Raw genomic sequence first — 125,976 nt, forward strand, 5'->3', positions numbered from 1 at the left:
AATAGAAATATCCCGGATTGTTTCTGGTGACTAGGGAGCTCACTTGGCAATAGGAAGGTTCCGGGTTGTATCTGGTTACTAGAGACGCTCGTTTGGCGATAGGAAGGTCCCGGGTTGTATCTAGTGACTAGGAAGCTCGCTTGGCAATAGGAAGGTTCCGTATTATATCTGGTGACTAGGGACGCTCGTTTGGCGATAGAAAGGTCCCAGGTTGTATCTGGTGACTAGGGACGCTCGCTTGGCAATAGGAAGGTCCCGGGTTGTATGTGATGACTAGGGACGCTCGCTTGGCAATAGGAAGGTCCCGGGTTGTATCTGGTGACTAGGGGCGCTGGCTTGGCAATAGAAATGCCCGGATTGCATCTGGTGACAAGGGAGCTCGCTTGGCAATATAAATGTCCCGGATTGTATTTGGTGACTAAGGGCGCTGGCTTGGCAATAGAAATGCCCGGATTGTATCTGGTGACTAGGGAGCTCGCTTGGCAATAGAAATGTCCCGGATTGTTTATGGTGACTAAGGACGCTCGCTTGGCAATAGGAATGTCCCAGATTATATCTAGTGACTAGGGACGTTCACTTCGCAATAGGAAGTTCCCGGGTTGTATCTGGTGACTAGGGACGCTCGCTTGGCAATAGGAAGGTCCTGAATTGTTTCTGGTGACTAGGGACGCTTGCTTGGCAATAGAAATGTCCCGGATTGTATCTGATGGCTAGGGACGCTCGCTTGGCAATAGCAAGGTCCCGGATTGTGTCTGGTGAATAGGGAGCTCGCTTGGCAATAGGAAGGTCCCGGGTTCGATTCTCGATCCCTATGCCTTGTCAATCCTAACAAGTTTAATGTGGGTAGTGACTGTTCCTTCACCAAGCATCCGACATTAAAAGTGGAAGTCATAGGTATTTCAAATATGACATTAAAAATGGAGGGTAGGTTTTTTTTTACGATAAAGAACCCCAATGTATAGGAATTTTTTAAGGGATTTTTTTTTTTATCACTTTGCATAAAACTGACCCAGATGATATGTTTTAGATTATTTTTTCTAAGCTGAAAATTGCCATGGAAACGTTTCTTCTACAGGACTCGTGTTTGGTGTTAAGATGTTGGTGGGTCAGGCTAGGGATTATCGTCGTTAACTAGTTCAAAGCTTCATCTGTTTTCTCAAACACCATTATGTACTACAGTCCCTGGCTGTTCCAAACACCATTATGTACTACAGTCCCTGGCTGTTCCATTGGTGTCATTTCAATCTGCACCTCAACCTTGAATAATTAGTGGCTGAATAAATGATATGTGAATTTAAAAAATAACAAACACGATGTGTTTGTGAAACATTGATACCCAGTATGGCCAAATTCCAAGTTAAACAATGTTGATACAAAAACAAGGAAAATATGTGAAATATGAAGGCCGTATCACCATCCATTCAACGGCTGTTCAAAAGTTATGGCCAGGGTTTAAGTTATTGCGGACAAACAGATCGATCAAAAACGCTATCATCCATTACGGGGGCTTAAAAATCACAAAACACTATTAGATGATAGTGCATGATGAAATAAATAAATGTTGCAGTATGTTAAAGTGACAGCGATTTCCCCCATAAAATAGCGATGTGAAAAATATTTATAATGTCCTATCCCAGAATTCAGCTCATCGATAACAATCTATCAAGTTTGCACTTCCCGAGAAGGAAAGATAACCCCGAGAAATTTGCTCTCTTAAGATGCACGATGCTTTTACCTCGGATACTTTGTCAGCAGATGACAGCAGAATTTCAGTAACACTCAGACCACGCTCCGTCATTTTCGTGCTGTTTTAAAGGGCATTAGCTGAGAAAGTGATGGCAACCATTTGTTTCTCAAAATATCTCAGTGGCAAAGGAATATATACATATTATTAATAACTATAATAAAAACAAAAGAAACCCAATAAAACTACGTTAGATAAACATGAAAGGAAGAATTATTGTCCAGTAAGACAATAATTATCAAATCACCAAAATAACATATCCATGTGCATGTTTTGATTGATATAATGAAATACTGGTGATGTACATGAGATATAAGATATAAAAATATGATAGAGCGATTTTTATTGAATTCAATTTTGGTGACAGATAGTGCTCCTTTAAAGGGTATCGAGGTGTCATTTTGTCACCAAAAATTGAATTTAATAAAAATTGCTCTGTATTATATATTTCAATATTTACATTCACTGAATCTTTTCTCTTATATTACTTTTGAAATTGACATTACTTTCATCATGCAATAAATATATATTTGTAGCAAACTAGTTCGATCTGGTTTTCTAGTACCACCTGTCTGCAAAATCATTACCAAATATGGAGTGTCATCAAGGTGAACGTAACACATGGGTCAATCATATAATTATTTTAAATCTTAATTCTATTTTATATTTTTGATAATGCATAAAAATATAAACATCAACAATAAAATGTATTCTTTCTTTGTTGTTTCATCGGGTGATGAAGGTAGCAATCATTGCAGAAAAAAGCATGCATTTTTCTGCAATGCTAGATACCTTCATCACCCGATGAAACAACAAAGAAAGCATTTTATTGTTTAGTAATAACACCAGTAATTAATCATTTCAAACACTTGAATGTGTAATTTTGGTGATTAAATAAATATTGCTTTGCAAGATGATAATTCTTCTTTTTATAGTTTCTTTCACTAAAAGTTATTATCTAACATAGCTTTGTTAGGTTTCTCTTCTTTTTTGTACTAAATAAATGTTTTTATTAGTCATTCATTAAAATATATGTTCCTAAGCCATTGAGATATTTTGAGAAAAAAAAGGTTGCCATCACTTTCACAGCTAATGTCCCTTTGAAAATATGCCACCGTCAGTTTTGCATCCAAAAGACATACAATACGAATTCTATTGAAATTGAAAGGACAGTATGTACACGCGCACCTGTTCAATACAATTTCTTTATGCGGAGCTTGTGCAGTTTATCCATGACTGTTAGTGAGAGGGTAGTCTGAATTTATTAGCCACAGAATAAACGATAATTTATATCCTCCGAATAAAAAAGTTAAAACAATAACGATTTTATAAGCTTTGTGTTGTAACACAAGAAAATTTCGGAACAAAAAATAATTCATCATTGATTGATTTGTCGAAAACCGATAATTTATAATTAATTTGCAATAATTGATTAGAAAATACCAGTGGGTTTAAAATACCAATCGTTCTGCACATAAGTCATCGCTATTTCAAAGTCTTCATTGAGTTTTAAAAGAAAGACGACTTTTCCCCCCAAGTGCTCACCAGAATATTTTTACTATTCTTCTTCTTTAGTATTTATAATATTCTGTTTCCAAACAGTCTGTAAACATTTTTTTTTATTAACGACAGAATGCGACATGGAGTCAATCAATTAGTAATCCATTTGCATAAAATGTTTACACTGCATATTAATTTGAGACGAACAAACACTGTTTGATAAATAATCTTGACGGTTCCGACTCATACCATAGAATCACTCAGAAAGAAATGGAATGAGGATATTTGATAGAGTATGGACTATCTGAAATTTCTTCCAGTGGTTTGCTGTTGCTTAACTGCAGTTACAGGTATGGGGTCAGCCAAAACTTATGCTTTGGAAAAAAAATGGATGACGCAAATCCTTCGTTGAAAGTATCCTCCATTTAATCATTTTATCCGTTGAGAAGGGATATCTCTCACGCAACATTAAAAAAAATCAATTGTTTTCCAGAATCTTATTAAAATTACGAGGTAATGAATATCAATATTTTTTAGCATTAACGAATTACCATAGATATAGGCAAAACCTTTGTTTACATGTATATGAAATTGAAAGCGGTTACCTATCAAAATACCGACATTTACGATAATTTTTATTTTGCGCCTTGCAGTTCGCGACTCATTTTTGATAAAATTACTGACGCTGATTTTTTCGATGAAATGTCATTCGCGAAATATCATAACCACCGAAATAATCAGGCTTTATGGTACTATACATGACATGTATGTTGATATATTTTACGATCATGAGTTTAAAGGTGTCTTCTTCTCATATTTACTGGACGCGTTGATATATTATATTTCGCCTGCACCAATTATAGCATGTATACATTTTCCTGAAACGTGGAAATGTGGGTTTCACGGTTCTTGCTTTTGTGTCAAGGTCATTTTGATGTCACACACTTTTCAATTCAAAGAACCTAGAAATTCCATATTTAGAGTATATAAAAATTGTATATACTAGTGATTCGTTACAAATTTTGTCTTAATTTACACCATAATCACTATGTATAAAAATATTTTTGTTCGTTTGAAGATTTAATAAAGACAGGTAAACACAATAAGATAGTACGGGAAACCGAATTTACTCTGATAATTTTAGATTTCGGCATGTCGATTGTTATATTTGGCAGAATTCAATATCTTTTTTGGAAAGTTATCACTGATGCAATAAGGTACACAATGACACAAAATGAAATAGGGGCATCTACACCCTGAAATAGTTTCTCAAATCTGTACACCGATTTAATCATAAAAGATATGATGATATATGATAGGTATATAGGCCAAAAAAGGCAGAAAATGTGCAAATTTGGATGAAAATATAATTTTCAAAAAAGTTATTTCAACACATACACTGTATAAGCAAAAGACTCTGGCAGATTTGAACTCGAGATCTGCGGTTCACCAACCCAATGCTTTAACCACTGAGCTACGATGATAGACATTCGAAACAATCGATGAAAATAATTTAAATCGCCATCTTGTGACGTAGTGTCATAAAGAGTATAAGTCAATAAGCTTTAGTGTAGTGAGCTACCTTAATTGTTTCCTTTGGAAAAGATTAGCAGTAGGGCATATAGAATGACGCACAAAAGGTAGTGAATTCAAGATATCATACAAATTTACTATACCAGCTGTTATTTTTGTCAGACATGATATATTTTTTCATGATTTTGAAAATCTTTCTTTAATTTTGTTCAATTGGAGCTTATACTTCCGGTGATATTTCACTATACGCATCCCGTGGGGATCCGGGTTAGAATAGGTCCTCAGTACCCCCTTGCTTGTCGTAAGAGGCAATTAAATGGGGCGGTCCTTCGGATGAGACCGCAAAAACCGAGGTCCCGCGTCACAGCAGGTGTGGCACGATAAAGATCCCTCCCTGCTCAATGGCCATAAGCGCCGATCATAGGCCTAAATTTTGCAGCCCTTCACCAGCAGTGGTGACGTCTCCATATGAGTGAAATATTCTCGAGAGGGACGTAAAACAATATTCAATCAATCAATCAATCACTATACGCCGTGATTCACCGAAAATATAGTCCCCTATAACTCAATTTCCCAGACCACATTTTACTATTTTTAGCGCCAGAGGGGAAGGCAACCTAAAAATGTTTACATGATAAATGATAGCAGTAATTATATGATAAAAATTTGTCATACTGTTCTGTTGATATACGGCCTAGATAAGCTTCAGTACTAATTTGAAAACGTTAAAAATATTTATAGAGGTTGCCATGATGTGGAACTCTTTTGTATTCAAGACCACAAAAATCCGGGACATTTCTATTGCCAAGCAAGCGTCCCTAGTCACCAGAAACAATTCAGGACCTTCCTATTGCCAAGCGAGCGTCCCTAGTCACCAGATACAACCCGGGAACTTCCTATTGCGAAGTGAACGTCCCTAGTCACTAGATATAATCTGGGACATTCCTATTGCCAAGCGAGCGTCCTTAGTCACCATAAACAATCCGGGACATTTCTATTGCGAAGGGGAGATGTAAACTTTTATTTTTGAAATTTCTGACACAACCAAGTCATCTGAAAAGAAAAGACTTGCGTAATGACAAGCTGAGGTTCGAGACATTTGTATGAGGAAAGGTGTACCATCTGCCTGCTCTACGACTCGACTGAACATCTTCTTTTCTTAATTTCCTCTTGCGAAAGAACGGGCTCAAATCTATACGACTCTAAACTTACTGTTTGTGAGATTCTAAGATCATCAAAGAAGTGTATGTGGTAGATTTTATGAATAAATAGGTTGATGCCTTCCTGTCAAGCAGTTAATTACACTTGTCATGTTTGCAGTGCTGCTGAGGAAATAAACCGAAACCGACAGTGTGACATCATCAATTAAACTCCAATGGCCACTCTCTTAGCGGCGGGTAATTTAAGATATGATAAATCAATATTGATTTAACCATTAAGCAAGGATTTTTGTTGTCAAATCATTCCTTGACAGTACAAAAGCATACAATGAGTTCATGTAAGATGCGTTATATTTATCTTCTGTTGAAAAGATCACTTTACGTCTTATAAACCATTCAATCTATGTTCATCCAGACTGGTCCTAACTAGTCTAATCCTGGCTTCACTTTAATTCCATGCTAACAAATTCAGTTGTTTTTCTGCATCTGGTAATGTACACCAATCAAATGTAAGATGCTCCTTATCAGTCAAAAGATTTAATAAATAAAAAGCTGATTGAAATAGTCTCTGAGAATTAAATGCTAGATTGTGTAGATAATACATGAAGAATGATTGCTTGTCTTTTCATCGTGTTTATGTCCATCCATGCGTGACTTTTGATAGAAACACTGTGTATACCGTTTAGGTGTTTATGACGTAATCATCCACAAGACACCGCTTTATAAACATCAAAGTTTTTGTCAATCTATAAGTTAATTAAACTGTACATATTCGACCCCTCTCCCCGGGGAAAAAGTACTGGATCCCTGTATAAAGAGATATGCATATTTGCGATTTTAATAAAAGATATTAGGTTGTTTTGGTTTTTTTAAATACCGAAACATGGCGTCCTTAAAAATTAATAACTAAGGTTACAAATAAACTGCAACATATACAATTAATAATTAAGGTTACAAATAAACTGCCACATATACAATCTACTTTCCTGTACTTACAGCGGCTGACTTCATTCAATTGTCACCTCCATTTTATACATGTATCTAATTTATAAGCACTATCACATGGAAGACTGTTATAGATTTATTCAAATAGCATTAATACATGGTTTAACACTTTTATGAAAATGCCACATTTAGTTGAGCTGGGTATAATGTGTTTGTTCTTATACGTCCCATTCGACGTCTGGAGTGATGCCTGAGTAGTTGTACTGAATTTAAAAAGCCAACATTCCGACTATCACCGAACAGTCAACTATGTATTCATTGTTTGTTTTTCATTGGGTTTTTTTTTGTTGTTGTTGAAAATATATCTTTAATAACATTAGTAAATTAAAAAAGAAATATCTGTTTCATATTTTGGATGTTTTACTGAACAGCAAATTAACAACCCAACTTAATGACAAACGGGATGATTTCAGCTTCTCCATCATCTAATTCCAATATATATGTAGAAACATTCCATTATCACCTGCGTATGGTGTTCGTCTCCTAACTGATTCGATACGTTAGAGCAAATTCTAAGTATGATCAATTTCGAAACCGAGGCATGCTACTCACAAATACGTTGATGCTACAGGAGTTTCAACAGCATCATTTAAAGCCAGCATGTCCAGGGGCCCGTGCTTGCCTGTTCTCGATTTTGTGGTCTTTTAAGGATTCACGATAATCACCTTTTTCATAAGTAGAGTTTTATTGACAAAAACTATAACTTATCTATGCTTATGTTTATTGCTGAATTTCAAAAGATCGACACCTATTCCAGATTCTAGAAATTGTGCGTAGAAATATAAGACGAATTAAAACATTGTTACAATCGTGGAAGAATAAATAAACGCCCTCTTGCAAAACTGATCGATTTAATCAACGTTATAAATTCTAAGAATAATTCCAAAGTTAAACCCGGCTATCTGTGGGTTTGATCATCGTCTGCTACTAAGCGTAAACATAAACGATTTGGAGAGTATCATGTAAAGGTTGCTACTAAACATGAACACGCGGAATGTTCTTAATTCTATCATGTAAGAACTGTTACTGAACGTAAAGAATGCATATTTGTTGTGTTCTAAACTATAAAAGTTTCAAGTGCAAAAAGGTTCGCTTCTGCTTACATGTACTTACAAGTCATGTAAATTTAATCTATTTCACTTTCATTATTATTTAACATTGATTTAGATAATTCAAAATCGGTCAATCCCCTATCGTTATAAATTGATTACTTTAAATGAGGTTTTTCAGTGATAGTGCGCATCATGGACTATGCTAGCACGGTGGCAGTTCATAACGTTATATTCACTGCAACACCTCATTTGTTTCTTCAATATTGGCAATTCCAGCGGTGTTTATGATTAAATCTTGATAATTAGCATAGAAATGATGATATTCCTCAGAGTTTTATATTTGAAGAAAAAACATGTCAGTTATATATTATAGCATTGTTTTTTCTTTTTAAGCCAAAACAAGTGACCACACTGGAAGTCATTTCATCGTAGCGTTCTTTAGGGACTTAGATCTGACGAAGCTGGACGCTTATATGATTATTGCAGCAGTGCACGACGTAAACGTTACATTGAACATGACGTACCGGGAACAGAGAAACACTCATTTGTCCTCTCTACAAGTGAGTCCGGGGATTGTGGAACATATCAATTTTAAAGAACAATACGGGAATATCAACATGCCTTTTCCAGTTCTTCGAATAGAAGCATCACATCCGGTGAGCATTACAGCATTCGTCGATGGTTCTAAGTCAGCAGCGTCTTATCTTGTATTCCCGCTAGATGTCGCAGGTTTAGAATACAGATTGATGCCTTTTTGCAAAAAGGAAAACGGTATGTGCGTTTGTGCCATTGTAACCTTAGAGGAAAATACAATGATTATCTTAGAGAATGAAAATCATGGTAACATATCTGTTTACACTGCAGACCATGCGGTGGGGGAGGAAACAAGTGATTATTTGTCTCTACCACGTAGTAAGATTAATTTTATCTCCAAAACCATTTATAGTCACGTCTCGTTGGAAAGTCACGATGATTTTAGTGGACTTTTACTGCGGGCCAATAGTTCTGTAGTTGTATTTTGTGGTGGTACAAAACAGGACGCAACAATGTCAATGGAGCAAATTCCCGCTATCCCTTACTATGGTCGGGTTTTCTATACATTCCCAATTGCTTACCACGCGATGCCTCCCTCTAAACTCCGATTCATATCTCACTACAACTGCACTACCATTGAGACGGTGAAAGGTAAATTCAAGTTAGATGCAGGAGAAATTCAGGAAATTAACACCACCAAGGTCGTTGCCAGCCAAATATTCTCCGACAAACCCATCGCAATTCTGCAAATATTCTCTGGAGCTATACCCAAAGTCAGGGTCACCAGCTATCAAGAGGGCATGCTACTGTTGCCCGCCATTGACCAGTACATCTCAACAGTGATTATTCCGCGTCGGAAAAAGAAGGACTCCGCCGCGAGGATGGCAATGTTCGTGGGCTTGATATCTGATGTGTGCTATTCTTTCGCGACATTTTCAGGGAATAAACGTGTTTCCAGAAAAACGTTAAGCAATGGAATAATCCGGGAGATCGACGACAATGGGATGTCAATAAAACTCACGCGGGACTGTGATTGCCAAAAATGCAGAGATGAGCATACTTTTGGAGGGTACACCTTTCGTAGAAATACTCATGGCACCGAGGCATCCTTTAGTGTGGTGGGATACAGATTTAGATCTAAAGAGGCAAGTAACTACATTGTATCAGTTACATTTAATTTTTTGTCTTCAGTATATTAATGGTTGAAGAACTAACACTGTATTTGTTGAGGACCTCTTTAGAAGAGATACAACTACACGGAGAGATGAAAGTACCAATAATTAGTTGGTAAATATTCAAGAAAGAAGTACGTTATGACGAGATAATGAATGAATATATAGGTAATCAAAGTGACGTTCATCGTCACACAAAAACAAGGGTTACACAAAGCATGATCTCCCCTCACAACGTGGCATATCGCAAGATATTACTCCTCCAAGCGCTCTCAAAATCAGAAACACTTGAAATTTTCATTTCATTAAGTTTGCCTTTCACATATGATGTTGAAAACCAATAGGCACCAAGATTTCTATACATAGTACCAATCCTAAAAGTTTGTTAATTTTGAATGAAAATGTAGCTTAAATCTTTTCCATGAGAAATTTCGAAATTTCCTTCAAGCGACACCGACTTTTCACATGCAATATTGAAAACCAAGTAGGAGTTAAATATATCACAAAATGTATCATTCATGCACGTCTGAGAAACTTTGGATTAAAAATGTGTTTTAAATCATAGATGCTAACGGCAAACTAACAACTCAACTTTATGACAAACGTGATGTTTCAGCTTCTCCATCGTCAACTTCCCATACTCGCTCATCTTAATGACAAACGGGATGATTTCACTTCTCCATCGTCAACTTCCCACATTTATGTAGCAATATTCCATTATCACCTGCATATGGTGTTTATGTCTCTCAAGTGATTCGATAAGCAAGAGCGTGCTCTGCTTATGATCAGTTTTTAAATCGAGGGAGGCTACTGACAAACAATTTGACGTTGCAGGGGTTTCAACAGTCTCGTTTAAAGCTAGCATTTCGTAAATTCTATGGTCGTTATAATGATCTCGTCTGCCAATACGACCTATCTTTGGGTCAAATGCTGTCTGACGTGTTTCATACCAATTGCTAGGCTATTCTTCGCACACTGATTTTGACTACGTATTTATTCGTTATAGGGCTCATGTCGGGTGTTGCCTGTCGACAGGGGATGTTTACTACTCCTAAGCACCTGATCTCACGTCTGGTATATCCAGGGGTCTGTAATTACCCAACTCTTAACTTTGTATTCCTTATAGGAATTATGAGATCGATCCCTGTTCGTTATTTTCACCTTTTCATCTTGTACATCAAAACTTTCGGAGCAGTATTCAAATATCTTGGCTTTAATCATGAACACCATTAGGAACTTGGATCTCTATGTAAAATAAATTCCGGAATGTTGGGTTAGAAATGTAAAATTTAATCTTCTCCACAAGAAAGTTAGAGTTCCATTTCAATGACTTTGACATTTCAATTATGATCATGAAAATTAATAGGAAGTAAGGACTATATACACGATGTCACTCCTACAAGTCTAACGAAATTTTGATGGAGAATGTAGCTTAAATACTGTTCACAAAACTTTCATAAAATCCAAACGAACAAACAAATGTACAGTCAAGATACTATATCTGTCTGTCGCTCGTTGCGAGGGGATGGTAAAATATGAACATAAATGTACGAGAAAGTTAAGAAATTCCTCCGCTGCGAGTGAAGATTAAAATATGGCGTTTAATTTTAATAACGAACGTTTATTTCTCGTTGCAGAATGAAACTCGGGGATATTTTTCAGAGCCATGTAGAAACAGGAAAGACCTCGCTGACGCTACCACAAAATCTACAGCACAAGCACCACCTTCAGCCGTAAAGACGGAACCTACAACCAAAACACCGCCTTTAACCGTAAAACCGGAACCTACGACACAAGCACCGCCTTCAACCATAAAGCCGGTTAAAACTACCAAGGATCAGAGCACCTCATTGGTTACCATGAAATCTAAAACAACAGAATTTTTTGGTAAGAAAATGTGATAAAAAATAAGTAAAAGTGAAAACACCCGCATCTATAATTATGAAACAAATCTCCCAGAGAAGTCTGAAAAGGTTAGGGATCAGGAATTTCTCCTATCTTTTTTTCTTCTTTTAATTTTATGTTCAATTCTTGGAAAATCCATGTGTTCATTGCAACTATCCAGAAACGATCGTGAACAACCCGCAATCCCACTATTTCTGTCCTTTGAAATTGTTAAATTATTTTTGGATTGATTGACTGATTGGACTTGCGTATTATTAAATTTATAGGATCACCCACCGTCACGGGTAAAGAGAGTGAACAATCTACTATTTCAACATCTGCCACGATTACACACTGTTCCAAGTGTAAATGTCAACCCGAGTCAACCCCTACTGGTCATTATAAGACAGAAAAAGAACTTCTTGAAAAAATCAAGGAGATTAAGAGGGAACTGACTATTAAAAAAATTAGCCTATCTTCATATCGCAGAAGGAAAACGAGCGCAGGTGACGGACGAATTTCCGCTAAGGGAATAGGACTGCTAGGCGCGACCATTCTCTGTTCTGTCGCCTCTTTCGTCGTTATCATGGACTTCCCCACACTTGCTCACCAGATGGCAGTGCTGTGGAGAAATGCATACGGGCGAGGTGTCCGTGCTGTGCGTGGATGTGTAGGAGGAGAACCATGAATTTGACATGGTTTATACGGGCACGTGTTTTGCTTTACAAACGACGTGGAGCTCAGATTAAAACTTTTAAGACATTCACAAATATTTTGTATCATCTATCAATCAGATAATGAAAATGAGAAAAGTGGTACTATGAATCAGCCGATTTGCGAAATGATTCTGGAAAATAGAAGTTCTTTTAGAAATTCATGGGCGAGAGAGAAAGAGAGAGAAAGTATAATTTTGACCTCACAGCAGGGCATACAGGGCAACATCCTGCATCGGCCATAATTGAGAAATCGGGAAACCTCGGTAGTAGATTTGCAGCCTGGAACCTCAGAAGGGTTCTTTATCGTATCAGCGTCTACCGTGACACAGAACTCTGTTTTTGCGTGGACCTCTGAAACACCCTTGATTTTCACTTCTAAGGCCAGGCGCTTGGGGACATTCATATCTAAGTATCATAGTGAACCCAAGCATATGACACCAACAGTGAATAAAGAGGTAGGTTCACATACAGTACAATCCGGCTCTGGAACTTCTTCGAGACTTCAAAATCATTGATTGCAGGTAAAGAAACCACAAGTTATTTAGTATAGAATCATTCTGTAAACTCTGGACATTTATGATTTTACTCACAAAGTGAATAAAAGTGCGAAACACTTTTATGTTATAATAAGTTTATGAGTAAAATGTCCTGAGTTTACACATCGATAAATTCTTCAAAAAGATTGACTGATTCCTTTAATTCCAATTCGTTCACTGTATTAACAATTAGTTTCCCCGCTGAGTCACAGTACATTTACGTTACTTGTTTTCAGGAGTGTATGATCCCGTGGGGATCAGGGTTAGAACAGATCCTCAGTACCCCTTACTTGTCGTAAGAGGCAACTAAATGGGGCGGTCCTTCGGATAAGACCCCCCCCCCCCCCCCCAAAAAAAAACGAGGCCCTGTGTCACAGCAGGTGTGGCACGATGAAATATCTCTTTCTGTTCGAAGGCCGTAAGCGCCGAGCATAGGCCTAAATTTTGCAGCCCTTCACCAGCAATGGTGACATCTCCATATGAGTGAAAAATTCTCGCGCGGGACGTTAAACAATATACATTGTACAATCAATCAATCAAGTCTCTTCGGACCAACTATTTAGACAATTCAACACCTCCTGACATTTCAAATCGTTGAAAATTAATAGGAACAAGTTACACCATTCTTGAACTTAATAGTCTTTAATCAAGGACTAGTTCACTATTTTTGATAAAAATATTTTTCATTTTCTTAAACATTACAAATATAACTCATTTAATGTTGACAGCCAAACTTTTGACCTTCTGAATGCAAGAATAAAAGCAATATTTTAGCCTTAAATCTGTGTTATGTAAACAAAGACTAGAGTCTTTTTATATATACAAACAAACAAGTGAAATATTGTAATATAAAGCATCTTCATTTTGCATAGTCACAGATTTTAACTTTTAGATGACACATTTAACCCCGAAAATGTTTGAAATGTGAAAGATATAATAAAACTTTGATCGATATCCATTTCTTTTGAAAATTTCTTAAACAATAACACACCGCAATCTTTGTTTACAAAACAAATAATAAACTATCTAAAATGAGCTTCTTTGATATTGTATAACCTTAATTTTTATGTGAAAGCTTTTAAACACATTAGACAATAGATTTTGATCATTAAAAGTGAAAAAGAAAATTTTAGGGAAAATCGTGAATCAGTCCCTATAGTATACATATGAGCAAAGGAGACGGGTGAACTGAAGCGTGCCGTAGGAGTCTTAACTATAGGAAGGAAGTCAATTTCATCCAGTAGCATGAAAAACGCTAGGATGCAAATATCAACTTTTGGACTGAAATGAAGTGAATTAGTAGGGGCTGGCTTTAGTCAGACTGAGAATTTAATATGCTTTCCATAGGATATGATCTTGAAAATATCGCCTATGTATTTGGGGTTTGGTCAGGACTTCGGTACATTGACCATGGCTACGTTGGAAAATTATGTACTCGTACAAAACTTCATATGGATCCGTCCTAATTTGGATCCCTAAAATGACTTCTTAAAAATGCAATGTTTTCATTGTTTTAATGAAGAATGTATGCAAATCTTTCTAGTATGGTTTCGCCATGAGGCGTTACATTCTAAATCCAATTTTCCAATAATTTTAATTTGTTCATGGCATGATTTTTATTTCCGTTTGGTATTTTTCGGTTTTGGTCAAATAATAAAACGTGTCATATCTGACGTCAAAGAAACGACACAAAGTCAGTGATAAATATTTTTATGGTTTTGTCATATAGGAGTTTGAATAATATGCTAGTATTTTCAAAATCTCAGATTTCACTTGGATTGTCGCCTTTGAGGGGCCAAAATAGGCCCTTGTCATGCATGGATATACATGTACTTCTTTAAAGATTCTATGTATGAACAATATTTTGCATCATGCTATCATGAAAGGTGAAGATAACGAACAAACAGTGATAAATCTCATAACTTCTATAAGCAATACAAAGTAGAGAGTTGGGCAAATACGGGCCCCTGGATATACCAGAGGTGGAATCAGGTGCCTAGGAGGAGTAAGCATCCCCTGTCGACAGGTCACATCATATCTATGGAGCGCCAAATTAACATAAATTCAAATAATTGAAGATATCTTCAATTATTTGAAGATATCATCAATTCATTTGATGCGCTCAACAATTTAATTAAAGATCTCTTCAAATAATTAATGATATCTTCAATTCTGAATTATTGCGCGCATTAATTGAATTGATGATAGCATTAATTCTTCAGCTCAATTGATGCGCGCTTTAATTGAATTAATGATCTCTTCAAATAAATTAATGATATCAACAATTGAATTGATGCGCGCTATAATTCAATTGAAGAGAGCAATAATTGATATAATGCGCGAATTAAATCAATTGATGAGAGCAATAATTGAATTGATGCACGCATTAATTCATTTGATGAGAGCAATAATTGATTTAATGCGCGCATTAATTCAATTATTGCTCTCTTCAATTGAATTAATGATATCTTTAATTCATTTGAAGAGAGCAATAATTCTTTTAGAGAGAGCAACTATATAATTAAAGATATCGAGCTCTAAATTTATTATTGCGAGCAATATTTCTACGAAATTGATGCTCTCATCAATTGAATTGAAGAGAGCAATAATTGAATTAATGCGCGCATCAAATCAATTGATGCTCTCATCAATTGAATTGAAGAGAGCAATAATTGAATTGAAGCGCGCATTAATTCATTTAATGAGAGCAATGATTGATTTAATGCGCGCATTAATTCAATTGTAGAGAGCAATAATTGAATTGATGATATCTTCAAATAATTGAAGATATCTTCAATTATTTGAGTTTATGTTAATTTGGCGCTCCATAGATATCAACTTACTGGATAAATGCTGCAACATGCAGACCTTCTAGATACTTAATCACCATTACGTCATCATCGTCATGATAAGAGGGTGTATCTACTGGGTCTCATTTCCTCTGTTCGTCTCCTAGAGCTTCGTCAGTTACTGGTACTTTTAGTATGGTTAACACGTAAATACTTTAGTACTAATTGTACGTGTACTTCTAACTATATATGCACAACAGGGCCGTAAATTAACCTTCAATTTGGAGGAGGCAGGAAATTAGGCGGGGGTCTGGGGGCCTGGGCGGCCCCCAGACGCTGAGCACATTTTGTGCACACTGAACACGTTTCGTGCAAAATCCTTGATTCTAGGGCCTTCTAAGATGTTACTTGACTAACTCATTCTAAAAGAAAGATTTGGAATGCTTTTTAAGGGAGGTATCATGTTCTTAGTTATTGGAAACAACATAAATTCTAATGAACTTTAAATTTTAATTTTTTTTGGCTCAAAAGTTGGAGGAGGCAGCTGCCTCCTCCGCCTCCATGTAATTTACGGCCCTGCACAATTTGATAATAACAAGATTTGTTTGTGAAACACAAATGCCCCCGATAATGGCCAATTCCAATGTCACAAGGACTAATACCAGCAAAAAGATCGTGTCACAAGAAATGTTCATGTGCAATATAAAAGCTCTAATCTTTACTATTTAGAAGTTATGACCAATGCCAATTTTTTAAAAAGTAGGTCAAATGTTAAGGTCAAAAAGTTTAGTACCCGTGGAAAGGTCTTGTCACAAGGAATACTCATGTGAAATATCAAAGCTCTAGCCCTTACTGTTCAAAAGTTATTAGCAAGGTTAAAGTTTCAGACAGAATGACAGACAGGACAAAAAATATGCCCCCCCCCCCCCCCCCCGATCTTCGATCTCGGGGGCATAAAAACTGTAGTTTATGAATGAATAAAAACTTAAGAAAAAGTAGATAGTGCACTCAATGATAAACAAAGCTTTCAGTCATGAACTGAGTAAATTTTCAATCATCAATATAAAATACCACGGTGAATCGTTCACAACATTGGGGGAGGGGCCGTATAATACATTTAGGAAGAATAGGTGTGTACTTTTATAGATTCTTCATGTATCAATCCTAATGAATAGTGTCGATATAAATGTAATCATTGATCCTTTCTGTACTATTTGTTTAATACCAAACAAGCTGAATTTTAACCTTGTAATGTATTTTTTGCCGCATTGTAATCACCCCAGGGACAAAGAGGAGCCTATTTCCCCGAGATTTAGCCAAATGAATTTACATGCACTACTTTAGAATTCAAGAATATATCTTGTTGAATAAAAAAGCATACCAGGGCTTTGAAAAATAAATTTAAAGGTAATATAATCCATGATGGTTGTAGTATGTTATGTTGCTTTGTTCGCTTCGTTTACAATATACTATGTTTTATCTGTTTGTTTGTTTGTTTGCTAGCAGGATTACGTAATATACTGTACTGTGTTGAGTAGACTTCGTAATTTGTTTTATAATCATCCGAGATGACTGACGAGTAATGCGAATTTAGCTGAGTCGTGTTTGGTGGTAGCATTCTCCAGGCGCTACCCTACTGGTTTTAGCATTCTCCAGGCGCTACCCTACTGGTTTTAGCGTTCTCCTAGCACTACGTTCAGGAATTAGCTGGATTTAACGGGGACTGTGATCTCCTCAAGCGTTTTACTCAGAATTTAGCTGTAGAGTCTTGGTGGAAATCTATCGTCTCAGTCCTCTCCAAATTTTTGATTTGGTAAGTACTTGCTATCAATAATCAACAAATTTAGCAATGATGATTTACTATTCCAAGAAAAACATTGATCAATATGGATTTCTCAGTATAATACATTTGATAAAATGCATTTCTCATATATTGTACTATGATCCAATTTTCAATGCCTTGTCACACTACCAATGAATTACAATATGCAACGATTCTTTTATAAGCATACCCTCAAGATATGATTTCATTTACCCCTAATATGTCTGGTGTATTATGAATATTGATTTTAAAAAAAAAGACTGTAAAACAAGCCGATAACAAGCAAGTGTTTATTTACATTTGATATTTATTTTACAGATTAGTTTCACTAGAACAAAGGTTTGAGTTAACCTATTGTCTTCGAGGCAGAAAATAAAGTTATTTAATCTAAAAGCAACTTCTCTGTTTTATTTTTTCATACAATATGGAGTACAAACTATGTATTTTGCAGATGATGACTTGTATTGTTGCTGCCTTTTCAGGTACGGTACAATTTAAACTGTTCTCACATTTAATAGAAATGTGTAATCTATTTTACTTACATGCAGAACAACTTTGATTGATGCTAACAAAATACGAAGAAGTGAACTGGTTAATTTCAGTTTACTCTGATTTAATACAAATGTTGTAGTATCCAAGTTTTTTTTAATTAAAGTAAATCAACGTTTTTAAAACGATAAATAAGAGTTTTTAAATTTCATTTTGCGATAAACGTTTGTTTACTGAGAAAATATAATGCTAAATGAAAAAATCCCATCAAACTTGTTCTATGAATGAAAATATCAAAGACATACTGTATATCTAATTACAGTAAACTCGAGTTTACTATAACCATTTTCTTTGGTAAAGCAAATCAAAGTTTTGAATATGATTTTTAAATGTTTGTCATTTCATGTTTTTAAATGTTTTTCATTTCATGTTTTTAAATGTGTTTCATTTCATGTTTTTAACCTGATTAGATCAGACATTTGGACACACTGGAAAACAGTTCATGGTTGCGTTCTTCCGAAATCTAGACTTGATGAAATTCAATGCATACATCTTGATGGCTGCAGTGGAAGATGCCAACACAACAGCAAGCGTATACTACGATCATCAAATTTCTCTGCGTCCATCTTTTCTTCAGCTAAGTCCAGGAACTGTAAAACAGCTAAGTTTGCAGGAACAGTATGGAAAACAATACGAGAAAATGAACACGCCTTTCCCAGTTATAAGGATAAAGGCTTCCAACCCCGTAACTATTACAGCATTTGTAGACGGGCCTATGTCTACAGCGTCATACCTCGTGTTCCCGATAGATATCGCTGGCAGGGAATACAGAATGATGCCTTATTGTAGTAAGACAGTAGATGGTTTGTGCATTTGTGTCATCATAACGCTGAAGACGAATACCGCCATTGCGCTAGAGAATTACAATAACGGTAACCTATCTGTTTATACACAGGCACACGCGGTAGGTGGAGAAACGATCGACTATCTCTCACTGCCACACAGTAGAATTAATTTCGTCACCAGGGAAATTTATAGCTATATTACTCTGGAAAGCTATGATGACTTTAGTGGACTCTTATTGCAAACCAACAGTTCTGTTGTGGTATTTTGCGGCGGTACGAAACAGGACGCAACTACGTCCATGGAACAATTACTTCCGGTTGAATACTTCGGTCAAAATTTCTACTCGTTTCCATTTGACCATAATATTATGTCTGCGTCTCACCTTCGATTCATATCACACTATAATTGCACAACAATATCGCTTGATTCTAAACATAGCTGGATACAAGAGGCCGGGGAATTCCTCGATATTCCGAACAACATGTCTGTAGAATTGAAAATATTCTCTAATAAACCAATTGCACTGGTTCAAATTTTCTCAGGTATTACTCCACTTCGAAAATATCCAAACAACTATGAGGAAGACATAATGCTGTTGCCAGCAGTGGAGCAGTATATATCTTCTGTGGTTGTTCCGCGGCGTAAGAAAAAGGACGACGACCCCATCAGCATGCCAATGTTCGTAGGACTGGTGTCTGTGGTAGGTTACACTTTCCGAACGCGGTCTGGGAACATGCAATGGACAACAGTGAGTAAAGGCATTGTCAGAGAGGCGGACGACGACGGAAAATTGATAAAAGTAGCAAAAAATTGCGGCTGCAACGACTGTAGAAATGAAAACACATTTGGTGCATACGTTTATCGGCGAGCCGGAAACGATTCTTCCTTCAGTATTGCTGGTTTCAAGTTTGTATCGAGAAAAGTAAGGCATTTACTGATTATATGAATATTGTAATGTATATGACAACGAATTGACGAATAACAATCTTTCTTATCCTTATCATTAACGGTCTAAAATAGCAATTGAAAAGATTGTTATTCCCATTTTAATGCATCTTCGCATTTTGTTTCATATTTACCTCTTATCAAGTCTCCAAAACGAAGTTTGGAGACTGACTGTTTTAGCTCAACTCACAAAAATGGTATTACTTTAGAACAAGGTATGATAAAGACATGGGATCTTCAGATATGATGGAAGGTTGATGGGATCTACAAATTAGTATCAAGGTCAGGTGACTCCAGTGACGTAGGACACAAAACTGGTATATCAATGTCAAATGACAGTCACCTTTGATTTTGAATATAAAAACTTGTATTGCTTTAGAACCAGGACTGATAAGTATGAATTGGTAAAGGAATGATGTGACCTAGAAACTAGTATCAAGGTCAAGTGACTCCAGTGACCTTGACCTCTTACCATGAACATAACAATGTTATAACAGTAGACCCAGGTCTGATGTGGACCTGGGGTCTTCAGAGAGGATGATGGGACTTTCAAGCTAGCATTAAGGTCAAATGACTTCAGTGATCTTGACCTTGATCATAAAAACTGACTGACAGAGAGAAATGGGATCTTCAGAAATGATGAGAGGATGTTGTATCAAAGGAAACAAGGATGTAACAGGTTTTTTTTCCTGATTTTCGAAATCAAAGTGTTTGTGATTTAGATTTGTAAATAAAATCAAAATTGGCATGAAAGTTGTGCAAAGGAGTTATTAATGTGGGAGAAAATAGTAGTACTCAGGTCGGCAGATTATAATCATGTCTTGTTTTTAGGGGTTTTGTTTTTGTTTTTCTATCTATGAACTACATTATAAAATGTTTGCATTAGACGTTATGTTATGCATCATCATATTATAGGTACGTGACGCGACAGACCTAAGTCGTTAAAACAGGTAGTGACAGTTCCATCACCAAACGCTCAGCATCAGGTGTGAATGTCACGGGTCCTTAGAGATGACCTTAAAAACGGATGACCCGTGTCACAGTAGGTGTGGCACGCTAAAGAATCCTCACTGTTCAATGGCCGTAAGCGCCGAGCACAGGCCTAAATTTGAAGCCCTTCATCGATCTTGGTGACGTCTCCATATTAGTGAAAAATTCTCGAGCGAGACGTTAATCAAGATACAATCAATCAATATTATATGTACGACATCAAACTGGGAAACTTTCGGTTTCGTTAATGCTCTTTTAACTGGTTCAAACCTCAGTGTATTAGCCAATCAGTAAGAAGATTACAAAACAGTTGCATTAGAATAATGTTCATTGCAATTTATCAGGAATCCTCGGCTTTCTTTTTCCTTTTGCAGAATGATACTCGCCGAGATTTCGGGGGATCCTGTGTCATCAAACGAGGTACCAGTGATTTTTCGATGATTACTAAAATGAGAACAACTACAGAAGATAATCTACGCTCCAGAGAAACTCGTCCAGTAGTCGCGGAACAAACCACCACTGATACCGATCCCAAAGCGATAACAGGGACAGACGAATCTGGTTTGTAATAGATTGACAAAATAATGGACATGTACATATCCCTCATAGCATTAACTACAACGATCTCTGTTTACCTGTTTCTTTGAATTCAGGTGTCAAACACTGTCTATAGAAGTCTTCTTGCATTTTGCCTGTCAGCTTCTCCACATGAGAACGTTTATGTTGGAAATTGTGCCATTACATGTTTTATGCCTGATTCGCACTGTCGTGCGATCCGTTACAAACGCCAAGATTGACCATTCGAAGCTGATCGCTGAAGTTTTCTTGAATTTCAGGCTTTGATACGAGATGATGCGAGTTAATCTGTTAAATCGTATACGATTTGTTGCGCTTTGGTCCTGTTAGGTCACGATAGATACATTTCTGTTGTCACGATCTGAACACCCGTTCAGATACGATCACATACATTATGGTGTTACGATTTAGGCCTATACTCGGCGTTTATTGTCTTTAACAGACTGTTTAAACAGGGATCGGTCTTTATCGTGTTACACCCGCTGTGATAGGGGACCTCGGTTTTTGGAGTTGGCCCGAAAGTAATTAAGACCGCATATATCCATTATAAAAATACAAAATATCATACAGAGCTCAAAATGCGTTAACAATACATGCACCTTGCTAGTACATCAGTGTGAGAAGTCTAATAAAAGTTGATGTTCACATACTAAATACATTGAGAAACAATCAATTACATTTACCTGTCCTTAAGTGACAATCTAGAATGATCATAGGTAAGTGTTCTGTGTAGTCGAATAGAACCAGATCCGGACGAATTTTCTTTTGTTACCCTTATTGATCCTTATCACGGGCAAATCGGGGTATAATGCATGTATTACTACACCTTTTTGCTGCAAAATTATGATATAGAACTTCAAAAATTGGATTTTTAAATAGAGATCGTATGCTAGTTTATTTTATTACGTTCTTCAAGAAAAACATATATGAGAGATCATTCATTTTCTACGGTGTATATCTTTTTTATTTTTAAGCAGAAAACACATTTTCATGAATTTACGCAAGTGTTCTCGTTGAAAGATCTGTTGAAATATATCTATTTAGTAGAATTTGCCACAGACACAATGGTCAAAGAAACAACGATCAGATCCGTCACCCCTCAGTGCCCATGTGAACTTTGTAAACCGAAGTCTACCACAGTCAGTTTCGTAAAGACGGAAGAGGAAATCCGGGAAAAAATCAAAGAAATCAAGAAGGCGCTTGTGATAAACAAAAATGATCTTTCTTCTTACCGTCGGAGGAAAATTAGTGCAGATGATGATAGATCGTCTGCTAGGGGTATTGGACTATTTGGCGCTTGTATGCTTTGCATGTTTGTCTCCTTCATAATAATCATGGACTTTAAAACCCTTGTTCACCAAGGATCTGTGTTATGGAGGAAAACTTCCCGCTCCGTTAGTAAACGTTTGCGTAGAAAACCGTAAGAATATCAACATTTTCCTTACTGATTTTTATTTTCATAATCTTTATTGGTGTATGTACAGAGACATAAAAAAAACAACCCCCATCTTAATGACGCAGAACAGTGGAATTTCCCCCAGCATGTAATATGGAAAGAGGATAAGAGCTATCAAAATTTAGTTCATCTGCATAACGTTAGCACGAAGCGATTTTAATGATAAAGAAATAAATTTTGAAACTGCAAGAGGATATGAATTGCAACGCTTCACGCCGGTGTAACATTAATTTTTACACCGGTACACTTTTGTTAGCGCTTCATAAAGACTAGACTTTTTGGCATCATAGACAGTTGCTTCTTTAACAAAAATGGAAAACGGAAATATTCATATCTAGTGATCAGTTATCAAAAAAAAAAATGAAAATTTGTTAAACACCACTCAGATTCCACGTACAAGTACCCTGAAGGTGATATTAAAAATATGACAGAGTTCCTCATTAACAATATCTTCGTGGTCTTAAATGAGTCAGTGGTGATCAGGTCTTCCAACAGTCTTTTGGAATTCCCATGGCACGAATTGTACTCCTTTGTTAGCTGACCTGTTTTTATAGTCTTATGATGCAGAATTCATTCAAACACATCTACGTGAGAAGAAAAAATATCTTGCTGTGGCCTCCATTACGATATTTAGATATCGACGACGTTTTATTTATTACCAATAATAATTTCCATTCATATGTCGATTCGATATATCCCCATGAACTTGAAAGAAAAGACACCACAGAGTCGTTCAATTCTGCTTCATACTTAGATATTTTATTGAAAGTAGATATTAACAGCAAACTAAAATCTCAGCTTTATGATAAACGGGATGATTTCAGCTTCTCCATTATCAACTTCCCATATTTATGTAGCAATATTCCATTATCACCTGCATATGGTGTTTATATCTCTCAACTGATTCAATACGCAAGAGCTTGTTCCATATATTATCAGTTTTTAAATCGAGGCAGGCTACTGACAAACAAATTGATGGTGCAGGGGTTTCAACAGCCTCGTTTAAAGTAAACATTTCGCAAATTATGTGGTTGTTATAACGATCTAGTTTGCCAATACAACCAATCATTGGGTCAATTGTGGTCTGACGTGTTTCATATCTATTGTTAGGCTGTTCTTGGCACACTGATTTTGACAATGGATAACTCCGCTTATCTGATCAAGATATAGGGCTCACGGCGGGTGTGACCAGTCGACAAGGGATGCTTACTCCTCCTAGGCACCTGATCCCACCTCTGATGTATCCTGGGGTCCGTGTTTGCCTAACTCTCTATTTTGTATTACTGATAGGAGTTATGAGATTGATCACTGTTCGTTATCTTCACCTTTCATATTATATATTATAGTATGCCGGCGTGAAGCGTTGCAATTCATACCCTTGTGTATTTTCCAAAATGAAATTTATTTTTTATATTTACATACAATTTTCTTTTCTGCCAGATTTTTCAGCCGTTAAAATATATATGCTATGTTTATAAAGATTCCTACCCGCGTTGTTCACAACTACAGAGCTATCATGAGGAAATGACTATCATTATAACTTAGAACATTGGAAATGTAATATTCTTAAATAAAGATATAACGGTAATTCAATCTTTGTCATGTGTTATAATGCATATCACAGCAACTTTTTCAGATGTTGTTCATTGTTAAAGTACGGAAGCCAGTAGGTGTCAGGGAAGAAAAGTATTTTATTTAGCGGTCGCTAGATCATACGGAGGACCGGAACCGTTATAATTTCGTCTCCATTGATTTTTTTAATATTTCGTATGTTTTACGATATCTCGTTTTCTGCGTTACATGTAACCAGTATAAAACAAGCAAGCAGATGAGGAGTTCAGACACGTATCATCATTTTTAAAAGTGGAAGGGGGACGAAAAAGTTGACTTCATATTTGTCTGAAAATTCTGAACAAGCAAAATGAGTGGTTATACCCAAACCTCCTAATCATGGAGGGGGGGGGGGTATCCTCCAGTACAATAAGTACATGTGTTCAGTTATAATCGGCGCATCACTTCCACTACGAGTCAGAAAGACTTTAAAAAGTGAACAACCAATACATAGGTCTTTGCCTGTAAAAATAACGAATTTGCATGTAACGATAACTGGATAAGTATAGTGCACTTTATTAAGAAAAGTAAGGGGACGTCTGCACCCCCATCTTATTGCAAAGTGCCTGGAGATTGATGCACACAATGCGATTTTTATTGCATAGCGATCGGGTTGTTATAGTTGCCCAAGAAAATCTAACAAACTGAGTAAATATAGATGTACGTATACATGTAGACTAAATAATCGGTACCCGGGGTGTTTTTTGTGTGTGTTACGCTATCAAACATCTGAAATTTAATCTAATAGCTCATGTTTTTGGTACTCCGATATTTGCTTAATAACATTCTGAAAAATAATGTTTAAGGTTGGCAGATATTTTTGTATCAGAAATAAATCGCCTTTAGCCATCACTAAGTTGTATAGAAAAAATCACCTTGAAGCATGCGTATGGCATGCCGTTTTTCATTTATTCCTCTTTAAAGATATCTCATAAATCTTATAAGATATCTTATAAAACTTAGAAGATATCTTATAAAAGGTATGATTTATCTTTTAGATATCTTGTATGGTTTATAAGATATCTCTTAAACTTTATAATATATCTTATAAACTTTATAATATATCTCATAAACGAATTTTTATAAGATATCTCATAAACTTTATAAGATATCTCATAACTTTTATAAGATATCCTCTAAAAGAAAGTTTATATGTTATCTCATCTATTTTATAAGATATCTCATAAACTTTATGAGATATCTTGTTTAATATACAAGACATCTAATAAAGTTTATGAGATATCATATTTAGTTTATACGATATCTTATATATTTTATGAAATATTTTATATACTGTAAATTATATGAGATATCTTATAAAGTATATGAGATATCTTATAAACTATCTTTTATAAGACATCTTATAAAAATTATTATAAGATATCTTATAAAAGTTATTATAAGATATCTTATAAAAGTTATGATTAATATATCTTTATAAAGTTCATGAGATATCTTATTAAAATTCACTTATGAGATTTCTTATACACTATATAGAAAAAGTGCTTTTTATTTTCATTAAAATCAATCAAGAAATCTATTCAAGAAAATATTTTGAAAATGCATGGTTTTGCATGAAATATATAGTGGAAATTTTCTTTGGGAAAATACTTATGGCCATGCAAGTAGTGTATATTTGGTAAACCCCCTTTTTATATAGCAGTATCAAATGGTGAGAATGTATATATTGTGACGAATTGGGATCGGGCACGGGATGTATTATTATCTATAAATAGAGCTGACGTGATCCGGACTTTATCGTATGACAATACGATATGACCCAAGGCATAACGAATGCCGGGTAGTATAAATACGGCTGTTTTGCGAGAGACAGTGTCATTCTGAAGTAGACGCTGGCAAGGAGTTATCGAAGGTACGGTGAATAAAGAAACTAACAGTATACGGTGTCTAGTATACTAGTAGGGAAGCTTTTAAAGGTGGGGACGTTCACCTGGTGTTTATTTTATTTTGTTTGATCAGTCCTTCGACAAAAGGGATCTGTCCGGTATAAGGACACATCTCCCGTACTCCCGGATCTGTCACATCAAGATCTATAGTCTCTTTATGATAAAGATAGGAAATCTTGCACATATCTGTATATATTGACTCGTACATTTCTTTTTTATAAAGATAGGAAATCTTGCACATATCTGTATATATTGACTCGTATATTTCCTAATCATTTGTTTAAGATCAATATCAATAAGTATAGGGACTCATCCAAATCTTCGAACCCTAACGCGTTACAATATGTAAGTTTGAACCGATAATTTGTGAATCCATGATAAAGGACGAACGCTGCACTTTCACCTCCCCCCCCCCCCCCCCCCCCCCCCCCCCGGAAGATTTAAGATTTTAAAATTTGGGCAAAACATTTTCGGATTTTAAATTTTTTTATTTGTTTGGTCATCTCCCCACTCCGAAACCCCACAATTTTGGGACTTTGAAGATTCCTCAAAATAACATGCTTTAAACGTTTTTTTTTAATCTCTCAAGTCGTATCACAATACACTGAAGAAGAAAAATCTTAGACTAGAATAAAGACATAGGATATACCAGAAGTGTACATATCAAAATACCGTTATACCTGTTCGTCTGTCTGACTATCTCCCTAATCATACTGCATAAAAGGAAAGCGTAAGCAATCGGCGTTGCCGTTGTGGGTGGCATATCTTTCGGACCATTTGTTTATAATTTTAAAAAGTTTGGATGCAATAGTAGAAGTATAGTTGTAGGAAATACAGGATGTAGACTTGAACTTGAAATAAGTTGGAATACACGATTGAACCCTTTTGTGACGAAGAATGTTGCTTATGTTGACGGCATCTATTCCTTTGTTAGTAAATTTGACAGGCGGCATGATTTGGAAGGAATATCATCCATGACCCGTGCTGGTTTAAAGAGCCTGTGATTGGCAACATCCATACTCATAGAGTTTAGTCTATATTCAGGTGTTGAAAAATCCAAGTATAGACTAGCTGTGGCTTGTTCAAATAACGTATGTAAAACTCTCAATGGAACAGAGTACAGTTTTGTACGGATATGATATGGACTAATTGTCTGTTGACGTAAGGTAAAAGTGAATCAAACGTGACATCATTTATAACGATGTCCACGACTGCGTTTCCGTCTTTGAATATTGGGAAATAGTTCCATCACATTCACATCATTTCCTTGTGGACTAGTCAAATTTCCCACACCATATACATTATCATTGCATTCAGATGGAAATGCAGTGCCTAGGGTTCTGATCCAGTGATCTTCTCGTTGTCTACAAAAAGGGGTACTTAATGTTGGATTGTTTGTGTAATGGTAATTTTTTTCCAAAATCCTTACCCTCATGGACAAGATGGAGTGATCCGGTGCATTAAAAGCTTGTAAAGAAGTTGGTTACCACCATTATTTATTTGCAATTTGTGCCCCGATATTCTTTATTTACATTGTTTACAATAAATTTAATCTATTCTTACTACGGTAATTCTGCAATTCGTTATCACAAATATATCGATACGCAAGAGCTTGTTCTGCGTATGGTCAGTTTTTAAATCGAGGCAAGCTACTGACAAACAAGTTGATGGTACAGGCGTTTCACGAGTCTAGATTGAAGTCAGCACTTCACAAATTCTATGGTCGTTATAACGATCTAGTTCGTCAATACAACCTATCATTGGGTCAAATGCTGTCTGACGCGTTTCATACTGATTGCTACGTCGTTCTTGGCACACTGATTTTGACTACGGATGACTCCGTGTACCTGATCAGGATATAGGGCTCACGGCGGGTGTGACCGGTCGACGGGGGATGCTTACTCCTCCTGGGCACCTGATCCCACCTCTGGTATGTCCAGGGGTCCGTGTTTGCCCAACTATCTATTTTGTATTGGAGTTGTGAGATTGATCACTGTTCATGATCTTCACCTTTCATTAATTATAGATCGTTCAATTCATTAACTCAGATTTTAATTCGTTAAAACATTAATACAATTTGTTAAAACGAATAGTTAATAAAATGTGCATGTAGTTGGAGGAAGATGTCGCAAGATCCCACCTCTGGTATAACCAGGGGTCCGTGTTTGCCCAACTCTTAAGTTTCTATTCCTTCTAGGGGTTATGAGATTAATCACTGTTCGTTATCTTCACCTTTTCATAAGTAGAATTTGTTGTAACGAATTAGGCAATTTGATATAACGAATTTCGGAATTCGTCATTTCAAATTTAATTCATCATTTCAAATTGTAAAGTCCGTTATTACGAAGTTTACAAATTTATAATGAATTTAATCCGTTATAACGAATCTTAAAGTTTGAAGTAACAAATTAAAATTGAAATAACGAATTCCGAAATTCGTTATTTCAAATAAGAAATATATTTTTGATAGGTCCTAAATGGGTGTCTGTAATGAACAAATTTGACCAATTCAGTTTATATTTCATTCCCTGGATGACGATAACACGATATATACGCTTATTACTCTATACCAGAGTGTAATCACCATCTCCCAGTGGCAACTAAATCACTGACCAAGAATATACTATCATCTTTGATAAAACTCGCTGTTTTTATGTAGGAGCTAATACTGCAAAAGCATTCAAGGAATTGTCGACTTTTTCAATTTGTAATACTTTTCGTTGTCTGCATGTGTAAACAGCGATGGAGAAGTTCTTTGATCGGTTTAGCTGAAATGAAATGAATTGACCAGATTAGCCTAATGAGAAAAGTAACGTGATCCCATAACAGAGTTCTAAGCCTGTGTCTACAGCCGGATGAACAGAGGACAAGCATGGCCATTCCAGTATTGTCCTTTAATTTTGTTGTTGGGCTATAAAAAGAGGGGGGGGCTACAAAACCTTGAAAGTAGTTGCTAGGACACGCGACATCGGTTTGTGCAATGTCATGAGAAGAACTTATCTCGTAGTCCTGCAGTATACAAGATGCCTATAAGTGGATTCACGTTTTTACGTAGTTTCTATGGTATCACTATCAGAAGGTGATTTCCATTCAGTCGATAACTGCAGACAATCACTATCTGTTTAATGGATAAATCTTCTCAAAATGAACAATGACTGAATTCTGTTATTTTCATTAATAATGAGAAGGTGCTTCTAAAGCCAGCTAATTGCTGATAGTAATTTCCATAAAATGTTTATCCAGTGCAAATTAATTTCACTCGAACAGAGACTTTTTGTATTTTGTTCACTCTAGTAATATTGTTATAAAACATTTATCTACAGCCATTGTTCAATATGGAGTATTTCTGTATGTTAAGGATGATTATGTATTATTTATGTACAACTACAGGTATGATTTGAAAGAATTTAAAACGATGCATTTTCTTAAGGAGCATTCACACCTTAACCTATAGCATAAACGGAAGTCGCACGGATAAAAAGACACAATACTGTCCGTTGGTATCCGCTGATGAAAGTCGTTCTCGCCGCTGCTCAGGGCTACTGCAGTCGGTGTATAAAGCGTATAAAAAGCACAATAACCGCACGATTACTGGACATGTACCGGGCAATTAACGGGTTAAACGAACGTGGCACGCATGAGAAGCTGAAATAACGTTCTTGTACCGGAAATGTGACTGACAAAACGGGTATAAATCGAAAGTGGATGTCTTTTCAGACTTGTCACTCTCATTGATATATTTCCATGATGCCTCCGAATGGATGGTCTACAAATGTTGGGAAGGGTAAAGGCAGAGCACGGGGAAAAGCTACAAGACCCCCATCTCCTTCCTCTGTCATTGACAAGACCGGGAAAGACCAGACCGCCCAAGATTCACAGGAATAAACCCTGTCTGAATCTGGAGAGATTCCTGAAAGCTCTACCGTCTGAATGACGGACAAGTACCGGGTTAAACAAACATGGGACGCAAGAGAAACTGATGTTCTTGCAACGTTACACGAACGGACTTGAACCGGTCCTGTGGACGTCCGTTTGACAACGTTATTCGCCAATTTCATGTGTTTCCTGTCCGTAAACATGTGGCTGGTGTCCATTACATTTTCGGTTGACCCGCTGCATGCCCGGTAGTAGTCCGGCCGTGATTCATTTTGACCGAACATTAACGGATGCGAATTGGACAAGTACAGGAAAAGAAACGCACGTGTTCCGATCAAAACACATAACAACGCATAGGTACAGTTCGGCGATGTCCGTTTCAAGTTTTGAACATGCTCAAAACTTTCAGCCGGATAGACCGGACTTCGTCGGACAAGGAACTCGTTGGCTGAACGAGAAACAGAGACAAACGGATTGACGACTTTGTTATCGTCCGTTAGCGTTATCGTTATCCGGTGAGGTGTGAATGCTTCTTTAGATTTTGAATTGATCTCTTTTTTTCTCCGTTGGTGTATTTGATATTCTCCTTATATCATACGTAAATTCACTTTCACGGCTGAGTCGTGTTTGATGTCAAGTCACTAGTATATGATATAACAATTTATTAAAAACTAATAATGAATTCACGATTGCATCTTCACGCGGAAATAATGATAAAGCTTCTACAACATGTTTTAAATACTCTTTTCATTATTCATTTAGTCCACACACGTGATCACACTGGGAAAACGTTTGTCGTAGCATTCTTCCGGAATCTAGATCTGACGAAATTTGACGCTTACGTCATGCTAGCAGTGACAGGGGATGTTGACGTCACTTGCACAGTAACTGATCTAACCAACCCACAAACAAATCGTTCATCCTCTTTCCAAATCAGTACCAGATATGTGGAGCAATTCAGTTTTCAGAAGCAGTTCGGAGAAATAAACGTGCCATTTCCCGTTATTGGAATGGAAGCCTCACACCCCATAAGCATCACAGCGTTTGTCGATGGCCCTAAGTCGGCAGCGTCATATCTTGCGTTTCCGCTAGATGTCGCTGGCATAGAATACAGAATGATGCCTTTTTGTGATAAATCAAGAAAAGGTATATGTGTCTGTACCATTGTTACATTAATGGCGAACACTTTCATGTTATTAGAGAATGAAAATAACGGCGATGTATCTGTTTACACTCCTGAACAATCCGTGAGAGGGAACGCCCCGGACCACGTGTCTGTGCCTCACAGTCACACCGGCTTCACCATCACAGAAATCTACAGCCACGTGTCCCTGGAAAGCCGAGACGACTTCACAGGACTTTTACTGCGAGCCAATAATTCCGTGGTTGTGTTTTGTGGTGGTATGATAGAGGGCTCCACGATGTCCATGGAACAGGTACCGTCTGTCGAGTACTTCGGGTTTTCCTTTTATGTATTCACTTCCTTGCACTCAAGTATGCCGCCATCCAAGGTACGGTTCATCTCTCACTATAATTGCACAAAGATTCAAACAGTGAACTTGTACACTCTAGATGCCGGGGAATTCCGGGAAATCCCCATTATTCACCTTGCCGCAAACTCCCGACAAATAAAATCCAATAAACCTATTGCAATTATGCAAGTATTTTCTGGTTCAAAACCTAACAGTAAAAGTTCAAACTTTGAAGAAGGGTTATTACTATTACCAGCGACTGAGCAATATATATCCACCATTATCATTCCCCGGCGTAAGAAAAAAGACACATCCTCACTCAGAATGATTTTGGGTTTCGTCTACGAGATGTGTTTCAATTATACTTTAAGCAGAGTTTCGAATGACCAACCTGTTCAAAAGAATTTCATGAGCCAATGGATTTCCAACGAACTCGATGGTGATGGAACGTCAATAAAGATCACCCTGAACGCTAGCAAAGAATGCAGAAATGGGAACTCTTTCGGGGTGTATATTTATCGGAGAAACGGGGGAGATATTTCTATCAGTATGAGTGGCTACCAGTTTCTGTCCAAAAGGGTAAGGGCTCTTTTCACATATTCCAGGTGAACATGTTTGTGTACAGGAGTTTCTTTAAAAGTTTTGAATCATCATTTGCCAACGATATAATCTTATTTATTGCAGAGAGAAAGCCATCATTATCTCGGAAAACCCTGTGGAAACGAGTACTTTAACAGAGATGTTTTCAAATTCCGAAGTTCGGTTCTAGAAGCAACTTCGACCATCGCAGACCTAACACCTTCACACGTCATTTCCATAACAACGGAATATTCTGGTATCTATAGCAAAATTTGAGGTCTTTGACATTCACAACCATTTCCAATCGGTGTGATTTTTAACCAAGCTTTTAATCAAGAAAGTATTATGCATTCACACACGAAAAATAATAATGATTATTTTAATTTTAGCATTTTGATTTTTTAGCACCGGTGTTAATTCGCAAATATTAAAAAGTCAAAAAGAAATCTATAACAGTTTCTCCTAAATCAGCAAAAATAAGTTGACGCAACAATTACTCTTTCTTGCATAACCGATCCTCGTTTTAAGTGTATGAAATAGCACAGGAGCTGGTAATTTTGTCTCTACTAAAAAAACAACGTGGAATGAAAACAATAGATGCTAATACCATGCATTTACATGCAGTAGACACATTTATGCTCTCGGTGACCCGTCGAAATGAATATACGAGAGAAAAATTTGATAATTGAAAAATTAAAAACAATTACCAATCACAAAACATTTTACTTCTCCACAATGGGACCAAAACTAGATAAATTAGATTTTGAATTCCCAAACTGATTCGACTGATTATCATTTATGATCGTACAATGAAAACTCGCGTCTCCACTCACTTTCGACAAGGTCTTGCATTACTGTGGAAGCATTATATTTCGTGGGGCTAAATATTCTGGATACCCCCCCCCCCCCCCACACACACACACACACAAACACACGAATTTCAGACCACAAATAAATACACAATTTATGAAATACTTCAATATACAGAAACCACATCTGAGCCTGTAAAATCTCGACAATTATGATGACCGATCATGTATTGTTTTGTAAATCTCGATATTTTGAATTATTTAGTCGTGTAATCTGAATTGATTCATTAAATAAATGTTCTTGCAGAGATCGCCATTGATGAAATAAGTAAAAAACAACTGATGTCCACAACACCACGTTTTCCACACTGCGTCTGTCATCCTAAGCCCAGATTATCCAGCACACAAATAGAGGAAGAACTAAAGGAAAAAATAAAAGAGATGAAGGAAGATCTCGCGATCAACAAGAACGACCTTTCGTCATATCGCCGGAAGAAGACGAGCGCGAATGACGACCGGACTTCCGCCAAGGGTATCGGAATGGTTGGAGCAAGCATTCTTTGTGCATTTGCCACTTTCATTATCGTTATGGACTTTGAGATTCTTGTTCATCAGGTGAGCGTCCTATTGAGGAAAACCTTTGGGCGACCCAGTCGTACGGGTGCGCGCAGAAACCCATGATGACGTAAAATAAAACCATTGTAAATCAAACTTTTACTAACCCAGTAACTACTTTGTATTGAGCACATATCTTGGAGTGGGCCGGGGGAGTCCACATCCCCCCGCCCCTTTTCGGTTCATTTCTCCCTTTCTTCTCTCCTCTTCCCGCTGCGTTTTCTTACTTTCCTCGCTTCCCTTTCCTTTAAGCTTCCTCCTTCCGTTCCCCTCTCCCATCTTTTACATGTCCGTTCCCATTGTCCGTGGAGCCGATGATACAGTGCGGACAGTCCACTTGCAAATTTCTTTCAGATTATGTCTAAACACAAGATATATTTTCGTACTTTCTAAGTAGTTGCCCATTAAAAATTCATAATCCTATAATACATCGGTTACTGTAAATCTGAATATTTTTGCGAATTTGAGTAAAAAGCCTTTATATTTATTTTTCTGTTTCTTATTTTTGCGAATTTATGTAAAAACATATTTGAAAACGTGTGAAATATTATTTTTGAGAAAACTATTTTTGCGAATCCAACTGACTCGCAAAAATGCTAAAAATTAATCGACAGCAAAAATAACCAGATTTACGGTATATACATGTACCTTCATATTCAACTGTCAATGTACGAGGGCTGTTGGATATGTAATGTGTATTGTACCACAGTGCAATAACGTTTTGCGCGATTTTGTAGATGATGATACTCTTGAATAGCTTTATTCAATACATTTCCAACGGTAAAAACACGAGCCTTCAGCTCCACATAGTTTTAAACTTATAGTCATTTCAATAGAGTCAGTCGTTGACCACTGTTGTCAAAATGGTTGGGAAACGGGTTGAGAATATTGAAGAAATTAGAGCTTGTATAAAAGTTCGCACAAAACTCGGTCATTCGGTAATGCAGATTTTTACTGAATTGGGGAAAGTTTATGGGTCTGATAAGGTACCTTATGAGACAGTTCGTAGGTGGAGAAAGAAACTTCTCACTGGCACAGAGTCCGTCAAAGATGCAACAAAATCTGGCCGACCTGTGACTGTAACAGGCAAGGCAAATGTCTCATAAGTCAGGGAAATAATTGAAAAGTGATGGCAAAATACACGATTCGTGATATTGCCAAAGCTGTTGGCATATCGCTATTGCGGGTGCATTTCATTTTGAAGCGTATTTTGAAATTACGAAAGATTTCTGCCAGATGGATACCGCATATATTGACAGATGACCAAAAACGGGTACGGGTACAAACCGCTAAGCAATTCCTAAAAATGGTTTCCAAATTCAATCAAAGACAATTTGCAAACATTGTTAGTGGTGACGAAATATGGGTTCACTATTTCGAACCAGTAAGAAAAATTTGAAACAGAATATGGCTAAACACGGTAGAAGGCCTGTAGTTGCCAAAAGAACCATAAGCACAAAGAAGGTTCTTTATTGCATATTCTTCTCACGCATGTGATATGGTAGAGGCGTACAAATTCCGGTAGCGAAGGGCAAAAGTGTTACAGGTCGGTATTACCGAGATATTATACTAAAAAAGCTCAAGAAATATTATCATAAACGACGCCGTGTCAGGATTTAGGTTTGTTCATGATAATGCTCCATCACATACATTTGAGCTTGTGAAGCAATTTTGAAGTCGGAGAAGGTTACCGTCTTGCCACACCCACCATACTCTCCAGATCTAGTCCCATGCGACTTTTTCCTTTCTCGAAAACTTAAAAAGTCTTATCTGGTCGTCGTTCCAAGTCCCGACACCAAACTGTAGAAAGAATTCACTCTAATAAAGTCCCACTAAATATACTGTCAACAACACCATGGGGAACATGTGCATCGATTTTGATGAGAACTGCGTTTTTCCTCCATGATTAGCCATGGACGTGTGATGAGAACTGTTTTCCCTTCATCAGCCATGGACGTGTGATGTTGAGCCTGAGAAATAACAGGCGTGTATCAGTGTTTGTTATCCTAACCTTGTAAGCTCTTTTTATCCTTCCAACGACATACAAACACTATGCCATAATACAACCCATGTATGATGGCTGAATATGTGCATCATGCTTTATATGTACAATCAGGAGAGGTACAGCTACGGACTGTTTACATGTGATAACGCCTTTTATATCATTGCTTTTTAATGTTTTATTTATTTTTCCACATATTATGTGTATAACATTCTGTTGTAAGGTATATATGTATTGTATAGCACCTTTGAGCGTATATAGTGTATGAAAAGGGTGCTATATAAATATGGTATTATTATTAAGTTTCATTATCCTAGCCTTATTAGTACGGCCTCTCCTTGTTTTGTGCCAGGTTTCATTATCTTAGCCTTATTAGTACGGCCTCTCCTTGTGTTGTGCCTACAAAGTTACCCATATGAGTTTGACCTTGAAAAACAATAGGATTCTTTCCGTAATAATTGGAGACATTACGTAAGGGTTAATGTACGAGTATCGCTCCATTGCTTTTAAGGAATGGAGCAATACGAGTACATTGACCCACTTAAAATCCACTGTAAACATTAATAAAAACTAAATTTTAATTTAATTTTAATCATGTCTTACGTTTTTCATTCTTTTGTTGCATGCATTTATATCTACTTGTATAAAGGTTGACCTACTTTCCGAACTCTCCATTCCTGAAAAATAATGGAGTGTTCGAACAAAAGAATGACGTCATAGGTGGATTTTAATAAGTTTGATAACCCTAGCCTGATAAGTAGTGTTTATCTCTGGCGCATAAGGTGCCGACAGACACACTGGGCCATAGCCTTACATGGTCCGTGGAATACGGGCATATTAAAACAGAAACTATATATCTCACTTAACAGGATTGTTATCCCCCCAGATTCAAAGTTTTGACGTCTTTGTGTCAATGAGCTTAGATACAAAATTCCAAATTTTCTTTCAATGATCTTGAATTTGAGAAAATTACCTTGGATTAAGGTACAATACACACTACCACATCTAATGTTTCATTGTTATCTTTGTTCCATTGACCCTGAACTTAAACAAATGACCTTGGTTTAGGGTCATGGCACACCTTTTTCATCATTAATCAGATATATCATTCAATTTAATATTTACAGAGAGAGAGAGATGCAATACCTAGGGCGACTGATCAATAGCAAGTGGGATTTTCAAAACAAATCGATATTATCTGTGTAATATTGTGACCTTGACATCCATAATAAATGGGTACATGGATACGTACATATAACATCTTAGACGGAATTAATCAGCTAAATGGAAATATTAACGTAGAATATCGTCTGAGTTTAACATTGAAAATTAGTAGTTTTTTCAATAAATGGAATAAAGAGAATATTCCACGTACAGTGAACACTAATCTCGGCTGAGATTCGACTTGGCTGAATATTTGGACTGACGCCTTCTCCAAATCTCGGAGCAGTCCTTCATAATTCATATCTCATGTTGGAATTTACATACTTAGACAGTAAGTAATGTGATACAGATTTGGTTTAATAGTCAAGTAACTTATTTGAAGCGAACAGCAGTGTCACCTAAGTACACATTAATTGCTAGAACCGTCCGTTTCCAGACATAAATTATGAAGGACTGCTCTAAGATTCGGTGAAGGCATCAGTCCAGACATTCAGCCAAGTCGAATCTCAGCAGAGATTAAGTGAACACCTGCCCGTCACAGTAATCCCGGATTACCACCTATCCGTGTTCGATGTGTTTACTTGGCGTGCATGCCAGTGCTATTCCCAATTTATATATGTACATGAAAAGGTGGAGATAACTAACAGTGATCAATCTCACAACTCCTGTAAAGAATACAAAATTAAGAGATGGGCAGATATACCAGAGGTGGAATCAGGTGCCTATAGGAGGAGTAGGCATCCACTGTCAACCGGTCACACCCACCGTAAGCTCTACATCTTGATCAGATAAACGGATTAATCCGTAGTCAAAACCAGTGTGCAAAGAAACTAACAATTGGCATGAAACACGTCAGAAAACATTTGACAGGTTGTATTGACAAACGAAATGTTATAACAATAGAATTTGTGAAATGCTGACTTTAAATGAGACTGTTGAAACCCCTGTAACATCAACTTGTTGTTTAAAACTTGATCATATGTAGAACGAGCTCTTGAGTATCAAGCAAGTTGAGGGACATAAACACCATATGTATGGAGGGTAATCGTGTTCAAAAATCCAAGCATGTAACCTTGTTAATCGATACATGCAACCGTGTTAATTTCTCAGTTTCAACTATGTATGTTTGTAACTCAAGGGGTGTAAGTTATGTTTCTCAGAAATGTATACCTCGGTGTTGTACTCTTCATTTGTGTCATCGTTTGATTTCTGATTTTACATTTCTCTTTATAAAAATGCATCATTGTTTCTTAAATTATACGCGGCCATCCCTACAGTATTTCCGTTTGTAGACTTAGTATTTACATAGCTGTACCTTACAACATCGCATCTTACACCTTACAAGTCAACAAATGTCAAGTTTACATGTTTGTCGAATTTCGATATGACCATATATGGAAAGACAACGGAAATCCACGATTATTACCGAGAAACGAAAGAATTCCCCATTTGCAGGACTAAGCTATTGCGCATGCGCCAAAATTAACAAACGGATTTGCATCTCGAATTTGCTAAGTTTTTATATCAAAAGACAAATCGACATGTGTCACAGTCTCAAGTTCTCGACGTTACGCATTACACACAGAAAATGATCTATAAGGTTACGAAGAATGGATTTACACCAACGCCTAATAATAAACATATACTTTCTTGATGTGCATGTGCACAGACATGTAACGTTTATGTATGGATAAAACTATCCAACATGCTAGTACACATATTTTGCACCGGTTAAGATAGCTCATTACACTAAAATTTTATTTAATGGCTTGTTAAAACACCTCTTATGAAGTGTGATTTCACCATCGAAAGAGTGAAACAAGCTCTCAATTATTTTATATGATTTTTAGTGATTCGTCCCTGAATGATAAAACAAAAATGTTTTCCTTGCAAATAAGAGATTCGAGAGTCGAAATTTCGCTGTGATTTGGTGCATGATACGGATATCTAATCAAACATGCCTACAAGATTCAGATATAAATGTTCTTTTTTAGTATAAAATATTTATGAAAATTGAAAACGTTATTTGTTAATATACAATTATGGGCTGTTTATAGCAGGAAGACATCGGAAATTATCCCATCTTAGTAGGGGTATCACCCGAGGGCGCCTATGCGTATGTGTATGTAATATCAAAAGTGCAGAGGTCATGTGGTACTGCACGTCACAGGGCCAGTCAAAAGGCTGAAAGAATGATGTGGTAGAAAGAGTTTTTTCCATAAACAATGAAGGGCATCCCGTCTCTGTTAAAGTGTTCCTCTTTATAAATTTTGTGGGAGATAAAGTCTCAAAGAAGTTGTTTGAGTGGATGATCACATTTGGTATCCCTGATTTCGTCCATCTTATACTCAGGCACGTTAAAATTGATTTTCCATTATTTTTACGTGCAAAGTTATTTTCACATAGAAAGTAAGGTATATTGCATGACCCCCCCCCCCCCCCCCCCCCCCCCCCCCCCCCCCCCCACTGCATGTACATTGTAATGAATTGAAGGACTCAGCCCCTCCCCCTCCCTTAGGCTGTTAGTTTGGAATAGACAACATATTTTATGGAGTTCTTGGGGGAGGGTTCCCCTTTTTTTTGCTACATTGTCAAGAATTTTAGACGACTTCTCCTCTGCCCCCAATCCCACCCCCTTTTCAGAAAAGCCACGTCATGTGGCCGATACTCGTTGTCATTCTTTGTGCAACAAAACTTAAGTTGAGTTAAATTTCTGACTATTATTTCCTTACATATTGCTACATATTATAATGAAAAAATATATACGTATTTTAATTTATTTTAGCCCTAGATATGATTGAAGAAAAAAATAGCCTACCAAACTAACATGTAATTTCAGTCCAGTTGTACCTCGTAAAATTCGTTATGTAATTAGATATGTATTTTAGATCTAATAGATATGACTTTATTATGATTAATTTTAAAAAATACGTTAACATATATTCCGGAAATATATTGTTCATTGGTGACGTTTCACCCAAGTACGTACAATTTAGCGAGAATAGATGTTTTGCACACTCGGTGCCGCCATATTTAATTACCTAATTATATATGTGTGTCAAAGGTCAAAGGGGAAAAAACGACGTAATCATGGACGCAGCCTTTTGACAAATCAACGATGTATGCTTTTCCCCCCAAAGTTTTTAATGATTTATCTCTTATATTATGATAGAATTTGTTTACATAATAGATAAAGAGGACCAAAGGTTTACTTTAGCATATCTTTTATGGAAAAGTTCCTTTCTAGAATTTCTATGAGAAACTATTTATTGGCACTAAAGTTGCTTTTCATACCCATGTTTGAAGATTCCATTTCATAATAAACAATCATTTTTACACTAAAAATCTTAATTCTGAATTGTACAAAAATGTAAAATTTCGATAATAGAGTCTACCCCTCTACCGACTACTGGACCCATTGTATTGTGATGTTTTTAGGGACAGGGGGTATTCATTATTAATGGTAATTTTACAAAGAAAATAGATTATAATGCATTACAACAAGTCACGGCAGTATTATCCAGGCACATCATAGCGTCCCATATCAAGGGGAGGGAGGGGTGGGTGGGTGCAAAATATAAATATTGACAACTACTATGATCTATACAGATAATATTTTTAAAAAGAAAATTTTACAAAAAAAGGGGGGGGGGGCGAGATTATACGCACGACGACAAATTTTGAAAATCACTTGTAGTCTATATAGTTAGTGAAAGTCAGGAATAATTCAGGGCTTTTCCAACCCCCTTCTCTCCTTACACTCGTCAAATATACCTCCATCTCTTTACATTCGTCTAATACAAACCCTCCTTTCTTAGAATCGTCAAATCCCCCCTCCTTTTCCTTACACTTGTCTTACACACCCCTTTCTCCTTACACTCGCAAAGAGAAGTCGGTTGTTTAAATCAGACGGCTGAAAATGGATTGACTAACAGTTGGGTATTGGGTGGTGAACCTAAATTGCCTGGTTTATAATTAGTATCCTTATTATTTGCAATAAAGTTTCTAGCTTTAATATATATAGGCCTACATATGTTATACCTAAAAGTGAACTTTGAACTGGTCATTTGTCAAAGTTAGAGATAAATTAAATAATTGTGTAGACATCTCGGTTGTTTTTTTGAAATTGTCAGAAGCTTATAAGATTTAAAATCATACAAATGAAATATATCTCTCACTCTGTCTCATGGGCTAGTAGAAGAAATTTATAATTGGGAAAAGAATATCGTGCTGATAGGAGCTCTAATATAAGCGCGACCGTCGTGCGAATATTGAAAATGATTGGCACGACAATGATGCTGATAGACACTTAAAAAACAAACAAACAACCAAACAACTCGTAAAACTTACTTCAATCCAAACTTCAAAATCCTTAATTGTGTGAGGGGTGACTTTAATTCATAGGTTCAAACTTAATTACTACTCAGTACTGCATACCACAGAAGAGAGAGAGAAGAGGGGGGGGGGGGGGGGGGTATGCCGATAAATCAAACGACTTTGTCATTTTAAAAGAAAAAAGACACATGGTCAATAAAATTATTGAACTGTTATCACTTCTCTATGCAATGTACTACTTCACTGGGTTAATTTTAGAGAGCTAATGACTGTAATTCGATAGAAAACATCGCAAGTGAAAGTAGCGAGCAGACATAAACAACCTATACTTCACCAGCTAAAATTAAACAGATGTGAATGAAACATTCTAATCTGCAACTCTTAGTGGTAACTTTAAAGTGTATTTTTTACGAATGTTATATTTTTATCATCTTACATGCTTAAACAAAGTATGTCTCACCCGTAAAATGTTGGTGAGTAGCCGTCGTCGTTCGCTGTTTCACATTGACAAAGGACCCGGATGTAAGATTTTTTTCCCCTATGACCTTTTGACCTAGCATGACGTTAGAGTGTGCAAAACATCTATACCGCTTGTGTTCTGCCCGAAAAGCACATTGATTTTCTTTCGGTTCTCGGTAGAAATCGTGGATTTCCGTTGTCTTTCCATATATGGTCATATCGAAATTCGACAAACATGTTAACTTCACATTTGTTGACTTGTAAGGTGTAAGATGTGATGTTGTAAGGTACAGCTATGTAAATACAAAGTCTACCAACGGAAATACTGTAGGGATGACCGCGTATAACTTAAGAAACAATGATGCAATTTGATAAAGAGAAATGTAAAATCAGAAATCAAACGATGACACAAATGAAGAGTACAACACTGAGGTATACATTTCTGAGAAACATAACGTACACCCCCTGAGTTGCAAACATACATAGTTGAAACAGAAATTAACACAGTTGCATGTTTCAATTAACAAGTTTACATGCTTGGATTTTTGAACACGATTACCCTCCATACATATGCACGTGATAATGATATATTGCTACACTGTACATAAATATTGGAAGTTGACGATGGAGTACCTAAAGTCATGCGTTTGTTATGTATCTGTATTATGTGGATTAATGTTTTCCAAGTTGTCCATTCTATCGGTAAATCATGATAAAGAATTTTTTCACACATTTACTACATATTTTGGACTTGTTTCCTATAAATGTAAAAAAAAAAAAAAAAACAACAATTTTCCACACTTTAAACTAAACTGTCCAAATATTCTAATAATTTTAGATTTTTGAAATTTTAAATTGTTCTTCTCCTTATTGCTATCAGAGATTCAATCAACCTAGAGAATCAGTAGGGTGCGACAAATGAATCTGGGTAAATCAGTAAGAGAGGGTATCCGACTTCCTCGCAATTTTCTCACAGTTGTGTCAGAAAAGTGTATTAAGATCTGACAAGTCAACGTAAAGATCTGCCAAGCTTCATCTTACATCATCAAGCAGAAAATCACAAAATGGTTGCTAGTTCTAAAATACTATTTGCTGTTTCAGAGGTTATGTTCACTAGTCGGATCTTTTTGTCGACTTGTCAGATCATTATGTTGTTTAGTGGATGACACACTTTGTATGTGAAAGCAATTTTTACGATTATCTCTTAAAACATTTTACTATTTGACAAATGACAAAATTGTCTGACAAGTCAACAAAATGATCTGACAGATCAACATAATTATCCGACAAGTCGACATAATTATTTGACAAGTCAACATAATTGTTTGACAAGTCAACATCATTATCTGACAAGTGATGACAGAAGTATGTCACCATAGCTTTAAGATCAGTCAAATATAGAATTATTGACGAGCATCTAATTAAGAAATGAATTTCCTTTTTGAAAATACATGAACTGTGACATTTCACGCCAGCAAAAAACCATCAAATGTTTATAGAAAAACTTGGTGCTTGTGTTTTCAAAGGATACACCATGGAATAGATAATATTCCATATCTTGCCTCTATCACAGATATAGTTTGCAATGTATATGAATGTAAAAAAAAACTATACAACTTGACTTCACAATTTATTTTTTGTTCTGACTTGAACATTTCCTCACTGGGTACCCATTTTCTTTTTATTATTTTTTTACATTCTCAAAAAATGTTATCTCTCAGACACCAAAGCATCAACATTGAAACACAACACTAACACATTATCACTCACAATGCAGAATCACGGGCATCAGACAGGGCACTAACAAAGTGAAAGTAGGAGAAAAGAAACAGATATAGGAAGAAAATCGGTGTATGACAGGATGTGAAGAAACATCCACAAAAAATTCATGGATTTCATTCTTTGAACAATATTTTTGTTACATACTGTCATTAACTGAAAACCTGAGAATGTTGTAATGATTCACACATTGCATGTTATATGGAACATGGTTAAAACATTTTTAAAAGACATATGCATAATCTTTAAAACAAGAAAATGCTCTACATCACAAAGGACAGAGTCCGTAATGTCTGTGAACAGTCAGCCAGTAATCACTTTATACAGATTCAACTGCAGTAACAGTTCACTTCTACACACAAACTCAACTGTGCTAGGACCACAGAGCATTATTCTGCATTAAATATCAAAGAACAATGTTTTTTTGCATTTCACAGTCTACAGTTACAACATGAATAAGAATGGCATGCATTTGTAATACTTAAACATTGGCAAAAATAAAGCACTCTGTCCAGCATACTAAGGCATGTCCATATCATTTATACTAAATAAATAACATTCTCTGTCCCATCTCTGGCAGACTATTTTTTCCAATTGATCAATGAACTTATAAACAGCAAAAGCACGGTAAGTTCATTATTAGAACACTTTCAGTTTTGAACTCCCCAATTTTCAACTTTTGGATAGCTTTTTAATACGCTCTAGTCTCAGTTTAAGTTCTGACACATTGGCTGAGGTGGCAGAGTTATTAACACTGGATGCTGATGGGTTATTTTCACGATTCTCAGAGGATGACAACACTGGCTTTACACAGATCTAAAACAAATCATAATTATTACCAACACTGGCATGAACATACCATTTTCTTGATCTTTTACAAAAATCAAAACACACTACCCCCCCCCCCCCCCCCCCCAAATAATATATAAAACCAAAAACATTAACACAAGTTTAATACAAGCATCATCCTATTATTACTATAAATTCATTTAAATCATTGAAGGTGAAAAATAATGGTCATCTCACCTCAACATTTTCATCTTTTTCCTCTGAAGCAAATTTTTCTGGTTTGTCCTCTTTCTTAGACACAACATTCTCTTGTTTAGAAGGCTGAAATAAACCAATCACTAAGTTCAATTTAGACACAACATTCTCTTGTTTAGAAGGCTGAAATAAACCAATCATTAAGTTCAATTTAGACACAACATTCTCTTGTTTAGAAGGCTGAAATAAACCAATCACTAAGTTCAATTTAGACACAACATTCTCTTGTTTAGAAGGCTGAAATAAACCAATCACTAAGTTCAATTTAGACACAACATTCTCTTGTTTAGAAGGCTGAAATAAACCTTATCATCACATTCAATTTATGACGAACAGTGCTTTAGCAACTGCACTTCATAGATAATAGATGAGTCCTTTCAGACATGTTTTAGCATACACTTTCATACCCAATGAAAATTCATAAAATATTGTGCTTAGTTTTGACCATTATTTGTTGAATAATTATTCTTGGAGAGATCCTTTGGCAGACTAATATCAAATTGGTAATAAACTGAGACAAATGCTCGTTATAATACTGAAGAATGGCTGCTACGAAGGGATAAAATACTGTCAGAGGAAAATTTTTTAGAATTTACGAAATTCTGCTGTTTGCATTGATAAAATTGTGACCCTGAATAGACTGGTTTGTATGCAGAGTATGAATGACAACTCTGGGTAGAGATTGATATGTAATACAAAGTCAAAAACTGATTTACACAATTATAAATACACAATTCACTGCTGAAACAAAATGGAGATTGGACGAGTTTGTATACTTAAGTAATGTTGAAAAGAAAATGTCATACATTAAAATAAAATTGTAGACTAAAAGCATAAGATGATTAGAGTAAATTTCTTTTTTTAAAATACATGTACATGAATTTGTAGATACAAGGTGTTATGAAACAATGCTTTCATAAATGTTCTAGAATTTGTTCAATAAGTCTAAGAAAATAAGTATTTTTTAAAACTCATATCATATTTAAAAAAAAACAAAACCAAAAGCCTTTTTGATATATTAATTAAATTGAATGACAATTTGTTTAAGTTTCAAAAACAGCAGCTGAATTTCTTCTATTTGAGTCTTACAATGCAAGTCTAGCAGTCAGCTTTTGCAAAAGAGAGAGAGAGAGAGAGAGAGAGAGAGAGAGAGAGAGAGAAATGTAAACTATTAATGCTACATAAATCCTATACTCCAATCTATGTGTGCTTCAAAATTCTTTATGAGCATTTTGATTGGTGTAAGTCGGATTTTTGGGAGTCAATTTTTGGTCCAAAACTCTATGTCCGACTTATAGGCGCGTCCTAAGAAGATGTAAACACTGTGTCAGGTACTGGTAATTAGGAGACCATAATTGCGTAGGTAAACAAGGGATCATTGTCCATAATATAGATCAAGGGTTGCGTTTAAACCCCAAACAAATATGGCTTGGATATTGAGCACCTCATAATTATTAATTTCTCAAAGTATTTTTTGAAACATAGGTAAAATCACTAGAGCATTGACTTGAAATTGTCAACCGATTCTGACAAAAATTTGTACTGACTTATAAGCGGGTCAATGGCAAATTCCTACAAAATAACCTTAAAAAATACAACCGACTTATAGGCGAGTATATACGGTATGCATGGTGTAAATAGGATAGGTGAGGTAAGTTATCTTGGATGTAATCTAGTCATCTAGATGTCATTAGATGTAATCTAGTCATCCTTAATGCTGTCAGCCATTATCACTCCATCACTATGACAACCTCTGTCCATCACCATGAAAATGTCTGACAAGACTACTTACATCTGTGTTCTCCAGTCCACATTTTGCACGCAGTGATCGTAATTTGTCCATGTAGAAATTTATGTCCATCTCCTCTGCTGATGTTGTGGTAGGTGCTGTCTTTCTTGAGTAGTCTGTGGCACTAAAACCTAAATGTCAAAACTCTGTTCATGTATATTACAGTTCGTCAGCGCAAAACATAAGAAAATAAAGGAAAATTTAAAATCACACTATTCATTAAACATGTTCTATTTATCTCATACTAATTACTTTTGGTATTCTTCCCTTTCTATTTTTTCTGATGTTCAGTTTTCATATAGTTGCTTTGAAACTAGGCTAACATCAAATAAGGAAAAGTGAGGTTAAGGTCAAAGGAAATGCCAAGGTAAAATATTGAGGCAGTGATTTGATAAATATATCTTGAATAGTTTCTCTGAACTGAACACAAAGTGTGACGGATGGTATAGGCTGTTTCTAAAATGGAGGTATATAAATAATAGAAACACGGGGTGATTGCAAAAGCTGTTTTACAGAAATTAGCCAATGCTTCTAGCTGTTTTACAGAAATTATCACAGGCTTCCATTATTTATAAACCCCCCCCCCCCCCCCCCAATAATACAAACAAATTAGGCAAATTCAACTTAATTGATAGATTATCATCCCCGCCCGCCCCAAATTTTTTTATTTTGCGAAACTTGCGATTTCCGGAATATTTTCATGTCCGACTCCGGTATTTACACTTCTTGTTTACATTTCCGGTATAGGAACGTGAAAAGTCACGTGAAGAAAATAGATTTATATGGTTTTCTTAATTTTTCACGTTCTTACAGATGTAAATCTTGAAGAAGTCAGGTATATTTCTGTTATATCCTTAACAGGGCTTGAAGCTAACTTTTTATGTTACCAGTCCAGTCGGACTGATGGGGTATAATTTCAACCAGTCCGCAGAAAATTTTACCAGTCCAACAGAGTTTTCCAGAAATATTAAACATATTTCGTTAATGTTATTAAAATGAAATTAAACTCAATATGCCTCAGTCAGGCAATATTGTAACACTTAAATGTGGGATTTATATTTAGGAATCAGATTCGTCTGATATCTACAGATCGAAGCATGCCAAATGTGTGTACAAAATTTCATATTAGTATATTTTCCAAAATGATGCTTTAGAAAATTAACCAGTCTCATCAGACTGACTAAAATAAATGTCAGTCAGTCCGCCATACTTTTAACCAGTCACAGACTGACAGACATATGTCAATTTCGAGCCCTGCTTAAATTAAAGCTTAACCTGGAATTAGTGTATGAAAATAGCATAGATTGATATCCATCTGCCATTAAATGATGGGGATCTGTTGGAAAAAAAACTTGTCTTTAATATTTTTCTCAGAAAATAAATTTAAAATAAAAAAATAAAATCCTCCCACCCGCCCCATACTTTTTGCTGACCCTGGATGATAATCTACTAATTAAGTTGAATACGGGACTTTTGAGATACGGATCCACTCTGACTTTTATCGCGCGTTGAACGTAATTGTAGGGCATGTCACTTCCGGATTACAATAACAACTAAGTAAACAAACATGGAATATTTCAATTGCTATCAATTTCCTGCATTTAAATGCTATCTTTGAAAGAAAGGAATCACTACAACCATTTTAAAGGAAAATACAATAGATTAAATTATGCGAGTCGGCGCGGGAAATAAATCTAGAAAACATCTTGATGATATCGGTAAAACTTCACGCCTTGCATCCAATGGTGAGCGTCTAAATGCGCCTTTTCCCTTTCATCTAATTTACACCCAAGTACTAAGCACCAATAATGACTTGGATCGTCATCGTGGGACTGTGCATAGCTCTTTACGGACCGTCATTTAGCGAAACACCATATGTATCGATGTCAACTTTGCCCTACAATTGGTTATTATCACGTGACCGTGGTGTATAAATGTCAAATATAATCGGTCGTTCCGGCATATCCCGAAAGTTCCGTATTGGCCTTACACAATCATTTCTTTTACAGATTTTGTAAAATAAAAAAAGATGTAGATACTTGTAATAATATAAGCCTCCTTAGTGCTATTAAAACAATGTTCAGGATTTCTTATAGTTACCGATGGATTCTGTCTGTGAAGGTATTTTTTATAGTTACCGATGGATTCTGTCTGTGAAGGTATTTTTTATAGTTACCGATGGATTCTGTCTGTGAAGGTATTTCTTATAGTTACCGATGGATTCTGTCTGTGAAGGTACTTTTTATAGTTACCAATGCATTCTGTCTGTGAAGGTATTTTTTATTACTACCAATGGATTCTGTCTGTTAAGGTATTTCTTATAGTTACCGATGAATTCTGTCTGTGAAGGTATTTTTTTTAATAGTTACCGATGGATTCTGTCTGTGAAGGTATTTTTTTTTAATAGTTACCGATGAATTCTGTCTGTGAAGGTATTTTTTTTAATAGTTACCCATGGATTCTGTCTGTAACGGTTTTTTGTTTTTTATAGTTACCCATGGATTCTGTCTGTGAAGATATTTTTTGTAGTTACCAACGGATTCTGTCTGTGAAGGTATTTCTTATAGTTACCGATGGATTCTGTCTATGAAGGTACTTTTTATAGTTACCAATGCATTCTGTCTGTGAAGGTATTTTTTATTAGTACCAATGGATTCTGTCTGTGAAGGTATTTTTAGTAGTTACCCATGAATTCTGTCTGTGAAGGTATTTTTTATAGTTAGGCCAATTCAACTTAATTTAGTAGATTATCATCCAGGGTCACCAAAAAGTATGGGGCAGGTGGGAGGATTTTATTTTTTAATTTTTATTTTCTGAGAAATATATTAATGACAAACGAGTAGTGCATCATTTAATGCCAGATGGATCTATGCTTATTTCACAGACGAATTCCAGGTTAAGCTTTAATTTCAAACACAGAAAGATATCAAACTTCTTCAAGATATGAAGATAATTAATCCTTTCCTTTCATTTACGCCTGTAAGAAGGTGAGAAATTAAGAAAACCATAATATGATCTATTTTCTTCGCGTGGCTTTTCACGTTGCCATACCAGATATGTAAACAAGAAGTGTAAATACCAGAGTCGGACATGAACATTTTCCGGAAATCACAAGCGCCGCAAAATAAAAAAATTCTGGGCAGGCCGATTTTTGAGGGGCTGGCAGTGATGATAATCTATCATTTTAGTTGAATTGGCCTTACCAATGGATTCTTTCTGTGAAGGTATTTTTTATAGTTACCCATGGATTCTGTCTGTGAAGGCATTTTCCCCTCACGTTCTCGCTCAATATTTTTAAGTCCTCGCTCAATATAATTCTGGAAGTACTGAGATGACATCTTCAGGAAGGGGTCTAAGTCTGCCTCCGGATGCTTTTTCTTGAAGTCATACAGGTTATTTAATCCCTTTGGAAGAAGAAAATTCAAATATTAGCTGAATATCAATTAGAGCATTACAATGCTTCTTAAAATATCCACGCATGATTTTGTCTTGAAATACATACCTCAATCGTGTTTTCCTTTGATCCTATTTTCTTGAAAATCTCTGCCAACATATCATGTGTACTTTTATTTAATTTCTTTGGTTTTTGGTGACTCTGCAAAAGAACAGTGACTGCATGAGTCTACCGATGTTTATTTTCTTGATCAATACTGAAATCTTTTTATAACAGATCCAATCTTTTCTTAAACATATCCGTAGATTCAAGTTACTATGAATCATTAATCTTCATGGTGGGTTGATTTTTTGGGGATTTCGTGGGTATGGTAGACCTTAAAATTCACAGATACATGTAGTGTATTGTGATATAATGATAGGAATATCTAGAAAAATATAGCAATCAGAGAAATATATTACCCACAGCCCCCCCCCCCCCCTCTCAAAAAAAAAGATTAACAGTATCCTTCTTAATCATGAAAGAAATAGAACTGAATTTTCATTACATGCAAAAGAAGACAATGCAGCGGTAATAAAAGTAATAGGACTCTGACAGTGTTTCTTCAAATAACAAAGAGAATCAATCGTTAATCTCTATGATGGCTTTGAAAAAATCAAATTGTAGACAGATTTCACTCTGATAAAGTCTAACTCAGATGCAAAGTCAATACTTCTCAAAATATGCTTGGGATCAACACCATGGAAAAATATACAACCAAGTTTGATGATCCTAGCCTTAGTAGTAATGTTTGATGATCCTAGCATTAATAGTACTGTTTGATGATCCTAGCCTTAGTAGTACTGTTTGACGATCCTAGCATTAGTAGTACTGTTTGATGATCCTAGCCTGCCTTAGTACTACTGTTTGATGATCCTAGTATTAGTAGTACTATTTGATGATCCTAGCATTAGTAGTACTGTTTGACGATCCTAGCATTAGTAGTACTGTTTGACGATCCTAGCCTTAGTAGTACTGTTTGATGATCCTAACATTAGTAGTACTGTTTGATGATCCTAGCATTAGAAGTACTGTTTGACGATCCTAGCCTTAGTAGTACTGTTTGATGATCCTAGCATTAGTAGTACTGTTTGATGATCCTAGCATTAGTAGTACTGTTTGACGATCCTAGCCTTAGTAGTACTGTTTGATGATCCTAGCCTTAGTAGTACTGTTTGATGATCCTAGCATTAGTAGTACTGTTTGACGATCCTAGCATTAGTAGTACTGTTTGATGATCCTAGCCTTAGTAGTACTGTTTGATGATCCTAGCCTTAGTAGTACTGTTTGATGATCCTAGCATTAGTAGTACTGTTTGATGATCCTAGCTTTAGTAGTACTGTTTGACGATCCTAGCATTTGTAGTACTGTTTGATGATCCTAGTCTTAGTAGTACTGTTTGACGATCCTAGCATTAGTAGTACTGTTTGATGATCCTAGCCTTAGTAGTACTGTTTGATGATCCTAGCCTTAGGAGTACTGTTTGACGATCCTAGCATTAGTAGTACTGTTTGACGATCCTAGCATTAGTAGTACTGTTTGACGATCCTAGCCTTAGTAGTACTGTTTGATGATCCTAGCATTAATAGTACTGTTTGACGATCCTAGCATTAGTAGTACTGTTTGACGATCCTAGTATTAGTAGTACTGTTTGACGATCCTAGTCTTAGTAGTACTGTTTGACGATCCTAGCATTTGTAGTACTGTTTGACGATCCTAGCATTAGTAGTACTGTTTGATGATCCTAAACTTAGTAGTACTGTTTGATGATCCTAGTATTAGTAGTACTGTTTGATGATCCTAGTCTTAGTAGTACTGTTTGATGATCCTAGCATTAATAGTACTGTTTGACGATCCTAGCCTTAGTAGTACTGTTTGACGATCCTAGCCTTAGTAGTACTGTTTGACGATCCTAGCATTAGTAGTACTGTTTGACGATCCTAGTCTTAGTAGTACTGTTTGACGATCCTAGCATTTGTAGTACTGTTTGACGATCCTAGCCTTAGTAGTACTGTTTGATGATCCTAGCATTAGTAGTACTGTTTGATGATCCTAGTCTTAGTAGTACTGTTTGATGATCCTAGCATTAGTAGTACTGTTTGATGATCCTAGCATTAGTAGTACTGTTTGATGATCCTAGCATTAGTAGTACTGTTTGATGATCCTAGCATTAGTAGTACTGTTTGATGATCCTAGCCTGCCTTAGTAGTACTGTTTGATGATTCTAGCCTTAGTAGTACAGTTTTTCCTTAAAGATTACCCATGAAACTATGACCTTGAGAAACATAAGACATCTTCCTCTCACCACGGAGAAGACGTGTAACACTTTTGATGATCCCTAGCCCTATTAGCACTCTGTATCCTCCCCATAAGGTAATGGATGAACACACAGAAACAAGGCCCCATACCATTTTATAATGGTGGAGTAAGTGTATCAAGTTTGATTATGGGGCTCGCGGCGGGTGTGACCGGTCAACAGGGGATGCTTACTCCTCCTAGGCACCTGATCCCACCTCTGGTGTGTCCAGGGGTCCGTGTTTGCCCAACTATCTATTTTGTATTGCTTGTAGGAGTTATGAGATTGATCACTGTTCGTTATCTTCACCTTGCATTATCCTAGAAGCTTGTACCTATCAAATCAGAATGTAAATTTGATCATCACCTATAACCTTGAAAAATGATGAACTTGTTCCTCTAATTGTTGGGGACAAATTTGATGATCCTAGCCTCATTAGTATTGTTTTAGTGTAACCCACAATGCACCATACCTTTATAATACAACCCGTATACCAGTATGACGGGCGATAAAAAGATGGTTTACTGTACCTTAACGGAGTCAGTATCATCCGATGTTCCATTCATTTCATTTCTTGCATTAGGATCTTTTTTCAGGCTCTTTTGCAAAAACATTTTGACCTCTGAATTCTCGGAGGCATCTATCAAATTTAATTGTCCCAGAATCTACAAACCAAAGCACATGTAAATGTAGACAACGGCTTTACTAATAATTAAATCCATGAAAATCAAATCATAATAAGACCTTCCTGTTTTAACATCCGCTTCTTACCTTGGCACCTTTCAGCATGGCGAGTGTATGTATCACAGTTTTAATGGTTCGCAGGGGCAGGTCACTAGTGCGGTTCTTCCAGGTACTGGTTGGGAAGTTCCTCAGGAACAAATGGGTCTCTAAAAGGATTCGGTCCACCGCAAGGTCATTGATGATCTCTGGGATCATTTTAATCATCTTCCAGATACACTGCAAGAAATAATAGCTGTTGTAAAATACATTTTATGACAGACATGCTAAATTTTGAATGTGCCACTCTCGAGAGTTCTGTGGTTTGTTGAAATCCTAACAAGAATAAAGTGCACCGCCACGGCACATGATACGCCCGTCACATATTGTTAACATGAACATATCACCATGAAGAGATAGGTATGCATGGAACCAAATGTCAACCTTCCTTTAAGAATCTTACCCACTTTATGGCCTCATGTGACATTGCTTCAAATATTGATAATGTAAGCTTAATGATTTTTAAAAGGATATAAAAACATTTTCCCAAATGTTTTCAATGAAATGATTAAAGTGCAAGATAGACCTTTATCCAAGCAAACAACTTACAATAAATGGGAGTACTCAAAAAGGTTGATTTATTCAACATATCAAAAAATACATATATCAGTATCTGCCTTTGTCAAATCTTCAAGTATAAAAGTAAAATATGCATGGTGATGTCAATATAAATAAATATAGATTAAAAACGGTTATTTCAAACACTGGTGCATCTCCTATGGTGTAGTTATTAATTAGAAAAAAATAATACATCATATATTTCTCAACTGGTTGTGTTAGACTTGAGAAATGCACATCTGCAGCTTTGCTCATTGTATTTTAAGGAATGAAGAACAATGCACAGCGTAATAAAACATCAAACATTAGTCATTATGTTTATTCTTAGACTGTAAAACTGTCATCTTAGTGAGACATGACAATCTGCACCTTGTTGTTGAGATATAAAATAAAAATATATTTTACAATATCATATTAATTCTTAAACTTTATACCAAATTAACTTTCAAAGTAATGGCTACCAATTAGAACTGTTCTAAAATTTGACAGATCAATTAGAAGGCCAGATTCCTCTGCCCAATTCCCTGATTGCAAGAGATATAGATAGCACCTCCTTGATCAGATTGCTGTAACAGAAATCTTCTAAACTCATTAATTAATCTGTAATTTGACAGAATGCAATTTTTCTGTTGGCAAAATGCCTCCTGAATTGCTTGATAATTACACCCATGGGACAAGGGAAATTTCTCTTGTTACTGACACAAAAGAAATAATTTGTTTGTTATATACTGCTGTATAGTACAGTGTATATAATGAAGAATGTGTAGTTTCTTGAATTAACATTTTTTAATATGGTTATTGCAATACTATTTCATCTGTTCAGATTTACACAAATGCCCAATCTGCAGCTTTGTTCATTGTATATCTTTTTTCTGAACAATGCCACAGCCATAACAAAACATTAAAATACTAATCATTAAAATAGGCCTTTATACATATTGCAACCATTTGTTGTCTTAGTGAGAAATGATACTCTGCATATAGGTTGCTGAGAAAAAAAATTAAAAATTATATAGTACAATGTCAAATTAATTTTGAAAATAAAGACTAACCACAACAAACAAATTCACTTTCACAAATAATTTCTGGTATATCTGCAATTAAGAGGCTAAGATCTCTCTGCCCAATTCCCTAGAGATAAAGATAACACCTGCTTGATCATGTTGATCAGAGATGCTCTACACAAAACTCATTAATTAGTCTTGTCAAAATGCCCTTTGCATGCTACTCCCATGGGACAAGTGGAATTTCTTGTGTTATTGTTAGAAACAAAGGAAACATTACATAGGTTAAAAAAAAAGCAGTACAGTATATCATAAAAAAAATATGTGTTTTCTTGATGTAACATTTTTGAATGAGGTTTTCTACAAAACTCTTATATGAGTAGGGATTGTACCAATTATAACATACTTTTTTCAAAAAATCACTTCAACTAAATGTCACAGTGACCTTAAAGTACAGTGCGACACACCATCTAACTAAGATGCATAAGATGACCAAGTTTCATGATTCTAGATCAAATAGTTTTCAAGTTATGAGCCGGACAGGGTTTTACCATATTTGGCCATATCTTCTTAATTAAAAGTCACAGCGACCTGGTTTTAATGTGCGACACACCTTCTACCCAAGATGTATCAACTGACAAAGTTTGATTATTCTAGGCCTTATAGTATTTAAGTTATGAGCCGGACACGAAAAAGCTAACAGACGGACGGACGGACGGACATGAAGGCCATAACATAATACGGCCCGTCTTAAGACGGGCGTATAATAAAAAGAAAAGGTTTGTCATAAAAAAAAATTTTTTTTCTTTACTGCATCTACATGTGTAGCTTAACCAGTCTTTAAAATTTTCCAGGCAGGTGTCAAAAAGCTACCTGTATATAACAAATACTGAAGTGACAAGCTCCTGAGCTATGCTCAAACTGTCATGACAAAAGTCATGATTTTTTAATGTGAGTAGACGTAGCCATGTTGTTTACCCTATACATATACATACTTCTGGACAAACTAATCAAACTTTTGACCAAACGTGTACGTAAATAAACTAGAAATTATTAACGTTTAATAAAATAAAACTTTTGTCCAAAACATGTACAATATAGATTATTTTATGAATATACAAATAATCACACTTAATTGACGGAGCACCCCTAAGAAAATTAGGGAATGACAAGTACAACTTGTCTAAGCTCTTTCACAGGATGGGGGGACTTAAAGGGGGGTTTCGGGACATTTCTGGCCTGTGTTTCTCCCATCTGTCAACCAAGACAGGGGGCATGTGTTGTTTAGTGGGGAAAGTGTCACCCCTCATGTAGTGTATGGTTGGGGTTCTACAAGTTTAAGCCATACTTGGTGCCCCCTTCACCTCTTTTAAAAGGAGGGAAGGCTCACAGTCTGGAGTACTCGGTGTCAGTAGGTACTATTTAACCAGGGAGCAATCTCTCAGAAACAGGGTAAACAGATATGTCCCGGGCCATTCCCGTCCACATGTTGGTTTATCAAGCATTGGGACTTTCCTGGCATTTGTGTTCAACACAAGGCCTCCGTCATGCCCGTTATGCACCTTGGGTGTTGGTATTTCGGTTGTAACCCCAGACCTTGGACAAGATTTGGTGGATAATGCGGCCAATTATCTCCATTGTCCTAAACTCTTTAGTGATTGTAGTGCTTGCAAGTTGATTGTAATACTTGGTGTAATAGAGTTAAATAAATGTGAAAATGAATTCAGAGTGTTGTTGTTACATTCCTAAGTAAAAGGAATAGTGGGAAAAGGCAAATCGATGGTGCCTACTGGAATGTTCAATTGCAGAAAAATTGTAATATGATTACACAGAAGATCTGGCGACTCAAATACTAAGAAGGTTACCAATTGCTGAGTCGACTTTGCGACTGTTCAATTAATGTACATAAATATCTTCACAAGTCAAGGGTTATTGATTCGGTACCTCGCACTAACCCTTGACATCAGTCACCATTCAGAACATGGGTTTAGGACAGGGGATAATGCAATAAACTGAAATTGAATCATCCAATGAGATTTCTTGTTTGTTCATTCTAAAACTACATCCAACTGTTTCTTTAAAAAAAAAATTCCAAAAATCAATTGACAGTCACAAATTCTACGCCATGTTGCTGATACCGCACGTGTGTTTAATTTCGTTTTTGACCGATTATAAAAGCCTTTGTCTGATTGGCTCCATGCTACAAAACAATCATATAATCTGTCACGAGCTCGTGTTTTGAATGTTTAAAATCGTAATTTTTGAGAGAAAAAAATAAAAAATCGGGGTGGGCGGGGATGATAATCTATCAATTTATTTTAATTGGCCTTACCTTCATGATAAGGTCCAAAAACTTGGGTGAGCACGTCTCACTGGCAACGCTTTCCTGCAGTGATTTGATGAGAGCACACGTAGTGCTGGTGTAGTCCGACTTCTCCATGATTTTAACGATCATCACATTGACAGACCGGACCACCTGTGGCCCGTCGTGAAGCAGACTCAGGCGCTGATCCAGTAGGATTGTTATCAAGCTGTTGAACAGATCTTTTAAGATGTCCTTGGATGTCTTCGTGGCTAGGAAAGGTTTCTGAGTCAGCTGAAAACAAATAACCGAAACCAGTGTACAGGCACACAATTGTACTCCATTTCTTATCTCCTTTTTATTTAAAATGACATGACCTGTCACATGTATATAGCCAGTAATGAGTGTTTGTTACACTAATATATAATCAGTATACGTTTGTAAAACCACGGACATGCAAGAGACATAAAAACCTATATTTGTGAAAGAAGCAAGTTAAGGAGGTACTTTACATTGTCATACTGTCTGATTTCCTTTTAAAGCATGAATGAAAATATAAATGTCAACCATATTTGTAATTTCATTTAAAAAATCAATGCCTAGCTCAGTAGGTTAGCACGTCAACAGCTGAACTGTAGACCATGGGTTTGAGTTCAGCTGGGGTTTTAAATTTTTTCAGATTGCTTTCACTTGAACTGCATTTTTATCACTAAATAAATTAATTTGAAAGTTTTCAATTTCAAAATATTGTACATATCCTCCACTTTTCTTCCATATCGAATTTCTCTGGTGTAGCGTACCTCCTTAAAATAACAAAATACTGATACAAGGAGTGAACGTCTACTCTGCTGATCACACAAGCTTCCATTGTTAATAAACACCGACATTTTTTCTTATATACATGTTTTCTAAACATACAGCGAGCAGTGTTCCCAGCTGACACCTGCACAGTCTGATCACTTCCTCTTTAGCAACATCTTCATTGTTTATGTGTGTCGAAAGAGTCATCCTAAACTGCATGGAGATGTGCAGCATCAATTGATCCATATGGCTGCCAAGTAGTCGAGCATGTTCCTCATCCTTCAACAGCTCATCAATCTATAAATCAGTAAGGAGAAGCTAGGCTTCAGTATCACACAACTACAGCTTTTAACATCTCAATTTCAGAGTACATTCTCTCATTTTACCTGAGCAAGAGCCTGGATACATGTTAAGATGTCTGTGCTTGTGATCTGAGCAATAACTACTCCTATAGTAGCTGAGGCGTCTGCTGGGCTTACTCGTGTCATTGGTGAGGGGTCCCTAGCACGACTGAAAGTTTGATAAACACAAACATAAATATTCAAATTCCCGATGATTTGATTCGCATCCCCAATGTTTTATTGATTTCACATTCCCCAATGTTTTGTTTCACATGATTCACATTCCCTAATGTTTTGTTGAATATTTTTTGTCAGTAACAAATCTCTTGCTAGTTCAATATTTACATGTATACATCCTCATATAGGAATTCATGCTTACCCCATAGAGGCTTACATGTACTTTGCATGGAATGTTATTCAGAGCGTAAAAATCTGTATCTGTTTTATTTTACAAAATTTGAAATAGGGTAATTTTCTGTTAATTAGCGTCACCAATTACAAAACTTACTCCATTGTTATTATAACCTAGACAATGGTAGGATAGGGTAATTTCTGTTAATTAGCTTCACCAATTATAAAAATTGCTCCATTGTTATTACAACCTAGACAATTGTAGGATAGGGTAATTTCTGTTAATTAGCTGCACCAATTACAAAACTAGCTCCATTGTTAATATAACCTAGACAATGGTAGGATAGGGTGTTTTCTGTTAATTAGCTTAACCAATTACAAAACTTGTTCCATTGTTTATATACCTCCTAATGCAATCTTGATATTCATTCCTTAAATTACTACACCCATAATAGACAATACTTTTGTGTGTGTAAAGTTTTGTGTGTGTAAAGGTTGTTTGAATTATGGGGGTATATTCACAATGATACCATGGGATAATTTACTCCTTTACCATAAAAGCAGAATTTTTAGTGAGGATTTACTTTTGGCATTATTAAAGAGTGTTGAGATTGCTAAAACAGAATATTGCTAACAATTTATTCCATATCATAAATAATAATTTTCTTTCTTGGAATTATGAAGTTGCTTAAATATGCTCTCGCTAAATATTATATAGTAATTTTTATGGGAAAATCGTTAAATTTGTGTCTCGCTAAAAATTCCACTTATACAGTAATACAAACAGTCTAAACATTCATTTCTAACACATTTAATATTTTGCGAAATAAGGAAAGTATATTTTTAATTAACTTATACTCTGACTAACTTTCCATGCAAAACAAACCTCTATGTGACATAGGCACCTATTCCAAAATGAGAAAATATAAACATTGAATTTCAAAAAATTATTGACAAAACATTGGGGAATGTGAAAATATATGTGTAAATTACAACAAGGAAAACAGTAAATGTGTTTAAGGGAGTCCGTAAATATTTTCTTTATAACGATCTCCAAAACATTTAAACATACTCCAAAACAGCTATTGAAATACAATCATAACCCAGATTTAGACTACCTACTTTATTTTGGGCAATTTTACTGGCTGGAAGATTTCATCAAGATCAAACTGTTTCAGTTCCGGCATCTCCATCTGAGTTTTCTCATACTCAAAGTCTGTGAGGTAGGTCTTCTTCATCGAGCTGGAGGATGCAGACTTCGGTAAAGCAGAGGTTGGCCTCTGGATCTGCGACCTGTAAAACAAGGTCAATCGTCAGCAATGCATGCTTACAACATATATCTTCATAAATTATCAGGTACAGTCAAACCTCATTATATCAAACAAGATAAGACCAAAAAACAACAATAATAAAACATCAAGATATCCAAGGATTTGAGATATTGAGAGTAAAATACTTTAAGAATAAGTGGTTGGGATTCTGAATCACTTCAACATGTCCAGGGTATTCAAGAAATCAGTGTTCAAGATACTGAAGTTCAACTGCATATTGTATTCTAAGAAATATATCCAATGCAAGGGAAGATTGCCAACATAGGGAGCATAAGCATGAGAAACAACTGAAAAGTTGATCAGTCAAGACGATTGTGGCCACATACTGAGAGGCAGATCGCTGGGTTTGTGTAGGTGCTATTTTTGACTTACTGAGAGGCAGATCGCTGGGGTTGTGTAGGTGCTGTTTTTTACTTACTGAGAGACAGATCGCTGGGGTTGTGTAGGTGCTGTTTTTGACTTACTGAGAGGCAGATCGCTGGGGTTGTGTAGGTGCTGTTTTTGGCCGTTCTTCCTCCTTAGCTTTTGGAGCAGGTTTATTTTTTAATGATCTTTTAATTCTCTCATCAAGAAGGCTCTGGTCTTTGTCATTTAGCTGTAAGCAGCAAAAAACTTCAAATAACTGCTCTATTCTAAATTCTAAATACACTTGTACAACTGTGAGAAAAAATGAAATAGTCAAAAGAAATATTTTATATAAATCATAAAGATAATAAGTTTCATTCATTAGTAGATGTACTATGCGTTTTATCATAGTATGATAGAACAAAATATTTGACCTATAAAAGACATGCATATCATAAATGTATTTCACGTTTTAGATATTCATGAGAGACTGAATATAAGCAATTCATTGAAATGCATAACATCTATTAAAACTTTCCTTGTATATATTTCTGATGTAAGTCTTGGTTGTATGTGACATGAACTGTGTAGGTTTGACTATGACATCACATTATGTATGTTTACAACAGATGAAACAAACAATATCAACAAAATGGCTTTGGCACAAGGACACACACAAGATAAATTGATACAATATTAGTTAAAGAAAAAGCAGAATTGTCTGAACAGTATTGCTCCAACTGTGTATATGCTGTCAGTTTATCACATATATAATTATTCAAATATTTCAAGTGTTATAATCGACAAATAGCACAGACTTGTATATCAATTTTCTTATTCTAACAATTGAACAAATCCATGCAGCAATAACATTGATAGATATTTCATTCCCACATACCTTCTGAAAGAATTACCAAAACAAACAGAGGTCAAGTCACTGCACTAGACTGATTTAGTGTAAATTCGATGTAAGTTTATGTGATGTCATTGTACGACATGTTGTAGTGTACTTAAGTCATTTGGCATCATTCTGCGTTAACCCTGTTTTACATCATAAGAGTCTAGTATGAATGTATTAATTCTAAAATAAAATATTTTGGTTCTGTATTTGTTCAGATTCTTACATGTATTTTGCATAGAAAGGTGGACTATAACTTGCCTGAACTTGAAACATGCAGAACTGAATGACAAATGAACATCAAAGTATACAAATCCATGCACATGGTCAAACTACTGATTGGCTAGCTCTATATCAGCTCATTGCCTAATCTATCATACAGGCATGTTTTCTACATAAAACAAGATGTGTTAGTGAAACACGGATGCTCCAGTATGGCAGCAAAGTAATTATAGAAAGATCTTGTCACAAGACTACACATGTGAAATATACACGTTAAAACCATATTACTAACCATTAAAAAGTATGTCCGAGGAATACACGTGATATACATGTATCATTAAGCATTATAAAATGATGGCCTAGGTTTAAGTTTGTCAAAAGTAAGTCAAACTGACAATCCAACATCATGAGGTTAAAAAAATTTGGTACTAAAATAAAGATCTTGTCAAAAGAGATATGCATGTGAAATATGAAAGCCCTATCACCATCAATTCAAAAGTTATGGCCAAGGTTAAAGTTTTTGCAGACAAACAGACAGCCAGCAGACAGACCAAAAGCTAAATGTCCCCAAATCTCCAATTACAGGGGGGGGGGGGGGGGGGGGGGGGGGGGGGGGGAGACGGGGGACTCCACACTTTAATGAGAATGTACATACATTTCCAGTTAATTTATAAAACTGGTTCTCCCCCACTTCCATGTAGGCCTGGACCGCAGCATTCAGCGCTGCATTCCTCACTCCGTTATCTCGGTCACCAATCTGACCAGCAATGTTTTTCACAGCTACTCCAGGACTAGGCTGGCATACAGATATACCATAGGACTCTATTAAATTCCCAAGCTCCTCTATGCATTCTGCAAAAACAAGTGGTTTTGAAATTGAATAAAATTTGTAGTAATGCACACGTATAAAATACATGTAATTCAAACAATTTGTTAGATCAAGGTCTCTCCATTTCATAAATTAGACTCATTCAGGTATATTCCTCAATGTGAAGAAATTAAACAATAAGGTGAAATACTTTGCTCTCTGTTAAATGCTTGTTTCACACTTGAAATACTTGCCCATCCTTTGTTTGGAGTTTTTGGATTTAATGCCGTCCATGAGGAAGACAAAGATCTTGCTGACTGGATAAAGCTTGTACAGAATCTTTATAATGCCCCTAACATCCTTTCTGACATTGTCTTTTGCATCTCCAACCTGCAAACAGAAGAAATTTCTAAAAAAAAAAAAATCCCCAGATCTAGAACTGAATGACATTCTCTATAATCCCTGGACTAGAACTGAATGACATTCTCTAAAATCCCTGGACTAGTCTCTATAATCCGCAGATCTAGAAGTGAATAACATTCTCTATGATCCGCAGATCTAGAAGTGAATAACATTCTCTATGATCCGCAGATCAAGAAGTGAATAACATTCTAAAAAATTCTAAAGAACTTTTAGTAAACTTGAAATTGCAAAACTTTTCCCAAATCAATAACATCAAAACCTATGACTTTTAAACACTTTATACGACCATTCCTCACGATAAATTAAAGACTAGACTTTTGACATCATAGACAGTTGCTTCTTCAACAAAATGGAAAATGGAAATATTCATATTTAGTGATCAGTCATCCAAAAAATAACTTTGTTAAACACCACTCTGATTCCACGCACAAGTACTCTGAAGTTTAAATAAAAAATATGCTAGAGTTCCTCATTGACAATATCGTCGTGGCTTTTATTGATCAGGTCTTCCAACAGTCTGTTGGAATTCCCATGGGCACAAATTGTGCTCCTTTGTTAGCTGACCTGTTTCTATATTCATATGAAGCAGAATTTATTCAAAAACTTCTACGTGAGAAGAAAAAATCTCTTGCTGTGGCCTTCAATTCGACATTTAGATATATCAACGACGTTTTGTCTATTAACAATGATAACTTTCATTCGTATGTCCATTTGATATTTCCCTGTGAGCTCGAAATAAAAGACACCAGAGTCATCCACTTCTGCTTCATACCTAGATATTTTATTGACAGTAGACATTAATGGCAAACTGACAACTCAACTGTATGACAAACGGAATGATTTCAGTTTCTCCATCGTTAACTTTACATATTTATGTAGCAAAATTCCATTATCACCTGCATATGGTGTTTATACCTCTCAACTGATTCGATACGCTAGAGCTTTTTCTGTTATGGTCAGTTTTTAAATTGATGCAAGCTACTGAAAAATAAGTTGATGGTACAGGGGTTTCAACAGTCTCAATTGAATTCAGCATTTCGCATATTCAATGGTCGTTATAACGATCTAATTCGTCAATACAACCTATCATTGGGTCAAATGCTTTCTGATGTGTTTCATACCGATTGTTAGGCAGTTCTTGGCACACTGATTTTGACTACGGATAACTCCGTTTTCCTGATCAGGATATAGGGCTCACGGCGGGTGTGACCGGTCGACAGGGGATGCTTACTCCTCCTAGGCACCTGATCCCATCTCTGGTGTGTCTAGGGGTCCGTGTTTGCCCAACTATGTATTTTGTATGGCTTATAGGAGTTATGAGATTGAAAGGTGAAGATAACGAACAGTGATCATTCTCTATAATCCCTAGACTAGAACTGAATAACATTCTCTATAAAGCCCTGACCTAGAACTGAATAACACTCTCTATAAAGCCCAGATCTTGAACTGAATGACATTCTCTATAATATGCAGATTTTGAACTGAATGACATCCTCTATAAAGCCCTGACCTAGAACTGAATAACATTCTCTATAATCGTCTGACTATTACCTTGACGATGAAGTATGGGATGAAGGAGCAGGCCTCGTATTCATGCAGGCTGTAGTCCATGTCCACCAGCATTGTGAAAGCTCTCCTTAGGTATTCCAAAGCTTTGTTCAGCATACTGGGGTTGGTATCCAGAAAACGAACAGTGAACCACTTCAAGATTAAGTCCAGATTACCCACAGTCTCATCTCTTAGAGAATCAAGGCTCTGTAACAAGGTAAAATAGAATACAGTCTTCACTAAAACTCAGTGGTCCAAAGACCAAGGCCAGTGAATTTTAAGGTTGGGTCAGTGAAAATCAAAAACCAAGAAGTCTGATGGGCTTGTAGACTTTTTGTAAGTCACAATAATTCCAACGTTATTTGTTACAATTGTTTTGATTGGACAAAAATAAAGCTAGTTTACACTACACATCAATAAATCCGAAAACGCGATGCATTCATACATGCCTGAAAACAATAACGTAGTGCGGGGAAACTATTCAAATTTTTGCATTTGTTAATAAAGTGAATGAATTGGAATTATAAGAATCAAACCTTCTTTTTGAAGAATTTATCGATGTGTAAAGGACATTTTACTCACAAACTTAACATACATGTTAAAGTGCTTCCCACTTTTATTCAGTTTGTGAGTAAAATGTCCGGAGTTTACACATTGATAAATTCTTCAAAAAGAATGTTTAATCCTATATTAAATATAATGTTCGATGTAGATATTTTAAACATCTTATTTGCATAAATTTACCATCAAAATAAAAATAAATCGATGAATAGCACATAAAGTAAGTGTTTGAACACTGTGGTTTGTTTTCTTTTTAAAGTAAAGAATGATAACTATACTTGTAATTGTCAAGGTATCTTATACAAAAATTGCATGAATATTCAATGAACAACTTGAAACAACAAAAATTGCTGCATTGTGTATCACACTGCACACAGGTAATTGCATTGTCCAATTAAAATGAACTTTGTCAGATGCAGTTATCTCTGATTTTATGCAATTTGTAGTTATTTACATTTGATGTTGGTAGATTAGATGACTTCCTAAGGTACACTCAGGCTGTTTTCATGTTTGTGAAAAATACCTGAATTTCTAGTCTTGTTTGTGGGTGAAGAGAGAGAGAGAAAATAAAATCAGCTTAATACAACTGTAATGATATTCAGATATTTTTACATGAAAGATTTCATAAAAGTACAATATACAGTGGAGCCTTGGTAAACCAGACGCCATTAATCTGGACGCTTCACCTTCCGGACAATTTTTCTAGGCAAGGATTTTTATACGTTATTTTGCATCAATAATCCGGAAATTCGCATTCCAGATCCCGACGGTAATTTTTTTACTACAAAACGTTAAAATGCATTGAAAATTGTACCGTTAATCCGGACGGTAATTTTTTTGAGGGAAGGTCTGTGTCAGACGTTTTTAGCAAAGCGTACATTATAAAGAAAACAAGCCAAACTGTCTAATTGAAGCGTTTACCTGTACCCCGTGATTACCTGTACCCCGTCAACACCTCCCTTTAATTAGGTGGTGTGTGATGATATGTCAGTTAGATAGCACATGCCGATCTAGACCTTGTATTGCCAATTTTTGCACATAAGATCTGTATTGCATGTAGTCTTAAATCTTGTAAATAAATCTGTAGCATATTATTTCATAGTCTTGATCAATAACCTAATAGTATTTTAAAATAAATTAAACATCATGCAGTAATTATATTATTTTTTGTTGTTGAACTGCTACACATATCAGTTGTACTGATTCGTAAATTTATATCGGCTTATTCAAATCTAAAAAGTGTAGATTATACTTCTAGATTCTGGATTTTATACTGCTGATTGGCGTGAAATATATACACTGTCTGCATGTTCATGCACATGTAAATGTAGTAAGTTTTTAATGTTTAGAATGTAACGCATGCAGAATGTACCTGTGTACGATTGTTTCTTGTTACGATGTTGTAGAGCTTTATTGCTTTCGAATTTTTAAACTCGGGGTAGAAGTGAGAAAATTACCATTTTAAGGAAAATGACAATTAAATTTTGGATGTATCTGTAATGTTGGTTTCACCCGAGTTTTGTTCGTTATTATCGCATCATGAAAATAATAAGTGTGCGTGGCTAGATCAAAGCAGTAGTAGGTCTTAATATTACGAGCTTCAATGATTTTGTTCTCTCGATATTGACTTGGATAATTATAGAATAAAAAATATAAACTCTGGCAGATTGAATTTTGGTTAAAGAATGTTGTCAACCGGCATGACAATCACGAAATTCTTTAATCAACTGTGGACGATGAATATTGTTTAGACAGTCGGCCGAACCCGTGAATCGCAATAGATGAAAATGGCCGGCCTCTTTAAGAAGTAAAAGTGTGATGAAATGTTTGAATTGTGAATTATTATGTTAGTTACTAATGATTTATGTGCTTCATTATTTGTTTTAGTGCATATGGTACAGTTTTGTATATTTATTTGTAGTGCTAATATACATGTACATGTACAATGTAAGCAAAGGCAAATACACTGCACACATATATTTCAATTTTAGAGCTTTGAAATGCATGTAAATGTTAACATTATCATGATTTATTTACTAATGCAAATGGTTAAATCCAATGATAGAATGTGTTTAATTCACTACGCATCAATGAAGTAAGCATATTGGTTACTTATGTAAAGATAGAAAATATGTGATTCAGGTATATCCGGATGCTTCATTTATCCGGAAGATTTTGCTGGGAACCAAAGTGTCCGGATTAACGAGGCTCCACTGTATATGCATTGTACCATGAAAATGTCATTTACAATATAAGCCCCATGACAGTGCCTACATAGTGTCATATTTCAGTCTTATTTTTTACCTAAGGAAGATTTAGATTTTAAAAAAAAAGATGTTTATTCCTCTGGCTCAGGTGAGCTAAATTTTGCTACTGTAGTTTCACTATTGCAACTGTACCTAGATGAGAATTTCTATAGCCTTGATATGCTGTTTGTACCTTTATAAGAAAGTCTATAGCCTTGATATGCTGTTTGTACCTAGATGAGAATTTCTATAGCCTTGATATACTGTTTGTACCTTTATGAGAATCTCTATAGCCTTGATATGCTGTTTGTACCTTTATGAGAATCTCTATAATAATAATAATAATGTGCAGCATTCATATTGCGCATTATATAATTTGTAATTACTCTAAGCGCTTTAACAATGTAAAACATGATAAGATTAATCAGATTAAACTATAGCCTTGATATGCTGTTTGTACCTTTATAAGAATCTCTATAGCCTTGATATGCTGTTTGTACCTTAATGAGAATCTCTATAGCCTTGATATGCTGTTTGTACCTTTATGAGAATCTCTATAATAATAATAATAATGTGCAGCATTCATATTGCGCATTATATAATTTGTAATTACTCTAAGCGCTTTAACAATGTAAAACATGATAAGATTAATCAGATTAAACTATAGCCTTGATATGCTGTTTGTACCTTTATAAGAATCTCTATAGCCTTGATATGCTGTTTGTACCTTAATGAGAATCTCTATAGCCTTGATATGCTGTTTGTACCTTTATAAGAATCTCTATAGCCTTGATATGCTGTTTGTACCTTTATAAGAATCTCTATAGCCTTGATATGCTGTTTGTACCTTAATGAGAATCTCTATAGCCTTGATATGCTGTTTGTACCTTTATAAGAATCTCGATAGCCTTGATATGCTGTTTTTACAGTCAAAACTGCCATAGCGACCCACTGTATTAAGCGACTCACTGTCGTATGTGACCATAAAAAGTTCACCCCCAAGACGTTACTCTATATATTGTACCTGTATTAAACGACCACCTGTCTGACGCGACCAACGACCATGATTTTTACAACCTTTTCATGTATTTTCACGAAATTTTACCTCTATTTAACGACTGTACATTTTTCGATTACAACGTGATTACTACTTTCGATTTCGGTTGAGTCGACTCTTCTGGGAATTATCGCCCCTAACACTTTCGTTTTCAAACGCACGACTATTCTGGGAATTATTGCCCCTAACACTTTCGTTTTGGTACGCACAGTTTGGCGATGATCTTGTTAAGTCAGCCCTCTGAATAAATTATTATACCTAAGCTGTCAACATGCAGTGTCGTGTGTGGTTAATTAATAAAACCCGAGTTGATGTTTATTTAACAAAATCAAGGATCAGGAAATCAAGGCCGGTGTATTTGAAGGTGTGAATTTCGACAAACTTTAAGAAGTGCCGGGTAGGCTAGATCGGAAATGAAAATCTACCACTTGTTATACTACCATTATGTTCAACAGAGTAAAAATTTGCCCCATTGTGATATAAATCAGGTAAATATTGTGCTTAGGACTGAAATTTTAAACGGAGTATTGGCAGTTTTTCCTGCATGAGATACTTGAGGTTTCCAGAATAATGACCGGAACTAGCGGCTCACTTCGACATGTCCCGAGTATTTGACACATCCGAGTTCAAGAAAATTGCCTGCATTAGTTCTAAGCTTAAAAGATTTGCTGTGTATGTACAATGGATATTGTGATTTATTTAATGTTTCTCAAATTGAATAACATTTTTCCAGCATGTATTGTACAAAAGGAGATGCAACACTTCACCATTTGCTTTCTTACCACAAGCATTGCATTTTTTAGTTACACTGTACAAGTAGGCTATACATAAATACCCTTTACAACAAAGTGTTTATAAGTTTTAGAAAATTTACATGCAGTTCATAAATAATTTTTAAATCTCATGTAAATGTGTAATATGAAATGCATGCAAAGTTTATCATTCTTAAATAGATTAAATGTAATTTTTGATGAATAAAAATTATGATACAGCACATCATATTCTAGATTTTTAACTACAGTGTATTATTAATTTTATTTTACAACTATTAAAACCGTACTTGATATTCTTAATGATAAATTCCAAATACATGTAGTCATTTTCTCCATTGTACAAATTATTTACGATATTTTATCCATTAACTGCGGAAAATAGGCAACCTGTATTAAGAGACCACCTGTCATATGTGACCTTTTTTCCATTCTCCGTTGGAAGGTCTCTTAATACAGGTTTGACTGTACCTTAATGAGAATCTCTATAGCTTTGATATGCTGTTTGTACCTTTATAAGAATCTCTATAGCCTTGATATGCTGTTTGTACCTTAATGAGAATCTCTATAGCCTTGATATGCTGTTTGTACCTTTATAAGAATCTCTATAGCCTTGATGTGCTGTTTGTACCTTTATAAGAATCTCTATAGCCTTGATATGCTGTTTGTACCTTTATAAGAATCTCTATAGCCTTGATATGCTGTTTGTACCTTTATAAGAATCTCTATAGCCTTGATATGCTGTTTGTACCTTAATGAGAATCTCTATAGCCTTGATATGCTGTTTGTACCTTTATAAGAATCTCTATAGCCTTGATATGCTGTTTGAAGTCCACATTGTACATCATCTCCATCATGCCCTTACTGAAGTTCTTCTCCATCTGCAGTGTTAGCTGCTCGGTATACTCCCCAGTCAGCTGAATAAAGTTCCACTTCAGAATCTAGGATATTAGCACAGAAAATGCTCAGAACTTCATAGGCACATGGAACATAAGACATGCCATACACATTCATCTTTTTACAAATATGAAGCATCATTATAGGCTGTGGTAACCATGGTAATACAGCTGACCTTGAGACTCTTTTCGTCCTTGAATCTCTTCTCTTTAGGGACTGTAAGGTTCATGGGTGGACTAGTGTCTTCCTCTTTCTTTTTCTTGCTTGTAGCTGCTGGAGGCTAAACAGAAACAAAAGACTAGAATATCACTTCATGAAGGTAATGCAATGTTGGCCAGGGGTCTGAAAACTTGGGGAGTTAGTTTGCAAATCCATACCCATCATATTATAAATTCCAAAAAAAAAAAATATCCACAATGAAAATTTACACACAAAAAGAAGTTAGATCTCCTTATAAATCTACAAACATTCCGTACATGTACAAATACATTGTACACAGAATCATCACGGTTGTTTTTTACTGTACCAAACAATGAGCTTACAGCTTTGGCCTTCCCTTTGCCTATCTTTGCCTTGCTCTCTGTTTTGGTCTCTGCCCCTCCCTCGGATGAGGCTGTAGACAGTGGCCTGCTGGGGGCTTTAATCTCATCCTCCATATCATCCATCACCACCGGGGCAGCAGCAGCCTTGCTTGAAGTGGCTTTCTTGGCCTTTGTTGGTTTGGCAGGCAGATTGGCCTTGGCTTTCTCAATAATTGCCATTATCTGATCTTTGGATGCAGGCTAATATGAAAGAATTAAATTCATTAAAGCATTTAATACTTAGATTTCTAAACTTAACTAATGCACTTATACATGTAGCTAGACCATATTAATCATTACACTGAATTCTATTGAAACTGCTGAAAATATAAAAACAACACAACCAAAAAATCTAGCATTCAGAGACCCATCAATGCATTGTTTTCAACGTTTGAATATTCAAACAATTAAGCGCATTGCACTTGTACCAACCTTGAGTTTGGAACAAGCTCTGAAGACGGAGTCATATCCGGTGTGAATCATGAAGGGAACAACAGCATCCTGAGCCTTTTTGCGGACCTCTGCATTACGATCCTCCAGACATGACAACAGGTGGGGAATACAAAGCTTAAACTCTGAAGGAAGAGGTTTGTGATTCGGCAACTTTTCACTCAGCCACCCCAGCAACTGAAGAACACAGATTAGTATTTCTATTAATTTGCTTTAACATTATAATGTACATGTACAAGTCTGACAGGGTCAAATAAATGCAAATGTGGAAACAAACCTTTAAAATAAGCTTACTCTCTTACTGTAGGACTGGACGACACATTCAAACTGGATCTGACCTGTGACCTTGACCTTACGATTTTTTGCTCAGGGTCACAGCACACTGTCTGATCATAAGCACCATTTGCGCCCTGTATGAGTTTTAATTGGCTCTCCGTTATCAAGCCAAGATCAGGACACAAAGAGGGGATGGAGGGATAGACAGCCATGGACAGACTTTTATGCTCTCTCCCAAATTTATTTGTAGGGGTTATAATTACAACAACTAGTGACCATCATATACTTATGAGAAATAGACATACATAGTAAATATGATGAATTTAAAAGACATGTGCATTCATTGTATTTACATTCCAGTATGATTTTGCCTATTATGTAAATATGAAAAATTATAAAATATCTTGTGTCTGAGATTAGGGTTCTCCAGTTTGAGAATACTGACCCCCCTGTCTGAGATTAGGGTTCTCCAGTTTGAGAATACTGACCCCCTGTCTGAGATTAGGGTTCTCCAGTTTGAGAATACTGACCCCCTGTCTGAGATTAGGGTTCTCCAGTTTGAGAATACTGACCCCCTGTCTGAGATTAGGGTTCTCCAGTTTGAGAATACTGACCCCTTGTCTGAGATTAGGGTTCTCCAGTTTGAGAATACTGACCCCCTGTCTGAGATTAGGGTTCTCCAGTTTGAGAATACTGACCCCCTGTCTGAGATTAGGGTTCTCCAGTTTGAGAATACTGACCCCCTGTCTGAGGTTAGGGTTCTCCAGTTTGAGAATACTGACCTCCTGTCTGAGATTAGGGTTCTCCAATTTCAGTGCGTCACTCAGAGTCTCCTGTTCCACGAGAGGCACCAGATTACAGTTCTCCATCCACACATTCAGTGTCGACACGGCGGACACTCTCAGGTTAGGCTAAAATATCACACAAAGCACAATGACCCACAGAGTAAATACACGTAGTTTACACTGCTTATGTAATTATGATTATGTCCCTTACTTTACTGTCTCCAAAACAGCTGATGAGGGCTGGTCCGATCACTCGGATGTGCGCTTTACAGTGGGGCCCCAGCTTTGTACCCAGTGAGGAACAGATTCCAAGGGTGGTACCAATCTGTCAACAAAACATATGCTTTAATACAATTTCTTCCTCATTTGATCTATGGATTTTATACATATACATGCAAGATACATATTTGTACCCCTTAAATAGTCTAAATAGTTCATTCCATAAACTGTAGTGGATTGGTACGACAAGGTATAAAGAAATACAGTTGAACTTTGTTACCTCAAACACCACTATCTCGAATACCATGGATATATCGAAGTGATTCAGAAGTCCCAACCACTCATTCTTTTAAGTTCTTTACCCTCAATATCTTGTATCCTCGGATATTTCAATCTCAAAGTTTTTTCTTAGCCCCATCAAGTTGAGATAATGCAGTTTGACTAAAGTTCCTTGAAATTACAAGCAGCATACAATATCAATGTGCTCATTGAACTCTGAATTCTTGGCATATAAAACCAATTTAGACTATGCAATCAGATCATCTTTTGAGTGTATTCCTACTCCTGAGAAATTCCCTCAGAGAGCCACATTTTCATTTTCAGGGATTAGGTGATGAAACGTCTATATCTTCACCTTTGGGAAATGAATTATCAGACATAGCCCACACAACTCTGCTGGATTATCATTTGTTAGTATTCAGGAAAAGTAGCTGCTTATGGAGAATGACTTAGTGGACAGCACCCACCTAGTATACACTGTACTCCACAATAATCATTATAATTTTCTGTTAATGATAATGAAAGGTAGATTATCAAGATAATTTTATGATATTCATTCACAATAAACCTTGACCTATAAAAATTTCTCCAGAGCTGCCTGACTAACTCACCAGAATTTTGTTATTGTCATTCAGTCTCAGTTTGAGAGCCTCTGGCAGAGGTCCTAGACTTGCAGACACAAATGGGGCTTCCTTTAGAATAGTCTCTATTTTCTCCAGTGCCTCCTTCCGTATCTTCCAATTCTTGTCTGCCAACTCATTGACCAGCTCTGGAGTAATCCTCTCACTAAAAAATAATTCATAGCCCAAATTAGTCCATCTTGTAACCAAGGCATACTCCCTTCCTTAGGATGACTGCTATATCCAGTCTGCTGTAAGGATAATAAATATCTCCATACCTGTAACTAATCTACTCCTACAGTTTAATAAACATCTCCATACCCCCTGTAACTAATCTACTCCTACAGTTTAATAAACATCTCAATACCCCCTGTAACTAATCTACTCCTACAGTTTCATAAACATCTCCATACCCCCTGTAACTAATCTACTCCTACAGTTTAATAAACATCTCAATACCCCCTGTAACTAATCTACTTCTACAGTTTAATAAACATCTCAATACCCCCTGTAACTAATCTACTTCTACAGTTTAATAAACATCTCAATACCCCCTGTAACTAATCTACTCCTACAGTTTAATAAACATCTCAATACCCCCTGTAACTAATCTACTCCTACAGTTTAATAACGACATGACTTCCTGTTCATCGGTACCTGATGTCAGTCCTTGGCAATGAGTCAACTATTTTGTCATCATCTTTGTCGTCTTGGTCTGCACCATCTGCATCATCTTCCTCATTTGCATCGCCTCCTGGGGCGACACCTCTGGTTGGGGCTGGGGGCTTCTCTCCCTTCACCTAAATCACAGCATACAAGATTGAATGCAAGCCCCTAACTAATCTGCGATGTTTTAAAACTCACTATTTCATTACCTTAAGCACTTACCTTTTCTATTTCTGCATCTAATTCTTTTAGAAGTGCTGGTTTTTCTGTTTCAAACATGACCCTGAAGTTCTGACCCATGTACATGTAGATGATACCACACAAGCTGATCCCAGCAGACCTCACAGCCTAACATTAGAGCAGATCACATGATTCATACTGCCTATTTGTTTCCAGCATAATGAGCACTCATCAATAGTTCATACTGCCCAAACTTCAATTCACCACACAATATTTTTGAGCATTCCAAAATAATTTCTTTTTTTGCTTTCACTTCGTTAATTTCACTTTTGAAGATTACAGAGTTTTTAGCAATGAAAAAATAAACCAGGAACATGACTTACAGGATTTGTGTGAGCAAATGATTTCTTTATATTTTCAATCAGCAACTTCACATTTATTCTGAAATATAAAAAAAAAGATCTTTCCAATATGAACCATTTCCTAAACTTCCAAATGATAAATTCTTTTAGATTGTTACTTGTAATAAACAATTTGAAGAACATCATTTGAATGCACAATATTCATACTTCAGACCAAACTCTTTAATGGCAGAAGACAGCCAGTTGAGGGATTCCAACTGATTCTTTGGATTCTTCTGCTCAAAAGCCAATGTGATCACCTAGAAAAGAGATTACCAGGGATAAAATAAAAGCTATTCCTCCTGGACTGCATTAAAATATTTAGCCATTAGACTATCTCTTAATTTCAAAATGAATAGCTCTCTCAATGTACTTTAGAGAATGTGTCAATACATCCTCATAATAAGTCAAGGTTTTTTGATTAATATGTACCCTCCAAACAAAAAAGATTAAAAAGACACCAAAGAGAAGGAAAAGATTATGGATAAACAGATTTATATAATTGTACCTCTTTGCCGACAAACTCCATAGAACAAGCCTCAGCTATACAACTAAGGGCTTCTCGCACAGCAGCACCGTTCTTCACATCTCCAATTTTGTCCACAAGGTCAGCAAGTACAAATCCAGCAGACATTTTGGTGAACACAGTATTTTTGCCCAGATGTGCAATCAACTCCACCTTAACCTTCAGCACCTGTTCAGTAACAAATAATGTTCATTCAATTTACCATACAGGTATTTATTGTTGATAACTTTCTTGCTCACTAAGGTTCATGATGAAGAATTAGAAAACACAATAACTTTGACAGGTCATACTAACACAAGAGGCCCACAGGCCTTATCAGTCACCTGAGTATTAGTTAAAAGTATCACTAGCCCCAACGGCTACAGAATCTATAAACAGAATATCCTGTTCTGCATATCCAATCTAAATTCCAATATTCAGCAGCAGTATAAAACAAGATGTGTTCTTAAAACACAAATGTCCTCAAAAGTGTCCAAATCGATAAAAATAAAAATTACATTGAAGAACATATGTTACATTAACACTGTAGGACTACTTTGGATCCACCTTTGAGTCAGGTCCTGGGGGATGCAAAATTAACAATCTTAGTACATCCCTCTCTGCTTATCCTAAATAAACATTTAGTCTTTCTACAGCATCAGCAAGATTAATGAAACAGCCTTTCAAATGATAAACAATTATAATCATGATAATTTTGGTCTGATCTTTGTAACAAAATAATTGCCCCTGAGATTATGAAATTTACAATTTTAGTATTGTATTGTTTATTGGCTTTAAGCCTTACGGCTCATCAGCATAATACATATTCAATTACAAAATATAAACAAAAAAGATGTATACAGTATGAAAAGTGGAGTGAATATTAGAGGATGGACATACATGAAGAGAGTTATAAGACAAGTTTACATAAAAAAGAAACCAACAAAAACCAGCATATACATTAGACGATAGTTTGGCTAGATCGTAAGAGTAAAGCACCTTTTAAAAATTTACCCAGATTACAGATTTGTTTTCTATTATGAATTGACATCAATTGTACCAGTTTAAACATAGAAGCATGAGACCAATAATATTTTTTTATATATGCAGATCTGAGGTTTTTGTACAAAGGACATATTAAAATAAAATGATATTCGTCCTCAACTTCGTTCAAATTACAAAATTCACACAATCGATCTTGTCTTGCTGTGCCATTATATCTACCTTGTTCAATTCTAAGCTGGTGAGCAGACAATCTAAATTTTGCTAAAAGATTAATAAGATTTTCCGGAATAGATTTTGTCAAGTAAAATTGAATGGTAACATTATCAATAAGGTGTCTATACAGAATACATTTGGGTGAATTATCAAAAAATTCATCTCGTGACTGCATGAAGTTGTCAATTAAACGCTGTTTGAGACATTCTAGAAATAAAATTTCATTATTAACATAGTGGTTAAACCATACATCAATTTTAGTAAAGGGCTACTTATTCTTTCTAAACATCTATTTAGTTTCAATTTAGTATCAATAGCATTAAAGATGTTATTTAAATGTTTTACACATAAACACTATATATATATCCATGATATACCAAAATTGGCCCCATCCTGGAGTCAGCACTCTACCCCAAAGATCATAAAATATAACAATTTTGGTGGAGGCTTCCCTGCTCTATATCGCTATGCATTTAGTTTTTCTTACATATATGAGGTTGTAGCCAAGAATTTTTTGAAAATCGGTCAATTTTGCCTCACCCCTGAGGGAAAGGAGTCCTGAGATAAAAATTTATGTTCAAAAGATGCTTCATACAAAATTCGAAAAGAATTACATGTAGAATGGTAGTTATTAAAAAAGAAGTTTAAGGTAGGTCCCTAGTCCTGGACCTACTTGTGATTTCTCAAAAATTTGAGTTTAAATACTTAGATTGTTCATTTGAGGGTATGATAAAAACAAAAAAATGGGGGGTTGTCAGTATAATGAGTAAATTATGGTATTTTTATTACGTGTACCCCCATTTGTCAAACGGCAATATCAGAATTCATTGAAGAAGTCCTAGAATATGTCCATAAAATTTTGTTTGAGGTATGATGCTGCAATTTTTTTCCCTCAAATATGAAATAAATATGTTTAACTAAATAATTAAAAGTGAAATTTTAACACAGTTTCATGTTTTTTAATAATGGTGGTACAAAATTGAACTCAATACAGGCCCTCAGCAGTCAAAAATACGGCACTGCAACACCACTAATATGAATATTTTAAAAATTTGACTTGTGATTTTTCATTCAAACTCACATATTATGTCCATACATGAATGCTTGTTAAAATACATTTAAAAAATCTGCCCTTTCTCAGCATAATATTTTCACAGCATCTCAATTTATATTTACATTTTTTGGCCAAAATAGCCATTTTGAAGATGATTTTCACATAATAGAAGATAACAAATATATAACAAGATAACTAATATATAACAAGTGCAGAATTGTTTTATTTAATTTCACAAGTGCATTATCGCATATCATGAATTTTTTTTAATTTACAGATAATTTTAACATGTAATACCCCTGTATATCAATTAAACAAATATGTACCTCTGGTTTTATGTGTGAATTAGATGACATAAAATGGAAAGAAGATTGGAGCCATAGTCTACTCAAATATAAGTGATTGAGTGTTATTGTATTCATTTTCTAAATTAAAAAACATCCAGGTAAATGTAAAAATACGTTTGATAATAATAGTACGTGAACCAATACCAGAGTTCGATTCGGACATGACGTCACGCTACTAGACCCCTACTTTAAAATGTTTAATTGTTAAAGCACAATGGACAACAACGGATGTAGGTCAATAAGTCACCTGAGTGACGCAGCTGACCTGAAAACGTCATTCAAAACAACAAAAGAATTATAAAATCTTTCATCAAAACAAAATCATTTTGAATATTAAAACAACAAATACTTTAGAGGATTGTTAAAAGGGAGAAAATAACTCCCCTAATAAAGATCTCTTTACCTGAAAGTTGTTATCCTTCAGACCTGGTTTTTTGGCGACAGTCCTCACCACCACCTGTGTCTTCAACTCCTCCTTACTTGTGCCCTTCACAATCTACAAACACCACAAAATACCCAAGTCAGTATCAACAGATACCAATATTCAACAGATTTACGGGTTGTTCCTCCCTCTACTTTCACAGGTACATGGGTTAGTTCTTACATCTGTGACTTTTACCAGACAACACAGGAACATGGGTTAGTTCTTACATCTGTGACTTTTACCAGACAACACAGGAACATGGGTTAGTTCTTACATCTGTGACTTTTACCAGACAACACAGGAACATGGGTTAGTTCTTACTTCTGTGACTTTTACAGGAACATGGGTTAGTTCTTACTTCTGTGACTTTTACCAGACAACACAGGTACATGGGTTAGTTCTTACATCTGTGACTTTTACAGGAACATGGGTTAGTTCTTACTTCTGTGACTTTTACCAGACAACACAGGAACATGGGTTAGTTCTTACTTCTGTGACTTTTTGAATCGCATCCAGCCTCTCCTTCCAGTTGGCACTGACGAGTTGCTTCAGGACATCCGCAGTAAACAAAGCTTCTGCTTTCTCATCTACAGCCTCATCCTGTGAAAGCAAACACATCCCACATTTTACAAATTTGTATTTTTTCAACAAAATTTTTATAATAACAGTACATGCACAGCATCCCTATATATATATGTGATTTCTCATGGATCATTCATAAGACATAAATTGAGGTCCTTAGAAATCATATACCAGCAGATCATAATCTCCCAGATTTTCATTAGATGACAATTAAAACAGTAATATTTCATTACATATTAAAGAATTTACGTCTATAGCATCTTAAGTGCATTGTAGTAAGTTTCAATTATGAAAAAAAGAAAGAAATAACACCCCCCCCAAAAAAAAAACAACAACAAAGAGCTGTCAATTACATATAAGATTAGTGAAGCCTGTGAAGCAATGCACACGAAGATGAGGCTAATCTGTGCACTCTGGATTACTGGTGGAATGCCAAAGCAGTGGGATGTCAAGGGTGCTTACAATCAGTGATGGTGTACTGTACATACTTCCATAAGTCATCTTTCCGGGAGTAAAATTTTGACTCAAGCCTACAGCTGTATGTCTGACTTATAGAGCTCTGCATACTACCACCAGAATTTTTTCACTACACAATTCCCAACATTTGACAGTATTTGTGTTAATCTCGGTTTAATCTACAGGGGATGCTTACTCCTCCTAAGAACCTGATCCCTCCTCTGATTCGGCAGTTTTATTTGTACCTGTAATTACTGATTTTTTTTTCATTCATTATCTTTTGTACATAATCACATAAAAGTCAACCCTTGTGATGAAGTCCTAATGCCAGTCAATGACTTACCAATAGTATAGTTGATGAAGTCCTAACGCCAGTCAATGACTTACCGATAGTATAGGTTCCGTGATTTCATCCTTGGATCCACCCGCAGATCCTTTCTTTGATCCTTTGCCTTTCCCTGCTGCTTTCTTTGATGCTCCTCCTGCAGCCTAGAAACAACCTTAATCATGTGACTCCAATACTAACATTAGAAGACATTCAATAATGTTGACCATCAACTCCAGTAACACCCATAAACACCAGTCCATTCCTTACCTTTTTCCCACCTGACGGCGCTGTAGAGGGACGTGAACCAGGGGCCTGCAGTAAGAAACAGGTTTTATCATGTCTTCCTTAGGCCATCATTAAAAAAATTTTTGTTTGATGTACTCCGACCCACATTTTTCAAGTCGGGTAGGTAAGTCGGTATTTTTTTTATTTTTTTTTGAAAATCAGATTTACAAATGTTCTTAATATGTTTTCATTAAACACATAATGCTACCAGACAGAATAGAGTTTAGAACAATCATTTTGTACACATTGTATATAATACACGTGAATCTTCCAATGTCTCCTGAAATTTACTCAGGACGTTTTGCATTCGTCACGGATGAAGACCTCTACAGTTGTTAATAAATAAATTAACATCCCTTTTTATTACCACCGGTCGATTCCGACATTCATAATAGCAATCACTTGAACACTTTAATGTGATCCATGAATATCCAAGTAAATTGCATGATGACAGCAATTTACAATAAGTTTTAATATTACCCAATATAATTTTAATGCCGACTTCCCCGCATCGTTCAAATTGTTGTGACGATCGTGTTCCATTCGTGTGTCTCAGTTTAAGAGCAAAGTAAGAGTACCGTTCACCCATTAAATCGTCATAACATTTAAATAAAACCATATCAAAATAATATGCGTGCCTTTTCAGAAATATAGACCATCAACTTAAACGCCGACTCGTGGTCCGCCATAATTTTGGTGCACTATCCCACGTGATTTTTTATTTAAATAACATGGCTTTCAAACTTTTGTACATAAATACGATCAGGCCTCGATGGGGGAGTTCATAGCTCCTTGTTCTATCTTGTTGGTAGATAATGTGGTAATTTGGAGCTGTGATGCGGTATATTTGATCGTTCACATAGAAAAGTGTTTGAAAAGTTCCCGGATTAACAAATGGTCATTATCAAAGTGAAAGTAGAACCAAAAGACGCCCTAAGGACATTTTGATAACAAGAATTCTGTAAAACAACTAGTCCTAATAAAAAAAAAATGGCATCAAGTTTAATACTAATTCGAAGAAAGTCTATTTTCCAGGGAGCAAATAAAAAAAAATTGAAATTTCCAAGTGCGGAAAAAATGACCGGGTCGGGGCAAATTTCACGGGTCGGTCGGAGTACATCAAACAAATCAATTTTTATTTTAAGCCTTATAACAATTCTGATCAGATACTGTAGAATCCCAATATACGTCTTAAATTTTATTATCACGTAATTGAATGAGAATCACCACTCGTGAAATAAAATTACTCGCTTTTAATTTTATATTGCAAAAATACACGTAAAAACTCTCGATAAACAAATCACTTTTGAATTCCTGTTCCTGCGATTTGACATCCATGAGTCATTCCATACTCACGTTAAATAAAGAATCTACGGTATTGAAAACCTTTCATACTATTCTGTATTGTAATGAAATTTTTCTTATCTAGAAACAATATACTGCATATAATTAAAAACTTACAACTACATACATGTACAGCTAACAGAAAGACACTGTGTCTCATATTAAAGAAATCCACAAGAGAAACTGTTACCTTGGCAGCTGCTGTGGCAGCTGTGGCTGGTCTCTGAACTGGTTTGGGCTGATTGTCAGCTGGTTTGCTAGCTGCCTGTCCTGATCTTGGCTCTCCTTTCATGTTTAGTAACACAACAGAATCACAACATTCTTTAATCTTGAAATAAAACAATCAACATTCATGTAAATATTAGGAAAACTGAGGTGTACCACAAAACAACAACACTCAGATTTGCATCACTTTAATTTCTGCATCTTAAAAATCAGACCTTTTGCATTTTAATGCTATCCACATCCACCAGGAAGGGCATCATATGTTTCTCAGACACAACCTTCATTGCAGTGCCAATAGCTAGGAAGGACGCCTCTCTAACCTCCAGTGTTGTGTCCGATACAGTCTAAAAATAGAATGTCATTTAGCCGACACTTCAGGATAGACCCGATTCTAAACCTCACCTGTACATCAGTGACACCCTAAACAAGAATATAGTATAAATTCTCCCAGACTTTGCTATGGTAAGCTTGAAATGCATTGACATACACACCAAAAAATATGATTATTATATGAAAATTAATAACTCTTGAGTATTTAGCAGTTGAAACTTGATCTATTTTATGACAATTAACGAACAAGATACACAGCTTACATCAATAAACAAAAATTTCTTGAAAGAGAAAATGTCTTTACACTATTACCTATACAAACATGCATGTGTATAAATGAATAGTTACCTTCAATAGACTGGTACAGAACACCTTCAGTAGTTTCCTTCATTAGACTTGCACAGAACACCTTCAGTAGTTACCTTCATTAGACTTGTACAGAACACCTTCAGTAGTTTAGTTACCTTCATTAGACTTGTACAGAACACCTTCAGTAGTTACCTTCATTAGACTTGCACAGAACACCTTTAGTAGTTACCTTCAATAGACTGGTACAGAACACCTTCAGTAGTTACCTTCATTAGACTTGTACAGAGCACCTTCAGTAGTTTAGTTACCTTCATTAGACTTGCACAGAACACCTTCAGTAGTTTAGTTACCTTCATTAGACTTGTACAGAACACCTTCAGTAGTTACCTTCATTAGACTTGCACAGAACACCTTCAGTAGTTTAGTTACCTTCATTAGACTTGTACAGAACACCTTCAGTAGTTACCTTCATTAGACTTGTACAGAACACCTTCAGTAGTTTAGTTACCTTCATTAGACTTGTACAGAACACCTTCAGTAGTTACCTTCATTAGACTTGTACAGAACACCTTCAGTAGTTACCTTCATTAGACTTGTACAGAACACCTTCAGTAGTTACCTTCATTAGACTTGTACAGAGCACCTTCAGTAGTTTAGTTACCTTCATTAGACTTGCACAGAACACCTTCAGTAGTTTAGTTACCTTCATTAGACTTGTACAGAACACCTTCAGTAGTTACCTTCAATAGACTTGTACAGAACACCTTCAGTAGTTACCTTCATTAGACTTGTACAGAACACCTTCAGTAGTTACCTTCATTAGACTTGTACAGAACACCTTCAGTAGTTACCTTCATTAGACTTGTACAGAACACCTTCAGTAGTTTAGTTACCTTCATTAGACTTGTACAGAACACCTTCAGTAGTTATCTTCATTAGACTTGCACAGAACACCTTCAGTAGTTTCCTTCATTAGACTTGTACAGAACACCTTCAGCAGTTTTAGTTACCTTCATTAGACTTGTACAGAACACCTTCAGTAGTTACCTTCATTAGCCTTGCACAGAACACCTTCAGTAGTTTAGTTACCTTCATTAGACTTGCACAGAACACCTTCAGTAGTTTAGTTACCTTCATTAGACTTGTACAGAACACCTTCAGTAGTTTTTTGGGCAGTGTACTCATGGTACTTTTGGAAAAGCACCTGGCCAGAAAACTGGCTGTTTCAGCTTTCATGGAGGGATTCTTATTATCCAGAGCAGCCACTATGTCTTCTTGTACAGATTCCAATGTAATCTACAAATTTGGAATCCATTTTAATCAATTAAACTGGATGACTGAAAAGTATGCTGCTCTCTTCCTGAAGGTCTGTATGTGCAAACACATATTGTGCTATCTTAAAACATGTTTCACAATTCTCTGTATAAACTTGCACAGATACAATATGTATGATACTCTTGTCAAAGCCATAACTTTTTATTTAAAAAAAACAACAACAAAAAACCAAAAGTCTGGATGTTCAAACTTGTAAGAAAGGTTATTGATGAGACGTATCATATACACATTTGTATGTTTCGTAAAAAATGCTGAACATTGTGATGAATGTCTGTTTCTTACCCATGGATAGGCAGCATCTATACACTCCCGCAGGGGCACCACAACCATCTGTTTCTTCTCCTTGAATTTCTCCAGGATACATTGCACAGTCTACAAAAGAGTAACACAGATTCGTCCAGATCTACAAATAATTGTTTGCCATCAGCATTCTGTGCATCTCAAAATCAAGCCTACTTACACTGACGGCATACGGAGTGAACTTTTTGCGTAATCCTTTAGCGATTCCTGCCAAACATTTTCCACCCAGAGCCACCAACATGACGTTGGTATCCTTGGCGATGACCTAAAATCACAATTCTTTTTAAAAAACTGCACTACATGTTATTTTCTGGATATTTCTACATATCATTCAAAGAGATCTACATACTTCCTGCTTTCATGGTGTGGGTGCTATTGTACACTGTACACCTTTTTCCCCCCTCATAATTACTGATTTTCTTTCTTGTTTAATTCATTTCGATAATAATTTAGGTTAAAGTTTAATCTTCTTCTATACTTTAAACAGAAGGCTGATATGTCCAGCACAGATGTGAATACATCGTTCGAATGAACAGAAATACTAGTCGACCGGTTTCAACCTTCCGTCTGAGTGAACAGATAACAAGAGATGTTTGTAAAACACATATGCCCCCATGGTGCAAAATTGAAAAGGGTTATACACACACATCATTTAAATGATAGTAGTATCATCAATTCAAATATTGAGCAGACAATATCTTCCTATGTCAAGAGTGAATTGACCATGTGACCTAAAAATCAATAGGGGTCATCTACTCCTTATGCTGTACCAGTGTACCAAGTTTGGTGTCAATCAAGCAAATAATTCTTAAAATATAGGAGACAAAATATTACTATGTCCAGTTCAACTATTGACTTTTGACCTCAAAATCAATATGGGTCATCTTCTCCTGAAGATGTACCAATGTACTAAGTTTGATGTCTGTCAAGCAAAAGGGTTATCAAGATATTGAGTAAACAGTATATTATATGTCCAGTTTGACCCTTGACCTTCAACCATGTGACCTCAAAATCAATAGGAGTCATCTTCTCCTGAATATATACCAGTGTACTAAGTGTGATGTCTGTCAAGCAAAGGGTTCTCAAGATATTGAGTGGACAGTATATTCTAATGTCCAGGTTTACCCTTGACCTTTAAACATGTGACCTCAAAATCAATAGGGATCATCTTCTCCTGAAGATGTACCAGTGTACCAAGTTTGATGTCTGTCAAGCAAAGGGTTCTCAAGATATTGAATGGACAGTATATTCCTATGTCCAGTGTGACCCTTGACCTTGTGACCATAAAATCAATAGGGGTCATCTTCTCCTGAAGACATATCAGTGTACCAAGTTTGATGTCTGTCAAGAAAAGGGTTTTCAAGATACTGAGCAGACAGTATATTCCCATGTCTAGTTTGACCCTTGGCCTATCAGTGTACCAAGTTTGATATCTGTCAAGTAAAGGGTTCTCAAGATATTGAACGGACAGTATATTCCTATGTCCAGTTTGACCCTTGACCATGTGACCTCAAAATCAATAGGGGTCATCTTCTTCTGAAGATGTACTGGTGTACCAAATTTGATGTCTGTCAAGCAAAGGGTTCTATAGACACTGAATGGTCAGTATATTCCTATGCCCAGTTTGACCCTTGACCTCAAAATAAATAGGGGTCATCTACTCCTTAGGATGTACCAGTGTGCCAAGTTTGATGTCTTTCAAGCAAAGGGTTCTCAAGATATTGAGCAGACATTATATTCCGAAGTCCAGAGTAGATTGACCCTTGACCTTTTGACCTGAAAAACAATAGGGGTCCTCTTCTACTCATAACCAACCCACATATGAAATATCATTAACATCAAGTGAATGGTTCTCAAGATATTGAGCGGACAACATGTGGTCTACCGACCGACCAGTGCAAACCAATATGCCCCTCTTCTTTGAAGGGAGGCATAAATATCAATTAGTTTACCACTTTCAACCTTTAGATTCAGATTAGTACAGTACATGTACTTTCTTATTGAAGCACAAAAATACAGACACTAATCAGGATGTCACATTGTAACTTTAACTGTTGGACATTTGCAGAACTAGAACATAACAAGTCAGAAAGGGCCCTACAGTGCTCTACCACTGTACTACGTGTATCTGATCACAGTGATGTGCTCTATCACTGTACCGAGTGTATCTGATTGGGTAATTCAACTGACATGGTTGGTTTATTCACACTTAATTTTTTTCCAGACTTGAAGATTTAACATGCCATAGAAAGTACTGTTGCATGTGTCTGATTAATATCTTTTTTAAAAATCCAAGTCCCATAACTCTGTCACAACAAAACCAACAAATCTAAAAATCAAAAGGGGTCTTCCTCTTCCTAATCCAAGCAATACATTTAAATTCTATGAAAATATTCTCTAGTACTCTCAAGTTATTGCAAGTCATAGTAAATGCTATTATCTTATCAATACTGTAAAAGTGATTATTTACACTGGGGGTTAAGTACACGTTTTCCCCAATCCAACATTATGCGAGGGGAAAAAATACACCGTAACTGAATATAATATATATATCATATCAAATATTAAAACTATACGTGTGGGGAAATTTACATGCTTATAACATGATTAGTGTGAATTTACCCCATGCATAAATAACCACTTAATCATTACAGTATTCAAAAATTCCAAGTCCCATATCTCCATAAGAAGGCCGATAAAAATTCAAAAATCAAAAGGTGTCTTCCTCAGCTTGATTGAATCATTATAAAAATCTTCTCGAGGACACTTAAGTTATCGCGTGCCATAAAAAGTGCACACAGAAGATTCTCAGGAGGATACAGGGAATCCTCCCGAAAATGTCAATGGAGAAAAGGACGAACCCTCTCTAGTGCTGACGGACAGAATGATTAAAAGGTACACATCATATGGCAAGCCCTAAAAATAGTGGAAAAAATACTATGTACTTGATACACTAGTTGTATGTGTGGTTATTCTCACAGACCCTATTGAATACCTCTGGTATCCACTAGTTTCGAGTCTTCCACAAATCTTACCTCAGGAGGTTGATTTCCAGTTTTTACATTTGTTTAAATAAAAGATATGAACCTTATATAACTGAAATAGTTTTGAAGTTTTCTTTTAGACAGCTTAGATATAAGACTATTCCCTTCTCTGAGTTTAACACTGCTGAGATATAAGACTATTCCCTTCTATGAGTTTAACACTGCTGAGATATAAGACTATTCTCTTCTCTGAGTTTAATACTGCTGAGATATAAGAATATTCCCTTCTCTGAGTTTAACACTGCTGAGATATAAGACTATTCCCTTCTCTGAGTTTAACATTGCTGAGATATAAGACTATTCCCTTCTCTGAGTTTAACACTGCTGAGATATAAGACTATTCTCTTCTCTGAGTTTAACACTGCTGAGATATAAGACTATTCTCTTCTCTGAGTTTAACACTGCTGAGATATAAGACTATTCTCTTCTCTGAGTTTAACACTGCTGAGATATAAGACTATTCTCTTCTCTGAGTTTAACACTGCTGAGATATAAGACTATTCCCTTCTCTGAGTTTAACACTGCTGAGATATAAGACTATTCCCTTCTCTGAGTTTAACACTGCTGAGATATAAGACTATTCCCTTCTCTGAGTTTAACACTGCTGAGATATAAGACTATTCTCTTCTCTGAGTTTAACACTGCTGAGATATAAGACTATTCTCTTCTCTGAGTTTAACACTGCTGAGATATAAGACTATTCCCTTCTCTGAGTTTAACACTGCTGAGATATAAGACTATTCCCTTCTCTGAGTTTAACACTGCTGAGATATAAGACTATTCCCTTCTCTGAGTTTAACACTGCTGAGATATAAGACTATTCTCTTCTCTGAGTTTAACACTGCTGAGATATAAGACTCTTCTCTTCTCTGAGTTTAACACTGCTGAGATATAAGACTATTCTCTTCTCTGAGTTTAACACTGCTGAGATATAAGACTATTCTCTTCTCTGAGTTTAACACTGCTGAGATATAAGACTCTTCTCTTCTCTGAGTTTAACACTGCTGAGATATAAGACTATTCTCTTCTCTGAGTTTAACACTGCTGAGATATAAGACTATTCTCTTCTCTGAGTTTAACACTGCTGAGATATAAGACTATTCTCTTCTCTGAGTTTAACACTGCTGAGATATAAGACTATTCTCTTCTCTGAGTTTAACACTGCTGAGATATAAGACTATTCTCTTCTCTGAGTTTAACACTGCTGAGATATAAGACTATTCCCTTCTCTGAGTTTAACACTGCTGAGATATAAGACTATTCCCTTCTCTGAGTTTAACACTGCTGAGATATAAGACTATTCTCTTCTCTGAGTTTAACACTGCTGAGATATAAGACTATTCTCTTCTCTGAGTTTAACACTGCTGAGATATAAGACTATTCCCTTCTCTGAGTTTAACACTGCTGAGATATAAGACTATTCCCTTCTCTGAGTTTAACACTGCTGAGATATAAGACTATTCCCTTCTCTGAGTTTAACACTGCTGAGATACTACCTAAGTCAATACAAGTCACCATGACTATGACCTTACCTTATGTAGAGCTCTGACAAGCTGCCCATAATCTCCACCTTCCAGTTTTGGATTACTTGCTAGTTTATCTAGTGCCTCCAGGCTTTCCTTTCTTTCCTGCCACTTTTTAGCCTCCTGATGAAATTCATAATACTTTAAAGCATTTTTCTGGTCATTTGACAAAAGTCAAAAGTTCAAAGATTTTGACATACAGTCAAACTTGCCATAGCAGTCACCTGTTCCAGGCAGTCACTTTATTTCCTGCTGATGAAATTTCCTAGGTAACTATTTAATGGTCACAAACGTAAACAACAAACTGTCATTTTACCCTGCCTTTAGTCATTGGCCACTTTGACTGATCACATGACCCACATCCCAGGATTTTGTTATGCATTATGGTTTTTGAATGCACTGTTTCTAACATAAAAAATAATGGTGAAGCATGGAGAAATATTTTGAATGGTTGGATACACAAGTAAACTACTAAAGTACATGTAAATATATTATTAGTTGTTTTAACAAACTAAAAGCAAAAGCGATCATTTGAAATAGAATGGTGGAAAAGCCTTCAGTCTTACTGAACACTAGGAGATTTTTGCACAATGGAAATAACCACCAATGACTACTGAGAGCAATAGTAGCTCTAAATCTGAACATTTCATTTCGTTGTAAAAAAGTGCTATGACAGCTTTGTATAACTTTAACCATAATCATTAATGAAACTAAAACTAAGTTTAACATTTTATCAAAACAAAGAAATAAATTTTTGTAAGGGAAGGCAATGAAGTAATTTTGCTTCATTCAGGGCCCCTGGATAGGTTTTTCTAACACAAATATTATCAAAAAGTTTACAACCCCATTTTCTGTAATTGAAAAGGTAAATCACAATTTTCCAACAAAATTTCTCTGACACCAAAATGACTGCATTAAAATATTGCTTTAAAATCTACAACCATTCAAACAAAAATAACAAAAAATTTGGGAGCAGTGAATCAATTAACTATGTGATTTTTTTCCTCCATGAAATAAATTGAAATGTTCAAATTTTGATGTAATTTTGTCTTTCTCTAAATAAAAATGCTAAAATTTCATTTATATACATGTACATGTAGCATTTTATGCATGTAGTACTGCCAAACACAGACTCACCAAAAACCAGAATATTTTTTTCTTCAGAAAAAGTGAACCTCCATTAACAGGTCACCTGTCTATAAAGTTCACTCCCCTGGTTCCTAAAGGTGACTGTTATGTACAGGTTTGACTGTCAATCTATCTTTTATTACGAAACAATGTTTGGATTAAGCTTCCTTAAAAAATTCTTACAGAATCTTGTTGCAAAAAGAACCTTACGAGTTTGTCATAGAAATCTTTAGGTAACAAGGACAGAATATCCACAGCCGACAAGAGTTCATATGCATCCACCTCATCCTCAGCCTCTTCTGGAAACAAGTCAAATCAGTAAACGATTAGGTCTCGGATCACTTAACTCAGAAAAATATACAAGGCCATCCAGTAACCATGACAGCCACAAAATACAATAAAATATCAGTCCTAAAATAAGTACCAGCTCCGATGGAAATATACGCACTTCCACCTAATCATGCCTTCCCAATACCTATTCTGATTGAATCCGTATTCCTACATAAATCATTTTGGTCTCGTTTTACACATAATCAACACATCCCTGTAATGTACTCCCTCTTACCTTCGGCCACCTCCCCACTTCCTCCAGAGGCTACTTGTTCCTCCATTTTGGCCTTTAGATCTTGCTGTGAGCGCAGAAACCTTTGCTGCTGAGGCTTCTCATTTCCAATCTTCTCAAACTCGTCCTCCAGTTCTGATACCTACATGTATACAATAAAAAGTATAAATTTCCAATCTTCCCAAACTCGGCCTCTAGTTCTGATAACTATACAATAAAAAGTATAAATTTCCAATCTTCTCAAACTCGGCCTCCAGTTCTGATAACTATACAATAAAAAGTAAAAATTTCCAATCTTCTCAAAATCGGCCTCCAGTTCTGATAACTATACAACATCAAGTTTAAATTTCAAAACAACAAACTGAAAAGGACTGGTAAAATGTTGTTTATATGGAAGATTTAAACTGAAATGAAATCCAACTACAAGTGACTCAATTTTTCATGTAACTGATTTGATTTCAACATAGAACTTTATTTTGCATAAATAACAACTTCATGTATTTACAATCATTGTTCTTTTTTCATTCTAAAACAGTCCTACATGACAAATTATTCATCAACAAAGAAGTTTAAAATTGTACAATTATTAAAAATCTACCCCCAAAGCAAAGCTTGGGTGTCCAGTTAATACTGACCAATTAAACAATTAATCATCTACCACAATAAGAAGCACAGATTTTGTGTCACTCATGTAAACACCCAATCAACACAGCCACCCTAGCCCCAGACATTCACCATTATCCAGGTAAGGTCCAAGGGGATACAATCTTATACTTAATTGATGGCTTGTGTACATGCTATCACCACTTTGAAATATCCAAAGTGGAAAACAATGAAATATGTTTAAGGGGACCCAAATTTCACTTCTACAGATCAAGAGTAAATCTGCTGAATTACTTAGGAAAAAACATTAGGAACGTGATTTCACTTTTAGAGATCAAGAACTTTGAGAGACCAAAGCTCGAGCCATCGAGAATCACCTGCATGTAAGTTTTAAGGATGAAATGATAAATCGTGATGCAACTGAATCGAGACTCGGGGTTTTTCATTTGATAATCAGTTCATTCCAGCTCAATTTTCGATTTGATCAAACAAATATAACAGACATGTTCTTTCAGTATGGACTCTGATTGGTCAATGCGGGTTTGATCAACATACTTTTACAAAATGAATGTCGAACAGTTAGCAAATTATGGGGTATTAGTATTGTTGAATGCCCCCTTGACATAAAGAACACTCAGGCTTTCTTTAATCCTTTTTTGAAATAACAAATCTAGGCACCTATTATCTTTGTGTTAATGCAGATAGCAAGGAGCAAGTTAAAAACTTTAAAATATCGAAGTTTAGTGATAAATACATAAACTATGTAATGAATATTCGTTGTACACGTATGTTATGGAATCGAAAATAATCAAATCAAGACTATTGTATCGCAATTTGTATCGAATTGTGGAGGTGCTATACCGTTTCGTCCCAATTAAGTTTACCTTTTTTTGATTGATAATGAAACTTCTAATTTGATTCTCAATCGATAAAGGGGTGGCAATCATACAAGTTATCAGAGTATAGATACACAAGTCCTGAATACAATATACCTGTATGGGATTGAAGTTGGACATCTGTGGTTTGATGGCTTGCTTTATCCATCTGTAGATTTCTATAATCAATGATTTGGCTTCTTCTCTCACATTTTTATCTCGGTCCTCCAAAAGTTTGGGTAACTTTGGTACAAGAGGTTTAATGGGCATGATTTTATTTCCAAAGTTCCTGAAAAGTGAAGAATGTGCAAATATTTCAGAACATCTACAACAGGTGTACAAATTTTGAAATGTATAATTCATTGGATGACTTTGCTGTATAACTGGTTCCTTCAATAGATTTAGATTCCAAACCTGAGCACTATACGCATTGTCTGAATGGTGGTGGTGGTACAAACCTGAGCACTATACACATTGTCTGAATGGTGGTGGTGGTACAAACCTGAGCGCTATATGCATTGTCTGAATGGTGGTGGTGGTACAAACCTGAGCGCTATATGCATTGTCTGAATGGTGGTGGTGGTACAAACCTGAGCGCTATACGCATTGTCTGAATGATGGTGGTGGTACAAACCTGAGCGCTATACGCATTGTCTGAATGGTGGTGGTGGTACAAACCTGAGCGCTATACGCATTGTCTGAATGGTGGTGGTGTTACAAACCTGAGTGCTATACGCATTGTCTGAATGGTGGTAATCACAATCTTTGGTTGTTTATTGTCTAGCCCTGCCATTAAACATTCCTGTAAACACAACAACATAAGTAAAAGTCCTAACTCATTCCACGAGATGCAATAATATCAAAAGCTATGCCTATCAAGAGAGTGCACCAGAGCACTGATAAATAAAAGAATTTGTAACAATGATGAAAATTACCTTGTAACTTTTAACAATAGTAAATTAACAGCCTCCAAACCTTGTGTTAATCACTATATTAACACAACGTTTTGAGGCTGTTGATTGCAATAGGTATGTACAGAATTTTAATCTGACATGTCAATAGACTAGGACTTTTTCTGCATAATACAACATGATTAACCTCAAGGGTCACACACCATTTTCCTTCCAACTCTGTTATCTCAAGTCAATGTTTATAAATTCTTGATATTTCAAATTTCTCTTTCAATGTTGTAAAATAAGTACACACATATATATTTAATAATGTTGAATAGGATGCACTTGTTTTGCCTTTTAAGCCTCATTTTAACTTTATTGTATTTTTTCCACACCCCGAGTGTTCACCTATGCTATCATTAGTTATTTCTGATGTAACATACCTGTACTACGTCTTGTTTCTCTATTTCTATGTACAACATCAGTATCTCAATTCCCTTTTCTTTGGTTTTCTGTTTGCTGGCATTAAAACACTTGGTGATCACTCCCTGGACAACATCTTGGCACACCCTGTACACAAATAGAACAGTCATACCCTGTACACAAATAGAACAGTCACACCCTGTACATAAATAGAACAGTCACACCCTGTACACAAATATAACAGTCACACCCTGTACACAAATACATGCATAACAGTACAACCATCTATCATATAAAAGTTTACCCCTGTATACAAATACAACAAAATTCATTAAATTTTACAATGAACTCATGACGAATTACAGTATAAATACAACCATATAATGTGATCAACTGACTGATCAGGAAATTACTGTTAGTCAAGACTTTAAAATCTGTAAGACACAAATGTATGTTGACCGATTGATCATAAACATTTATCCAAGCTGTTAGTTATCAGAAAACAATGTTATTATGCAGCATAGTAGTAGGAAGATGGGGTGTAGTTGTATATTAATTATATATCTTGTAAATTGCAAATATCAAGACGAACCATTACAGGACTAAATGCAAGCCTACCTTCCAGCTACACTGGCATTTTCTATAAATGCCATAACTGCATCCAGTGCCTTATCTTGAGCAAAGGCATTGGTATCTGTTACAAATTTCTTCAATAAGCCGGCATATTTGGTAAACTCTGGTGATTTTTCATCAGTGATAGAACTGAAAAGTTTACTGGCTTCCTCATACCCAGCCATTCGAGCTTTCCACACCTGCAATTAAACCATTGAACAATATTACCAAAAATATATAACTATTGATCACATGATACATAGGAAAGGTGTAAATATCACCTGTGATGTCTAGGAGTGAAACGATACAGTACCTTCTCGATTCGATTTTCGATACTTTAGTCTCGATTCAATGATTTTTGATTTGATACCATAGCATGTACCAAATTCTTTGTAATGCTAAGATTTTGTATGTTTAATGGTATTTATTGCTCTCTGCAAATAAATTCTACATAATGTAAAAACGTTTAACATAAAGCAACACTCTTATCACTTGTCTTAAAGCTGAAATGTTGCCATACCCAGGATTTATACGTTGGGGGTACATTTTTCAACTCAACTGCGTCCATTTTGATACAGCAAAGTTTACTTGTACGTTGATTGGACAATTTTCAATTCTGTTGGCCAATCTGAAACCATGTTATCAAAAACAATGTGTGCAATGATTCTAGAACCGTACCAAATCGAAACAGACCCGGAATAAATCTAACATCGAATCGAGACCAATACATCGCAATTCAGCTGCATTGCGATGTATCATTTCACCCCTAGTGATGTCCATTTTTTTTCTCGACTATGTTAGTTTAACCTCTCATTTAATAGAAAAAGTACCATGTTTTCGCATTTTAAATGTCCATTAATTGTTTTGTGTTTGTGAAAATAGTGCACCAAAACATTTCTGTTGTGATTAATCAATGTTAAAACTTAATAGGTGTTATAAATTATGCTCCGGCTCAAGATCTAACAGGGTTGGAAAATAACTTGAAAACTTTGGTAGACATGTGGGCTACCAAACCTTGCATTATAGGGGCTCACATCAAAAATTTAGTCGCCCACTGACTAGAACACTTTTATTTGAAAAGTATTTTCATGTTTTGTTATGCTCTTTGGTTTATACGACATGCAACCAGTAACAATTGGGACTCTGTGACATTTGATGGCATTACAGAAAAAAGATTCACGATAAATACGATAAGATAAAAAGATAACAGAAGTTTGAAATCATGGAAGACCAACCGACCACAACATGACATCCCATGCCCCATGCATGCAACAAGCATGTTTCCCAGCCTTATTCCCGAAGAACCTCATCAAGTATTAACTCACAATACAAATAAGTCACATCCGCTTCCGCGTTTTCTAGCCACAGTCGGTTGGTCTTCCATGATTCCAACAACATTCGTTGCCTGTTTGTCTTATCATAATCACCCTGATACTCAGTTCTGTCTGTATTTTTTGTTTCTTGGGTTCACTGATCCTATATAAATTCATAAATCATCACATTGTCGGTAATTCAATATCACTTAGACGCCTTGCAGTGATTCTAAAAGTTAATTATGAGGCGCTTTGCAGATCACAAACAAAGGAAAAAAAAACTGAAATGATCTGACAAAATTGAAAAGCAGATATTTATTTCGTAAATTTTCAAATAGCAATGTGGGCAACTTGAACCATAATCTTAATTCGCCCACTTGGAAATTTAGTCGCAAATGGCGAGTGGGTGACTGTTAATACGGAACTTTCGAGATACGGATCCATTCTGACTTTTATCATGCGTTGAACGTAATTTGTAGCGCATGTCACTTCCAGATTACAATACCAACTAAGTAAACAAACATGAAATACTTCAACTGCCCTCAAATTCCCAAATTAAAATGCGATCTTTGAAAAAAAGGAATCACTATAACCATATAGGAAAATGCATTTGATTAAATTATGTGAGTTGGCGAGGGAAATAAATTTAGGGAATATTTTGAAGACATCGGTAAAACTTAACACCTTGCATCCACTGATATGCGTCTAAATGCACCTTTTCCCATCAATCTAATTTACACTAAGGTACTTAGCACCAATAGTGACTTGGGTCATCACCGTAGAACAGCGCATAGCTCTTTACGGACCATCTGCTAGCGAAACACCATTTGTATCTATGTCAACTCTGCCCTACAATTGGTTATAATCATGTGACAGCGGTGTATAAACGTCAAGTCTAAACGGTCGTTCCGGCACATCCCGAAAGTTCCGTATTTCAAACCCTGTCTAAATGTAGTAAAATAATACATTGCCAATAATTTCTATCCTCCATTTTCAATTTTCCATATTAAACAAATAAAATGTGATGTTATATATAGATAAAATTGTGCTGTTAACTTTCAGAATCTGTGGACCTTATAGATTAACCAATTTGTGTGATACAATAAATTCATTACCAGAAACAGAAAATCTTAGTGACTGTGACCACTTTTAAATGTGCTGAATGTTGTTGTTTCATCTAATGCAAGGTTACATAAATGCTGCCACAAATAAAAAATATGGTATTGCAGGACATGTATCCTAGACTTGTTTTAGAGTCACCAGTTAATATGTACATCTGCTACATCATACTTCTGGATATATTACGACAACTAAAAAGGATGTCATGTGATTTAGATGAAAGACATAAATAGAACTACGTGCTTTTATCTCGGTACATAGAATCACCGAAATTACTGAAATTACCAAAGAAATGACTGAAATTACCAATAAAGGAGCCGAAATTACCTCAATGTATGTTCAACTAGATGCCATCTAGTCACACATCAAATTTCATGACAATTGATAACGATTTAAAGGAGTTGTGGCCATTAAACCGATTAATGTAAGCGTAAATTTTATACGAGTTATTTCCCTTTACATACCTTGCGTACACAAACATGAAACAATTTATTTCACGCGCGGTCATTTGAATGCAATGCACTGATATTGTGTTGAATTTGGAATACATTGCCTACTTTATAAGTTTTAAATATCAAGAAATATATATCGTCGATTTTTCCTAAGATCTGCACTTTGCATATCAGATATTGATATACACTTGCCTTATGTTTTATATATCAGAGTTCTTGAAAAGTGTCGGTAATGTCGGATTATCCGATAAAAGTAGTAAATGTCCGACACAAGTTACTTAATTGTCGGTCCTGATGTCCGATATAAGATCGGGATTGAAGTCCATTTTTACCGGAGAAAATGGCGGCCATGTGGCTCAATTTTTCAAACCGATGCTAAATCCGGTAACAAATTGAAACGTAAACGTGAGGAATCAGTTGTGAGGAACTACAAGGAGAAGAGAAATGTATTGTATCTCCCTCTGGCAATCTGGGAGACAATGGCTTTTGTTAGCAGCGGTTTTACCTACTGCCAAGTGACACAATCTGCTCAAAGTCGAAACTGACAAAATACCAAGTACACCCGGGCAAAAATGAGAGAAAGAGTATAGTTACAACGATTGCAGAGGAAGATGAGAAAGAAGTTGAGAGGAATATACAGGATAAAAAGAGAAATGGAGGATGAGAGAAGTGGAGGGTGAGAGAGAAATAGAGCAAGAAAGTGAAAGTGAGGAAGATTCATTCAAAGCGTAAGGAAGGGTATGAAAAGATAACTTATGAACTTATAGCTGAGATGGAGATTGAATACAATTACACATGTAGTTGATTATAAATAAAATTTATAAAAACCTCAAAAGCGATGCATTTCTTTCTGGACTGACAAAATTTTGTTTGGGCTGACACTCTTTCTAACGGTGTCAGACCAAATGTCTGACACTCGAAAAGAAATTTCAAGAACTCTGATATATCGTATTGATTTATACAATAAAGTGTGACAAATAAAATGAAATATTTGTCCTGATTTATGTATATATATTGCCATTTGGAACTTACTGGCTATTTATAGTGCGCTTTACTGTGTACGAGAGTTCAGTAATGGATTCACACTTCACAATAATTGGTTTTATGGAAACAATTCCTTCAAATCGTTACCAATCTTCATGAAATTTGATGTGTGACTAGATGGTATATAGATGAACATATACTGAGGTAATTTCAGTCCCTTTATTGATAATTTCGGTAATTTTTTGGTAATTTCGGTGATTCTATGCACCCCTTTTATCTTCCAAATGTGAACAAAGTTTACTTTTCCAACTGGATGTAATTCCTACTAGACTCGTAGAGAGTTCTAGAACTTATCAGAAAATTTTAATTGCTTTGAAGGATAGAAATTGTTAGGAATTTTGCTACCTTGTATAAAAATATCAAGTACAATACCTTGTGCTGGACTTTTTCCTCTGTAGGAAGTTTCATCCATTCACTGTCATCGCCCATTTTGGATTGTTGATGATCTCTCCCTGTGTAAAAGTTAGATTGCTATTCTGAGTTTCAAAATCTAAGTATAAACTTAAAAATAAATTTTATTGCAATGTAAATCATATCCTCACAAGCCAATTACCGAGGAAATTCGAAATAATACACTGTATTCAATATTATACACTGTAATAATGAAGTCATCGGTATATTCATATACGTATTAGAACTAAACAGTATCAATATTTTTGATCCGAGATGATGATAACATAAAATGAATACACTGATTCATTACGACAGGATAATAACAGACAGTGCAGTGACATGTTTTTGAATTTCGTTTGCCGCTTGAATTAATAAATGATCAACTAGTGCGGTGTAGCGTTTGGTATCAACCCATTAAATAAATATGAAATATTACCTTTATGCAATTGGTTATCTGGAGAAGTCAAACTTTCTACTCTTGATATTATACAGTTCAAGTTTTGAAAACTACATTTTCCATTACTGGATTGGACGAAAATGACACATGATAAGCGCCACCTATCGGGAAAATGGCACAATCGTAGAGTTACTCGCCCCTAAATGTCATGGTCGACCAGTTTGGCCTAGTATCACTATGTTTGATCCTCCTTTTTTGCGTTGGAATCAAAATACTATATACGTATTCAAAGCACTATATTGTAACAGGAAGGAAGAAAATGCAACGGACCAGACCGGAATTTTAGTTTTGAATGGGTCGTGTGGAAAGAGTGCTGAATACTGAATATAAAATCAACATCGTAAATATATATATCTCTGTACAGTCTGATTAAAACCAGCCCCCCCCCCCCCCTTTCTCCTATCGTGACGATAGGAGAAGGGGAGCTGGTTTTAATCAGACTGTATCTCTGTACATAGCTACTTTGGGATTACTAGCCATCTCCTAAAGGGGCATTAGCTGTGAAAACGATGGCAACCATTTTTTTTCTTTTCTTCTTGAAAATCTTTCAATGGCAAAGAAATATATATTGATATATATTGATGACTAATAAAACATTTATTTTGTACAAAAACAAGAGACATCTAATAAAACTACGTTAGATAAGGCTCCGCTTTTAGTGTAAAGAAATATGAATGGATGAATCATCAATATTATTGCAATTATTGCAAGACAACAATTATTTAATCATCAAATTTACATATTCATGCGTTTACTTTGAGGTTAAAAGGTATTTGAAATAATTAAATACTGGTGTTATTACTGAATCTAGCAATTTTCATTGATTTAGATTTTTGGTGACAAAATTACACAGCTAATTAATGTCCCTTTAAATAAATTACTTAAAGCAATAACTCAAATTTACCTAGCAATCAACTTCTTTACAAGCAATAATGCATTTTGATATTTTGAAAAATAATTTATCTTTTTTCAACACCCATCTTATTTCTCTCGTAGCAATAATGATATTTTCTTGGTATCACTGTGCGCATTAAATTAGCAACTATTCATTCACTTGTTGATCTGTATTAAATTATTCAATTTATGATATAATTTAGTTAAAAATTCAATGATTATATTATTTGACATTGTTGATTGATAAAGATATTTTTATATCAATTTATAATATGTTTTTATTTGAAAAAAGTAGTTATTTTCAATACGATCGCCAACTGATTTAATATAATTCATGATTTAAAGATATTTATTGAAATTCGTGATGTCAGCATTCATTTATCTATTTATTTCTCAATTTATGAGAGCAGTTAAACTTGTTAGTACGGAATTAGTAATTCTCTGTTATAAAGAAGAATTTTCAAATCCCATGAAAATTTTTTACACTATCAAATTTTCAATATGGATATAAATAATTTATATTATAAGGAACAACATTTTGGGGCTCAGGTGACTACCTAATCATTTATCGGTAATAACTCTTAAAGTGATGACTTAACAACAATGGTGATTGAATGAAAAATTTGTTTGATTTCTTAGTAAAAAAAAAAAAATTGACTAAACATGATTTGTTGCACACCTTTACATATATTGGTATCTCACAAGTGGTCATCTCAAAAGCTACAGAATATAGAAACTAACTATTCAGAACGACTTATGAGGGTGATCGGTGGAGAAATAAAAAATATTGGTTCTGTATAAAATAATTTCATTCGAGGGGGTGTGTGTGTTATGTGCATAAGATCTATACAAGCATGCTTCAGGTGCCTGTGATTGAACTGCGTTATAAGGTTCTCAACAAGGGCGATTTAGATGAAGAGGTGTTGAGCTTTTGACTTGATATTGAAATGGAGCCGAATCGCATTCCACCATTCCTACGTCACAACCAGTGTTCAACGTCTCCTCAACACAATGCAGCATATATCCAGTCACCGCTTGCTCTCTTCCTTTTTTTCTAATTCAGCTTTTAATTTGGTGTATAATCCATTTAATTCTGCACAGTAACTACGTGTACCTGACCTGGACACACAGCCAGTTTCGTTGTTTTCATTGTTACCAGAATTTATTTCTGCGCGCCATTTCAAAAACGTTAATTCAAGTTTTTTGATGAGAGAAGCTATTTCTTTTCTATTTTAAAAACATGATTAAATGATAAGAAATAAGATTTATAATTCTTGTTTCGATGCATGTATCAAACGAAAAATTGGACGGAAAACCTTTTCATCAATACGCGTATTTCCGTCCAATTTTTAGTTTGATACATGCATCAAAACAAGAGATATAAGCTTCATTTCTTAAATAAATAAGTTTTATTTACTGTATATGATATCAATAACATCTCTAATGCACTTAATTATTCAAATTTTGGTGTGGGTTTTCTTTTTTTTTTTTTTTTTTTTTTTTTTTATATTAATTCATTTAAATTAAAGATATCGTTTATGCAACTCATGCGTGCAACAATTCAAAAATGCATTTAAAAAAATCTTTTCTCTGTTAAATATTATTCATTTATATCTTATGATTTCAATAGCTTATCGTAAAAAAAAATAAGCCAATGAAATGAATGTCGCCCTGGGCCGGGTTTCACAAAACTATTAGCGTGCCTTAGCATTTCTTCAGGGCCGTAAGTAGGGTTCTAAATCAGGGGAGGCAGGGGATTGGGGGCCGCCGATTGACTTTACGACTGAAAATGACACTTTTTAAATCCCAATTTATCATGTTTGTGTTTCATTTGTACTATGTAAAGAATCGTAATATGGTGTCAAAGACAAAGGTGCTTGTCTTCATTTTAAACATATATCCTATAATATAACATTTATATAATTTTATTTTCTTTTTTGCCAAAAAATCAGACGAGGCAGTTGCCTCGTCTGCCTCATCGGCAGTTACGGCCCTGTTCTTAGTCCTTCGGATGTGTCGGCAAGAACTCTTATCCTTACATATCTCCTTTAGTTTGTGTTGTATAAATGGTTACATTTGCATGTACTGTATGTATATAATTTTAACATCTGTAATATAGGTTAACGCTATTTGGTACCGCTTGCAGGGCGGCGACCACGAGTTACCTGCCCCTATACAATGAGTTAATTGCCCCTGTATTTCATCTGTTAAGTTGTACTTAAAATAGGCTAACTCTTGCGCAAAAAAAGATAGAAAATATCAAATATTGGAAAGCGGGACGATAGACCAAACATATCTACGAAGAGACCGTTGGTGCCGGAAATATCTCTGTCTTTAGTAGTGTCCGCGAGGTATATTAATTTATAAAACATGAGATATTAGTACCATATTGCCCGGGAATCAAAAGATTTTTGCAAGATCGGTAAGTATATTCAATATAGGCTAAACAAGCACAAGGCCAGGGCACGTGGTAAGTCATTCCGCAGCGCAGGAATGACCAAAACTAACCTACTACGGTACCATTTACAGAAATTACCAAAAAAATGACAAAAATTACCGAGAGAGGAGCTAAAATGACCTCAGTAATACATGACATCTACTATCATATTCACATTAAAAATTTTGGTCCCTCCATTGACGACTTCAATAATTTTTAATTTCGGTCATATCTTTGGTATTTTCTGTGAATGTTTGTAATTTCGGACATTATATGTAACAATCCTACTATTCATTCCACAATGAAGGCCAGTGGGCCTAGATTTTTAATTTGATACACGTATAAACTTAACACTGCGCAAGTTACGTCACGGAATGCAGTATAGGGGAGGAGAAAATATTTGGCTGGACGAGGAGTCGAACCTAGGATCCCTGCATTACTAGTCAGGTGCTCTAACCACTGAGCTATCCAGGTCGATATCCACGGTCCGTGTAGCCCTAACTACTAAATTCCTCCCTTTAATTTGTTTTTGCCGTCGAAGACACACAACCCAGATTCATTTCACCCCTGGCAGGACAAGAGTGGTCACGGCACCAACTGGTAAAATCTTGCACAGAGGTCCCTAGGTTCAATTCCCGATCCAGCCACAAATTTTCTCCGTGTATGTCTATCTGAGACTGAGTTGGAAAATTACGGTATCTTCATAGTGACAAACTAATGAAAATATTGATCAAATTCGACTGGTCAAGGACTGTTAATATAAATAAATTTGAAACATTGGTCATTGTAATGATTGGGTTCATGTTATACTAAGCTTGTGTTTCAAGACAAGGCTGTCTTTGTTGGTGATGATACTGATGTATATATTTAGAAACAAGTAATGCTTTGATTTTGATTACAGGTGTGGTCTTTAAAAAAATTAATGCATGGCAAGGTTGATAGTGAGACTAATAAATTCTTTCAGCAGAATTCAGCTAGACAAAAAAACAACAACAAAAAAACAATCACTACAGCCTTCCAAGAAGATGGACTGCCTCACAATAGTTTCCTTGAGGACTGTCTTGAAATATCCAGAGTTTAAGGTATGCATTTTGTACACCATGAAAATCAGCTTATAGTTTAGCTGTTATCTAAATTAGAGGGAATTTTCAATAGGGACTGGGTCTTTTCATTTACTGGACCCTTATGTAACAATGACACTGTTCTTCCACCCCTATTAGATCCACTATAACTTTAAGGAAAATAATTGGATCATCCTGTCCCACCAATATGCACATCTACAAATGAGAATGAAGCATTGCACAAAGTTTCAAGACTATCCGATAAGCCATATAGGAGAAGTGTTCACAAGATTTTGTGACAGACAGAAAGACGGATGAAGTACAAAAACTATGTCTCCCCCTGGAAGAGGGGAGACATAATTAGAATTTTTTTTAGACAGAAAGGAATGAGATCTCTGACACAGATTTTGCTATGAATATATATCATGTTTTGCTGAGTGAAAACATTTTTTTATTCTCTTTTATTTATACGTATCTAAGCACATGGTAATTAATACTTTTCATACTTTCCCAATTTGAACATTTTATGTGTCAATTTTCCCAATTCTACGGACTCTGGACCCAGTTTGAAAATGGTAGGAAAACCCCTGCGAAGACTCAAATATGAAATCATTTTCAATTAGAGGTTAAAACATTTAGTGATGAATTACTGGAATTTATAAGGACTACTGAGACAAGTTAAAATGGTGTCATATTTGTCTTCAGATTCAAGAAACGGACTCTATCTGGAAAAGGAAAACAATATCAAAGCTCCTCTGTGAGAAGTTGGCCAAGGAAAGCATTCAGAAGAAAGTGGAGATTCATTGTTTTCACCAGATCCAGTAGATCACAGAAAGCATCTAGTAGGGGAGGTAAATGAAGCATCTTTTACTCCCTATATACAGGGCTTGAAGCTAACTTTTTATGTCACCAGTCCAGCCGGACTGATGGGGTATAATTTCAACCAGTCCGCTGAAAAATTTACTAGTCCAACAGAGTTTTCCAGAAATATTTAAACACATTTCATTAATGTTATTAAAATGAAATTTAGCTCAATATGTCTTAAACAATATTGTAACACTAAAATGTGGGATTTATATTTACAACTCGGATTTGTCCGATAGGTCTACAGATCGAAGCATGCCAAATGTGTAAAGAACAAGGTACGATTGTATACATAAAAAGGCCCAAAAATTTTCTCTCAATAAAATGTGTCTGGAATTAACCTTAATAAGCGTTTTAAGAAAGTAAAATATATGCCAGGTATACTATGTCAACAAAACCAGAATGATATTTCTAATTGGACAGCATTATGACATTTCTTGCCTTTTTATGCCCCCGAGATCGAAGATCGGGGGGCATATTGTTTTTGTCCTGTCTGTCATTCTGTAATTCTGTCATTCTGTCATAAACTTTAACCTTGCTAATAACTTTTGAACAGTAAATGATAGAGCTTTGATATTTCACATGAGTATTCCTTGTGACAAGACCTTTCCGTGGGTACCAACATTTTTGACCCCGTGACCTTGACCTTGGAGTTTGACCTACTTTTTGAAAACTTTAACCTTGCTAATAACGTTTGAACAATAAGTGATAGAGCTTTGATATTTCACATGAGTGTTCCTTGTGACAAGACCTTTCCGTTGGTATTAAACCTTTTGACCTTGAAATTTAACTTACTTTTAATTTTTTTTACATTGGTCATAACTTCTAAATGGTAAATATTAGAGCTTTCGTATTATACATGATGATTTCTTTTGACAAGATCTTTCTACTGGTACCAAGATATTTGCCCTTGTGACCTTGACCATCTTTGGAATTGGCCATTATCTGGGGCATTTGTGTTTCACAAACACATCTTGTTTTCAAATAAGCCTGAAAACTGTCAAATGTCATACAGATTATTGCTCAGGAAAAGATGTGCGCATTTGTCGAGCAAAATAAAAATGATATATATTGTGTATTAATTTAAGATGAAAAACATACTTAAATATGAATTTGCTCGACGCATGCGCTGTATGTTTTCTGATAAGAAAACCACCTGAATTTGTGGATATTTTCATTGAAAATGGCATTTTTGCAATTTTATGCCAACTTCTAGCTCACGTTATATGACACAAATCATTTTGCTGATCAAACTGAGCAGATTTTGGGTTTGCTAATCCATTCCTTATTTGAATGCCAGGGTTTGAGCTCCAAGTGAAATCATCGATATTTTGGGCCAAATGACTTAGAAACTGTACCTACTTCTTTCATAAGTATATTTTCCAAAATGATGCTTTAGAAAATTAACTCATCTGGCTGACTAAAACAAATGTCAGTCAGTCAGTCAGACTTTTAACCAGTCACGGAGTGACGGGCATACATTAATTTCGAGCCCTGTATATATTGCCAGACAAGTAGTCCAATCAGATTATAAACTTTAACTGAAAAATTTACAAGCCCATTCATAAATTAGAGACCGGTGGCAGTGCAGTGTTTCTCACCAATGCTACAATCCCTAAAATTATGCTATGTCAGTAATTCCCAAATGTCACAGGCATCAAACTTTCAATATACATAAATGAAAATTGTAAAACTTAAATTCTGTTGGCAAAGTTCAGCAAGAGAGGCATACATTTTGTTTCAAATCCCCTTATATAATTACATGTATTCATTTAGAATGTTTTCTTAGTTTCCAGGATTAAGCCAGCCAGTAGATGAGACTATTATATCAAAAATACATTTGTACACGAGGGCACACAAAGCGTTGATGAAACAAAAAGACATTTCCGTCTGTTTGTAAAGGATACTATTTCACCAGGGAACACCATCTCAGAATTTAACAGATGCTTTTACCCCGCCAATAAGGATGTAAGAAATCACATTTACAGGGCACCGAGATTTTGCCAGTAAGTTCTAAAAAAAATTTTCTCAGGCTCAAATGTGCTTTTCTGATCAAAATTTGTTAGTTGTCTGTCGTCGGCATAAACTTTTCACATTTTCATCTTCTTCTCCAGAACCACTGAGCCAATTTCAACCAAAACTTGGCACAAAGGGGAGATAATCACAAAATTAGGGTGGGGTCATTTAAAAATCTCAAGAACCACTGGGCCAGAGGACCTGAAATTATCATTAAAGATTCCTGACCTAGTGCAGATTCAAGTTTGTAGCTCACCTGAGCTGAAAGCTCAAGTGAGCTTTTCTGATCATTTTTGTCCGTCGTCTGTCTGTCTGTCCGTCTGTCTGTTAAACTTTTCACATTTTCGACTTCTTCTCCAGAACCACTGGGCCAATTTCAACCAAACATGGCCAAAAGCATCCTTGGGTGAAGGGCTTTCAAGTTTGTTCAAATGAAGGGCCATGTCGCTTTCAAAGGGGAGATAATCATAAAAATGAAAAAATAGGGTGGGGTCATTTAAAAATCTTCTTCTTAAGAACCACTGGGCCAGAAGAGCTGAAATTTACCTGAAAGCTTCCTGACGTAGTGCAGATTCAAGTTTGTTTAAATCATGGCCCCTGGGGGGTAGGATGGGGCCACAAGTGGTGGGGGGGGGTCAAAGTTTTACATACAAATATAGGAGAAAGCTTTAAAAATCTTCTTCTCAAGAACCATTGGGCCAAAGAAATTGACATTTACATGAAAGCTTTCTGACATAGTGTAGATTCAAGTATGCAAAGGGTAGTTTGGGCCATAATAGGGACTAAGGTTTTACATGGAAATATATATGGAAAGTATTCAGATATGGGCCAAAGTGACTCAGGTGAGCGATGTGGCCCATGGGCCTCTTGTTACAAATCATGACCCCTGGGGGTAGGATGGGGTCACAATAGAGACCAAAGTTTTACGTGCGAATATATAGGGAAAATCTTTAGAAATGGACCAGGGTGACTCAGGTGAGCGATGTGGCCCATGGGCCTCTCTGTTAACCTATATCTTTTATTTGTGTGAAGATATTCAAACATTAAGAACAGACATATATATATATATATATATATAAATCCTTTTTTCTTTCATTTTTTCATCCAGGGTAGTTTAGAACTGTGTGCATTGGTTTTGGAAGAATTTGGGCTGTTTAGGCTAAAATCCATTATGTAAGTTCATCTTTGTGGTGCACAAATTCCATATGGTCATTTCAAATAGTTAACATTGCTTCTATTTTCAATCTGAAATTCTACATGTATTTTGTTTGAGAGATGAAAACAATCCTCGAAACATTATCGCCGTTATCTTTAATTTTCCATCATACTTGTGTCAAAGAGTTGAGATTTCTTTACCAGTAATTTTATATTGACTTCGCATTGTGTGATATATAAAGTTTTTATGATTTTATTTTCTGTCTAATATATTCAATATTTAAAGGAAAAAGATAATGGTAGGAGATGGTAGGATAAATTCTAATTATTCAGAGAAACTTGATAAATACTGTGTTTGAGCTTATATACTCGATAACACAATAGAAGAATGCAATTTACTAGTTAAACTTTGATAGGATACTAAATTTAGGATGAGCCAATAAGATTATGTCTTGTTTTTCATGTTACAGGATTGGACAGAATATGAACACACACATCCGATACTTCAAAGATATTATGTTTGTGGAGGCAGAGATTTTGATTGCATCCACTGTTTAGAATACATCCTTAAGGGAAGCAGACTGCCGCCTTTACGCAATGATATAATGATTAATCATAACTATATCTGTTTTGTACCAAATAGAAAGAGCATTGATTCAGGTCATTTTCAAATCCATTGGCATACATTGTACTATACATGCAACCTTTTCAAACTTTACATTTAAGATTTTATAAAGGAAATATCTTAATGTTTCACATGTTTACCTTTCACTGTGCTATGTAATTCATTATACCTGCCATTATGCCAGTCTTCCTGAACATAATTTGTTTTCTGCAATTTCATTGGCCAAGAGGCTTAATCCTGGGTTATCAGATTGAGCATTTATATTTAGTATCCCATTGATTTTGTCAGCCCTATATAAGGAGCTGACTCAGATTTACTCACTCTGCTAGGTTAAAGAACTCTAAGGTTTGTACTTTTCACATGAATTTCGTGTTCACCTCTTATCTTTTACATAGAGTAGGAAATGAACATAACATTGAGTTAGGGAACAATTTAGATCTAACATTATAATATGTAAATACCTTAGCAGAGTCAATTTACTTGGTTCAGGGTAGTATCAGATATTACTTTTTCAGAGTTTAAGTGTTTAGGCTATCTCAATGTTTCTATAGTTAGCCTTTTCCTATGTTACTTTTAGATGTATGGAAGCCTTTTAGTGTTATAACACTATATTTATGCCCCCATTCAAAGAAGAGGGGCATATTGGTTTGCACCTGTTGGTCGGTCGGTAGACCACATGTTGTCCGCTTAATATCTTAAGAACCATTCACTTGATTGTAATATATTTCATATGTGGGTTGGTTATGAAAAGAAGAGGACCCCAATTGTTTTTCTGGTCGAAATGTCAAGGGTCAATCTACTCTGGACATAGGAAGACACTGCCTGCTCAATATCTTGAGAACCCTTTGCTTGACAGACATCAAACTTGGTACACTGGTACATCTCAAGGAGTAGATTTGAGGTCACATGGTCAAAAGTCAAGGGGTAAACTGGACATAGTAATATATTGTCTCTTATGTTTTAAGAATTATTTGCTTGATTGACACCAAACCTGGTACAGCATAAGGAGGAGATGACCCCTATTGATTTTTAGGTCACTTGGTCAATCCACTCCTGACACAGGAAGATATTGTTTGCTCAATATTTCGAATTGATGATACTACTATCAATCAAATTATGCATGTGTATAACCCTTTTCAATTTTGCACCATGGGGGCTTATATGTTTTACAAACACCTCATGTTTTATAGTTTGTGAAAGCTTGTTAGGGTCATAACTTTAGATTTTCTTATTATGGTACTTGCCCGTCAGAGACTGGACATATTATGGTATGGTGTTGTCTGTCCGGACCTTGTAAGATGGGATACAGACTGAACCGTAAGCTCCAGAATCTTACAACTTGGTACATTTGATCACCATAAAAGGAAGATGCTTATTGTTTTTTAAGGTCAAGGTTGTAGGTTCACTTAATAGGAAAACCTTGTTTGAGAAAATTACAGATTCTTGAACTGAGTATTTTGAGGAAACATTACATAGAAAGTACATGATTTGTCAAATTTCTCCCAATATTCAACTGAGAACCTTATTCTGCAGAGTATTTGTATGGGTATGGAAAATGTGTATGTGGCTATGATTTTGATTTTTGTTTAATTTTTTTGTTGTTGTTGAAAATTACAGGTTTAACCGAGTCAGTTTTTGAGGAAATATACATGTATTAAATAAATGACGGTTTGACCTTTTAACTCCTCTCACAGTTTTGAAACTTGGGTCTTTGTAAATAACTTCTTTGGTGTTTTAGAATATTTACAGATTGTTGATCATGGTAAATTTTGGGGAAATATTTTCCGCAGAGCTCTAGTTGTCTATCTACCGGCCTCCTGTCACTTTTAAGTTTAGGAGCTTTTATTCATGGAAAGAAAGTATATGACAGCCTGATGATGGCTGATACTATTTAAAGCCTTTTTATACGCCCGTCTTAAGACGGGACGTATTATGGTATGGCGTTCATGTCCGTCCGTCTGTTAGCTTTTTCGTGTCCGACCCGTAACTTAAATACTACAAGGCCTAGAATCATCAAACTTTGTCTGTAGATACATCTTGGGTAGAAGGTGTGTCGCACATTAAAACCAGGTTACTATGACTTTTCATTAAGAAGATATCCGTCTGTCCATCCGTCTGTTAGCTTTTTCGTGTCCGACCCGTAACTTAAAAACAAGGCCTAGAATCATCAAACTTTGTCTGTAGATACATCTTGGGTAGAAGGTGTGTCGCACATTAAAACCAGGTCACTGTGACTTTTCATTAAGAAGATATGGCCATATATGGCAAAAACTTGTCTGGCTCATAACTTGAAAACTATTAGACCTAGAATCACCAAAATTGGTCAACTAATGCATCTTAGGTAGAAGGTGTGTCGCATCCTACTTTAAGGTCACTTTGACATTTAATTAAGGTAATATAAAAAAAATGTTTTAATGGGTACAATCTATACTGTTAACAGTATGTGACGGGCGTATCATGTGCCGTGGCGGTGCACTTTATTCTAGAAATGGCATCAGAAAAACACCCTATGTAACCTTTTCTGCTTATACTCATTTATTTTTATTGGAAAACTTATTACTTGTTATCAGCTACTCTAAAACAATATTGACTTGTGCTATAATAAATTTGTAAACTTTACAAGTCTTTTCATTTCAAACAAGGTGTTGAACAAGTTGTTGAACATCATCTGGGATTCACAAACAAACAGGTACAACATGGAAACAGTGTGTTCCATGATTTCTGTAGTGTAACAAGTCCAGCTGATCCCAAGTACACTGTACTATTGACAATGATTGTTTTTGATAAGCACAATAGAAGTTCTACTTTGGGAGAAGCTATAATTATTTTAGTCCTAGCATACACTGCTTCCTGTTAGAGTTAGGGTGCTGTATAACTTGGTACCTCTTTGAGATAAAATGCTTTATCATCAAATCATAAAGCATCTTCCCTCTAACAGATACCAGATTATAAAGCACCCTCCCTCTAACAGGTACCAACTTATAAGGCACTCTCCCTCTAACAGGTACCAACTTATAAGGCACTCTCCCTCTAACAGGTACCAGATTATAAAGCACTCTCCCTCTAACAGGTACCAGATTATAAAACACTCTCCCTCTAACAGGTACCAACTTATAAGGCAACCTCCCTCTAACAGGTACCAGATTATAAAGCACTCTCCTTCTAACAGGTACCAACTTATAAAGCACCCTCCCTCTAACAGGTACCAGATTCTATAAAGTACCCTCCCTCTAACAGGTACCAACTTACAAAGCACACTTCCTCCAACATGTACCAGATTATAAAATATCCTCCATTTATAATCTGGTACCTGTTAGAGGGAGGTTGCTTTATTAGTTGGTACCTGTGAGAAGGAGTTTGCCTTATAAGTTAGTACTTGTTAGAGGGAGAGTGCTTTATTATTTGGTACCTGTTAGAGGGAGAGTGCTTTATTAGTTGGTACCTGTTAGAGGGAGGTTGCCTTATAAGTTGGTACCTGTTAGAAGGAGAGTGCTTTATAATCTGGTACCTGTTAGAGGGAGGTTGCCTTATAAGTTGGTACCTGTTAGAGGGAGAGTGCTTTATAAGTTGGTACCTGTTAGAGGGAGGTTGCCTTATAAGTTGGTACCTGTTAGAGGGAGGTTGCCTTATAAGTTGGTACCTGTTAGAGGGAGAGTGCTTTATAATCTGGTACCTGTTAGAGGGAGAGTGTTTTATAATCTGGTACCTGTTAGAGGGAGAGTGCTTTATAATCTGGTACCTGTTAGAGGGAGGTTGCCTTATAAGTTGGTACCTGTTAGAGGGAGAGTGCTTTATAAGTTGGTACCTGTTAGAGGGAGGTTGCCTTATAAGTTGGTACCTGTTAGAGGGAGAGTGCTTTATAATCTGGTACCTGTTAGAGGGAGAGTGCTTTATAATCTGGTACCTGTTAGAGGGAGAGTGTTTTATAATCTGGTACCTGTTAGAGGGAGAGTGTTTTATAATCTGGTACCTGTTAGAGGGAGAGTGCTTTATAATCTGGTACCTGTTAGAGGGAGGTTGCCTTATAAGTTGGTACCTGTTAGAGGGAGAGTGCTTTATAAGTTGGTACCTGTTAGAGGGAGGTTGCCTTATAAGTTGGTACCTGTTAGAGGGAGGTTGCCTTATAAGTTGGTACCTGTTAGAGGGAGAGTGCTTTATAATCTGGTACCTGTTAGAGGGAGAGTGTTTTATAATCTGGTACCTGTTAGAGGGAGGTTGCCTTATAAGTTGGTACCTGTTATAGGGAGAGTGCTTTATAATCTGGTACCTGTTAGAGGGAGAGTGCTTTATAATCTGGTACCTGTTAGAGGGAGAGTGCTTTATAAGTTGGTACCTGTTAGAGGGAGGTTGCCTTATAAGTTGGTACCTGTTAGAGGGAGGTTGCCTTATAAGTTAGTACCTGTTAGAGGGAGAGTGCTTTATAATCCGGTACCTGTTAGAGGGATAGTGCTTTATAAGTTGGTACCTGTTACAGGGAGGTTGCCTTATAAGTTGGTACCTGTTAGAGGGAGAGTGCTTTATTAGTTGGTACCTGTTAGAGGGAGAGTGCTTTATAATCTGGTACCTGTTTGAGGGAGAGTGCTTTATAATCTGGTATCTGTTAGAGGGAGAGTGCTTTATAATCTGGTACCTGTTTGAGGGAGAGTGCTTTATAATCTGGTACCTGTTAGAGGGGGGGGGGGGGGGGGGTGCTTTAATAGTTGGTACCTGTTAGAGGGAGGTTGCCTTATAAGTTAGTACCTGTTAGAGGGAGAGTGCTTTATAATCTGGTACCTGTTAGAGGGAGAGTGCTTTATAATCCGGTACCTGTTAGAGGGATAGTGCTTTATAAGTTGGTACCTGTTACAGGGAGGTTGCCTTATAAGTTGGTACCTGTTAGAAGGAGAGTGTTTATTAGTTGGTACCTGTTAGAGGGAGAGTGCTTTATTAGTTGGTACCTGTTAGAGGGAGAGTGTCTTATAAGTTGGTACCTGTTAGAGGGAGAGTGCTTTATTAGTTGGTACCTGTTAGAGGGAGAGTGTCTTATAAGTTGGTACCTGTTAGAGGGAGAGTGCTTTATAATCTGGTACCTGTTAGAGGGAGAGTGCTTTATAATCTGGTACCTGTTAGAGGGAGAGTGTTTATTAGTTGGTACCTGTTAGAGGGAGAGTGTTTTATAATCTGGTACCTGTTAGAGGGAGAGTGCTTTATAATCTGGTACCTGTTAGAGGGAGAGTGTTTATTAGTTGGTACCTGTTAGAGGGAGAGTGCTTTATTAGTTGGTACCTGTTAGAAGGAGAGTGTTTTATAATCTGGTACCTGTTAGAGGGAGAGTGCTTTATAATCTGGTACCTGTTAGAGGGAGAGTGTTTATTAGTTGGTACCTGTTAGAGGGAGAGTGCTTTATAATCTGGTACCAGTTAGAGAGAGTGCTTTATAATCTGGTACCTGTTAGAGGGAAGGTACTTTAAGTTGGTACCCATAGTATGTTACAACATAGACCATAGCATATCTTGCGCATCTGACAAGTTAAACGTTATAAACTACTATCATCAGTTAACTGAAAATTAGAAAGTTCAATACATTGATAAAATTGAAGTTCTGTACAGTTTTAGTTTCAATTAAAATAACTAGTACGAATAAATAACACTACTGCTATTATAGACAATGAAGTACAGAAGACATCAGGAATTAATTGAAAAGTGGAGTATATAATATGTATCGGTACTGCATGTCTGAAAGTGCACAAGATTTAAAAACAAAATCGATTGCTTTTAGATAGTCAATATCATAGGCGTAGCTTGGGTTATAATATTACCGAGGCAGGGGGTCTGGGGTTTGCGCCCCCCAGAAGCTATCGACATTTTAACAACGTAAAAGTTTTTTGTTTTTTTTTTACCGAGGCAGCTGCCACGGTTGCCTCAATGGAAGCTACGCCACTGAATATTGACATTTATGGTCATAAACTGGTGATTATACAATGTTTGTGACTTCCATCTCTTACTTCTGGGAAAGTTGGAAAAACGTCATTATATTTTGCTGCTATTTTCTTGTGTATAAAGATCTACGTGACGCAGATTCTTGTGCATAGAAAATCGTCTTACTTAATGAGGACTTGTTCTTAAACCTCGGGTTGTCTTTTACAAAAAATATCATTTTACATGTATTCACATTTCATTTACGAAATGACACTACGCCGTTCTTAATGACAGTTATGATGTTCTAATAAATATTTCACAATTTCCTAGAAATTTTAAATAATCACCATTGCATTTCTGAAATCAAGGTCGCCGCCCTGAATTTTTATCGCCCATATGATATGTACAGGCTAGACAATCAAGACAACTGCATTTGTCCAAATTCCGTGGTCTTTGTTTGAAGAACAGGGATATCAGTTTTCAAACAACAAATATGTAAAAGTCTTGATATCCTCTATGGAAAATAACATTTCAAGTTGATTTAAAGTGTACACATTGTTAATTGTAATTAAGCGTATTTCATATCAATGTGCTGTCACAACATTCCGTGAAATTATGAATACTACGACGTTCTAATGGTGTATCAAGATTTTAAAATATTCTGCCCGAAATTTGTACATCAATGATTTAGAAATATCAGTCTAATATTTTGGGGAGGGTGTGATGCTAATACATCCATTATAACACACGGTACCTAATATGCATTAAAAAAAATTATATGTTTATGCATAGAATTACCATTTTTCTCAATTCACTGCAACAGTGTATCATTCTTGTTAACAATGTAGATTATTAATATTTGTCAGGGTTTTTTAATACTTGCTTATGTAATTTAGACGCGGGTTGTGTCGAAAATCTGAGTTTTAAATAATCAACAGTGTTGTGCTTCTCATTTTTAGAGCCGATCGATTGATTTAAATATGATTGAAAGTATTCATGTTTCCTACGTAATTGATAATAAATATACATGTGTTTGCCAACCACAATGGAGCTCCAACAGGACCTATTTTACCTAATATTGGTCTATCAAGAAATAAGTATAAAAGAATTGACACACGACGATTATTCGTACGAATCATTGTGAATTATAAATTGGCACGAGGGATAACTCGTACCTACATAAGATGAGATAACTCGTGGTCGTCACCCTGTAAGCGGTACCAGATAGCCTCGACCTGTAATATACGTTATACTTTTCTTATATTATTATAATCTCTATGTCTAGTCGGTAAATAGCTCTTTAGAGCTAATGTTGTATTGTTATACCATGTCCGACTATAGATAAAGATCATTGGATTGGATTGGATTGAATAATTTTACCTAGACGAAGATACGACTTATTATCTACCCTATCCACAATATACTATTTTCAAGAACTTTACCCAGTTTCTCAGGATCAACAATTGAGTAAGTTTACAATCACTACCTACTACACTTCTAGGCCTTTTAATATTAGTGTCATTTTAACAGAGGGGGTTGCGTCGATTATCTTGCCTTGAAGAATAAAAATAGAAAGTACCACAATGCATCGCGCTTAATCATACCCCTTTTCAGTGATGGCGGAAAAAGACACAGATAGTCATCCTATTGCGTTCAGTTGTCCAGTTTGTTTGGAGAAAGTGGTTAGACCCAAATGTTTACCATGTTTACATACTTTCTGTGAAGCATGTTTACAGATATTTATATCGAGATCCGCGACAGGGAAAGACAAGCAGACATTTGAATTCCAATGTCCCGTGTGTCGCCACGTCACTGGTTGTCCTGAGCCAGGAATTCCAGTAGAAGAATGGGCTAAACACTTCCCGGTCAACGTTTTAATCAACGCAATGACAAGTTCCATGGATCAAAACGATGAGCATAAATACTGTGCCATTTGTTTACGTGACGACAAGCAGAACAAGGCGGAGTCTTGGTGTCACGAATGCTCCGAGGCAATTTGCACATCCTGTAAACGCCTACATCAAATTGTTAGCAGCCTGCAAAAACACAAATTTTCACCATTGAATTTAGAGAACAAAGACAGGAAACTGAAGTTTCCAGAACTTGATGAACCGTGTCATTTACATCAAGGTAAATATGTTGAAGTATTTTGCTTGGATCATGAGAAGCTTTGCTGTAGTGTATGCTTTGCTACCCAGCATAGACACTGTCAGCATGTGGAAGCATTAGATGAAGTTGCCAAAAATATGCGAAAGTCAGTTGTTGAGTGGAACATTGCTGTTCTTTCTAGAATATCAAAAACAACAAGAGAAGTAATTGCCCACAAAGAAAAAGCAATAATGCAAGCAAATACCCAAAAGAAGGAAATCTTGGAAAATGTTTCAGCAGAAATTAAGAACATTAAATCCAGACTTGACGAAGCTGAGCAACAATTTGAAAAGACGTATCTTAAAACACATGAAGATAACGAGGAACAATTGAAGCAATGCGTCTTTGATATGAAGCAATATCTTCTGACTGTGAGGAACGGAGAAACCCTTCTTTCTGCTATTCAACAGGAGGCTCCATCAAGCAAATGTTTCATTCTACGGTGAAAACAATCAACGATGTAGAGGAACAGTTCAAGCTATATAAATCTGGAAACCCTCAAGACGAAGAGAATGATTATGAACACAATCACACAACAATGCTGAAGCAAATTTGCGAACACAATAAGATAGATGATGTCAGATTACTACCGAAACCATCAGGAGCTATATGGAATTTGTCAAAACACTTGTCATCATTTCGGATCTTTGAGAAAGCGGACGAAGAACAGGCATTGGCGATATTTGAGAATTTGGCAACTCCTGAGTCACTGAATGCAGAGAAAACATATGCGTTCCAGCTATCTACCCCAGCACAGCTTGGTATTTTTATTGACAACGAAACCTTGGCAATGGTTTCTTCTTCAAATAGTCTGTCATTTTATAATATGGAAGGATTGTCAATAACTTGCAATCCTCAATTGCAAGTGAAAAGCAAAACTCTTCTTTGTATAGGACAAACCAAAGATATTCTATACATGGGATGCATGACCACAATCCAGAGGCTGGTGCTAAAAAAGAAAAACAACAGTATTTCTGTTACTTGCGAGGAAAAGGTGGACGTAAAACAAGAAATTGACGCTTTTAGCGTAGATGAAGAACAGAACAGAATAATCATTGCATCAACGACAGGTATTACCATCTTTACATTATCTCCTGCTGTGTCAATTGCTCACACTATCGCCTTTCAAAGTCCAGAAACACCTCTCATTATTGCAGTGTCAAAATCGCACGACCGGTTTGCTGTTGTAATTGGAAATGAGATAGTTTGTTATTCAGTTACTGGAGAAGAATTTCGGTATCAACACACTGACTTGCAGAATCCACAGTGCTTGGCAATTGATACCAGAAACAACATATACGCGGTGTATTCAAGACCTCAGAAGTGCGGGAACTGTTATATTGTTCAAGAAGATTATGGTTATTCTGAGTTCCAGGATTATGCCTATCATGAAACTGATTTTGGTTATGGCGATGAGGAGAATTTTGTCAATAGATACTGTCAAAATTGTGGAATTTCATCTCGGGAACATGTAGACACTAGGGAAATGTTCCAGATTTCACATGACAAAGGTGATGGTCGAAGTTTTCTTTCAAATTGTCCAGAGACCCGTTTTATGTCTTTCAATCGGAATTCTGAAAAACTTCTTATTTCTGATGGGCAAACATGTACTCTTTATAAGCTTAGTGTTTCAGGTTTTAAACAATGACAGTAAGTGCATATGGAACTATTTATCATGATTGTTTATTCAAGTACATTTCAAATTTGTATTTCATGAGGCTTTCTTTATTCTTTAAGTTAGTAAACTCATTATCAGCAAAAAACCTTTTGGTTTTATTTTGTTTATATGACCACGTAGTTCGTTACATTACCTAATCCGGCGCTGCGCGTAAACATAGGTAGAAATCACAGGCACCAGAAGTGTGGATAGCGTGCATAGATCTTGCGTATATTTGTCACATATTTACAGTGATTTTCTTTTGTTGTTCAGGTATTGTATCTGGTTATCATCAATAGGGTTTTGTTATCGCATATGTGATAAAACGAGCTCCTCCCACCTTGTTATCGCATGGGCGTGCTAACATCAGAATTACACAATAGAAGCGAGACAGGGATAATTCAGTATTTATCACAATAAATACGTTACCTTTATAAATTTAGATATTCACCTGCTTGCAGTCTTGTATCGGAAAAAACCATGTAAACAAAAAAGCACCCTTTGTGACCCGTCACCTCTGACATGCTCAGAACCCAACATCCGGTATCATCTTTTCTTTTCCGCCGTTGTGGAGTTTTTCTCGAGGAGGAAAAGAATTTTTTTCTACTTGCTATTTTTGGCTAAGTATTGCATGGTAGTTTTTTATATTACTTTATTACATTGTTAAGCAATATGGCGAATGAAGGTGAAAATGTTAAATTACCTTTTATTGCTGTAGAGGGTGAGTACTGGGACTCTGTTGACTCTAGAAGTTTTGGTCCCATGGAATCTGACCCTTTTCTTTCTTATGGGAATGTCATGGATTCCCCAGGAATTCCTCCTACCTCGGTTACTTCAGTAGGTCAAATTAGAGTTACCTCTACCATTACTCGACCTCCTGGTAGTCCGGTGGCTAGTTCTCGCCCGGAGAGTTTTCCTTCGGGTAATCGTAGGGATACGTTTTATCGGTCTAGGTGGCCAGCTAGATTTCCTCATCCCATGTATCCTGTGCCACCTTATCCCTTCTCGACTCAACCTGTGTGGACAGGGCAAGGTTTTGTTAGTAAACCAAACTTAATTGAGTCCTCCAATAAGGACGAAATTAAGTGTTTGGTTTCCTCTATTCAGAAACTTGAGGCTTCTCTTTCTTCAAAATTCAAGACAGTGGAACGTAGGCTCGATTTGATTGGAAACAAATCAACTACGTCCCCCACTGTTCCTGGGTCTGCTCTTGTCACCCCTCGGCCCGCTTTTGATAATAAAGCGGACGAGGAGGATGACTCATTATCTTTGGCTCCCAGTAATCAGGAGGCATCTTTTCTCAGTGATAGTTGCCTTTCTCCTGTTCCTTCAGTTGATGAAGTTGGGCTTTCTCAGGATCAACTTCCTGTAGATAATCTCACTCTTAAAGCTAAAGTGTACGCAATTCGTAGAGAATTGTCAGGTCCCGATTCTTTAGTTTCTCCTCCCAGGAGTTCTCACAAACCTTCTGATTTTCAGTCCTGCTCTGGTCTTGTGAGAGATTCTTCTAAGTCTTATGCTTCTTTTCCCGAGTCTAGTCATTTTAAATCTGCATTGGCTTCCATTAATTCTCATCTTGTCGACGATCAGATGTCCTCCAATAAGGCCTCTAATTTAGTTAGACAAAATCTGGCTTTTAGTACATCTTCTTTCCCTGGTAAGGTTAGAATGAAGTATTTTGATATTCATGATGTTTCCTTGGGAAAATCTCAACCTGTTTTTGATAAGACTTTTTCCAATCTTCTTGGTGCTAAGTCTTCTGAAGGGGTCAAGTTATCTCAGACTTCTTATTCTAGGTCGGAGAACAATCTTCGGGGTGTTGCCGCAGCTTTACAGTATGCGGAGCACTTTCTTGCTGCTGCAGGTGCCTCTCTTAAAGATAAGGGCGAAGAATTTGATGATGTTCGTTCTTTTCTTCTCCAAGTAGATAGATGTCTTTGCACTTCTCAGCTCTTGAATCTTGGCACTATTGCCAATTTTTCTTTAGCTAGGAGACAAGAGATTCTTCAAAAATCTAACGTATCTGAGTTTCTTAAAGACAACCTACTTTTTTCTCCTCTTCATAAAGAGCAGTTATTTGGCATCTCTTTACGCAAATTACAAGAGGAATTACACAAAGAACCTCCTACTGTTAAAGTAGATGTACAACTCAACAATGGTAGTTCTAGGCGTGTTTCTTGTTCTTCTAATTTAGACGCTTCTAGAAGTAAGTCGCAATGTTCTACTAAGTCTGGCTCTTCTCTGAAAGGTTCAAGTAATCTTAAGAGAAGTAATGAGCATCGTTCTTTCCCATCGGCTTCTGAATCTAATAATAAAAAACCCAAAGTAGCCAAGGGTAAGAAATCTCAGTTTTGATGCCCCCCCCCCCCTCCTGTAGCACAAACCACTCTTTCCGAGGAAGTAGGTGTTCCCTTTCCTCATCTTCCTGTGGGAGGACGTCTCTCTCTTTTTCTTCCTCATTGGTCCCGTCTCAAATGGGTTCTTTCTGTGCTACGGAGGGGATTAGAGCTTCAATTTCGAGAACAGCCTCCTCTCTCTGCGGTTCCTCTGGAATTTTCTATGACCAGAGACCCGCGGAAAAATCTGTTGTTGCAAGAGGAAGTGTCTTTACTTCTCCAAAAGAATGTATTGGAAGAAGTAAGTCCACCTCTAGGTTGGGGGTTCTACTCTCGTCTCTTTCTTGTACCCAAAAAGAATGGACAAATGAGACCTGTGTTGGACCTCTCTTTTCTGAATCAGTATCTGGTGATTCCACATTTCAAAATGGAGACCAACAGGTCGATCAGAACCTCTCTCCATACAGGGATGTGGACGTCTTCTTTAGATCTGACGGATGCTTATTTTATCCGTCCCATTCAGTGGTATCTTCTGGAATTTTGGGTACCAGCCCCACAACAGTGGGAAGCTGTTATTCCCATTCTTCCCAGATTGTATCCTCATCTTCTGTGGTGGTCAGTGGGAGAGAATGTTATGATAGGGTGCTCGCTAGACCCCCCAGTTCCTTCTATGACCCTGTTTACAGATGCTTCTCTGACAGGCTGGGGAGCTACCCTGGAAGGCAGAGAGGCATCAGGTATATGGTCCGGTCTCCAGTTGACAGAACACATCAATTTACTGGAGATGCGGGCTGTTCTTCTGGCATTGAAACACTTTTCCCAATTTGTTCAGGGTCAATCTCTGATGATAGCCACAGACAATACAACAGTAGTGGCTTATCTGCAGAATCAGGGCGGCACACATTCTCAGTCTCTTTACCTTCTGTGCAAAGAAATTCTGTTGTTTTGCCGTTCCCTGGGAATTCGCTTGTCAGTCAGGCATGTTCCTGGCAATCTGAATCTAGTAGCGGATGCTCTCTCAAGGTCACTGCATCCAGTGAATACAGAATGGGAGTTACATCCAGCAGTCTTTCAGGAGATCTGTCTCAAGTGGGATCGTCCTCATATAGACCTCTTTGCTACGCATCTGAATTGCAAACTGCCAACGTTTGTCTCTCCGATTCCAGACAACAAAGCTTTAGCAGTGGATGCAATGTCTTTCGATTGGAAGGGGATGTTTTCTTACATGTTTCCTCCTTTTCGCCTTCTTCCCAAGATTTTACACAAAATCAGGGTAGAAATTTGCAAGACCATTCTTATTGCTCCAGCATGGCCAAAACAATCTTGGTTTCCAGATCTTCTTCAACTGTGTTGTGCGAGACCAATTCTTCTTCCTCTCAGGAAAGATCTTTTGTCTCAATTCAAAGGCAGGAAAGTTCATCAGAATCTTTCCAACCTCCATCTACACGCATGGTTACCGTCAGGGAATCTCTCAGACAGGATGGCTTTTCTGACAGAGCAGCCAAACGTATCTCTAGTTCGGTCAGAAAATCTACAGGAGCAATTTATGACTCTAAGTGGAACATCTTCTGTTCTTGGTGTTGTTTAAAGGAAATTGATCCTCTCGCAGTTACTGTCCAACAGTTAGCTGAGTTTTTAGTCTATCTGTTTGAAGACAAAGGTTTCTCTCCCTCTACTATTAAGGGCTATCGTTCAGCTTTATCTAGAACTATAGCTTTGTCAGGAGGTCCTGATTTTGGGAAGAATGAATTCTTGTCCCTCATGGTCAAGAATTTTTGTTTGGAACGACCTAGACAACGTAGGTTGGTTCCATCCTGGAATTTAGCTTTGGTTCTTAGGACTTTACAATTTCCTCCTTTCGAACCTTTATTTTTAGCTCCCTTTAAGTTTTTGACCTTGAAGTGCTGTTGTTTTATTAGCTTTAGCTTCTGGTCGTAGAAGGAGTGAGATTCATGCTTTCTCCATTGCAGATTCTTGTCTCAGATTTTCTGCAGATAATTCTTCAGTTACTCTGTTGACAGATCCATCTTTCTTAGCCAAGAATCAGTTATCAGACAAAGGTTCTGGACCTATTGTTATTCCTGCTCTACCAAAATCATTAGGTAATCAGGATTTATGTCCAGTGCGTACACTTCAGAAATATATTTCTGTTTCGTCAACGCTCAGACCTTCTGGTTCTACTAGACTTTTCATTCCAATTAAGAAAGGTCTAAGTGATATTTCGGCTAAGACTATTTCTACTTGGTTTTGTCAGACTGTTAAGATGGCTTACCAATCTTCATCTCCAGAAGCCTTGTTTCGTGTTCAAGTTCAGGCACATGAAATTAGAGCCTTGTCTTGCTCCTGGCCTATTTTCAATTCCTCCTCTATGTCGGAAATCATGTCAGCTGGTTATTGGAGGTCTGATAGTACCTTTTATAACCATTACCTTAGATCTATGCCTCTTCATAGTGACAGTTTGTTCTCGCTTGGACCTCTAGTTTCAGCTCAAAAAGTGGTTTTTCCTCCTCGTTGCCAATCTCAGGGGGATTCAGTTTTACTTTGAATTCTGCTTATCTAAATTTATAAAGGTAACGTATTTATTGTGATAAATTCTAAATTTTTAGTATTAAAATTTGTATTTGTTAAATAAATACTTACCTTTATAAATCAGAGGTCCCAACCCACCTCCCCTTCATCCCCCTTCTAATTTTTTGCTTTATGTCAAAGAATAGATGATACCGGATGTTGGGTTCTGAGCATGTCAGAGGTGGCGGGTCACGAAGGGTGCTTTTTTGTTTACATGGTTTTTTCCGATACAAGACTGCAAGCAGGTGAATATCTAAATTTATAAAGGTAAGTATTTATTTAACAAATACAAATTCTAATACTAAAAATTTAGATTTCGTGAAGTTACTTTTGCTGTTTCACGGGTAAAGCGTGCGCCGATCGATGTCTGGGGCGTTGAAACAGACGAGAAGTGTTACGTAACAACTACAGGTATACACATACCTGTGACTGTTTTTGCAGTCAGTCATGTTAAATAGCTCTCTCTCTCTCTCTCTCTCTCTCTCTCTCTCTCTCTCTCTCTCTCTCATTTTATAAAGAGTTTGCTAATGCAAGTCTTTAATCCTTTTCCCACTTTAAAGGACACAACGCATGTTTCTAAACTTTTTCATTTTTTCAGCAAAATTAACTCTTTTTATGCCTAAAACTACTTTAAATGTGTTTTAAATGAAATATTTTGCGTAGTTTTCGAGTTTGAAAGCGATGAAATTCAAATCTTGCGATATGCATATTTTCTTTCGCTAGTTTACGCGCCATTTTGTGTGACGTCATATGCGCCCTCGGGTTTGAAAACATCTATTAGCCATTTCATAAACAGATTAGATTTAATCGACAAAAAACCAATTGTCACGTTAACGGCTTGTAAATAATAATGCATTAAGATGTTTTGTGCCGTGCTCGGGTGTACTAGTTGTCGGTAGAAAGGATTTAGACTGAGTATTTTTCAATTTTTCGAAGGAAGGTACGAGAAAAAAGACGTGAATAATTTTTTTGTTGGAGCAAGAACTTTACCTTAAAAAACACACCCAGTCACCTTTTCAAACATCGCTTGGACAGAGACCCTGATAAACTGCGAGAAAATGGATATATCGAAGCTATAAGCACTGTAAGGCCTATAGCATACATTCTGTTTTGCTCTTCAAATTCAATACACACTCGGATCAACTGACCTTCACCTTGTAACAACATATATCGACGATACAATGTAACTTCTACCAACTGGTAGATTTACAACAACAAAAAATAAAGATCTATACAAAATAATTGAACTTTTAATTATACAAATAATAGAATATTGTATTTCCTAACTTTAAATTGAATTATAAAATTATTTCTTTATTGAACTCGTAGCATCTTGAGTGCGTCAGTAGGCTATAACGCCGTGCTCCCACTTCGTACTTCCTAAAGACGTGCAGATCACAATTCAAAAATAGTAATAAGATTGCTTTATCAAAATAAAATAATGTGATTACCACTTTAAATTTGAATAATTTTATTGATTTGTGTGTGTTGTCTTTTTCTTTTTTTCCGAAATGCACGCGTGACAATAGCTTGGCATAGGGCCTAGTTGTCAACAATTTAACGTATCATAATTTGTCTAATCCAAAAATAAATAATGATTGCACTGTTTATTTTAGAAAAACAGCGCCAGTTACAGATGTATAAAGGAATAACATCCCCAAACAGTTTGTAGACAGCGACCCATATAAACATTATTTACTCACAATTTTGCCGATTTCATACACGCTTTACTCGCTATATTTGGGTATTTACATCGTTATATGTGTGCACTGGTGGTGAACACATATAAAACTCGGACAATTTATCAACATCGATTTAAATGTTGCCCATGGTAAATTAATTTGGCCCCTAAAAGTTGAGTTTTTAATCATATCTCGCAGTACTTTCACAATCCGAAGGGCGCATGTGACGTCACTGTACCATGTGACTACCTACTTAATTAACTTGACTTTTTGAAATCGGGGCTTGGATTTAAAGGACACATCTCATGTTTTCAAAGTATACAATATTACATGCATTTTGTCTTCTTTATGCTTATAGTAATTAATTCTAATAGTTCGTTCGCCGAAATTTTACGATATTTAACCACAATACAGACTTAAATCTAAGCCTCGATTTCAAAAAGTCAAGTTAATTAGGTAGGTAGTCACGTGGTACAGTGACGTCACATGCGCCCTTCGGATTGTGAAAGTACTGCGAGATATTATTAAAAACTCAACTTTTAGGGGCCTAATTAATTTACCAAGGGCAACCACGGGCACTGGAAGTTAATGTAAATATCTAGTATGTGCATGTATAAAAAAGGAAGGGTAGGACACTCTTTTTGAGGCAAATTCGGGTTTGGGTTATTGTGGGCGTTTCTCAAACGGCCTGACGCGATGAATCGTTCACATATACCTTACTTTCAATATATGTACGGTTTCTTTCCGTTCCAATGCCGTTCATTCGAAGAAAAAGATGTTTTTACACCTCCTAGTGCCTAAGAATTTCGCTAGACTGTCTTACTTCCGGTTTAATCGCACTGAATCGAAAGGTAAGTTCTGATAGGTCAATAATAAAATTGAAGTCTGAATTGACACACGTTATCTAATCCATAAATACATATATAGAGAAAATAATTCTCAGGATTATTACTTCATGATGGTGTTAGAGACCAGTGGTTAAGTACATGAGCCATGTTTGTTTTTATAGTTCAAATATTCTTATCATTATTTCACAACCAATAAGAATATGGCATAAACTTATAAATGTTTATCACATTGACCTATCACAACTTACCTTTCAATTCAGTGCGATTAAATCAATTATTTCTCAACAATATCAAGCGGCCTTGGAATTTTTTTTTTTCGTTCTTTTTCTTCAAATGTCAAGGTTTTTCTTACCCGCTGCACAAGTAATTTATCATTTCGTGCTTGTTGCTGTTTGCCAATTGTGCGTTTACTGTAATTTTTGTGCAACTCCAGTTTCAAGTACTGTGGTTTGGTCAAATGACTTATTCTTATCCATGTAATTCCTTATTATGCCCCCCTTTGAAAAAGAGGGGGCATATTGTTTTGCACCTGTCGGTCGGTCTGTAGACCACGTGTTGTCCGCTCAATATCTTGAGAACCATTCACTTGATGATAATGATATTTCACATGTGGGTTAGTTATGAGTAGAAGAGGATCCCTATTGTTTTTCAGGTCCAAAGGTCAAGGGTCAATCTACTCTGGACATAGGAATATAATGTCCGCTCAATATCTTGAGAACCCTTTGCTTGAAAGACATCAAACTTAGCACACTGGTACATCTTAAGGAGTAGATGACCCCTATTGATTTTGAGGTCACCTGGTCAAAGGTCAAGGGTCAAACTGGACATAGGAATATACTGTCCGCTCAATATCTTGAGAACCCTTTGCTTGACAGACATCAAACTAAGTACAGTGGTGTATATTCAGGAGGAGATGACTCCTATTGATTTTGAGGTCACATGGTCAAAGGTCAAACTGAACATAGTAATATACTGTCCACTCAATATCTTGATAACCTTTTTGCTTGACGGACATCAAACTTAGTACACTGGTACATTTTCAGGAGAAAACGACCCATATTGATTTTGAGGTCAAAAGTCAATTGTTGAACTGGACATAGTAATATCTTGTTTCCTATATTTTAAGAATTGTTTGCTTGATTGACACCAAACTTGGTACACTGGTACAGCATAAGGAGTAGATGACCCATATTGTTATTTAGGTCACATGGTCAATTCACTCTTGACATAGGAAGATATTGTCTGCTCAATATTTTGAATTGATGATACTACTATCAATTAAATGATGTGTGTGTGTATAACCCTTTTCAATTTTGCACCGGGGGGGGGGGGGGCATATGTGTTTTACAAACATCTCTTGTTGTATTTTGAGTTTCACTCAGTTTTTAATCCTACAAGTTTTTTGTGGGGGACATTGTTCCAATGTCTGTGGCCGAACTGGGGAGTCGGTAATGGTATGTGATGACTGTTTCTGCTCCAAAACCTGGTTGTTTCCCCCACCTGCTTCTAAAGCAGGGGGCAATTTACAGTACTAAAAGTCGTACAAGTTAAAACAAGTAAACTAATAGTGGGGCCACCACCGGGGACGGTTGGGCCCACATCCACCTCACTTCAGTGAGGGGATGCTACAGTCTGATGCATGTTTGGGGCTTATGTCCAACATGATAATGTACATACCAGGTAGCACTGCAGGAGACAGGGTGAGAAGGGCTTGTCTCGCTTACCTCCTTAGAACGCTGGCGTCCGTTCAGGTCTGGGCACTGAATGTTTTACTCGGGCCCCCCAGCGTACCCCTTACAAGTTAAGTTAAACTGGCTCACTGGGCGACTCCCCAGTTACCCCACAAAAGTTTCACATGCGGCCGATATTGTCCATTTCAGTATATCCCGGATGTGTCATTGCTGTTATATGAATAAATTGGTAAACGTTGCTTGTGTCTGTTATTCACTGCAATGAGTCATGGACTGTTATTACAGCCAGTTTTTTTGGTTTTATCTATCAGGCGGATTCTTTAATTAATGGGTAATACTCCTCTAAATAGAGTTATATATACACGGAAACTTTTTAAAAAAAAAAATAACAAAAACTACCAAATTTTCCTCAGAAATTTTTTCATCAGAGTACTAATTTTCGCAAAATTTTTTAGACATGTTAAATCGTTTTGTACTGAATTTAGATTTTCAATTTCGTTTAAAAAGACATGGTAACGGTATGATCAAAGAAAAAAATTTATCTTGCTGATCGACGAGATGTTTCATCTAAAATCATGAGAAATGAAAAAAAAATAATCTCCAATTCACGACCTAATGTCCGTTTATGAATTTACCATTATTTTGTTGATTTATATTGTTTAAATGTATTGCAGATTGATGTAAGATTTACATCTTCATTCATACGCACATTAAAAAATCCGAAATATATTAGCCTATTGTTCGTTTAATGTTTAGGCCTATTTGTTTCAATTCATTTACTGATGTCGTGGTGTTTTTGTCAGTTTACAATATATTATGGTTAAACCTAAAAGCTATTAGCCTCTCGTGGTGAAATAAAAATGCATCAATTCAAAGGACGTTTTGTAAACATGTTCGAAGATTGACATTGTCTTTGATGTCGCAAAGTGTGCCTGCGATTCTTAGCCCAGCTGCATCACCAAGCCTAGTCTTCGCTGGTTGGCAATCTCTTGAGG

At 36.1% G+C, this 125,976-nt stretch overlaps 6 protein-coding genes and 1 long non-coding RNA gene across 10 annotated transcripts; 6 read left to right on the plus strand and 1 right to left on the minus strand.

The window, feature by feature from the left end:
* Positions 1 to 3,539: 3,539 nt before the first annotated feature.
* On the plus strand, positions 3,540 to 12,354 carry LOC125647104 (uncharacterized). The gene is made up of 4 exons (XM_056141858.1): positions 3,540 to 3,594; positions 8,388 to 9,673; positions 11,338 to 11,587; positions 11,872 to 12,354. The coding sequence occupies exons 1-4, from the start codon at positions 3,540 to 3,542 to the stop codon at positions 12,270 to 12,272; spliced, it is 1,992 nt and encodes a 663-aa protein (XP_055997833.1). The 3' UTR covers positions 12,273 to 12,354.
* A 4,954-nt stretch (positions 12,355 to 17,308) lies between these two features.
* LOC125648366 (uncharacterized) lies at positions 17,309 to 24,333 on the plus strand. Of its 3 annotated transcripts, XM_048875376.2 has the most exons (5): positions 17,309 to 17,438; positions 17,899 to 17,929; positions 18,407 to 19,704; positions 21,092 to 21,278; positions 22,338 to 24,333. In XM_048875376.2, exons 2-5 carry the CDS (start codon positions 17,899 to 17,901, stop codon positions 22,715 to 22,717), a joined length of 1,896 nt encoding a protein of 631 aa, XP_048731333.2. In that variant the 5' UTR covers positions 17,309 to 17,438; the 3' UTR covers positions 22,718 to 24,333. The 3 variants fall into 3 exon arrangements, with proteins under 3 accessions (XP_048731333.2, XP_048731331.2, XP_048731332.2); XM_048875374.2 differs by lacking the exon at positions 17,309 to 17,438 and having other exon boundaries at positions 17,564 to 17,929; XM_048875375.2 differs by lacking the exon at positions 17,309 to 17,438 and having other exon boundaries at positions 17,564 to 17,929; positions 22,341 to 24,333.
* A 7,049-nt stretch (positions 24,334 to 31,382) lies between these two features.
* LOC130047423 (uncharacterized) lies at positions 31,383 to 33,684 on the plus strand. Its single transcript, XM_056142422.1, has 4 exons — positions 31,383 to 31,579; positions 31,990 to 32,194; positions 32,300 to 32,450; positions 33,311 to 33,684. The coding sequence occupies exons 2-4, from the start codon at positions 32,024 to 32,026 to the stop codon at positions 33,682 to 33,684; spliced, it is 696 nt and encodes a 231-aa protein (XP_055998397.1). The 5' UTR covers positions 31,383 to 31,579; positions 31,990 to 32,023.
* A 9,511-nt stretch (positions 33,685 to 43,195) lies between these two features.
* LOC125645978 (cytoskeleton-associated protein 5-like) lies at positions 43,196 to 97,202 on the minus strand. 2 transcript variants are annotated; one of them, XM_048872034.2, is made up of 45 exons: positions 97,082 to 97,202; positions 96,625 to 96,704; positions 92,331 to 92,524; positions 91,733 to 91,859; positions 91,119 to 91,198; positions 90,514 to 90,685; positions 88,922 to 89,060; positions 88,567 to 88,655; positions 87,238 to 87,351; positions 82,822 to 82,926; positions 82,644 to 82,733; positions 82,158 to 82,322; positions 80,603 to 80,731; positions 80,353 to 80,490; positions 78,801 to 78,845; positions 78,593 to 78,694; positions 77,657 to 77,767; positions 77,147 to 77,239; positions 74,128 to 74,313; positions 73,788 to 73,879; positions 73,602 to 73,659; positions 73,261 to 73,386; positions 73,030 to 73,172; positions 72,364 to 72,538; positions 71,466 to 71,579; positions 71,252 to 71,380; positions 70,176 to 70,370; positions 69,705 to 69,944; positions 69,338 to 69,442; positions 69,057 to 69,206; positions 63,635 to 63,838; positions 61,915 to 62,050; positions 61,508 to 61,704; positions 59,852 to 59,982; positions 59,179 to 59,349; positions 57,751 to 57,874; positions 57,482 to 57,661; positions 56,594 to 56,857; positions 52,691 to 52,879; positions 52,450 to 52,584; positions 49,693 to 49,785; positions 49,432 to 49,594; positions 46,194 to 46,321; positions 44,384 to 44,467; positions 43,196 to 44,173 (listed from the first exon to the last, which is right to left on the minus strand). In XM_048872034.2, the coding sequence occupies exons 2-45, from the start codon at positions 96,679 to 96,681 to the stop codon at positions 44,030 to 44,032; spliced, it is 6,006 nt and encodes a 2,001-aa protein (XP_048727991.2). In that variant the 5' UTR covers positions 96,682 to 96,704; positions 97,082 to 97,202; the 3' UTR covers positions 43,196 to 44,029. The 2 variants fall into 2 exon arrangements, with proteins under 2 accessions (XP_048727991.2, XP_055998398.1); XM_056142423.1 differs by lacking the exons at positions 91,119 to 91,198; positions 91,733 to 91,859; positions 92,331 to 92,524; positions 96,625 to 96,704; positions 97,082 to 97,202 and adding an exon at positions 90,987 to 91,005.
* Positions 97,203 to 100,114: 2,912 nt separating this feature from the next.
* On the plus strand, positions 100,115 to 108,772 carry LOC125673899 (uncharacterized). The gene is made up of 6 exons (XR_008796319.1): positions 100,115 to 101,515; positions 102,200 to 102,345; positions 102,598 to 102,636; positions 104,148 to 104,364; positions 105,483 to 105,547; positions 106,000 to 108,772. It is a non-coding gene; the product is annotated as an uncharacterized LOC125673899 (long non-coding RNA).
* A 4,875-nt stretch (positions 108,773 to 113,647) lies between these two features.
* LOC125647105 (RING finger protein 207-like) lies at positions 113,648 to 115,962 on the plus strand. The gene has a single exon (XM_048873796.2). It carries the CDS (start codon positions 113,668 to 113,670, stop codon positions 114,643 to 114,645), a length of 978 nt encoding a protein of 325 aa, XP_048729753.2. The 5' UTR covers positions 113,648 to 113,667; the 3' UTR covers positions 114,646 to 115,962.
* Positions 115,963 to 118,415: 2,453 nt separating this feature from the next.
* On the plus strand, positions 118,416 to 119,780 carry LOC130047241 (uncharacterized). The gene has a single exon (XM_056141859.1). The coding sequence runs from the start codon at positions 118,416 to 118,418 to the stop codon at positions 119,778 to 119,780; it is 1,365 nt and encodes a 454-aa protein (XP_055997834.1).
* Positions 119,781 to 125,976: the final 6,196 nt, after the last annotated feature.

The sequence above is a fragment of the Ostrea edulis genome, chromosome 6 (genome assembly GCF_947568905.1).
Source record: "Ostrea edulis chromosome 6, xbOstEdul1.1, whole genome shotgun sequence".
Lineage (NCBI taxonomy): Eukaryota > Metazoa > Mollusca > Bivalvia > Ostreida > Ostreidae > Ostrea > Ostrea edulis.

Bases quoted from the DNA above. Each gene is read 5' to 3' on its own strand.
- LOC125647104 (XM_056141858.1), top strand. From the start codon at position 3,540: ATGGACTATCTGAAATTTCTTCCAGTGGTTTGCTGTTGCTTAACTGCA. The intron at 9,674-11,337 runs GCAAGTAACTAC...TTCTCGTTGCAG, and splicing joins ACAGATTTAGATCTAAAGAG to AATGAAACTCGGGGATATTT. The intron at 11,588-11,871 runs GTAAGAAAATGT...TTAAATTTATAG, and splicing joins TAAAACAACAGAATTTTTTG to GATCACCCACCGTCACGGGT.
- LOC125648366 (XM_048875374.2), top strand. From the start codon at position 17,872: ATGGAGTACAAACTATGTATTTTGCAGATGATGACTTGTATTGTTGCT. The intron at 19,705-21,091 runs GTAAGGCATTTA...TTCCTTTTGCAG, and splicing joins TCAAGTTTGTATCGAGAAAA to AATGATACTCGCCGAGATTT. The intron at 21,279-22,337 runs GTTTGTAATAGA...ATATCTATTTAG, and splicing joins AACAGGGACAGACGAATCTG to TAGAATTTGCCACAGACACA.
- LOC130047423 (XM_056142422.1), top strand. From the start codon at position 32,024: ATGAGCCAATGGATTTCCAACGAACTCGATGGTGATGGAACGTCAATA. The intron at 32,195-32,299 runs GTAAGGGCTCTT...TATTTATTGCAG, and splicing joins ACCAGTTTCTGTCCAAAAGG to AGAGAAAGCCATCATTATCT. The intron at 32,451-33,310 runs GTATCTATAGCA...ATGTTCTTGCAG, and splicing joins CATAACAACGGAATATTCTG to AGATCGCCATTGATGAAATA.
- LOC125645978 (XM_048872034.2), bottom strand. From the start codon at position 96,681: ATGGGCGATGACAGTGAATGGATGAAACTTCCTACAGAGGAAAAAGTC. The intron at 73,660-73,787 runs GTATGAATATTG...TTTATATTTCAG, and splicing joins ATTAAAGAGTTTGGTCTGAA to AATAAATGTGAAGTTGCTGA. The intron at 69,207-69,337 runs GTCAGCTGTATT...CTAATATCCTAG, and splicing joins AGGACGAAAAGAGTCTCAAG to ATTCTGAAGTGGAACTTTAT.
- LOC125647105 (XM_048873796.2), top strand. From the start codon at position 113,668: ATGGCGGAAAAAGACACAGATAGTCATCCTATTGCGTTCAGTTGTCCA.
- LOC130047241 (XM_056141859.1), top strand. From the start codon at position 118,416: ATGACCAGAGACCCGCGGAAAAATCTGTTGTTGCAAGAGGAAGTGTCT.